General features: G+C 42.1%; 2 protein-coding genes and 1 long non-coding RNA gene across 5 annotated transcripts; 1 reads left to right on the forward strand and 2 right to left on the reverse strand.

Moving 5' to 3' along the window:
• The first annotated feature begins 17,557 nt into the window (after positions 1 to 17,557).
• Positions 17,558 to 109,120, forward strand: LOC139750726 (uncharacterized). Its single transcript, XR_011713201.1, has 3 exons — positions 17,558 to 17,700; positions 98,468 to 98,683; positions 108,915 to 109,120. It is a non-coding gene; the product is annotated as an uncharacterized lncRNA (long non-coding RNA).
• Positions 65,463 to 88,146, reverse strand: LOC139750724 (uncharacterized). Of its 3 annotated transcripts, none has more exons than XM_071665407.1 (3): positions 88,050 to 88,146; positions 73,139 to 73,215; positions 65,463 to 70,872 (listed from the first exon to the last, which is right to left on the reverse strand). In XM_071665407.1, the coding sequence occupies exons 2-3, from the start codon at positions 73,213 to 73,215 to the stop codon at positions 70,332 to 70,334; spliced, it is 618 nt and encodes a 205-aa protein (XP_071521508.1). In that variant the 5' UTR covers positions 88,050 to 88,146; the 3' UTR covers positions 65,463 to 70,331. The 3 variants fall into 3 exon arrangements, with proteins under 3 accessions (XP_071521508.1, XP_071521507.1, XP_071521506.1); XM_071665406.1 differs by lacking the exon at positions 88,050 to 88,146 and adding an exon at positions 78,642 to 78,756; XM_071665405.1 differs by lacking the exon at positions 88,050 to 88,146 and adding an exon at positions 78,613 to 78,734.
• On the reverse strand, positions 83,667 to 108,925 carry LOC139750725 (uncharacterized). Its single transcript, XM_071665408.1, has 3 exons — positions 108,886 to 108,925; positions 98,175 to 98,242; positions 83,667 to 84,964 (listed from the first exon to the last, which is right to left on the reverse strand). Exons 2-3 carry the CDS (start codon positions 98,228 to 98,230, stop codon positions 84,655 to 84,657), a joined length of 366 nt encoding a protein of 121 aa, XP_071521509.1. The 5' UTR covers positions 98,231 to 98,242; positions 108,886 to 108,925; the 3' UTR covers positions 83,667 to 84,654.
• Positions 109,121 to 144,179: the final 35,059 nt, after the last annotated feature.

Below are 144,179 nucleotides of genomic sequence, written 5' to 3' on the forward strand. Positions count from 1 at the left end.
AGAAAAGAAGAGTGAATGTTGGGGTGAAGAGGGTGTGAGAATAAGTGAGCTTGGGAAGGAGACTTGTGTGAGGAAGTACAAGGAGAGACTGAGTACAGAATGGAAAAAGGTGAGAACAATGGAAGTAAGGGGAGTGGGGGAGGAATGGGATGTATTTAGGGAGTCAGTGATGGATTGCGCAAAAGATGCTTGTGGCATGAGAAGAGTGGAAGGTAGGTTGATTAGAAAGGGTAGTGAGTGGTGGGATGAAGAAGTAAGAGTATTAGTGAAAGAGAAGAGAGAGGCATTTGGACGATTTTTGCAGGGAAAAAATGCAAATGAGTGGGAGATGTATAAAAGAAAGAGACAGGAGGTCAAGAGAAAGGTGCAAGAGGTGAAAAAGAGGGCAAATGAGAGTTGGGGTGAGAGAGTATCATTAAATTTTAGGGAGAATAAAAAGATGTTCTGGAAGGAGGTAAATAAAGTGCGTAAGACAAGGGAGCAAATGGGAACTTCAGTGAAGGGCGCAAATGGGGAGGTGATAACAAGTAGTGGTGATGTGAGAAGGAGATGGAGTGAGTATTTTGAAGGTTTGTTGAATGTGTTTGATGATAGAGTGGCAGATATAGGGTGTTTTGGTCGAGGTGGTGTGCAAAGTGAGAGGGTTAGGGAAAATGATTTGGTAAACAGAGAAGAGGTAGTAAAAGCTTTGCGGAAGATGAAAGCCGGCAAGGCAGCAGGTTTGGATGGTATTGCAGTGGAATTTATTAAAAAAGGGGTGACTGTATTATTGACTGGTTGGTAAGGTTATTTAATGTATGTATGACTCATGGTGAGGTGCCTGAGGATTGGCGGAATGCGTGCATAGTGCCATTGTACAAAGGCAAAGGGGATAAGAGTGAGTGCTCAAATTACGGAGGTATAAGTTTGTTGAGTATTCCTGGTAAATTATATGGGAGGGTATTGATTGAGAGGGTGAAGGCATGTACAGAGCATCAGATTGGGGAAGAGCAGTGTGGTTTCAGAAGTGGTAGAGGATGTGTGGATCAGGTGTTTGCTTTGAAGAATGTATGTGAGAAATACTTAGAAAAGCAAATTGATTTGTATGTAGCATTTATGGATCTGGAGAAGGCATATGATAGAGTTGATAGAGATGCTCTGTGGAAGGTATTAAGAATATATGGTGTGGGAGGCAAGTTGTTTGAAGCAGTGAAAAGTTTTTATCGAGGATGTAAGGCATGTGTACGTGTAGGAAGAGAGGAAAGTGATTGGTTCTCAGTGAATGTAGGTTTGCGGCAGGCGTGTGTGATGTCTCCATGGATGTTTAATTTGTTTATGGATGGGGTTGTTAGGGAGGTGAATGCAAGAGTTTTGGAAAGAGGGGCAAGTATGAAGTCTGTTGGGGATGAGAGAGCTTGGGAAGTGAGTCAGTTGTTGTTCGCTGATGATACAGCGCTGGTGGCTGATTCATGTGAGAAACTGCAGAAGCTGGTGACTGAGTTTGGTAAAGTGTGTGAAAGAAGAAAGTTAAGAGCAAGGTTATTAGGTACAGTAGGGCTGAGGGTCAAATCAATTGGGAGGTAAGTTTGAATGGGGAAAAACTGGAGGAAGTAAAGTGTTTTAGATATCTGGGAGTGGATCTGGCAGCGGATGGAACCATGGAAGCGGAAGTGGATCATAGGGTGGGGGAGGGGGCGAAAATCCTGGGAGCCTTGAAGAATGTGTGGAAGTCGAGAACATTATCTCGGAAAGCAAAAATGGGTATGTTTGAAGGAATAGTGGTTCCAATAATGTTGTATGGTTGCGAGGCGTGGATTATGGATAGAGTTGTGCGCAGGAGGATGGATGTGCTGGAAATGAGATGTTTGAGGACAATGTGTGGTGTGAGGTGGTTTGATCGAGTAAGTAACGTAAGGGTAAGAGAGATGTGTGGAAATAAAAAGAGCGTGGTTGAGAGAGCAGAAGAGGGTGTTTTGAAATGGTTTGGGCACATGGAGAGAATGAGTGAGGAAAGATTGACCAAGAGGGTATATGTGTCGGAGGTGGAGCGAACGAGGAGAAGTAGGAGACCAAATTGGAGGTGGAAAGATGGAGTAAAAAAGATTTTGTGTGATCGGGGCCTGAACATGCAGGAGGGTGAAAGGAGGGCAAGGAATAGAGTGAATTGGATCGATGTGGTATACCGGGGTTGACGTGCTGTCAGTGGATTGAATCACGGCATGTGAAGCGTCTGGGGTAAACCATGGAAAGCTGTGTAGGTATGCATATTTGCGTGTGTGGACTTATGTATATACATGTGTATGGGGGTGGGTTGGGCCATTTCTTTCGTCTGTTTCCTTGCGCTACCTCGCAAACGCGGGAGACAGCGACAAAGCAAAATATATATATATATATATATATATACATATATATATATAAATATATATATATATATATATATATATATATATATATATATATATATATATATATATATATATATATATATATATATATATATATATATATATATATATATATATATATATATGGAAAGATGGAGTGAAAAAGATTTTGTGTGATCGGGGCCTGAACATGCAGGAGGGTGAAAGGAGGGCAAGGAATAGAGTGAATTGGAGCGATGTGGTATACCGGGGTTGACGTGCTGTCAGTGGATTGAATCAAGGCATGTGAAGCGTCTGGGGTAAACCATGGAAAGCTGTGTAGGTATGTATATTTGCATGTGTGGACGTATGTATATACATGTGTATGGGGGGGATTGGGCCATTTCTTTCGTCTGTTTCCTTGCGCTACCTCGCAAACGCGGGAGACAGCGACAAAGTATAATAAGAATAAATAAATATATATATATATTTTATCCCTGGGGTTAGGGGTGAAAGAATACTTCCCACGTATTCCCTGCGTGACGTAGAAGGCGACTAAAAGGGGAGGGAGCGAGGGGCTGGAAATCCTCTCCTTTCGTTTTTTTTTTTTTTTTTATTATTATTTTCCAAAAGAAGGAACAGAGAAGGGGGCCACGTGAGGATATTCCCTCAAAGGCCCAGTCCTCTGTTCTTAACGCTACCTCGCTAACGCGGGAAATGGCGAATAGTTTGAAAGAAAGAAAAGATATATATATCTATCTATCTATCTATATATATATATATATATATATATATATATATATATATATATATATATATATATATATATATATATCCTAGCCTGAGCCAGGTACTGATTTTTATTCGACCAGCCCCGAGGGGTGGATGAACTGCCGCAACCAGGATTCGAACCCATGCGCTTGACCCTGGGTGGCCCGTGAAAACTTATACTGCTATTCTTATTTCTGTCATTCATCCACAACGACTTCCCTGGAGGTTGCTCAAAACAAGCAGAAGGAACCCTCACATCAGCTGTAGGTTAACAAACTAATTCATAAACATGAGCGTTGTAGTTTCGTGGATACTATATGCAGACATCATATCGCTGGGTCAAGGGGGTGATAACGTTTATCATGGACATTATCATGTCGACCTGAACTTGACGCACGAAGCCTCTCGGATCCACAGTGTTCAGGAACAGTTAAGGCAGTTAAGCATCTCAACAGGCGAGTTAAAAGTTTGCAATAGATATGTAGGGCGCGTAGAACTATCTTGCAAGACTAGAGGTTTATATGACACATTACAAATTCGTATGTTTTTAACAAGAGGAAAACAATGAGATGTAGCTTTGAGGATTCAAAATCCCATGATGGAGAGCACGAGGGTTGAGGAACTGGAGGAGGGTAGTGATGGCTTCCTCTACTGGTGTCCGCAGATAAACTTATCATCACTTGATTTCATTCTTGATCAGTTTATCATGTGTGAACAGAACAAGAGATTGTTTACCTCATGGAGCAGGAGTACTACGGGGCTCGTCAGCCTCGCCTCCAGCTCCTTTCTGTTTAATGATTTACTGCCAATTACCGACGAGGTTTTAATGTCACTTAGACTGCCATTAACCTGACTGGGGTCCACATTAACCTCGCACAATGGCACTAAAACCAAGACTAAATTGTGGGGCAACATTCACAAGTGGGGCCGACCGGCCGCCCGCCCCACGCCTTAGCTTTATAGCTGTGACGAGCAGTGGGCTATGTTTAGCTTTATAACTGTAATAGCCAGTGGGCTATGTTAAGTTTTATAGTTGTGACGACCAGTGGGCTATCTTTAGCTTTATAACTGTGATAACCAGTGGCCTATGTTTAGTTTTATAACTGTAATAACCAGTGGGCTATGTTTAGCTTTTTAGTTGACGACCAGTGGGCTATGTTTGGCTTTATAACTGTGATAACCAGTAACTATGATTAGCTTTACAGTTGTGACGATCAGTGGGCTATGTTTAGCTTTATAGTTGACGACCAGTGGGCTATGTTGAGCTTTATAACTGTGATAACTAGTGGGCTATGTTGAGCTCTATAACTGCAACGAATCAGTGGGTTATCTTTAGCTTGAATGCTATGACGACCAGTGAAATATGTTTAGCTCTATAGCTGTACTGTTAGTAAAGCTGTGCTTAGCTTTATATCTGTGAAAAGGCAGAGCTTGGGTAAAAGAGTTACAGTGGGTTCATTCTCGCATACAGAAGTACAGCAAGTTTTATGGTACACTTTCAGAACTGGTGCATCGTAACACAAAGGAAACATTGGATGAAATCCTAAAAATCATACCACCGTATGCGTTAATGATCCTGTATATATCGAAAAACAATTTAATGGTACATTTTATTATATAGTATGGAAGAGGTTAAGGATACACTAAATACTGTGGAGCAGGTTAGTGGTACACTTTACTGTATACTGTGGAATAGGTTAATGATACACTTTCAATGTTGTGGAAGAGGTTAATGGCATAGTCTATTATATACTATGGAAGAGGTTAATGGTACACTATATCATATACTATGAAAGAGGTTTTTGGAACACTTCATCATATACTAAGGAAGAAGTTGATGGTACACCGTGGAGCAGAGTGGTAAACATGAACTGGGATACTGGTAAAACTTTTATTGTAGCGCTCGACATCAAAGCATTTGACAGGGTGTGGCAAAAGTCTTTTCTTTATAAACTCTTTCTGTCGCCCAGTGCTTCTCAGTTTTCTCTGATTCATAGTTTCCTTTTCAACCGCTCCGTCGCAGTAGTCGTCGACGGAGCTACATACCCCTCCTACCCTATCAAAGGTGGGGTACCTCAAGGTTCTGTCCTATCACCATCCATTACCATCTCCTCCACTCTGTCTCAGAAACACCGTATGAGTAACATAACAAAGTCTGCTTCCTAAGTGCTGGTAGTGTTGCATAGGGTAGAGGGAGGGGATCCACCCCCCACATCTCGGTTAGTAAAGTGGAATCAGAAGCCTTCCATCTCATTACTTCTCCTGTGGCACCACCCACCTCTCGTCAACCTTTCCTTCCCGTTCGCCGCCATTTTGCTACTCTCTCTACTCGGCAGATATCATGTTGGTGATTGTTCTCGAGAAGTGTGTGCATAAGCTTACACCCACAGCGTTTGGAACCATGAAAGTGAAAGTGAGTCATAGGGTGGGGAAGGGGGAGAAGGTTCTGAAAGCGATGAAGAATGTGTGGAAAGAGAGAACGTTATCTCGGAGTGTGAAAATGGGTATGTTTGAAGGAACAGTAGATCCAACGATATTATATGGTTTCGTTACATTACACATGACAGATAGAGACTGAGTGTGAACGAATGTGGCCTTTTTTGGTTCCATCCGCTGCTAAATCCACTCCCAGATATCTAAAACACTTCACTTCCTCCAGTTTTTCTCCATTCAGACTTATCTCTCAATTGAGTTGTCCATCAACCCTACTGAACCTAATAACCTTGCTTTTATTCACATTTACTCTCAGCTTTCTTCTTTCACACACTTTACCAAACTCAGTCACCAGCTTCTGCAGTTTCTCACCCGAATCAGCCACCAGCGTTGTATCATCAGCGAACAACAACTGACTCACTTCCAAAGCCCTCTCATCCATAACGGACTGCATACTTGCCCCTCTTTCCAAAACTCTTGCATTCACCTCCCTAACAACCCCATCCATAAACAAATTAAACAACCATGGAAACATCTCGCACCCCTGCCGCAAGCCAACATTCACTGAGAACCAAGCACCTTCCTCTCTTCCTACACGTACACATGCCTTACATCCTCGATAACAACTTTTCACTGCTTCTAACAACTTACCTCCCACACCATATATTCTTAATACCTTCCACAGAGCATCTCTATCAACTCTATGATATGCCTTCTCCGGAACCATAAATACCACATACAAATCCATTTACTTTTCTAAGTATCTCTCACATACATTCTTCAAAGCAAACACCTGATCCACCCATCCTCTACCACTTCTGAAACCACACTGCTCTTCCCCAATCTGATGCTCTGTACATGCCTTCACCCTCTCAATCAATACCCTCCCATATAATTTCCCAGGAATACTCAACAAACTTATACCTCTGTGATTTGAGCACTCACTTTTATGCCCTCTGCCTTTGTGCAATGGCACTATGCAAGCATTCCGCCAGTCCTCAGGCACCTCATATATATATATATATATATATATATATATATATATATATATATATATATATATATATATATATATATATATATATATATATATTTTTTTTTTTTTTTTTTTTTTCCTTTGTCGCTGTCTCCCGCGTTTGCGAGGTAGCGCAAGGAAACAGACGAAAGAAATGGCCCAACCCACCCCCATACACATGTATATACATACGTCCACACACGCAAATATACATACCTACACAGCTTTCCATGGTTTACCCCAGACGCTTCACATGCCTTGATTCAATCCACTGACAGCACGTCAACCCCGGTATACCACATCGCTCCAATTCACTCTATTCCTTGCCCTCCTTTCACCCTCCTGCATGTTCAGGCCCCGATCACACAAAATCTTTTTCACTCCATCTTTCCACCTCCAATTTGGTCTTCCTCTTCTCCTCGTTCCCTCCACCTCCGACACATACTCTTGGTCAATCTTTCCTCACTCATTCTCTCCATGTGCCCAAACCATTTCAAAACACCCTCTTCTGCTCTCTCAACCACGCTCTTTTTATTTCCACACATCTCTCTTACCCTTACGTTACTTACTCGATCAAACCACCTCACACCACACATTGTCCTCAAACATCTCATTTCCAGCACATCCATCCTCCTGCACACAACTCTATCCATAGCCCACGCCTCGCAACCATACAACATTGTTGGAACCACTATTCCTTCAAACATACCCATTTTTGCTTTCCGAGATAATGTTCTCGACTTCCACACATTCTTCAAGGCTCCCAGAATTTTCACCCCCTCCCCCACCCTATGATCCACTTCCGCTTCCATGGTTCCATCCGCTGCCAGATCCACTCCGAGATATCTAAAACACTTCACTTCCTCCAGTTTTTCTCCATTCAAACTCACCTCCCAATTGACTTGACCCTCAACCCTACTGTACCTAATAACCTTGCTCTTATTCACATTTACTCTTAACTTTCTTCTTCCACACACTTTACCAAACTCAGTCACCAGCTTCTGCAGTTTTTTACATGAATCAGCCACCAGCGCTGTATCATCAGCGAACAACAACTGACTCACTTCCCAAGCTCTCTCATCCCCAACAGACTTCATACTTGCCCCTCTTTCCAAAACTCTTGCATTCACCTCCCTAACAATATATATATATATATATATATATATATATATATATATATATATATATATATATATATATATATATATATATATATATATATATATATATATATATATATATATTTATATATATATATGTATTCATATCCATAAATGCTACATACAAATTCATCTCGTTTTCTAAGTATTTCTCACACACATTCTTCAAATCAAACACCTGATCCACGCATCCTCTACCACTACTGAAACTACACTGCTCATCCCCTATCTGATGCTCTGTACATGCCTTTACCCTCTCAATCAATACCCTCCCATATAATTTCCCAGGAGTACTCAACAAACATGTACCTCTGTAATTTGAACACTCACCTTTATCTCCTTGCATGCATTCCACGAATCCTCAGGCACTTCACCATTAACCATATATACACTGTATATCCTTACCAACCAGTCAACAACACAGTCACCCGCCATTTTACTAAATTCCACAGCAATACCAACCAAACCCGCCGCCTTGCCAGCTTTCATCTTCTGCAAAGCTTTCATTGCCTCTTCTCTGTTCACCAAACCACTCTCCCTGACCCTCTCACTTCGCACACCACCTCCACCAAAACACCTTATATATGCCACTCTATCATCAAACACATTCAACAAACATTCAAAATGCTCACTCCGTCTCCTTCTCACTTCACCACTACTTGTTATTACCTCCTCATTTGCCACCTTCACCAATGTTCCCATTTGTTCTCTTGTCTTTCGCACTTTATTTACCTCCTTCCAAAACATATCTTTATCCTCTCTAAAGTTTAATGATACTCTCTCAACCCAACTCTCATTTGCTCTCTTTTTCACCTCTTGCACCTTTCTCTTGACCTCCTGCCTCTTTCTTTTATACATCTCCCAGTCATTTGCGCTACTTCCCTGCAAAAATCGTCCAAACGGCTCTCTCTTCTCTTTCACTAGCAATCTTACTTCTTCATCCCACCACTCACCAGCCTTTCTACTCTGCCCACCTCCCAACTTTCTCATGCTACAAGCATCTTCTGCGCAAGCCATCAATGCTCCCATAAATACATCCCATTCCTCCCCCACTCCCCTTACTTCATTTGTTCTCACCTTTTTCCATTCTCCACTTAATCTCTCCTGGTACTTCCTCACACAAGTCTCCTTTCCAAGCTCACTTACTCTCACCACTCTCTTCATCCCAACATTCTCTCTTCTTTTCTGAAAACCTCTACATATCTTCACCTTCGCCTTCCAAAGATAAAGATCAGACATCCCTCCAGTTGCCCCTCTCAGCACATTAACATCCAAAAGTCTCTTTCACGCGCCTATCAATCAACAGGTAGTCCAATAACACTCTCTGGCCATCTCTTATACTTACATATGTATACTTATGTATATCTCTCTTTCTTAACTAGGTATTCCCAATCACAAGTCCTTTTTCAGCACACGAATCTACAAGCTCTTCACCATTTCCATTTACAACACTGAACACCCCATGTACACGAATTGTACCCTCAACGGCCACATTACTCAACTTTGCATTCAAATCACCCATCACTACAGCCCGGTCTCGTGCATCAAAGCTGCTAACACACTCACTCACTCAGCTGCTCCCAAAACATCTTTCTTCTCATGCCCAGGTGCATAGGTACCAATAATCACCCACCTCTCTCCATCCACTTTCAGTTCTACCCATATCAATCTAGAACTTACTTTCTTACTCTATCACACACTCCCACAACTCTTGCTTCAGGAGTAGTGCTACTCCTTCCTTTGCTCTCGTCCTCGCACCTACCCCTGCCTTTACTCCCAAGACATTCCCAAACCACTTTTCCCCTCTACCCTTGAGCTTCGTTTCAGTCAAAGCCAAAACATCCAGGTTCTTTTCCTTAAACATAATATCTACCTCGCCTTTTTTCTCATCTTGGTTACATCCACACACATTTAGACACTCCAGTCTGAGCCTTCCAGGAGGATGAGCACTCCCCGCATAACTCCTTCTTCTGTTTCCCCTTTTAGAAAGTTAAAATACAACAGATGGATTTGTATGAGATATTTATGAACTTGGAGAGGGCATATGTTAGAGTTGATAGAGGTGCTCTTTGGAAGGCACTAAGAGTATATGGCGTGGGAGGTAAGTTGCTAGAAGCAGTGAAAAGTTTTTACCAAAGAGGAAAGGCATGTGTACGAGTAGGAAGAAAGGAAAGTGATAGCCCATGCCTCGCAACCATATAACATTGTTAGAACCACTATTCCTTCAAACAAACCCATTTTTTGCTCTCCGAAATAACATTCTCATCTTCCGCACATTCTTCAACGCTCCTAGAACATTCACCCCTCCCCCTCCCTGGGACTCACTTCCGCTGCTAACTCCACTCCCAGTTATCTAAAACACTTCACTTCCTCCAGTTTTTCTCCATTCAAATTTACCTCCCAATTTTCTTGTCCCTAAACCCTACTGAACCTAATAACCTTGCTCTTATTCACATGTACTCTAAGCTTTCTTCTTTCACACACTTTACCAAATTCAGTCACCAACTTTTGCAGTTTCTCACTCGAATCAGCCACCAGTGCTGTATCATCAGCGAACAACAACTGACACTTCCCAGGCTCTCTCATCTCAATCACCTGCATACACGCCCCTCTCTGCAAGTCTCTTGCATTTACCTCCCTAACCACCCCATCCATAAACAAATCAAACAACCATGGGGATATCACACACCCCATTCCGCAGACTGACCTTCAGTGAGAACCAATCACTTTCCTGTCTTATTGCTCGTACACATGCCTTACATCCTCGATAAAGACTTTTCACTGCTTATAGCAGTTGACCTCCGAATCATATATTCTTAATACCTTCCACAAAGCATCTGTATAAACTACCATATGACTTCTCCAGATCCATAAAAGCCAAATACAAATCCCTATTTTTTCTATGTATTTCTCACACATTCTTGAAAGCAAACATCTGATCCACACATCCTCTATCATTTCTGAAACCACACTGCTCCTGCCCAGTGTAGTGTTCAATACGTGTCTTCACCCTCTTAGTCAATACCCTCCCATATAATTTTGCAGGTATACTCAAGGAATATATGCCTCTGTTGTTTGAACATTCACCTTAATCTTTTTGCCTTTGTAGAATGGCATATACAAGCATTCCACCAATTCTCAGGCACTTTACCATGTTCTATACATACGCTGAATGTCCATACCAATCCCCCTTTCTCAGTGAATTCAACTGCAATACCATTCACTCCCACCACATTGCCGGATTTCATCTTCGGTAAGGCTTTCGTATATATATATATATATATATATATATATATATATATATATATATATATATATATATATATATATTTATTTTTATTTTATCTTATTTTGCTTTGTCGCTGTCTCCCGCGTTTGCGAGGTAGCGCAAGGAAACAGACGAAAGAAATGGCACAACCCACCCCCATACACAATGTACACACACACACGCCCACACGCAAATATACATACCTATACCTCTCAATGTACACATATATATACACACACAGACACATACATATATACCCATGCACACAATTCACACTGCCTGCCCCTATTCATTCCCATCGCCACCTCGCCACACATGGAATACCATCCCCCTCCCCCCTCATGTGTGCGAGGTAGCACTAGGAAAAGACAACAAAGGCCCCATTCGTTCACACTCAGTCTCCAGCTGTCACGCAATTATGCCCGAAACCACAGCTCCCTTTCCACATCCAGGCCACACACACAACTTTCCATGGTTTACCCCAGACGCTTCGCATGCCCTGATTCAATCCACTGACAGCACGTCAACCCCGGTATACCATATCGATCGAATTCACTCTATTCCTTGCCCTCCTTTCACCCTCCTGCATGTTCAGGCCCCGATCACACAAAATCTTTTTCACTCCATCTTTCCACCTCCAATTTGGTCTCCCTCTTCTCCTCGTTCCCTCCACCTCCGACACATATATCCTCTTGGTCAATCTTTCCTCACTCATTCTCTCCATGTGCCCAAACCATTTCAAAACACCCTCTTCTGCTCTCTCAACCACGCTCTTTTTATATCCACACATCTCTCTTACCCTTACGTTACTTACTCGATCAAACCACCTCACACCACACATTGTCCTCAAACATCTCATTTCCAGCACATCCATCCTCCTGCGTACAACTCTATCCATAGCCCACGCCTCGCAACCATACAACATTGTTGGAACCACTGTTCCTTCAAACATACCCATTTTTGCTTTCCGAGATAATGTTCTCGACTTCCACACATTCTTCAAGGCTCCCAGGATTTTCGCCCCCTCCCCCACCCTATGATCCACTTCCGCTTCCATGGTTCCATCCGCTGACAGATCCACTCCCAGATATCTAAAACACTTTACCTCCTCCAGTTTTCCTCCATTCAAACTTACCTCCCAATTGACTTGACCCTCAACCCTACTGTACCTAATTACCTTGCTCTTATTCACATTTACTCTTAACTTTCTTCTTTCACACACTTTACCAAACTCAGTCACCAGCTTCTGCAGTTTCTCACATGAATCAGCCACCAGCGCTGTATCATCAGCGAACAACAACTGACTCACTTCCCAAGCTCTCTCATCCCCAACAGACTTCATACTTGCCCCTCTTTCCAAAACTCTTGCATTCACCTCCCTAACAACCCCATCCATAAACAAATTAAACAACCATGGAGACATCACACACCCCTGCCGCAAACCTATATTCACTGAGAACCAATCACTTTCCTCTCTTCCTACACGTACACATGCCTTACATCCTCGATAAAAACTTTTCACTGCTTCTAACAACTTGCCTCCCACAATATATATTCTTAATACCTTCCACAGAGCATCTCTATCAACTCTATCATATATATACATATATATATATATATATATATATATATATATATATATATATATATATATATATATATATATATATATATATATATATGTATATATATGTATATATATATATATATATATATATATATATATATATATATATATATATATATATATATATATATATATATATATATTTTTTTTTTTCTTTCTTTTTTTTGCTTTGTCGCTGTCTCCCGCGTTTGCGAGGTAGCGCAAGGAAACAGACGAAAGAAATGGCCCAACCCACCCCTATACACATGTATATACATACGTCCACACACGCAAATATACATACCTACACAGCTTTCCATGGTTTACCCCAGACGCTTCACGTCCCCTGATTCAATCCACTGACAGCACGGCAACCCCAGTATACCACATCGATCCAATTCACTCTATTCCTTGCCCTCTTTTCACCCTCCTGTATGTTCAGGCCCCGATCACACAAAATCTTTTTCACTCCATCTTTCCACCTCCAATTTGGTCTCCCTCTTCTCCTCGTTCCCTCCACCTCCGACACATATATCCTCTTGGTCAATCTTTCCTCACTCATTCTCTCCATGTGCCCAAACCACTTCAAAACACCCTCTTCTGCTCTCTCAACCACGCTCTTTTTATTTCCACACATCTCTCTTACCCTTACGTTACTCACTCGATCAAACCACCTCACACCACACATTGTCCTCAAACATCTCATTTCCAGCACCTCCATCCTCCTGCGCACAACTCTATCCATAGCCCACGCCTCGCAACCATACAACATTGTTGGAACCACTATTCCTTCAAACATACCCATTTTTGCTTTCCGAGATAATGTTCTCGACTTCACACATTCTTCAAGGCCCCCAGAATTTTCGCCCACCCCCCCCACCCTATGATCCACTTCCGCTTCCATGGTTCCATCCGCTGACAGATCCACTCCCAGATATCTAAAACACTTCACTTCCTCCAGTTTTTCTCCATTCAAACTCACCTCCCAATTGACTTGACCCTCAACCCTACTGTACCTAATAACCTTGCTCTTATTCACATTTACTCTTAACTTTCTTCTTTCACACACTTTACCAAACTCAGTCACCAGCTTCTGCAGTTTCTCACATGAATCAGCCACCAGTGCTGTATCATCAGCGAACAACAACTGACTCACTTCCCAAGCTCTCTCATCCCCAACAGACTTCATACTTGCCCCTCTTTCCAAAACTTTTGCATTTACCTCCCTAACAACCCCATCCATAAACAAATTAAACAACCATGGAGACATCACACACCCCTGCCGCAAACCTACATTCACTGAGAACCAATCACTTTCCTCTCTTCCAACACGTACACATGCCTTACATCCTCGATAAAAACTTTTCACTGCTTCTAACAACTTGCCTCCCACACCATATATTCTTAATACCTTCCACAGAGCATCTCTATCAACTCTATCATATGCCTTCTCCAGATCCATAAATGCTACATACAAATCCATTTGCTTTTCTAAGTATTTCTCACATACATTCTTCAAAGCAAACACCTGATCCACATATCCTCTACCACTTCTGAAACCACACTGCTCTTCCCCAATCTGATGCTCTGTACATGCCTTCACCCTCTCAATCAATACCCTCCCATATAATTTACCAGGAATACTCAACAAACTTATACCTCTGTAATTCAAGCACTCACTCTTATCCCATTTGCCTTTGTACAATGGCACTATGCACGCATTCCGCCAATCCTCAGGCACCTCACCATGAGTCATACATACATTAAATAACCTTACCAACCAGTCAACAATACAGTCACCCCCTTTTTTAATAAATTCCACTGCAATACCGTCCAAACCTGCTGCCTTGCCGGCTTTCATCTTCCGCAAAGCTTTCACTACCTCTTCTCTGTTTACCAAATCATTTTCCCTAACCCTCTCACTTTGCACACCACCTCGACCAAAACACCCTGTATCTGCCATTCAACAAACCTTCAAAATACTCACTCCATCTCCTTCTCACATCACCACTACTTGTTATCACCTCCCCATTTGCGCCCTTCACTGAAGTTCCCATTTGCTCCCTTGTCTTACGCACTTTATTTACCTCCTTCCAGAACATCTTTTTATCCTCCCTAAAATTTAATGATACTCTCTCACCCCAACTCTCATTTGCCCTTTTTTTTCACCTCTTGCACCTTTCTCTTGACCTCCTGTCTCTTTCTTTTATACATCTCCCATTCAATTGCATTTTTTCCCTGCAAAAATCGTCCAAATGCCTCTCTCTTCTCTTTCACTAATACTCTTACTTCTTCATCCCACCACTCACTACCCTTTCTAATCAACCCACCTCCCACTCTTCTCATGCCACAAGCATCTTTTGCGCAATCCATCACTGATTCCCTAAATACATCCCATTCCTCCCCCACTCCCCTTACTTCCATTGTTCTCACCTTTTTCCATTCTGTACTCAGTCTCTCCTGGTACTTCCTCACACAGGTCTCCTTCCCAAGCTCACTTACTCTCACCACCCTCTTCACCCCAACATTCACTCTTCTTTTCTGAAAACCCATACAAATCTTCACCTTAGCCTCCACAAGATAATGGTCAGACATCCCTCTAGTTGCACCTCTCAGCACATTAACATCCAAAAGTCTCTCTTTCGCACGCCTGTCAATTAACACGTAATCCATATATATATATATATATATATATATATATATATATATATATATATATATATATATATATATATATATATATATATATATATATATGTATATATATATATATATATATATATATATATATATATATATATATATATATATATATATATATATATATGTAGGTTTGCGGCAGGGGTGTGTGATGTCTCCGTGGTTGTTTAATTTGTTTATGGATGGGGTTGTTAGGGAGGTGAATGCAAGGGTTTTGGAAAGAGGGGCAAGTATGCAGTCTGTTGTGGATGAGAGAGCTTGGGAAGTGAGTCAGTTGTTGTTCGCTGATGATACAGTGCTGGTGGCTGATTCATGTAAAAAACTGCAGAAGCTGGTGACTGAGTTTGGTAAAGTGTGTGAAAGAAGAAAGTTAAGAGTAAATGTGAATAAGAGCAAGGTTATTAGGTACAGTAGGGTTGAGGGTAAAGTCAATTTGAAGGTAAGTTTGAATGGAGGAAAACTGGAGGAAGTAAAGTGTTTTAGATATCTGGGAGTGGATTTGGCAGCGGATGGAACCATGGACGCGGAAGTGAATCATAGGGTGGGGGAGGGGGCGAAAATTCTGGGAGCCTTGAAGAATGTTTGGAAGTCGAGAACATTATCTCGGAAAGCAAAAATGGGTATGTTTGAAGGAATAGTGGTTCCAACAATGTTGTATGGTTGCGAGGCGTGGGCTATGGATAGAGTTGTGCGCAGGAGGGTGGATGTGCTGGAAATGAGATGTTTGAGGACAATATGTGGTGTGAGGCGGTTTGATCGAGTAAGTAATGTAAGGGTAAGAGAGATGTGTGGAAATAAAAAGAGTGTGGTTGAGAGAGCAGAAGAGGGTGTTTTGAAATGGTTTGGGCACATGGAGAGAATGAGTGAGGAAAGATTGACCAAGAGGATATATGTGTCAGAGGTGGAGGGAACGAGGAGAAGTGGGAGACCAAATTGGAGGTGGAAAGATGGAGTGAAAAAGATTTTGAGTGATCGGGCCTGAACATGCAGGAGGGTGAAAGGCGTGCAAGGAATAGAGTGAATTGGAACGATGTGGTATACCGGGGTCGACGAGCTGTCAATGGATTGAACCAGGGCATGTGAAGCGTCTGGGGTAAACCATGGAAAGTTGTGTGTGGCCTGGATGTGGAAAGGGAACTGTGGTTTCGGTGCATTATTACACGATAGCTAGAGGCTGAGTGTGAACGAATGGGGCCTTTGGTGTCTTTTCCTAGCGCTTCCTCGCACACATGCGGGGGAAGGGGGTTGTTATTCCATGTGTGGCGAGGTGGCGATGGGAACAAATAAAGGCAGACAGTATGAATTATGTACATGTGTATATATGTATATGTCTGTGTGTGTATATATGTGTGTACATTGAGATGTATGGGTATGTATATTTGCGTGTGTGGACGTGTATGTATATACATGTGTATGTGGGCGGGTTGGGCCATTCTTTCGTCTGTTTCCTTGCGCTACCTCGCTAACGCGGGAGACAGCGACAAAGCAAAATAAAAGAAAAAATTATGAAATATATATATATATATATATATATATATATATATATATATATATATATATATATATATATATATATATATGCCACTGTAGGATAACCAATCCATGTAGAGAGTAACCTACCCTACAATACACATTTTACAAGACTGATATCATTCTGGTCAAGCTCTAAAACCACCATCATGCACCTCCCCTTCGACTACGCTCAAAGAAAGTTTTCCTCATTCTGATGAAGTGTGGACCATAACATTTTCTACATGGCCTGGGAAGTGATTGTACTCACTTTACACAAACAAATGAACAGCTTGGTAATATCAGCACCATGTGGTTGCATATATCAGCATTTTTGGCTGCTGTCCTTTACAATAAAGTGAATGGAATAGTTGAACTGATTGGTCACCCTAAAAGAAACCTTATTTATAAGAAAATGTTGTTAAAAATCTATCATAAATGAACATTTCAAATATAGCGAAAAACATTTCACAACACTGGTTTAATACAACAGTCTTTGACTTGAGCCAAATTTTAATTTCTTCAGACAGTGAAACTCCCCCAAGTTTCTCTGACCTTGAATGGGTTGTACAACAGAGTGGCAGTACACAGATAAGGGGTAGAGGACTACGACATGTTCAGTGTGAATTGAGATGTTGGCACCTCTACCACCACACGTTCATTTCACGTCTGGACGGTCGGTCTGTGAGGCTCTGCTGCCTGAGCGCCACTCAGCTGCTACAGTATCACAGTTAGCTGGGAGAGAAACCCACTACCCACTGCACTCGGTCAGTGTTTTCCCGGCAGCAGCGTCACTAGCAGTGTTCCTCCGGTACACAGGTGTTGCGCTGGTGTTCGTGTCTCGTCGGGAGTCACTACACAAGGCCGCCACGTGGAAGAGCAAATATCACTTTTGTGTAAGTGTAGAAAATGCGTTTTATCGCTTGAACAAGAGCCATGTGCTGCGTGTATGTATATAAACAACGTGTTGGTGCGGCCTTGTATTGCTCTAATGTTAACATAACTGCAAATAACGCCATCAAAAAATATCTTTGCAACAAAATATTTAGGCGTATATTGTTCGAGTCTGTTGACAATGACATCGCGTCGACCCTGGTATACCACATCGTTCCACTTCACTCTATTCCTTGCACGCCTTTTACCCTCTTGTATATTCAGGCCCCTATCGCTCAAAATCTTTTTCACGCCATCCTTCCACCTCCAATTTGGTCTCCCACTTCTTGTTTCCTCCACCTCTGACACATATACCACGTATACCACGCCTCTTTGTCAATCTTACCTCACTAATTCTCTCCATATGTCTAAACCATTTCAACACATGTTCAATACATGTTCTTCTGCTCTGTCAACCACACTCATTATTACCTCACATCTCTCTTACTCTTCCATATATATAGTCTTTGATGTTTTGCCAAAAACGTTCTCAAGTATCGGTAAGACTAGCACCAGTCTCGAAAAAGTATTTACTTGTAACTTTTTTCGAATTCTTATCTCTTTAGCATAAAATGATATTTTCGAATGGGTTGAATGTATAAATTATGATCATTTAAGAGATGAAATATGTAATTATTAACGATTATTTTCCGTCGTAGAGTCTCATCGCGAGGGGGGGGTCCCCTTGCGAAGACCACCTTTGCAACGTTCCAATAATTCAACGCAGAGTCATACCAGCCAGCCAATCAGCGACGACCTGCGTCACATCACCACATTCTTGAATACGACGATGCGAAGCTTCGTCGCCTTCGTAAAGTCGATCCCCCGTCGTATGGCCCTTGAAACAGTGAGCAAACATGTTGCGAGTGCCTCGCCGCATACTGTTTTGAGTTCGTCATTTTGGCTTAAAATGAAGTTTATTATACGAAAGTAATGCATGATTGGGCTAAAACTTACTCTTCTTACACTCTATAATTTACAGATATCATTTGTATTGTTGAATTATATTGGTCTTTTGTTTTCCAGTGACGCAAGCTAAATTCCGCGTTGTCCTCTAGCTCACTGGGTAATAAGTCACTTTGAGAAGGGAAGATTTACGCTCATTTTTGCCCAAAGTAGGACACTTTTGCTTCCGATGAAATTATAGGGGACGCCGTAATTCTGGCGAAATCGAAACGTGTGGTCAGTTTCGGAAGGAGATTTGTTTCACTCATGGTTATCCTGTAATGTGAACTAATACCTAACCTCTCGATCCAAGGAACCATTCATCACAAGAAGGACAGATTACATGAACGACAGATAATAATTCGATGATCTCTCAATGACTTACTTACTTACTGTGGCAAGAACCATGATCATAAGATGAGGAACCAATACCTAAGAGAGACTCGTCCGCTATCATAAACATTACCATCAGCAGACGTTATTAAGGGGTAGCTAACGGAGGTTTACGACCTGCTGGTATACATACGTAACATACGTACATTCCCCGGGCCAAGAACTTCGTCTGTGTCTGAACTGTGTAAAGCACGCGTACGCTTCGTGTCCCCCTCGCAAGGGCTTTCCTTATTTGACAATACGTTTAGATCATGTCCCTGGCAGTCCGCCATCACAATGTACCGCTGGTCTCCCTGACAGTGCGATATCAACACGTACGGTTCGTATCCCTGGCGGGGCCTGTATGAGTAACAACACTGTTTGCTCGTCTGTGGTACACGTATGAAAGCAGTGTAAAAAAGATGTTGTCAAGGTGTGGAGATATGTTGTCACAGTGTGTGGCTACGTTGTTAGGATATATATATATATATATATATATATATATATATATATATATATATATATATATATATATATATATATATATATATTTTTTTTTTTTTTTTTTCTTTATACTTTGTCGCTGTCTCCCGCGTTTGCGAGGTAGCGCAAGGAAACAGACGAAAGAAATGGCCCCCCCCCCCATACACATGTACATACACACGTCCACACACGCAAATATACATACCTACACAGCTTTCCATGGTTTACCCCAGACGCTTCACATGCCTTGATTCAATCCACTGACAGCACGTCAACCCCTGTATACCACATCGCTCCAATTCACTCTATTCCTTGCCCTCCTTTCACCCTCCTGCATGTTCAGGCCCCGATCACACAAAATCTTTTTCACTCCATCTTTCCACCTCCAATTTGGTCTCCCTCTTCTCCTCGTTCCCTCCACCTCCGACACATATATCCTCTTGGTCAATCTTTCCTCACTCATTCTCTCCATGTGCCCAAACCATTTCAAAACACCCTCTTCTGCTCTCTCAACCACGCTCTTTTTATTTCCACACATCTCTCTTACCCTTACGTTACTTACTCGATCAAACCACCTCACACCACACATTGTCCTCAAACATCTCATTTCCAGCACATCCATCCTCCTGCGCACATCTCTATCCATAGCCCACGCCTCGCAACCATACAACATTGTTGGAACCACTATTCCTTCAAACATACCCATTTTTGCTTTCCGAGATAATGTTCTCGACTTCCACACATTTTTCAAGGCTCCCAAAATTTTCGCCCCCTCCCCCACCCTATGATCCACTTCCGCTTCCATGGTTCCATCCGCTGACAGATCCACTCCCAGATATCTAAAACACTTCACTTCCTCCAGTTTTTCTCCATTCAAACTCACCTCCCAATATATATATATATATATATATATTGGAAAGGATCACAATTTTGCGCGTGATCAAGTATATTCCTATGAGTTCACGGGGAAAATGAAACACGATAATTTTTCAAGTGCACTTCCGTGGAATAATCACATCATCAGGGGAGACACAAGAGAGAAATATAACCGTCACCCCCACTTTCTCTCTTCTTTTCTGAAAATCTCTACATATCTTCACCTTCGCCTCCACAAGATAATGATCAGACATTCTCCCAGTTGCTCTTCTCAACACATTAACATCCTATCAATTAACACTTAATCCAATAGCGCTCTCTGGCCATCTCTCCTACTTACATACGTGAACTTATGTATATCTCTTTTTAAACCAGGCATTCCCAATCACCAGTCTTTTTTCAGCAAACAAATCTACAAGCTCTTCACCATTTCCATTTGCAACTCTGAACAAATCCATGTACACCAATTATACCTTCAACTGCCATATTACTCACCTTTGCATTGAAATCACCAATCACTATAACCCGGTCTTGTGCATCAAAGCTGCTAACACACTCACTCAGCTGCTCCCAAAACACACACACACACACACACACACACACACACACACACACACACCACACACACACACACACACACACACGCACCACACACACACACACACACACACATATATATATATATATATATATATATATATATATATATATATATATATATATATATATATATATATATATATATATATATATATATATATACATATATATTTATTTATTTATTTATTTACCTTTATTTATTTTACTTTGTCGCTGTCTCCCGCGTTAGCAAGGTAGCGCAAGGAACAGACGAAAGAATGGCCCAACCCACCCACATACACATGTATATACATACACGTCCACACGCAAATATACATTCCTATACATCTCAACGTATACATATATATGCACACAGACATATACATATATGCACATGTACATAATTCATACTGTCTGCCTTTATTCATTCCCATTGCCACCCCGCCACACATGAAATAACAACCCCCTTCCCCCGCATGTGCGCGAGGTAGCGCTAGGAAATGACAACAAAGGCCATATTCGTTCACACTCAGTCTCTATCTGTCATGTGATAATGCACCGAAACCAGAGCTCCCTTTCCACATCCAGGCCCCACACAACTTTCCATGGTTTACCCCAGACGCTTCACATGCCCTGGTTCAATCCATTGATAGTACGCCGACCCCGATATACCACATCGTTCCAATTCACTCAATTCCTTGCACGCCTTTCACCCTCCTGCATGTTCAGGCCCCGATTACTCAAAATCTTTTTCACTCCATCTTTCCACCTCCAATTTGGTCTCCCACTTCTCCTCGTTCCCTCCACCTCTGACACATATATCCTCTTGGTCAATCTTTCCTCACTCATTCTCTCCATGTGACCAAATCATTTCAAAACACCTTCTTCTGCTCTCTCAACCACACTCTTTTTATTACCACACATATCTCTTACCCTATCATTACTTACTCGATCAAACCATCTCACACCACATATTGTCCTCAAACATCTCATTTCCAGCACATCCACCCTCCTGCGCACAACTCTATCTATAGCCCACGCCTCGACACCATATAACATTGTTGGAACCACTATTCCTTCAAACATTCATACATACCCATTTTTGCTTTCCGAGATAATGCATATATATATATATATATATATATATATATATATATATATATATATATATATATATATATATATATATATATATATATATTTTCTTTTCTTTCATATTATTCGCCATTTCCCGCGTTAGCAAGGTAGCGTTAAGAACAGAGGACTGGGCCTCTGAGGGAATGTCCTCACCTGGCCTCGTTCTCTGTTCCTTCTTTTGGAAAATAAAAAAAAAAAAAAAAACGAGAGGGGAGGATTTCCAGCCCCCCGCTCCCTCCCCTTTTAGTCGCCTTCTACGACACGCAGGGAATACGTGGGAAGTATTCTTTCTCCCCTATCCCCAGGGATAATATATATATATATATATATATATATATATATATATATATATATATATATATATATATATATATATATATATATATATGTGTGTGTGTGTGTGTGTGTGTGTCGGAGGTGGAGGGAACGAGGAGAAGAGGGAGACCAAATTGGAGGTGGAAGATGGAGTGAAAAAGATTTTGTGTGATCGGGGCCTGAACATGCAGGAGGGTGAAAGGAGGGCAAGGAATAGAGTGAATTGGAGCGATGTGGTATACCGGGGTTGACGTGCTGTCAGTGGATTGAATCAAGGCATGTGAAGCGTCTGGGGTAAACCATGGAAAGCTGTGTAGGTATGTATATTTGCGTGTGTTTACGTATGTATATACATGTGTATGGGGGTGGGTTGGGCCATTTCTTTCGTCTGTTTCCTTGCGCTACCTCGCAAACGCGGGAGACAGCGGCAAAAAAAAAAGAAAAAAAAAAAAATATATATATATATATATATATATATATATATATATATATATATATATATATATATATATATATACTATATATACTGTGTTTTTTGTGTAATTCATTAATTAAAGTGACCTGTTTATTCTATCCAGTTTACAAAGTTACTTCTTAAGTTTAATACTTAGTTCAAGTTTATCCTACTATATCGTTCTCTTGGGTGGTACTATCGAAGAAAACGAATAGTTACTGGGAAACTAAAACGTATGGCACAGAATTGCCTTGTCATGAACATCGGCGATATTTTAGCGTAAAAGATTAATCCTTTACTTTGATACCGCAGGAGAGTTCGCTGCATAGTTGCCAGTGAGAATGCTTTTAACATGTAGGTTGTGTAGACTCTGTCACAGACTTGAAGACCTAATGGTAGCTCTGACACTACAGATAGTCATTTCAGTTCATGATAGCATGAGCAGCCAGAGCTGATCGTGGATTTATCGATTCATATAGTGGATCGGTCCCTTAGTGGTAATTTGTGAAGTCAATTCCTCATACAATAACTCCCCCCCCCCCACACACACTCAATAAATGTCTCAAGAAGGCAACATGCAGGTCCTAGCAACAAGCAAGTCATAGTTGCATGTCACAGTAATTGGTTTCTCAGTGTTTCTACGTCGAAGTGAAATTCAGTTTGATTAAGCTGATGTGACTAAAGATGCTTCATGTTAAATCATTATTTTGTGTCATATGAATCACTGCCATTCGTGCCCGTATCATATTTTTGCTTTTCATTGTTATTTATGTTATATCGATATCTACGGTTAGTTGGAAGTAAAGACAGAAAGAAACAGTATTTTGTTGTTGTAAAGTTTAGTCGTGTAGAGTAAGATGTAATATATGTATCACTCCAGCTATATCCCGGTACATATTTTGGTATTAAAGGAAATTACAAAAACTAATAACTCAAAACTTATATATCAAAATTCGTACAGTCCCAATTCTCAGCAAATCTATGAGCTTGTTAACTGAGAGCTGATATTAATTCAGAATAATGAAAAGGACAGAATTCGTCTTACTGTGTATGATAAGAATTACATAAGAAGCACAGTTCCAAGTCACATTTACTACACTAAATACAGTTCCACGTCACATTTACTACTCTAAGCACAGTTCCAAATCACATTTACTACACTAAGCACAGTTCCAAGTCACATTTACTACACTAAGCTCAGTTCCAAGTCACATTTACTACTCTAAGCACAGTTCCAAGTCACATTTACTACACTAAGCACAGTTCCAAGTCACATTTACTACACTAAGCACAGTTCCAAGTCACATTTACTACAGTGACTGGATGGAATTTTTTGGCAGCCAGCTCCTGCATATCTGTTTTCTTTCCTGGCATGTCTCTGAGGTAGGTCTAGTCCATCGTAGTGAATATCATGTGGTTCACCTTCATCTCCTTCCTGCAGTGCGATTGACATTGTCCCGGTCCTCTTGAGGTACACCATACCGAGTGAGGTATGTCTGAGATACTTGCACATTGTGCTCTAAACAAGACAACTCACCATCTGATTCCATATGAAAGAATCGTGCATTCTGAATCGCCACATCAATCAGCCACGTTAAGATACACCTCTACTACTTTTTGCCTCTGAGTGATATTAATCATTTATTCGTATTTTGATCTTGTCTGTCACTTCCTTCCATAATTTTATCAAGCTGTACGATAATATTTGAATAGTCATTTTCAATCTTTTTTTTTTCAATTTGAGAAGACCGTATGACCTTGCATAAAGATTCAAATCCATGGATTGTCGAAGCTCTCGTTTACAAGAAAATTATCCTTCCATCTGTGCACTAGGATTCTTACTTCTATATCAACAACGTGGGTGAAGGTCATTAGCGCATCGACGATTGTGTGGAAAGAGACTACACTGTCTGTGATGGGCACAGAAGGGCATCGTTGATGTTGCTGTAGTCCCGACGATGTTGTATGGATGCGAGGCGTGGTCTGTATAGATGAAATTGTCTGGATGTAGATGAATGTGCTGGAAAAGAAAACTTTGAGGCAATGTGTGGTGTGAGGAGAACTGGACGAGTAACAAATGATAGGGTATGAGAGAGCTGTAGTATGAACCTTCTTTTTTGTCTTTATTAATTGAATAGACATCACAAGGCATTTCTTACATCTGTTTCCCCCTACAGTACCAGTAGCACCATAATTTCTATCCTTTATCTCTTTCAAAAGGGGAAAGAAGTGAAAAGGTTATCAGAATAGAAATTACATGGATGTATTCAGTCATCTCGTGACAGTGGTTGGATAATCCACATACCCAAACAATTTTCTCATATAGATTTCTCTGATATGTAAATCCTTGTGCAAGGTAACTAGATACCCATCATCAGTATTCAGACGCCATGCTTTGTACCCAAACCTAATCAGGCTTCCCTATAATGCACTGCTTGCATCCATGCTCACTGAAACATTCAGTCATAACCTCATCTTGCGTTAAAGATTGTTCTACTTGGAAATGTGTACTTGCAAGGATTTGTATTAGTGAAAGAAGTTTGGTAGATTTATCTGATGAATCTAAAGATCAATTATCAGCAAGGTGTTGGAAGAGCATAGCTTTTTGAGATCGCTTCCTTCTTATACCATTGTTCTGGTCAAAGTAGAATTCCTCCAAAACGTTCTTGAGGATTCCAACAGATACTTCCATTTCTTCTTTAGTTACCTTGAATGAAGGGTTTCCTTTGAAGGCTGCATAAACAATGGTTTGATCTACAATCAAATACCACACTCAATCATTAAGAAATCTTTCAAAAAGTTCAGTTGATGATTGGGTCTGTGTTCCTTGTGTAACTGGCCTCTGGAAAGATGGGATCAGTTGATAGGAACGTAACAGATCAAGGCCATATGGGAGTGTTGTACGCAGTACATACTTCATCCTTATCCCCGTCACCGTCACCTCAGCAGGAACACTCCCATGCTCCACAGACGGACGGGTTACCTTCTATTCCACCTTGATGATCATCTCCAGAATCCTCATCCGTCTGGCCATCTCACTTGGCTCTACCAACACTGATGCAGTCGTCTTATTTTCCTCCAGTAAGCTCAGAATTTTATTGCAAGGCAGAGATCAGTAATGAAGTTAGGAGATAAGTCAAGGAGAGATTACGGACACAAGAGCAATAATGTGTTATACATAGATATCAGAAAATGTCTCGGTGTTATTGTATCCAGACACACGTGTACTGGTATACTGAGTTTCATATCCACGAGATATATCATTAGAAATAACATTTCTAGTGTTGCATTGTTCTTAAATGCATTGTAAACCTACAGGCTGCGGCCTCATACAGCTTGGTCGACCAACGATCAAAATCTAACAGCCTAGGTCCAACCCTGGCTGTGGGGTGAAGCCCCACCGAAGAGAATGAATATGGAAAGATATACCGAGTTACTCACCTCTTACTGTAAGCCATTCTTTAATGCGTCAACACAGCAGGTTTCATCACAGATACTTTTCAATACGATAGCCCGGTAGAGAATGGCAGGGTAACCTCAAGCGCTCGTGTTAACACGTCACACACTCTGAATTATCTCAAAAGTAGAGGCTAAAACATGTGGGAGCCTTGAGAGTAGTGTGGCGTTGTTTATCACATGCTCAAGAGTGACATGTTATGCTAGACTGGAATGGGTATCAAGATCACGTCACACGACCATCTTTACTCGCTTAAGATTTCCTCAGAAAATGTTTATCACACACAAATGTTTACAAAACTGCCTGGTGCTTTGTTCTCCTACAACGTTTGAAACGTCAGATATCAATGAATCACTGTTGAAGGGCGCCCAAGCTACACCAGTTATTCTTGGAGGGAGCTTAGATTATATTGATTAAACCAGGAAGGAGCCCAGGCTACAGGAGGTAATTCTGGAGGGATCCCATGCTATAGGAATTACCTTTGGAGGGAACCCAAGTTACATTAGTTACTCCTGGAGTGAAATCCGTTTACATTTACCCTTGGAGGTATCCTAGCCTACGATAGTTAACCTGGAGGTAGCCCAGGCAACATATGTTATCCCTAGCGGAGCCCAGGCTACTTTAGTTACTCCAGAGATTGGCCAAGGCTTCATTAGTTACTACTGCAGGATGCCCAGACTGCATTAGTTAACCCTGAAGTGAGTCCAGTATGCATTAGTTAACCTATAAGGGAACTCAAGCTACAAGAGTTGCCTCTGGAGGTAATCCAGGCTATGTTAGTTACCCTAGAGGGAAACCAGGCCATATCAGACACTCTTGGATGGATCCTAGGCTATATTACGTATCCCTAGAGAGATCCCAGGTTACAATAGTTAACTTTGAAGGGATACTTCTGGAGGGATCTCAGGCTATACGGGTTACCTCTGGAGAGAGCCCAGGCTGTACTAGTTAACCTTGTAGTGAGCCCAGTCTACATTGCTTACCCCTAGAAGAAGTATAGGCTATAGAGGTTACCCCTGGAGGGATCTTAGGTTAATTACTCCTGAAGGGAGTTTAGGCTAAAGAGTTATTTCTAGAGGGAGCTTATTTCTAGAGGGAGCCCAAATTGCAAAAGTTAGCTCTGGAAGGAGCCTAGCAAAACCGATTCATCCCTGGAGGAATCAGACAACAAAAGTTGTTGTCAAAGGGTGCTCAGGCAACAGGAGTTACCTCTGTGGGAGCCCAGGCTAAGGAGGTAACTGGAGAGAACCTACAATGCACAAGATACCCTTTGAGAGAACACAGACTACGTAAAGTACTTCTGGAGGGTGACTCAAGTTACATTAGTTACTCCAGGAAATAATCCAGGCTACATAACTCATTACTGGAGGGAGCCCAACCAAAAGAGATTACATTTTAAGGGAACCCAGGCTACATAAGTTACCTGTGAAGGGAGCCCAGTCCACATAAGGATTGAGCGGAGGGATCCCTGGCTACATAACTTACACATAAAGGGAGCATAGACCACATAATTCATTTCTGGAGGAAGCCCAGGCCACATAAGGTATTCCGGAAGGGAGCCCAGGCCACATAAGTTACCTCTGCAGGGACCCTAGATTACATAAGTTACCTCTGCAGGGACCCTAGATTACATAAGTTACCTCTGCAGGGACCCTAGATTACATAAGTTACCTCTGCAGGGACCCTAGATTACATAAGTTACCTCTGCAGGGACCCTAGATTACATAAGGTACCGCTTGGGAACCCCAGTCCACATTAGTTATCCTTGGAGAGAACCCAGGCTACATAGGTTACCCCTTGAGGGAGCCCAGGCTTCATGAATTACCCTTATAATTAGCCCAGTCTTCATACATTATTATAGGGAGCCCAGACCTCATAAGTTACCGTTGGAGGGAGCCTAGGCCTCATAAGTTATCCCTAGAGAGAGCCCAGGCTGTATAAGATATCAAGGAGGAAATTCAGGCTACAGAAGTTTCTCCTGAAGGGAGCCCATGCTACAGGAGTTACGCTTGGAAGAAGCACAGGATACAGGGGTTACCCTTGGAGGGAGCCCAGCAGCAAAAGTTACCCTGGAGGCAGCTCAGGCGATACGAGTTATTTTGGAAGGAACCTAGACTATAAAAGCTACCCTGGATTGAGCCCAAGACCACATGAGTTAACCTGGGCGGAACGCCGTCTACAGAAATTATCTCTACAGGAAGCCCAGGATACAGGAGGTATCCATGAGGGAGCTTAGGGTACAGGAGTTACCCGTGGTTGGAGTCCAGGCAGTAGGAGTTACACCTGGAGGGAGCCCAGTCTACAGACGTTATCCTAGAGGGAGCCCAGGCCACAGGAGTTATCCCCGAAGGAACATAGGCTACAGGAGTTACCTTTGTAGGGAACCTAAGCTACACTTAGTACCCCTAAAGGGAATCAAGGGTACAGGAGTTACCCGTGGATGGAACACAAGCTACAAGTGTTATCCCTGGAGGGAACCCAGTCTGCGGCAGTTACCATTACAGGGAACCGAGGATACAAGAGTTACCCCTGGAGGGAACTAAGGCTAAAAAGGCTACCCCAGCAGAGAACCCAGGCTACAAGAGTTATACCTGAAAGAAACCCAGAAGGAAATTCAGGCTACAACAGTTATCCTTGGAGGAAACACAGACTAAAAGGGCTACTCCTGGAGGGAGCCCAGGCTGCAAAAGTTACCTTGGAAGGAACACGGGCTAAAGGAGTTACTGCTTGGGAACCCAAGTCAAAAAGAGTTACCCCAGGAGGGAACCCAAGCTACAAAAGTTACCGTCGTAGGGAACCCTGACTACAAGAGTTAACCTTGGAGGAAGCCCAGACTACAAGCGCTTTCCCTTGAGGAAACCCAGGTTACAAAAGTTAACCCTTAAGGAAACCCGGGCTGCAGGAGTTACCCCTCGGTGAAGCATGAGCATTAAAGAAAACAGAGTTTGCGTAGCCGTTCGCTTTTGTCAGTTTCTTTCGTTCTGAAGTTTTTCATTCATAAAGAAAGAAGTGAGCCATAGATTTTCTGAAACCACACCCACATGACGTCCATAATAACAGTGATATTCAGATCATCAATCAGATATCGTCAAGAGCTGTTTTAGAAAGTAATAATGGTTTAATTCCAAGTGTAACAGATATCAACACTAATGTTGCCACTACCAGGTCTTGTATTTAATGACACTCACTTCCAGGAAAAGCGTACGTTTCTGTCTGGCAGTTACAACCCTTCCGGGGTCGGGTGGGATGGGGTGGGGTGAGTTGGATTATTGGCAGCATTGCACACTAAGGTGACTATTTAGCCTTGTACAGTAAGGGAACTATCAAACTTGAACACCAGGGCGACAAAGTAGCCTTGTACAGTAAGATGATTAGGTAACTCTATACACCAAGGCTGCAAGCTCGCCTTGGGACTAAGTTGAATGGTTGATCTAGTATATTTAGGTAGCTAGTTACTTTTGCACATTAATTAGCTAATTAGCCTTGCACACTAAGATAGCAAGCTAGCCTTGCACACTAAGAAAGCTAGCTAGATAGCCTAACAGCTTTAAGTTTTTCTCTGACTTAAATGCATTGGTAATTTATTCTCACAGTGTATGTGCGATACAGCAGGACTTGTGCAAGGGAAATGAACATGGCTTTTAGTGGGGAAAGTAAACATTCAGTGAACAAATTACATATTCAAAGTATGAGTAAGCGTATATATATATATATATATATATATATATATATATATATATATATATATATATATATATATATATATATATATATATATATATATATATATATATACTGCACGTAGGGGTCATGATGAGGTGCCTGAGGATTGGTGGAATGCTTGTCTAGCTCCACTGTATAAAGGCAAGGGGGACAAAATTGAGTGTCGAACTATAGAGACACGTTCTTGAAGCATTGAGGAATGTGTATAATGAGAGGTCTTTGACTGGGAAAGTTAAAATGTATGTATTCTGAAGGTATGTTAGTCCCAACTATGTTGTATGGATGCGGATAATGGGCTGTTGATCAGGATGTGCGAAGGAGGGTGGAGGTGCTGGGAATGAGATGTTTGAGGAGAGTGTGTGGTGTGAGGTGGTTTGATCGAGTAAGTAATGAAAGGGTAAGAGAGATGTGTGGTAGTAAGAAGACTGTGGTTCAGAAAACTGAAGGGTAGTGCTGGAATGGTCTTGACATAATGGATAGAATGAGCGACGAAAGGTGGGTAAAGAGGATGTACTTGTTGAAAGTAGAAGGAACAAGGAGAACGGGGAGACCAAACAGATAGAAGGACAGAGTGAAACAAATCTTGATTGGATGGAGACTGAACATTCAGGAATGTGAAAGGCTTGCAGGAGACAAAGTGAATTGGAACAATGTGGTATACAGGGAGGTGGGGGGGGGGGGGGGAGTTTTGTCTATGGACTGAACCAAGGCAGATGAAGTGTCTGTGGGATACTGTGAAACCATGTGTGGCCTGCATGTGGGTAGAGGGCTGTGATCTCGGTTTTGCCGCCTTCAACTGTTCTTAATGCTACGTCGCTAACGCGAGAAACTGCGGACAAGTATGAAAGAAGGATATATATATATATATATATATATATATATATATATATATATATATATATATATATATATATATATATATATATATATTTATACATATATTGTTACGAACTCATTACTTATTCAGGCAAGGTTGCCAGTAACATATATGTTACAAGTACTACTGATCCTTGTCTTGCAAGGACGTTATAGATTTGTTGTTTCACAACGGGATAACACAGTCATAAAGTTATGGGATTGAATTAAAGACCAGCATTACATTAAATCTACTTCTAATGAAAGAATTCAAGTGTACAAAGATAGGCACATAAATCAGGCATGAATCATTTACGTTAACACTGAACATGAGTTTAACATTGAACATGAGTTAACATTGAACATGAGTTAACATTGAATATGAGTGAACATTCCAGATAAGATTTCAAGCCAGGAGATCTCTTTCCTGTATGACACTTTGTTCGATAACATTACACTTAGTTAGACCTGACGTGACACAAAAAACATCATCGTTACACTTAGCTAAACCTGACGTGACACAGTAGTAACGGGCTTACAGCACAGCACTCGGGTAACGGGCTTATAGCAGTAACGGCTTACAGCACAGCAGGGCTTACAGGCTTACAGCAGGGGGACACCACAAACCTTGCTGGGCTAGAGAGAGAGGAATCAAATCTCAGCGGGTGCAGTGGGTACAGGTGAAGACAAGCGTTCACCCTTGCTGATATACAACACTACCCTTGCTTGGCTATGGGACTAAGAGCAATTCTGATTGTTGGAGGGTCCCAGAGTCTCGGTGTAGTCACACTCCTTGGTCCTTTTTGTTTACGTCAGCAGCGATGGCATACGGGATGACATACCCCGCAGCTGACCCCACGCCTGGACCTGGCGCCTCTGATTCATACGAACATGTGGGCTACACAGCAGTATGTAGTGTTGCTTGTTTTGTATACATTACATACTGTTATCAATATTGTTTCTTGTTATGTAAGGTCTCGTTATCACATCGCTCAGTAACTGGCTCTATCATCCTCTCTTCTTTGTATCGTCTTTGAATTTTAGTTTCTCGTGTGTGACGGCTGTTTGATGTGTGTTTCCCTCTTACACTTCCTCTACTGGGTCTTTACAGACGACCTCATTAGCGTATGTTCAGTTGTTTCATATTCATTAACTCAAATTTTTCCACCATGAACACCATCACGTTGATACCATCTGTAGAGTGGTTGGTTCTACGTCTCTGATCATCTGATCCTGTCAAGTTGCTTATCTAGCATCATCGGCAGAGCGCCACGCTATTAGTTCTTTCACGTGACTATCAGTGAATAATATCATCATATAAGTGATGGTAAAAACCTTCCCTATGTCGCCCCTGGAAAACGTTATTAAACATGGATCCGTCTGTTGCTTCGATGATATTTCCGCTACGTTCAAATTTTGATCCTCTATCCTACCTCGACTCTAGTATTTTGCTTCATTATTAACTCAAGCAAAATTTTTTGGTTAATTCTGTCCAGTAACGACAGGATGATAACAGCATCGAGGGAAAACAGAGTCGACCTCGATCCTTGTTTCATGTGTTCTTGTAATGAGATTACAAGTGAACTTGTGTATTTCCTCATAGTAGAAGTGTACATACTCTTTGCCAGTTCCCTAATCTATCGCTAATGTAGAAGGCGGCTGGAGTGTGCATCTTGATAAAGGAAGATTACCCTTATCGGCCTTCATTCTTATGGCTATTTTGCAACACAAGTTGTAGGTTGTATCCTTTATAACCATTGCAAAGAATTCTATTACGCGTGAAGTATAGCTAACTCTTCTATACTGGGTAAATATTGGCAGACATCCTCCTTTTTTGTATTGCTCTTACATTGGTCATCCTGCGAACGGGTGCTATTTTGCTTTCAGCCAGTCTCTCTCTCTCTCTCTCTCTCTCTCTCTCTCTCTCTCTCTCTCTCTCTCTCTCTCTCTCTCTCTCTCTCTCTCTCTCTCTCATCCACCCTAACTAACCAGTATTTCGATTCCGCCAGTCCCTAACCAAGCTCACTGTGACACAAAACGAGCAGAAGCCGACTCCCCGTAAGTCATGGTGAAACGCTCGGCTAATGAATGACGTCACGCCAGAGAGAGAGAGAGAGAGAGAGAGAGAGAGAGAGAGAGAGAGAGAGAGAGAGAGAGAGAGAGAGAGAGAACAGTAAATAAAGAAACTGAAAATTAAGAACGGTTTATTGAATTCAGGCAGCTATTTGGCTGAAGAATACAGTTGAGAAATTACAGAATTTGTGGTTCACATTGGTAATATGTTCATTAATAAGGAAAGACTTGCGGTAGGGCTGAATACTTCTACGTTCTCGATAAGCATGTGAGTGAAGTCAATCTACATAGTCCAGGAGGTTTTACAGTTTTCGTTATACATTTAGTGATGATTAGTTGAACATAAATCGATGTAGAATTACATAATGATTGATTTACAGTTATATTTTTCTGACATATATTATGTATTTGATGGTGAATAATAAGCTATCAATATTTTCCCGTTGGCTGCGTAACAGTCATATATCAGTAGACATACACATGACTGTGGAGAGACTGAGCAATTTGCCTGCTCAGCCAGGCTCTTCTTATAATGTTTACAACATTCACAGTAGCAGGTACAGGACTGTACTCGTCCTGGTTGGTACAAGGTGATTGTGGTGAGAAACATCTCAGTTGGGGTTAGTCTTGGAGGTGTTGGTGCTTATGTCTAAACCTATGTACAATATATAAGTACACACACACACACACACACACACCACACACATCCCAGACTAAACCAGGTACCCATTTATCGAACAATCCCAAGAATGAACGCCTGAGTTGGGTGTAGGTCCCTGTCGCTGTCGTTCCCCGGAATCCGAACCCATGCCGGTCCGACCCCAGGCGGGGCCGAGCTGACTCAAAGTCAGTAACGCAAACTTCTACAAAACGGAGACCCCCTTGTGGTTGGGGGGGGGGGGGGAGGGATGCAACATTCTCCCACACTGGCCACCACCATTCCCTCCCTCACTATCATCACCACTTCCTCCCTCATCACCACCACCGGGGGCAGGGATGCAGCATCCTTCCACCCTGGCCAACACCACTTCCTCCCTCTCCATAACCATCAGGGGGGGGGGGGGGGGAAGGATGCAGCATTCTCCTTCACTACCACCACATCTTCCCTCACCACCACCACACCTTCCTTCACCACCACCACACCTTCCCTCACCACCACCACACCTTCCCTCACCACCATCACACCTTCGCACACCACCACCACACCTTCCCTCACCACCACCACACCTTCCTTCACCACCACCACACCTTCCTTCACCACCACCACACCTTCCCTCACCACCACCACACCTTCCCTCACCACCATCACACCTTCGCACACCACCACCACACCTTCCCTCACCACCACCACACCTTCCTTCACCACCACCACACCTTCCTTCACCACCACCACACCTTCCCACACCACCATCACACCTTCGCACACCACCACCACACCTTCCCTCACCACCACCACACCTTCCCACACCACCACCACACCTTCCTTCACCACCATCACACCTTCCTTCACCACCACCACACCTTCCCTCACCACCACCACACCTTCCCTCACCACCACCACACCTTCCCTCACCACCATCACACCTTCCCTCACCACCACCACACCTTCCCTCACCACCACCACACCTTCCTTCACCACCATCACACCTTCCTTCACCACCACCACACCTTCCCACACCACCATCACACCTTCCCACACCACCACCACACCTTCCTTCACCACCATCACACCTTCCCACACCACCACCACACCTTCCTTCACCACCACCACACCTTCCTTCACCACCACCACACCTTCCCTCACCACCACCACACCTTCCCTCACCACCATCACACCTTCGCACACCACCACCACACCTTCGCACACCACCACCACACCTTCCCTCACCACCACCACACCTTCCTTCACCACCACCACACCTTCCCTCACCACCACCACACCTTCCCTCACCACCACCACACCTTCGCACACCACCACCACACCTTCCCTCACCACCACCACACCTTCCTTCACCACCACCACACCTTCCCTCACCACCACCACACCTTCCCTCACCACCACCACACCTTCGCACACCACCACCACACCTTCCCTCACCACCACCACACCTTCCCACACCACCATCACACCTTCCCACACCACCATCACACCTTCCCACACCACCATCACACCTTCCCACACCACCACCACACCTTCCTTCACCACCATCACACCTTCCCACACCACCATCACACCTTCCCACACCACCACCACACCTTCCTTCACCACCATCACACCTTCCCACACCACCAACACACCTTCCCACACCACCATCACACCTTCCCACACCACCACCACACCTTCCCTCACCACCATCACACCTTCCCACACCACCATCACACCTTCCCTCACCACCACTACACCTTCCCACACCACCACCACACCTTCCCTCACCACCACCACACCTTCCCTCACCACCACCACACCTTCCCTCACCACCACCACACCTTCCTTCACCACCATCACACCTTCCCACACCACCATCACACCTTCCCACACCACCACCACATCTTCCCTCACCACCACCACACCTTCCCTCACCACCACCACACCTTCCTTCACCACCACCACACCCTCCTTCACCACCACCACACCTTCCCTCACCACCACCACACCTTCCCTCACCACCATCACACCTTCCTTCACCACCACCACACCTTCCTTCACCACCACCACACCTTCCCTCACCATAGCCCAGCCCATTAGCGAGGGATAAGGGAACTGTGAGTCAACAGTTTTGATGACTTGTGTTACACTCGAGGCAGGACGAGGCTAACCAGTGGACATCAGCCTGAATGTTATACAACATTCTTCATGAAGATTATACACTCTCTACACTATCATTATACATTCTTCATGAAGATTATACATTCTCTACACTATCATTATACATTCTTCATGAAGATTATACACTCTCTACACTATCATTATACATTCTTCATGAAGATTATACATTCTCTACACTATCATTATACATTCTTCATGAAGATTATACATTCTCTACACTATCATTATACGTTCTTCATGAAGATTATACACTCTCTACACTATCATTATACATTCTTCATGAAGATTATACACTCTCTACACTATCATTATACATTCTTCATGAAGATTATACACTCTCTGCACTATCATTATACATTCTTCATGAAGATTATACATTCTCTACACTATCATTATGCATTCTTCATGAAGATTATACATTCTCTACACTATCATTATACGTTCTTCATGAAGATTATACACTCTCTACACTATCATTATACATTCTTCATGAAGGTTATACACTCTCTACACTATCATTATACATTCTTCATGAAGATTATACACTCTCTACACTATCATTATACATTCTTCATGAAGATTATACATTCTCTACACTATCATCATACATTCTTCATGAAGGTTATACACTCTCTACACTATTATTATACATTCTTCATAAAGGTTATACACTCTCTATACTATTATTATACATTCTTCATGAAGGTTATACACTCTACACTATTATTATACATTCTTCATAAAGGTTATACATTCTACATTATTCAGGAAGAGCGTAGAGCACTCCAGCCTCCATATGGAGTCATGATATACAAGATGAGCTAATTTGTCCTGAGTGGGTCAGCCTTAAGTCTGGTAACTTACCATAACACGTCATAGACAACGCCCTATGTATGCTCTTCACACAAACCCTTTTAAAAGCCCTACCACAGCCTCAGTCTGATTCCACAGTCACGGATGGAGGGTCTCCTCCACCCAGGGCTGACGCTCCGCCTCCTGCCTCCCCGGGACAGATCTACTCTTACTCCACCTTGTGGAAATTGAATTCAATTTTGACAAAGGAAGATGTCCTTTATATCCTTCGACCACGACTGCTAGTAATTACAACCGCCTGTTCCTTGCTTCTTGGCTAACATACCCTCCCTGGCCACGACAGCCTCCCACTTTAAGCACCACGACTCCCACCCTGGGCATCACACCCTCTCTCGCTATCACCATTACCACAACCCCACTTTGGCAACCTCTAACTTCCCAACCACGCCCCTTCTTCCCTGGGTACCATCCCCATCCCCTTACCACCATCCCCATCCCCTTACCATTACACCCTCCCTTCCTGGTCATCACATCCTCTGCGGCCACCTTACCCTCCCTCATCATTACCACGCTCTCCCTCCCTGAACACAAACTCCCTTCCTCCTTGGCCACATTCTTCCTCCTTGGCCATCACTCCCTCCCTAGCCACCAAGCCCTCCCTGGCTACCACATTCTCCCTCCCTCGCCATCACCCTCCATCAACACCACCACACTCTCCTCCCTCCCTTCCTCCCAGACAACTTATACTGTGTCAATAAACTGGGAACATAGAGAGAGAGAGAGAGAGAGAGAGAGAGAGAGAGAGAGAGAGAGAGAGAGAGAGAGAGAGAGACCTTTCATAGCATAGATAAGTCTTCTTTCCAGTCTGCAGAGTTTAAAGTTTTTAACCTCTCATGATAAAGTAAATATTCCATTCTATTGAATTTACGTATAGAATCTTTACAAATATATGCATATGAACGCGAACTTTTCGTATAACACATTATGCCCTCCAACAGCAAGGATTCGAGCCCCGTACCATTTGTGTGGTATCTGGGTGTGCTAAACAATCGGCTATGATGCCCATACGAAGGAAAAGATTATTCGATTACTAGTAATCGAATACTCTTCGTCTCACGTCAATTAGTGATAGGGTCTAGATAGCAAATGGTACGAGGTTCGAATCCTTGCTGTTGGAGGGCAAATTGTAACAAGTAGAGGAATGCTGAGCGACAGGAACTACGATAATATAACACCAGTATAAAAAAAGATAAACCTTGTCTTCAGAGTACCGTCTTTTTAATATTTTTTTTGGTAATAGATGAACAATTACGGATACAATTAAGAAATTTTGAAGATAAACTACTATTCAATAATGAAAATAGGTTCGAAAATGAATGTTAAACAGATCTGATGATATCCTGTATTCTAACCGTGTATATACATCGTGAGTAGGACTTAAAGATGTTATGTACTTGGGCCACTGTACCGCTGAGAGCAGGCGCGTGGACGCAGTACCGTTGATAGTATGGTACGAGAGCGATGTACCGCTGAGAGCAGGAGAGTTAAGCGGTGTGCGTGGGTGTTATAAATAAAGATGAACCAGCGGCGTGTTATCATGTAGCTGATGGTGCGGTAAACAGGAGCAATGAGGTGAGTTTTCTCTCTCATTCTATAATTATCAGACAACAATGATAACGTAATTATTCATCTTTATATCTGGCTCTGGTGTCACCGTAGCCGACCCACTGATGAGAATGTTGACAACAGAGGTCGGTTCTCTCAGTCCTCGAAAGTATTTTGCTTGATTAGGTCAACATATTATGTAAACCGCTCAACCTTATTAACACAAATTTTACCTCGAACATTTCATACACATTCTCATTCGCATCGCTTCCGGTAAATAACTGTCACAAGTGTAACGTGTTTGCTGGCCCAGTCAGCGGAGGGGGTTCAGCCGCACACCACGGGCGGTGCAGTAATCTCTCAGGCAGATAAAGACTTCCCAGAAACGGCGAAGGACGTGGCCCTCTGGTGATGGTGGGGTTTGGGGTAGGCGCCGCACACTAACTCCTCAACGAGTGACACACTGAGCTAAGGGTGACCACTTCAGGATGGTATCGACCACGCTGCCGTAGTGATGGTGTAGTGATAATGGCAGAACCCGCTGAGTGATAATGACGATGACGCTGGGTATATGGTGAGGGAGGATAGTGAGAGCATGATAATAATAACGATAGAGGAAGCGGGTAGTGAGAGTGATGGTGAGCTATGATAACGTTCGCAAGGTACTGTGAAGGTGAGGGAATTTGCTACTGATGCTGAGATAGATGATGTCAGGGGCAGATGAGAGAGTTCAGTTTAGTGTTGATAACACAGGTGGGGCAGTGGTCAACACCTACCTTACAGGTTGTGGCCTTCTAACCATAATGACGCAATTGTTTGTCAGTTATCTAATTTTTCTGCTCTGTATATAAGCCTACAGTGAATAATTTGTATATTGTATATTAGCCTACATGAATAATTTGTATCTTGTATATTAGCCTACTGTGAATAATTTGTACCTTGTGTATTAGCCTACATGAATAATTTATATCTTGTATATTAGCCTTCAGTGAATATTTTGTATCATGTATATTAGCCTACATGAATAATTTGTATCTTGTATATATGCCTACATGAATAATTTTTATCTTGTATATTAGCCTACATGAATAATTTGTATCTTGTATATTAGCCTACAGCGAATTATTTGTATCTTGTATATTAGCCTACAGCGAATATTTTGTATCTTGTATACTAGGATACATGAATAATTTGTATCTTGTATATTAGCCTACATGAATAATTTGTATCTTGTATATTAGCCTACATGAATATTTTGTATCTTGTAAATTAGCCTACAGTGAATATTTTGTAACTTGTATACTAGGATACATGAATAATTTGTATCTTGTATATTAGCCTACATGAATATTTTGTATCTTGTAAATTAGCCTACATGAATAATTTGTCTTGTATATTATCCTACAGTGAATAATTTGTATCTTGTGTATTAGCCTACAGTGAATAATTTGTATCTTGTATATTAGCTTACAGTGAATAATTTGTATCTTGTATATTAGCCTACAGTGAATAATTTGTATCTTGTGTATTAGCCTACAGTGAATAATTTGTATCTTGTATATTAGCTTACAGTGAATAATTTGTATCTTGTATATTAGCCTACATGAATAATTTGTATCTTGTATATTAGCCTACAGTGAATAATTTGTATCTTGTATATTAGCCTACAGTGCATAATTTGTATCTTATATATTAGCCTTCATGAATAATTTGTATCTTGTATATTAGCCTACAGTGAATAATTTGTATCTTGTATATTAACCTATAGTGAATAATTTGTATCTTGTATATAAACCTACATGAATAATTTGTATCTTGTATATTAGCCTACAGTGAATAATTTGTATCTTGTATATTAGCCTAAAGTGAATAATTTGTATCTTGTATATTAGCCTACATGAATAATTTGTATCTTGTATATTAGCCTACAGTGAATAATTTGTATCTTGTATATTAGCCCACATGAATAATTTGTATCTTGTATATTAGCTTACAGTGAATAATTTGTATCTTGTATATTAGCCTACAGTGAATAATTTGTTCTTGTATATTAGCCTACAGTGAATAATTTGTATCTTGTATATTAACCTACAGTGAATAATTTGTATCTTGTATATTAGCCTACAGTGAATAATTTGTATCTTGTATATTAGCCTACAGTGAATAATTTGTATCTTGTATATTAGCCTACATGAATAATTTGTATCTTGTATATTAGCCTACAGTGAATAATTTGTATCTTGTATATTAGCCTAGATGAATAATTTGTGTCTTGTATATTAGCCTACATGAATAACTTGCATCTTGTGTATTAGCTTACAGTGAATAATTTGTATCTTGTATATTATCCTACAGTGAATAATTTGTATCTTGTATATTAGCCTACATGAATAATTTGTATCTAGTATATTAGCCTACAGTGAATAATTTGTATCTTGTATATTAGCCTACAGTGAATAATTTGTATCTTGTATATTAGCTTACAGTGAATAATTTGTATCTCGTATATTAGCTTACAGTGAATAATTTGTATCTTGTATATTAGCCTACAGTGAATAATTTGTATCTTGTATATTAGCCTACATGAATAATTTGTATCTTGTATATTAGCTTACCGTGAATAATTTGTATCTTGTATATTAGCCTACAGTGAATAATTTGTGTCTTGTATATTAGCCTACTTGAATAACTTGCATCTTGTGTATTAGCTTACAGTGAATAATTTGTATCTTGTATATTAGCCTACAGTGAATAATTTGTATCTTGTATATTAGCATACAGTGAATAATTTGTATCTTGTATATTAGCTTACAGTGAATAATTTGTATCTTGTATATTAGCCTACAGTGAATAATTTGTATCTTGTATATTAGCCTACAGTGAATAATTTGTATCTTGTATATTAGCCTACAGTGAATAATTTGTATCTTGTATATTAGCCTACAGTGAATAATTTGTATCTTGTATATTAGCTTACAGTGAATAATTTGTATCTTGTATATTAGCCTACAGTGAATAATTTGTATCTTGTATATTAGCCTACAGTGAATAATTTGTATCTTGTATATTATTGTGTTATCATAGGGAGCAGTCTCAGACCGTTTTCATGTTTTCTTTCTTCGTGTCAGAATTATAGTTTTGGGTTGTGATATTTCATAAATATTACATTTCTTAATTTCTTTTCCCTTCTCTTGCACGAGACTAAATTACTTCTTCCCTACATTTCCTTTATCAAGTTCTTCTCTTTCCTCATTCCTGCACTCATCTTCTCTGTCCTCATTCCTACACTCATCTTCTCTGCCCTCTTTCCTGCACTCATCTTCTCTGTGCTCATTCTTGCACTCATCTTCTCTGTGCTCATTTCTGCACTCATCTTCTCTGTCCTCATTCCTACACTCATCTTCCCTGTCCTCATCCCTGCACTCATCTTTTCTGTCCTCATCCCTGCACTCATCTTTTCTGTCCTCATCCCTGCACTCATCTTTTCTGTCCTCATTCCTGCACTTATCATCTTCTCTGTGCTCATTCCTACACTCATCTTCTCTGTGCTCATTCCTACACCCATCTTCTCTGTCCTCATTCCTACACTCATCTTCCCTGTCCTCATCCCTGCACTCATCTTTTCTGTCCTCATCCCTGCACTCATCTTTTCTGTCCTCATCCCTGCACTCATCTTCTCTGTGCTCATTCCTACACTCATCCTCTCTGTCCTCATTCCTACACTCATCTTCTCTGTCCTCATCACTGCACTCATCTTCTTTGTCCTCATTCCTGCACTCATCTTCTCTGTCCTCATTCCTGCACCTATCTTCTCTGTGCTCATTCCTACACTCATCTTCTCTGTGCTCATTCCTACACTCATCTTCTCTGTCCTCATCCCTGCACTCATCTTCTCTGTCCTCATCCCTGCACTCATCTTCTCTGTCCTCATTCCTGCACTCATCTTCTCTGTGCTCATTCCTTTACTCATCTTCTCTGTGCTCATTCCTACACTCATCGTCTCTGTCCTCATTCCTGCACTCATCTTCTCTGTTCTCATTCCTACACTCATCTTCTCCGTCCTCATCCCTGCACTCATCTTCTCTGTCCTCATTCCTACACTCATCTTCTCTGTGCTCATTCCTACACTCATCTTCTCTGTGCTCATTCGTACACTCATCTCTGTGCTCATTCGTACACTCATCTTCTCTGTGCTCATTCGTACACTCATCTTCTCTGTGCTCATTCGTACACTCATCTTCTCTGTGCTCATTCCTACACTCATCTTCTCTGTGCTCATTCCTACACTCATCTTCTCTGTCCTCTTTCCTTCACTCATCTTCTCTCTATTGTCTTCTGTCCTACCGTTGTTTCCTGTTTCTTTCTTTTTGTATTTTACTTATTTTCCTCTGTTTCCCACGTACCTTTCCATTTACCTCCTAGCATAATTTCCCATAAAGTGTTATTTGGTTGTCATATATCATTTCGATTTGTATGTGTAATTAGATCAATCTTGTTCCAGTATATATTGTCAAATTAAGAGTTGCAGTCATTCAATCCGATGTCGTCTTGCGATGGTGTTGTGTCTCTGTATTCATCCATCTTCATAACATATGTTGCAAATGGTTGCATGATGTAATGGTCAGATGTGCTTGGACTTGCTTGTATGTCAGACAACAGGAACACAGCTGTGGTGAGGATCAGGTTCCACATTATGTTGATTATGTCAGTTTGTGATATATTTGGCTTAACTTGCTCATCTCGCATTGGTTCAGAACTGTAATGTCTCACATAGGTTCTGTACTTTGTTGTCTCACATAGGTTCAGTGTTGAATAAAACACAAAGGTTCAGTACTCTGTTGCCTCACGTAAGTTCAGCACTGTAATGACCGCACGTAGATTCATTATTCTAATGTTTCACCTCTGTGCTGTATCAGTTAACGTTCTTGACCGTGACCTATTCACGGGCCGCCTATAGTCGAACGCAGGTCCGAATCCTGATTACGGCAGTTGGTCCACAGTCAACCAAGCTGTTCTTCCACCTCTAGGGGTTGGCGAACAAAACGGACACCTATCTCAGGCCACTGAGACAGCGATTAAGTATAATAGTATGAAGATGAAATCGCACCTCAGTAGGAGATCATACAATCTTTTTTAACATGTAACTTTTCCATACGTGTGGCACGACATGTTTCGTGGAGACAATCCACCTCATCAGGTGCCAGCACATAACAAAGTTATTTAAATCCCAACATCGCACTTGATTCCCGCCGTCCAACACATATCTTTGCAGGGCAAGCACTGCCTGCTTTGTCTGGCCATAACCGTTGTAAGGGAGAGTGACTTGGGGGTTCACGTGGCGGGGGTTGACCTGGTTAGCTGGGTGTGTTTGAACTACTTTTTTGTTGTCGTGTTTTGTCAATTCTCTCATAATGATTTGGTTAATGCTAGGATGGGCTTTGAAATTGCCCGGGGACAAATTAAAGTTCTTAGTATTAGCAATGAAAACATTCAATGACGTTACGTGTGGAATAATCAGCAGAGGGGTATGAAATGACGGGATTTTCAAGATCTATGGCCAGGGTGATCATTTTCATGACAATGTTTAACGATCGCATTTTTGTGGTCATCCCTGCGTACGGAATGACGGTGCCAATAACACCTCTCCGTTACAGCTGTACCTGTCTGGCCTACATAAATATATTTACATGCCTTACATTTGACGATGTAAACACTCCCAATTGTTGCATGATTTGGCCTACTATTTATTAAGGTCTCATAGATGGTCTTATTGTACTGGAAAACAACATTACAAGCACTGTTTTTTAGAAAATGTCTTGGATTAGCTAAGTTGGGGAATAAAGCAACACTAAACTTTTAGAATTATCTTTATTTATCACGTTTTTGTTACAAGAAGCATAAAATGTCTTCCTAGCTTTCCAGTAAGCTTTATTCACAAATCAGTTGTGATAATATAACAGCCTAAAGATACGTTTTACATTACATTCATCTACCAGGCCTATAGGATCACATTTCCTTAGTGCTCTTGAAAACATAGACATGACTAAATGATGATATGAATGATAGTGGACATAAGACAGTTAAACTTGTTAGCTTCCTCAATAAAATTTACTCATGAAGTCTACATGAATAATAACTTACCCTTTTTGGATGTAGAGGTCATCTAGGATAAAGGTATCTTGAAAACTAAGGTTTACAGAAAACCTACAAATATACTGTCTTATGACCACTATTATAGAATTCTAATCATCATAATAATGTAAAAAGATCGGTTTTCATATCTATGTACCTGAGAGCATATAGGATATCAGATCCTGAATTTTTAGATGATGAACTGAAAATGATTCAGTACATTGGACAGAAACTAAGATACCCAATAAATAAACTTAACTAGTGTCAGAATACAGCACGGAAACGTTTCTAAAGTGGCCAAAATGATAAGACAACGTGAAAGTTACCATGTTCTTCCATGAGAATTTTATCGAATGTTTTTACATTCTCAAAAACTTAATGTACAAGTAGTATTCAAATATGACAACATCATCAAGAAAGCCCTTATCAAAAATAGCTCATCAAATAATGAAGGTATGATATATGAGTTCCATGTAAACACTGTAACTGATTTTACATTGGACAATTGGGGAATATTTTGTAGACTAGGATCTCACGACATAAATATAGAGTTAGGATAGCCTAACAGAGCAACGGCTTATTGCAAGATGAAACTGCCTTTGATCACTATATCGACTGGGAAGGAGCAAAGACCATAGCTAAATCAAATGGTATCTGTGAAAGAAATATAATTGAATCATGTTTGATCTCTGGCACATTTGATCATAATGTAAATATACCATTTAGCCATTTTAAGATGTGACAGACTGTTAACTAAAATGATTATTAAGAAGTATCCACCAGAACAACCCTGTCCACAGGAGAGGAAGGTAGGACGTCAGGTCATATAATTAGTGCCCACCTGCTCTCCATGGGGATTATGAAGCCCCGCCTCACTGCTACCTGTGCCTACTTTTAAGGGCTTGTATCTCACCACTTTGTCTGAGAATGTAGTAAACGAAAGTACTTAGTTTATATTTTCGGTTTCCAATGGTGATTGTTGCATATATATATATATATATATATATATATATATATATATATATATATATATATATATATATATATATATATATATATATATATTTTTTTTTTTTATACTTTGTCGCTGTCTCCCGCGTTTGCGAGGTAGCGCAAGGAAACAGACGAAAGAAATGGCCCAACCCCCCCCCCCCCCCTACACATGTATATACATACGTCCACACACGCAAATATACAAACCTACACAGCTTTCCATGGTTTACCCCAGACGCTTCACATGCCTTGATTCACTCCACTGACAGCACGTCAACCCCGGTATACCACATCGCTCCAATTCACTCTATTCCTTGCCCTCCTTTCACCCTCCTGCATGTTCAGGCCCCGATCACACAAAATCTTTTTCACTCCATCTTTCCACCTCCAATTTGGTCTCCCTCTTCTCCTCGTTCCCTCCACCTCCGACACATATATCCTCTTGGTCAATCTTTCCTCACTCATTCTCTCCATGTGCCCAAACCACTTCAAAACACCCTCTTCTGCTCTCTCAACCACGCTCTTTTTATTTCCACACATCTCTCTTACCCTTACGTTACTCACTCGATCGAACCACCTCACACCACACATTGTCCTCAAACATCTCATTTCCAGCACATCCATCCTCCTGCGCACAACTCTATCCATAGCCCACGCCTCGCAACCATACAACATTGTTGGAACCACTATTCCTTCAAACATACCCATTTTTGCTTTCCGAGATAATATATATATATATATATATATATATATATATATATATATATATATATATATATATATATATATATATATATATATATATATTCTGAAATATTTTTTTTTCTTTTTAATTTTCCAAAAGAAGGGACAGAGAAGGGGGCCAGGTGAGGATATTCCCTCAGACGCCTAGTCCTCTGTTCTTAACGCTACCTTGCTAACGCGGGAAATGGCGAATAGTTTGAAAGAAAGAAATATATATTTCTATTATTATTTTTTTTTTTTTTGCTTTGTCGCTGTCTCCCGCGTTTGCGAGGTAGCGCAAGGAAACAGACGAAAGAAATGGCCCAACCCACCCCCATACACATGTATATACATACACGTCCACACATGCAAATATACATACCCATACATCTCAATGTACACATATATATACACACACAGACACATACATATATACACATGCACACAATTCACACTGTCTGCCTTTATTCATTCCCATCGCCACCTCGCCACACATGGAATAACATCCCCCTCCCCCCTCATGTGTGCGAGGTAGCGCTAGGAAAAGACAACAAAGGCCCCATTCGTTCACACTCAGTCTCTAGGTGTCATGCAATAATGCCCGAAACCACAGCTCCCTTTCCAGGCAACACACAACTTTCCATGGTTTACCCCAGATGCTCCACATGCCCTGATTCAATCCATTGACAGCACGTCGACCCCGGTATACCACATCGATCCAATTCACTCTATTCCTTGCCCGCCTTTCACCCTCCTGCATGTTCAGGCCCCGATCACTCAAAATCTTTTTCACTCCATCTTTCCACCTCCAATTTGGTCTCCCACTTCTCCTCGCTCCCTCCACCTCCGACACATATATCCTCTTTGTCAATCTTTCCTCACTCATTCTCTCCATGTACCCAAACCATTTCAAAACACACTCTCTACTCCCTCAACCACGCTCTTTTTATTTCCACACATCTCTCTTACCCTTACATTACTTACTCGATCAAACCACCTCACACCACATATTGTCCTCAAACATCTCATTTCCAGCACATCCACCCTCCTGCGCACAACTCTATCCATAGCCCACGCCTCACAACCATACAACATTGTTGGAACCACTATTCCTTCAAACATAGCCATTTTTGCTTTCCGAGATAATGTTCTCGACTTCCACACATTCTTCAAGGCTCCCAGGATTTTCGCCCCCTCCCCCACCCTATGATTCACTCCATGGTTCTATCCGCTGCCAGATCCACTCCCAGATATCTAAAACACTTTACTTCCTCCAGTTTTTCTTCATTCAAACGTACCTCTCAATTGACTTGGCCCTCAACCCTACTGTACCTAATAACCTTGCTCTTATTCACATTTACTCTTAACTTTCTTCTTTCACACACTTTACCAAACTCAGTCATCAGCTTGTGCAGTTTCTCACATGAATCAGCCACCAGCGCTGTATCATCAGCGAACAACTACTGACTCACTTCCCAAGCTCTCTCATCCCCAACAGACTTCATACTTGCCCCTCTTTCCAAAACTCTTGCATTCACCTCCCTAACAACCCCATCCATAAACAAATTAAACAACCATGGAGACATCACACACCCCTGCCGCAAACCTACATTCACTGAGAACCAATCACTTTCCTCTCTTCCTACACGTACACATGCCTTACATCCTCGATAAAAACTTTTCACTGCTTCTAACAACTTGCCTCCCACACCATATATTCTTAGTACCTTCCACAGAGCATCTCTATCAACTCTATCATGTGCCTTCTCCAGATCCATAAATGCTACATATAAATCCATTTGCTTTTCTAAGTATCTCTCACATACATTCTTCAAAGCAAACACCTGATCCACACATCCTCTACCACTTCTGAAACCACACTGCTCTTCCCCAATCTGATGCTCTGTACATGCCTTCACCCTCTCAATCAATACCCTCCCATATAATTTACCAAGAATGCTCAACAAACTTATACCTCTGTAATTTGAGCACTCACTCTTATCCCCTTTGCCTTTGTACAATGGCATTATGCAAGCATTCCGCCAATCCTCAGGCACCTCACCATGAATCATACATACATTAAATAACCTTACCAACAAGTCAACAATACAGTCACCCCCTTTTTTGATAAATTCCACTGCAGTACCATCCAAACCTGCTGCCTTGCCGGCTTTCATCTTCCGCAGAGCTTTTACTACCTCTTCTCTGTTTACCAAATCATTTTCCCTAACCCTCTCACTTTGCACACCACCTCGACCAAAACACCCTATATCTGCCACTCTATCATCAAACACATTCAACAAACCTTCAAAATATTCACTCCATCTCCTTCTCACATCACCACTACTTGTTATCACCTCCCCATTTGCCCCCTTCACTGAAGTTCCCATTTGCTCCCTTGTCTTACGCACTTTATTTACCTCCTTCCAGAGCATCTTTTTATTCTCCCTAAAAATTAATGATACTCTCTCACCCCAACTCTCATTTGCCCTCTTTTTCACCTCTTGCACCTTTCTCTTGACCTCCTGTCTCTTTCTTTTATACATCTCCCACTCATTTGCATTTTTTTCCCTGCAAAAATCGTCCAAATGCCTCTCTCTTCTCTTTCACTAATACTCTTACTTCTTCATCCCACCACTCACTACCCTTTCTAATCAACCCACCTTCCACTCTTCTCATGCCACAAGCATCTTTTGCGCAAGCCACCACTGCTTCCCTAAATACATCCCATTCCTCCCCCACTCCCCTTACCTCCTTTGTTCTCACCTTTTTCCATTCTGTACTCAGTCTCTCCTGGTACGTCCTCACACAAGTCTCCTTCCCAAGCTCACTTACTCTCACCGCCCTCTTCACCCTAACATTCTCTCTTCTTTTCTGAAAACCCATACAAATCTTCACCTTCGCCTCCACAAGATAATGATTAGACATCCCTCCAGTTGCACCTCTCAGCACATTAACATCCAAAAGTCTCTCTTTCGCGCGCCTGTCAATTAACACGTAATCCAATAACGCTCTCTGGCCATCTCTCCTACTTATATACGTATACTTATGTATATCTCGCTTTTTGAACCAGGTATTCCCAATCACCAGTCCTTTTTCAGCACATAAATCTACCAACTCTTCACCATTTCCATTTACAACACTGAACACCCCATGTATACCAATTATTCCCTCAACTGCCACATTACTCACCTTTGCATTCAAATCACCCATCACTATAAACCGGTCTTGTGCATCAAAACCACTAACACACTCATTCAGCTGCTCCCAAAACACTTGCCTCTCATGATCTTTCTTCTTATGCCCAGGTGCATATGCACCAGTAATTACCCATCTCTCTCCATCAACTTTCAGTTTTACCCTTATTAATCTAGAATTTACTCTCTTACATTCTATCACATACTCCCACAACTTCTGTTTCAGGAGTAGTGCTACTCCTTCCCTTGCTCTTGTCCTCTCACTAACCTCTGACTTTACCCCCAAGACATACCCAAACCACTCTTCCCCTTTACCCTAAAGCCTCGTTTCACTCAGAGCCAAAACATCCAGGTTCCTTTCCTCAAACATACTACCTATCTGTCCTTTTTTCACATCTTGGTTACATCCACACGCATTTAGACACCCCAATCTGAGCCTACGAGGAGGATGAGCTCTCCCGGCGTGACTCCTTCTTTTGTTTCCCATTTTAGAAAGTTAAAATACAAGGAGGGGAGGATTTCTCGCCCCCCGCTCCCGTCCCCTCTAGTCGCCTTCTACGACACGTGAGGAATGCGTGGGAAGTATTCCCTCTCCCCTATCCCCTGGGATAACATATATATATATATATATATATATATATATATATATGAAAAATGTAAGAAATAATTTAGAAAACTGAAACTTCTAGCTGGAAATATATATTTTTTTTTATTATTTTGCTTTGTCGCTGTCTCCCGCGTTTGCGAGGTAGCACAAGGAAACAGACGAAAGAAATGGCCCGACCCACCCCCATACACATGTATATACATACACGTCCACACGCGCAAATATACATACCTATACATCTACAATGTACACATATATATACACACACAGACACATACATATATACACATGCACACAATTCACACTGTCTGCCTTTATTCATTTCCATCGCCACCTCGCCACACATGGAATACCATCCCCTCCCCCCTCATGTGTGCGAGGTAGCGCTAGGAAAAGACAACAAAGGCCCCATTCGTTCACACTCAGTCTCTAGCTGTCATGCAATAATGGCCGAAACCACAGCTCCCTTTCCACATCCAGGCCCCACACTACTTTCCATGGTTTACCCCAGACGCTTCACATGCCCTGTCCATAACAGCACGTCGACCCCGGTATACCACATCGTTCCAGTTCACTCTATTCCTTGCACGCCTTTCACCCTCCTCCATGTTCAGGCCCCGATCACTCAAAATCTTTTTTACTCCTTCTTTCCACCTCCAATTTTGTCTCCCACTTCTCGTTCTCTCCACCTCTGACACATATATCCTCTTTGTCAATCTTTCGTCACTCATTCTCTCCATGTGAGCAAACCATTTCAAAACACCCTCTTCTGCTCTCTCAACCAAACTCTTTTTATTATCACACATCTCTCTTACCCTATTATTACTTACTCGATCAAACCACCTCACACCACATATTGTCCTCAAACATCTCATTTCCAGCACATCCACGCTCCTCCGCACAACTCTATCCGTAGCCCACGCCTCGCAACCATATAACATTGTTGGAACCACTATTCCTTCAAACATAGCCATTTTTGCTTTCCGAGATAATGTTCTCGACTTCCACACATTCTTCAACGCTCCCAGAACTTTCGCCCCCTCCTCCATCCCATGATTCACTTCCGCTTGCATGGTTCCATCCGCTGCCAAATCCACTCCCAGATATCTTAAACACTTCACTTCCTCCAGTTTTTCTCCATTCAAACTTACCTCCCAGTTGACTTGTCCCTCAACCCTACTGTACCTAATAACCTTGCTCTTATTCACATTTATTCTTAACTTTCTTCTTTCACACACTTTACCAAACTCAGTCACCAGCTTCTGCAGTTTCTCAAATGAATCATCCACCAGCGCTGTATCATCAGCGAACAACAACTGACTCACTTCCCAAGCTCTTTCATCCACAACAGACTTCATACTTGCCCCTCTTTCCAAAACTCTTACATTCAGCTCCCTAACAACTCCATCCATAAACAAATTAAACAACCATGGAGACATCACACACCCCTGCCGCAAACCTACATTCTCTGAGAACCAATCACTTTCCTCTCTTCCTACACGTACACATGCCTTACATCTTGATTAAAACTTTTCACTGCTTCTAACAACTTGCCTCCCACACCATATATTCTTAATACCTTCCCAGGAATACTGAGCAAACTTATGCCTTTGAAGTTTGAACACGCACCTTTATCTCCTTTGCCTTTGTACAATGGCACTATGCATGGATTCCGCCAATCCTCGGCACTTCACCATGTTTCATGCATACACTGTGTATCGTTACCAACCAATCAATAACACAGTCACCCCCTTTCTAAATACCTGTGATACCATCCAAACCCGCCGCCTTGCCGGATTTCATCTTCCGCAAAGCTTTCACCACCTCTTCTCTCTGAACCAAACAATTCTCCCTTACCCTTTCACGTCGCACACCACCCGACTAAAACACCCTACATCTGCCACTCTGTCATCAAACACATTCAACAGACCTTCAAAATACTCTATCTCCTCACTTCATCACTACCTGTCACTACTTACCCACCTTGTCCCCTTCACCGATGTTCCCATTTGTTCTCTTGTCTTACACACGTTATTTACCTCCTTTCAAAACATACTTTTATTCTCCGTAAAGTTTAATGATAGTCTCTCACACCAGCTCTCAGTTACCCTCTTTTTCAACCCTTGCACCCTCCTCTTGACCTCATGCCGCTTTCTTTTATACATCTACATCTCCTAATCATTTGCAGTGTAGGTTGTAACTGAATTAGCACTAATTCAGTTGATACCATAGCCAGAATTTCTTAAATAAGTGAACAAAACATTTTAATCTTTTCCTGTTCTTATCCATATTTATGTTTCTTTTTTATAACAAAGAAGTCCTTGTCAGTCTGCCCATTATAGAAAAAATTGTTACAGTTTTCTCGAGGAATAGTGTATAGACAGCCCGCAGAATTTTCTGGCGAGTTTTCGAACATGATATTCTTAATATTATTGTTATTGCTGAAAGCTAAATTCAAATTAAAGGTTCTGAATGCGTTGGGAAGTAAGGCAAAATTGTCAATAAATGGAAGATCTCGGATACTTCGATATGGTTAGTAGAAAACTCTTCATAATAAAATTCTGGACTTCGTATACGTAATGCCCCAAGGAACATCGCTTGGAATGATTATTGTTTAATTCCATAATGTTGAGCAGAGTAATAATGAATATAAGAATAATCATTTGTGGGTTTTCTGTAAATGGTAAACATAAACACGTTTCTAACCCTATGGGTCAAGCAATCTAAAAATGGCAACACAATCATTTTCTGTTTCCACAGTAAATTTAATAGAAGGTACTATACTATTAAGGAAGGGAAAAAAAGTTTGTACATTTTCACTTGTTGGCCAAACACAAAGACCATCATGTACATTCACAAACCAAATTGCCTTAAAGGGTAAAATAACCATTAAAAATTTTGTTTAAAAAAATTTCCTGTATGAATTACTAAACGCTGGTGAAAGAGGGTTGGCCATTGCCATAGCAAACTTCTAATTATAGTATTCTCAATTAGATTGAAATACATAGTCTTTAAATACATAGTCTTTTTTACACAATTTTATCAGTTCAAAAAAGAATTTGAAACAGGTAAATCAATATTATCTAAGACATCAACCAGATATTCTAAGAGATCATTAACTGGAACTTTTGTGAACAAGGATGAAACATCAAAACTTACCAGTTTGAAATCAAGATCAACATTGGTATCATCAGGCTTGTTAACTAAATCTACATTGTTTTTGATGTTAGATTTTGATAAATTACCAAGTAATGGGCTTAATAGAGAAACTTGACCACTATGATCACTTATACCTGATTGAGCCCACTAAACCCCTTATGGGTCTTGCTGGATAGTTTAGCTTTTCTGTTTTGTTAAATTCATACATATATGGCTATGAAGGGGACAATGATGAAAATATTTTGATGAGAGAATCATTACCTTTCAACAACTTACGTTGTCTAATGAAGTGAGCACTGACAGCGTCTAGGGGATTTCTACTTAGTTTAAAGTATGTTGTATCATCACATGAAAGATTATCTATTTTGAAAAATGATTAACTTTATCCATAACCACAACTATGTCAGCAGAGTTAACGGGATCACTCACAGGAGATTAACTCAGGAACTGCCTGAGGCTGGCCTTGGTCACGAGAACGGCCTCCCCTCTCTTGCACCTGTGCTGGAGTCGCTCCTCCAACCCAGGAGGCCGACCTGCCACTCAGAGTTGTCACGGTTGCAAGAACTGTTTTACCTATGTTAATGTTACTGTTGACTAAAGAAAATATGCATCTTATGAAGACGAGGAAGTGCTTTCAAAATTATTATTTTTAGTATGTGGTGTTGGTGACGAAGCCTGTAAGACAGACTGTAAACAGCTTGTAACCTTGGCAGAGTTGTGATCCCAGCTGAAGGCGTTGCCAGTGAAGACATTGGCATAGGAGTCTCTATGATCACTGGGAATGATTAGAGTGGCATGTGCACTCTACAGCTTCCAACTTATTATCTGCGTAAATTCTATAAAAAGCAGGAGCAGCAGCAGCAGAAGTAGCAGCGGAGCAGCAGCAGCAGCAGCAGTAGCAGCAGCAGCAGCCGGAGCAACTTAGATAGGAGCGGCAGTAGCAGGAAGAGCAGCAACACAGGAGAAGCAGGAAAATCAGCAGCAGCAGCATCGTCAGGAGCACAAGCAGGCATAGAAGCAGCAGCGTCAGCAGGAACGCTAGCAGAAGCACCAGCAGGAGCAGCAGTACCACAAGAGGAGCAGCAGCAATAGTAGCAATTACAAGGGAAGTCCGCCTGGGGCTGACGGATCGTGAGCTCAACTCCTAAATTTGTGTTGTGTTCTGTAAAGCGGGAGTCGGGATGCGTCATGCGAAGAGATAAGCTCCATTATCTGCATCAGTTCCTGGAGCTGTCAGCAGGGGATCTCCCTCCGATCACGTTAAACCCCGGCTCTACTGAGTTCCTGTTCTTTTATTTCTTAAACATGAAATTGAGATCTGTATGTGATACAGTAACATCATATGTACCACGTATCATATGTATCAAAGATCATCTGTATCAAGTATCATCATCTGCGCTTCATATGATCGTCTGTATCCACTTCTGTGGTTGGGTTTGGTGTCGCCGTAGAGGTGGAATTTGCGACTACGGTCGATGTTCAAGACAGGTCCTGATCCCCGACCCTGAGCTTGACAGGTCTTGCTCCTTGATCCTTGACATGACGAGCACTGCGAACTTTATGACATATAACAATCTGCACAAGAGATTCCTTATCGTTATCAGTGGCAGGAAATACTTGATTGTTGTCAAGCCTCTTCGACCTAGACCAGACAATTACACTGGTATGTATTGCCCAGGTTCGGGCAAAACCGTCGGCCGCTGCGTCCTGACAGATTCGTCGCCCCTGCTGTCTCCTGGACGACCTGTCGTGGCGAGCGTGCTGGCGGAGCTGATGACAAGAGGAACGGTTCCGCGGGCGGCGGGAAGAAGCATCATCAACGCTAATGATCTTAACTGAGGGCGTGAAAACAACTACTATTGTTATGGTTATTGTTGTGTGACTCCGGCGTTGGTTGGTCTGGTGTTATTTCATTAAGCCAGGTTGTTGTCCGCCAGTAGGTCACTAAGCCAGGTTGTTGTCCGCCAGTAGGTCACTAAGCCAGGTTGTTGTCCGCCAGTAGGTCACTAAGCCAGGTTATTGTCCACCAGTAGGTCACTAAGCCAGGTTGTTGTCCGCCAGTAGGTCACTAAGCCAGGTTGTTGTCCGCCAGTAGGTCACTAAGCCAGGTTGTTGTCCACCAGTAGGTCACTAAGCCAGGTTGTTGTCCGCCAGTAGGTCACTAAGCCAGGTTGTTGTCCACCAGTAGGTCACTAAGCCAGGTTGTTGTCCACCAGTAGGTCACTAAGCCAGGTTGTTGTCCGCCAGTAGGTCACTAAGCCAGGTTGTTGTCCACCAGTAGGTCACTAAGCCAGGTTGTTATTGACTTCTTAGGCATTAAACCAAGTCTTCGTTAAACTTTGAGTCATAAAGAAATAGTTCCAAAAATTTGTCTTTAAATCAAGCTAATGCCGAACTCGGGCCCAAACTCAAGTTGTTTGCAAACTCGAGTCACTAAACCATGCCGCTGCCGATTCCTGTCTCTCCTCCTAAATCAAAACTGAGCAGTTGCCTAGTATGTTACAGTTAAACCTGGCAACTGTTTAGAAACTTATCGTTAAACCACTGAGCAGTGTCCTGTTCTTCAGTATACCTGTTGAGCAGTGTATCATTAAGGCAAGCAGCTCGAAAACAGTGTATCGGTAGAGGAAGCAACTGGTGAATCAGGTGACAATAAAGCAAGTGTGTGTGTGTGTGTGTGTGTGTGTGTGTGTGTGTGTGTGTGTGTGTGTGTGTGTTGTATGCTGGAGGGGGATATGAGGCATCAAAAAGGGGAACGTTTTTATTTTTGTGATGGCCTCTTATTACCTGGTGTAGTAACAGCGTCAGCAGCAGTAGTAACAGTAGCATCAAGAATCGTACCAGCGGTTACTATACCTGGTTTTCATCATGGACGGTGTGATGTGTTCGCGGGACTAATCAGAAAAGCTTTAGGTGACCCGCCCTATGGCCAGCTGTTGTAGTGAGCTGGCATCATACCAGCTGTCAGGACGGGCGAGTGTTGTATGGGAGAGTGGTGACGGAGAGGACGGTGGCGAGCTTGAAGAAATTGTCGCCATTAGAACAGTAAGGTGAATCATGGACTTGCGGCGAACCTGCGTTGTAAGATGATTTCCTTCATTAAGGATAGACAATGCGGAATGTGAGTTTAATGACAGTTGAAGGCCAGAGATGCTGTAGTAACGCGAGAAAAGATGAGGTAGATGGCGAGGCGCCATTCCTGCTCAGGCCACTACCATCATCCGGGGAAAACCACGAAAATTCTATAAACAAGCAAATTTAAAACTTCCGCCAAGGTTCACCAGGCTAGTATGTATACACACCTTGTACTAATTTTGGAGGAGCAGCGTCAATATGTGGTACCATGTGAGGCCTTCATGGAGGAGGTAACTTGGTGACAGACGAGATGCGGGGGTAGATGACAGCCCGCCGGAACCACAGTGAGGGATATGTATGTTATGCGAAATTATGTCGTCATATTTACTGAAGATAAACCTATATGCCCTCTGACATTCCCAGAGCCTTCGCCTGACACGCACCTGTTACTGGGAGCAACAGTGACTCATGGCTTCACACACCAGGGGAACTGAACCATGGTATCCTTGAACACGACAGGATATGCCAACGCTCTAGAAAAACCAGGATGATGTGGACACTCGCTCACACCTCTCACCTGGGAAGCCCCGCAGTTTAGCCACAAGGCTCAGTCATGTGTCTTGGGTCATATCCTAAGCACCTGCCGTCCGTATCTTACCTCTAGCTTCCTCTCATGACGACCTGAGGTCCATGTCTTTCTTCTGCCTTCCTATCCTGATCACCTGTAGGCCGTGTCTTACCTCTAGCATCCCGCTACGCCAACCTGCCTTTTAAGTGTTCGTGAGGGAATCTCTCTCATGCTCTGTTGGTTGTCACGCGCCTATCTCGACCAGCAGACAGGAATTTCCTGAAACCACCTCCACGCATCATAAAGCCACTTCTACAGTTTCTACAGACACGTTCAAAGCTGGTGCAGTTACCCAAGAGCCTCTATGGTCGTCGCTGGATCTATAAAACTCTCACACACGCTATTCTTCACCATCCCTCCTTCCCTTCCACCCTCCTTGACTCCTTCCTTCACTCCTAGCTGCTCCTTCCATCCGTCCTCAGCCGTTCCTTCCGTCCGTCCTCAGCTGCTCCTTCCATCCGTCCTCAGCCGTTCCTTCCGTCCGTCCTCAGCTGCTCCTTCCATCCGTCCTCAGCCGTTCCTTCCGTCCGTCCTCATCTGCTCCTTCCATGCGTCCTCAGCCGTTCCTTCCGTCCGTCCTCAGCTGCTCCTTCCATCCGTCCTCAGCCGTTCCTTCCGTCCGTCCTCAGCTGCTCCTTCCATCCGTCCTCAGCCGTTCCTTCCGTCCGTCCTCAGCTGCTCCTTCCATCCGTCCTCAGCCGTTCCTTCCGTCCGTCCTCAGCTGCTCCTTCCATCCGTCCTCAGCCGTTCCTTCCGTCCGTCCTCAGCTGCTCCTTCCATCCGTCCTCAGCCGTTCCTTCCGTCCGTCCTCAGCTGCTCCTTCCATCCGTCCTCAGCCGTTCCTTCCGTCCGTCCTCAGCTGCTCCTTCCATCCGTCCTCAGCCGTTCCTTCCGTCCGTCCTCAGCTGCTCCTTCCATCCGTCCTCAGCCGTTCCTTCCGTCCGTCCTCAGCTGCTCCTTCCATCCGTCCTCAGCCGTTCCTTCCGTCCGTCCTCAGCTGCTCCTTCCATCCGTCCTCAGCCGTTCCTTCCGTCCGTCCTCAGCTGCTCCTTCCATCCGTCCTCAGCCGTTCCTTCCGTCCGTCCTCAGCTGCTCCTTCCATCCGTCCTCAGCCGTTCCTTCCGTCCGTCCTCAGCTGCTCCTTCCATCCGTCCTCAGCCGTTCCTTCCGTCCGTCCTCAGCTGCTCCTTCCATCCGTCCTCAGCCGTTCCTTCCGTCCGTCCTCAGCTGCTCCTTCCATCCGTCCTCAGCCGTTCCTTCCGTCCGTCCTCAGCTGCTCCTTCCATCCGTCCTCAGCCGTTCCTTCCGTCCGTCCTCAGCTGCTCCTTCCATCCGTCCTCAGCCGTTCCTTCCGTCCGTCCTCAGCTGCTCCTTCCATCCGTCCTCAGCCGTTCCTTCCGTCCGTCCTCAGCTGCTCCTTCCATCCGTCCTCAGCCGTTCCTTCCGTCCGTCCTCAGCTGCTCCTTCCATCCGTCCTCAGCCGTTCCTTCCGTCCGTCCTCAGCTGCTCCTTCCATCCGTCCTCAGCCGTTCCTTCCGTCCGTCCTCAGCTGCTCCTTCCATCCGTCCTCAGCCGTTCCTTCCGTCCGTCCTCAGCTGCTCCTTCCATCCGTCCTCAGCCGTTCCTTCCGTCCGTCCTCAGCTGCTCCTTCCATCCGTCCTCAGCCGTTCCTTCCGTCCGTCCTCAGCTGCTCCTTCCATCCGTCCTCAGCCGTTCCTTCCGTCCGTCCTCAGCTGCTCCTTCCATCCGTCCTCAGCCGTTCCTTCCGTCCGTCCTCAGCTGCTCCTTCCATCCGTCCTCAGCCGTTCCTTCCGTCCGTCCTCAGCTGCTCCTTCCATCCGTCCTCAGCCGTTCCTTCCGTCCGTCCTCAGCTGCTCCTTCCATCCGTCCTCAGCCGTTCCTTCCGTCCGTCCTCAGCTGCTCCTTCCATCCGTCCTCAGCCGTTCCTTCCGTCCGTCCTCAGCTGCTCCTTCCATCCGTCCTCAGCCGTTCCTTCCGTCCGTCCTCAGCTGCTCCTTCCATCCGTCCTCAGCCGTTCCTTCCGTCCGTCCTCAGCTGCTCCTTCCATCCGTCCTCAGCCGTTCCTTCCGTCCGTCCTCAGCTGCTCCTTCCATCCGTCCTCAGCCGTTCCTTCCGTCCGTCCTCAGCTGCTCCTTCCATCCGTCCTCAGCCGTTCCTTCCGTCCGTCCTCAGCTGCTCCTTCCATCCGTCCTCAGCCGTTCCTTCCGTCCGTCCTCAGCTGCTCCTTCCATCCGTCCTCAGCCGTTCCTTCCGTCCGTCCTCAGCTGCTCCTTCCATCCGTCCTCAGCCGTTCCTTCCGTCCGTCCTCAGCTGCTCCTTCCATCCGTCCTCAGCCGTTCCTTCCGTCCGTCCTCAGCTGCTCCTTCCATCCGTCCTCAGCCGTTCCTTCCGTCCGTCCTCAGCTGCTCCTTCCATCCGTCCTCAGCCGTTCCTTCCGTCCGTCCTCAGCTGCTCCTTCCATCCGTCCTCAGCCGTTCCTTCCGTCCGTCCTCAGCTGCTCCTTCCATCCGTCCTCAGCCGTTCCTTCCGTCCGTCCTCAGCTGCTCCTTCCATCCGTCCTCAGCCGTTCCTTCCGTCCGTCCTCAGCTGCTCCTTCCATCCGTCCTCAGCCGTTCCTTCCGTCCGTCCTCAGCTGCTCCTTCCATCCGTCCTCAGCCGTTCCTTCCGTCCGTCCTCAGCTGCTCCTTCCATCCGTCCTCAGCCGTTCCTTCCGTCCGTCCTCAGCTGCTCCTTCCATCCGTCCTCAGCCGTTCCTTCCGTCCGTCCTCAGCTGCTCCTTCCATCCGTCCTCAGCCGTTCCTTCCGTCCGTCCTCAGCTGCTCCTTCCATCCGTCCTCAGCCGTTCCTTCCGTCCGTCCTCAGCTGCTCCTTCCATCCGTCCTCAGCCGTTCCTTCCGTCCGTCCTCAGCTGCTCCTTCCATCCGTCCTCAGCCGTTCCTTCCGTCCGTCCTCAGCTGCTCCTTCCATCCGTCCTCAGCCGTTCCTTCCGTCCGTCCTCAGCTGCTCCTTCCATCCGTCCTCAGCCGTTCCTTCCGTCCGTCCTCAGCTGCTCCTTCCATCCGTCCTCAGCCGTTCCTTCCGTCCGTCCTCAGCTGCTCCTTCCATCCGTCCTCAGCCGTTCCTTCCGTCCGTAGGACGCTAGATATGAGGGAGCAAAGTGAGACAAGGAAGCCAAAAGAGGGGAGCTTAAAGATGAGATTCCCATGTCACACCTGGTCAAAAGCTTTGATATATCAATGGTAACTACACATGATCCTCCAAAATCTTTCAAGGATGATGACCAGACAGTAGGAAGACAGACCTTGAACCACATAACATCAAAGTTTGGGGACTCAAGGTTCTTGAGACGTGCAACACGTGTACTGATGTTAGAACATCATTAAACAAGTGTGTCTCAGAGAGATAGAGTAAGATATTAGGAGAGGTACGAGACATAGGTACTAAATGAACATAAATACAGGCAGTTTACAAATTATCGTATACTGAAAAAAAATATGGTAATAACTTTAAGAATAGGTGGTTTTCCAGTAGATTTTAGAATATAAGTGATCAGTATTGCTGATTATCATCACATTAAGGAAAGGAAATTTGCCTGGTTGTTCCTATTTGATCTTAAACTTGATGTTGGCTGAAATCTATTTAGTTCGTTAAAGAAAGCATTACAATCTTGGGAAAATGGCCATAAGGACGACCACACACGTCAATGTAGCCAAACTTTGGGATTGTTACTAACAGAAATTAGGATATCATTCTCAAAGTATTCCATGAATAAGCTACTGAGAATGGGTCTTGGAGAATATCCCATGACTAGACTGATTTTCTGTTGATAGAAATTACCCTAAGCATCTTGGGAAATATCACTCGAAACGCAAAGTTGTTTCCAGTCAATGAAGGTTTTTGTGAGTTTGGACAATTGAGAGTTACATCCGGTAATTTCCTCCCTAAGTAAGTGATGGTTTCATCAATTTGGTGAACAGGGAACCACATCCAAACTAATGGGTTTATGATCAGGCAAATTAGTATTCCTAACCATTTTTACAAAATCTGAGCTGTTTGTTACATGAGACAGAGATCCCAACGATCATCATCATTCAAACGTACCATGATACGTAACCCAGCGTACCATAATACTTCACACATACCTCCATATACCATAATACTTAACATACCCCAACTTACCATAATACTTCACTCATACCCTACATGCCAATATACCTCATACGTCTCCCAGCGTACCATAATACTTCTCACTTACCCCAACGTACGGTAATACTTCACACGTCTCCCAGCGTACCGTAATATTCTTCACACTTCCCTCAACGTACAGTACTACTTCACGTCTCCCAGCGTACCATAATACTTCATTGGTACCCCATCGTACCATAATACTTCATTGGTACCCCATCGTACCATAATACTTCATTGGTACCCCATCGTACCATAATACTTCACACGTACTCCAGTGTATCATAAAACTTGAGTGTGTCATCGTGTAACGAGGGGGCCTGCGTCACACATCCAGGAATTTGACATCACAGTCCTCCCTCGTAATGTGCCTGGTACTTCTCTGTTAGATGTATACATTGTACTCCCTGACCCCTCAATGTATCGAAGTGTACCACTTGACTCCCCTTGTACCCATAGACCTCCTCAGTGTACAATGTATCTTATACCTTTCCAGCGTACTGCCTACCTCTTGACAATCCCATTGCACTCCTTGACCTCCGTAGTTCTTCCCCATTGTACCGTTTACTATATATGTTGCCTCAGGTGTAACTTCATCCATCACAGTTCGCACTTCACTTCTCACCTATTTCTCGTACCGTCTGTCATTGTGTTTTATTAATGTACTGTTGCACCAGCAGGATAGCACAGTCCCTAGGTAGAGTTGAGTGAGGATACAGAAGGTGAAGGGGTCATTTGTAGAGCATGAACGTTCCTCAGAGGTATAGAGACACATTATCTTTCATCCTTGACATTTCTTATTGTCCCTGCGGATGTGTACACAAGATGATCAACACCTTTAACGCCGGGACGTTTATTGCTCGCTCGCTTTCCTCACCACTTTCTTAAAACTTGAATGTCTTAATCAAAACTTAAATGTCAAGTTTTCTAAATGTAAAAAAAGGGGAAAAAATCCGTTAATGTACTGTAGCGTCTTTTTGTATGTCCCTTCCGGTTAGTTCCCAGGGTTGCCGCTATCAGCGGCTGGTTTACTCTGTTGGCACCATGTTCATCCTGTCACCGGCTATGCAGCAAGATAACAGAGGCTCTACTGTCTAGGTCAGACTCCAGTTGCCAGATGATAGGAACATTAGGTTTAATAAAGTTGATTCATCACACAGCAGTGACTGATGTATTTTTGTTGTCTGTAAAGTATGGACACACTCTTCAATTTCCAGGGATCTTATGCTAGACAGCAAGTTGTTTTCAATATCTTGCAATGTTTTTTCTCAGACTTTTTTCCTTTCTAAAAGGCTCACTTTCTTCACTATCTAAGATAGTGTTTCAGTGTGTATCTATAGCCCTGTCTACACTCATCATATATAAAGGAATTCAAACTAACAGACTACGGGTTCCTTTCGAGGGTATTTGTGATCGTGGAAAATATCAGAAACTCATAGACTCGTATGATAAAAGTTAGAAGACATATAGATGATTCAACGATAAAAGATATGTAAATTGTTATTGTGACTCTGGATGTGCAAGTAATGTAAGTCCGTGATCGAAGCGAAGGATTTATCAAATATATTCTTAAATGTATCTATGTTACCGCCTTCAACCACTCTAGCTGGCAATTCGTTCTATATTTTAACAATCCTATTGAAGAAAAAGTACTTTACCTTTTTCGAGATAAACATTTGCTCTCGAGTTTGTATCCTTTACTACGAGTAGAATCAGACGAATCAAATCTTAAGTAACTTGTTAGATCAAGATTGAAAAAACTTTAATGATTTTTAATACTTGTACTAGATCACCTGTTAACCTTTTCTTATCTAAGCTAAATGGATTAGATTCGTTTCATCTGCTCTCGTAGGTTTTGTTACTCAGTCCAGGAATCATCTTGTTGCTCGATGCTGTACTCTTTCCGTGCTGTCCTGATCTCTTTTTTTTTTCCTAAGTCGGGTAACCAAAATTGAAACACAACATTCAAGATGTGGACGAACCAGTGAAATGTAAATGATTTCCCTGGACTTAAATTCGAAGACCCTACCCAGAAAGCCAAGAATTTAGTTTACTCTTATAACTGCTTCTGTGCACTGCTTACTTCGGTTTAGGTCACGGAGAGATTATTAAACCCAAGTCTTTTTCCTAACCTAACCTAGCATCATCTAACCTAACCTAACCTAACCTAGCATTATCTAACCTAACCTAACCTAACCTAACCTAACCTAACCTAAACTAACCTACCCTAACCTAACCTTGCCTTTTGCAGTTCAACTGAATTCATACTGTAGTTTGGCTTTTCGGTTTTACTGCCGATATGCAAAACTTTGCAGCTGTCGAATTCATTTGCCACTTGTAGGCCCAGTTCATCGGTTTTTCTGTGTCAACTTGAGGGTGTTGATGTTCAAGTCATTTGCAGATTCATTTCTCAACTTTGCATCATCAGCGAATTTTGATATCTTGCAGTGCAGCCCAATTATCATTGATTATCATTAATATATATCATTACTTCACTTGTTTATATGGGAAAGAGAACCGGTCCCAAGACCAATCCTTGTGGCACTCCCCTTGTTACATCTGACCATTCTGAGGCTTGACCTTTAATCATAACTCTTTGTTTACGACCAGTCAAACAATTTCCTATCCACTGAAGTACAACCCCATCAATGCTTTATGACCATTTTGCTAGTAATCGTAGATGCGGAGCCTTATCGTAAGCTTTCTTAAAATCGAGAGAGATAACATTAACTGCTTTACCTTCGTTATACGCGATGATTATATCATAAAAGAAATCAATCAGATTTTCCAGACATGAGCGACTTCGTCGAAAGCCACGCTGAGAATCGTTTATTAAGTGTTGATGCGCTGAATGGTTCGCAAATCTATCTCGAATGAGTTTCCACAAGTTTTCCAATCACAGACGTTAAACAAATAGGAAGAGAGTTTCCTGGCAGTGGCTTATTACATTTTTTGAATATCAATATTATATTGGAAACCTTCCATTCATCTGGAGCTTTTCCCATGAGAAAAGACTTCTTGAAAAGGGTAGTCAAGGGCTTAACTACCTCACTTTTCGCCTCTTTCATTGTTTTCGGATAAAAGTTATCAGAACCTGGCGTTTGACTTATTTTCATTTGGTTTTTTGCAGAAAAAATGTCCTCGGTTTTTATGTTAGTTGGTTGAAGAATGTTCCTCCTCTTAGTGAAACTGGATTCGTGACATGGATGTGTCTTCGATCATGAATACAGATGCAAAAGAGTCATTGAATACTTTTACCATAGCTTCGTTGCGTTGAACCACGTCACCATTTTGCGTAATTAATGAAATTATTAACTGGGTAATGCCTCTTTTACTTCTAACACGATTGTAAAACTGATTAGTTTGTTTTGTAACTTTCAGCACTATATGCTTCCAGTTGGTTTACTTTTGTCGTATATTTCTCTTACTTTCTCCGAGTAAATTTACATAACTTACTTTATCATGGTGGTTATTGGATTATCGGAATCTCTCAGGAGCTACTTTCTTAGACGACAGGTATTTATATATTCCACCGATCCACCACATTGGTTTGGTTTTAGAAATAGACCGTCTACTGCGCATTGACACCTATGTTCCCTCTGCTGCTTTGAAGGTTTTACTAAAATTTTCCAAACTACATTCATTTTATTATAATTGACCATATTATCCCAGGTTTGCCAGTAATGCGAAAGTCAGTGAAATTTGAACGTTTAATTTGGCTTTTTTTCTTTCGACTGTCATGTTAACCACCATTACATGCAGCGTTGAAAGCGACCTCAGTATTAATGTGTCGGTGATCCCTTTACTAAACTTGTTTCCAACATAATTAAGGAGATTCTCAGTTGTAGTTCGAGCTAAATCTGATATATTCTCGTCTCCAGTAGGATTCTCGACGAACTGGATTAGACGATCAAGCAAATGTCGGTCGAGTCCACTCCCGGAGCTACTAGAATGGTATTCTCTGCATCTAGATACCTGTATGTTAAAATCTTCCATGACATAATTTTGTTAAGGAACTCCTTACAGCATTTATTACTAGTGGTATTTATTCGCAAACCTTAACCCAGCAGTAGCATTGTGTACCACTACACTGCTGATCTTTTCACATCTGCAGACACACGTTATACTTCCTTGTGCTGGACGGTAGATCTGCTCCTATTACCTGCTGCTTCCGAGCTTTGTGCCCCCGCTTAACTCCACCCTCCCGCTGCTCCATAGTCATCCACTGGTTCCCTTCCGGAATGGAAAGTTTTTATAAATTTACTAAACTAGTCATGAAGATGAAGGGTATTTGATAAGTCCACGTGAAGGGTATGTGATAAGTCCACATGAAGGATATATGATAAGTCTACATGAAGGGTATATGATAAGTCTACATGAAGGGTATATGATAAGTCCACATGAAGGGTATATGATAAGTCCATATGAATGACGTGTCATCACTGTACAATACTCGTCCCGTATTTTGAAAGATGCAAAGGAAACGCAGGAAACAATTGTACATTTTAATGATAAAACTTCTTAAATCAACACTATAGTATATACATGCTGGAACCCAGGTACACATTATCACAGGTGGAGGCAAGACAGGCAGACGAAACCTCAAGAGGAAAGACTAAGTTCTTGAAAGTAACGAGACTGGTGGAGGAAGGGGACTGTTTGAACTTGTCTCGCATACCTGCACCGAAGACCAACATAGATCTCATCTCATCACTTAACATAATCATGACACAACGTGTCACTTGGCAAAACCAGGACACAATTTGTCACATAACATAACGCAGATCAGAGCTTAGCATTTGAAATAAGCAGGACACTGTTTATTACCCGACATAATACATGACACAGCTTTTCCCTTGACATAACACAAGTCGCAGCTTGACCCCTTACGTGACACCTTATAGACCAGAGACTGACGCAGCTTGACCCCTTACGTGACACCTTATAGACCAGAGACTGACCGGTGAGACAACGGCGTGACAGATGATATAGTGCCAACCTGCCTGGTGGAGGCACCGAGATGTGGCACAAGGATCAGCCCAGACTATGTGGGCATTACATTATGAGAGGGTGTGCCACGGGTTACTCTCTCATAATGTAATCATCACCTTCCACAAAAAGGCCTTATATATTACAGTAAACTTGACTAATATGGATATCATTCAGTACAAATATACAATAAATATAGTGATATGAAACCTAAAACACAAGTTCAGTAGCATTATATGAAGAAACATGTAGACTACAAGTAATACCTTCTCATCCCGCAATTTTCATTGATCGATGCTTCAAGGAAAACTAAATATTTAAATGCATCCAAAATCATATATGAAAACAGTTTAGAATATCAGAGCCAAGGTGTAGGTCAAGGCGATATAAATACAGCCGTTGAATAATAATAATAATAATAATAATAATAATAATAATAATAATAATTATATATATATATATATATATATATATATATATATATATATATATATATATATATATATATATATTTAATCGCTGTTTCCCGTATCAGCGAGGTAGCGCAAGGAAACAGACGAAAAATGGCCCACACACACACAAAATCTTTTTCAATCCATCCTTCCACCTCCAATTTGGTCACCCGCTTCTCCTTGTTCCCTCCATCTCTGACACATATATCCTCTTTGTCAATCGTTCTTCCCTCATTCTCTCCATATGTCCAAACCATTTCAACACACCCTCTTCTGCTCTCTCAACCACACTCTTTTTTTTTTATTACCACACCTCTCTCTTACCTTATCATCGCTTACTTGATTAAACCACCTCACACCACATATCGTCCTCAAACATTCTATTTCCAACACATTCACCCTCCTCCGTAGAACCCCATCTACAGCCCATGCATCACAACCATATAACATTGTTGGAACTACTATTCCTTCAAACATACCCATTGCTGCTCTCCGAGATATCTTTCTCTCCTTCCAAACATTCTTCATCGTCCCCAGAACCTTCGCCCCCTCCCCAACTCTGTGACTTACTTGCGCTTCCATGGTTCCATTCACTGCTAAGTCCACTCCCAGATATCTAAAACATTTCACTTCCTCCAATTTTTCTCCATTCAAACTTACATCCTTGTCCCTCAACCCTAATGAATATTATAACTTTGCTCGTATTCACATTTACTCTCAACTTTCTCCTTTCACACACTTCTGCAGTTTCTCACTCGAATCAGCCACCAGAGCTGTATTATCAGCGAACAACATATTACTCACTTCCCAGGCCCTCTCATCCCCAACATACTGCGAACGCATACTCGCCCCTCTCTCCAAAACTCTTGCAGTTACCTCCCTAACCACCCTATCCATAAACAAATTAAACAACCATGGGCACTCACGCATCCCTGCCGCAGACCGACATTCACTGGATACCAATCACTCCCCTCTCTTCCTACTTGTTCACATGCCTTATATCCTTGGGAAAAACTTTTCACCACTTCGAGCGACTTGCTTCCCACACCATGTACTCTTAAGACTTTCCACAAAGCATCTCTATCAGCCTTATCACATGCATTCTCCAGATCCATAAATGCTACATACAAATCCAGCTGCTTTTCTACGTTTTTCTCACACACATTCTTCAAAGGAAAGACCTGACCTACATATCCCCTACAACTTCTGAAACCACACTGCTCTTCCCTAATCTGATGCTTTGTACATGCCTTCACCCTCTTAATCAATACCCTCTCTTAAATTTCCCAGGAATATTCAACAAACTTATGTCTCTGTAGTTTGAAGACTCACCCTTATCCCTTTTGCTTATGTGCAGTGGCACTATGCATGCATTCCGCCAATCATCAGGCACTTTACCATGATCCATACATACATTGAATATCCTTACCAACCACTTAACAACACAGTCGCCCCCTTTCTTAATAAGTTTCACTGCAATACCATCCAAACCTGCCGCCTTGCCGGAGTTCATCTTCACTTCGGACTCCAAGCCGACCAAAACAATCTACATCTGTCATTCTAACGTCAAGCACATTCAACAAATCTTCAGACTACTCACTCCATTTCCTTTTCACTTCATCACTTTCCCACTTGCTCCTTTCACCGATGTTCTCATTTGTTCTCTTGTCTTACACACGTTATTTACCTCTTTCCAAAACATCTTTTTATTCTCCCTAAAGTTTAATGATACTCACTCACCCAACTCTCATTTGCCTTTTTCAACCCTTGCACATTTCTCTCGACCTCCTGCAGCTTTCTTTTATACATCTCCTTGCATGTATCGTCTAAATGCCTCTCTTTTGCCTTTCACAAACAACTTTACTTCTTCATCCCACCATTCACTACCCTTTCTAATCTGCCCACCTCCCACCTTTCTCATACTACATGCATCATTTGCGCAAGCCATCACTGCTTCCCTAAATACATCCCATTCCTCACCCACTCCCCTTACGTCATTTGTTCTCACCTTTTGCCACTCTACACTCAATGTCTCTCCTAGTACATCCTCATACAAATGTCCTTTTCAAGCTCACTTATCCTCACCACTCTCTTATCCCCAACATTTTCTCATTTTCTTGAAACTACAAATCTTCACCTTCGCCTCCACTAAATAGTGATCAGACATCCCTCCAGCTGCCCCTCTCAGCACATTAACATCCAAAAGTCTCTCTTTTACACGCCTATCAATTAACACCTAATCCAATAACGTCCTTTGACTATCTCTCCTACTCATATTGGTGTACTTATATATAACTCTTTTTATACCAGTTATTCCCAGTCACCAGTGTTTTTCCAGCCCACAAATCTACAAGCTCTTCACGATTTCCATTCACAACACCGAATATCCCATGTACACCAATGATACCCTTAACTGCCACATTACTCACCTCCACATTTAGATCACCCATGAAAATAACCCTGTCTCGTGCATCAAAGCTGCTGACTTACTCACTCTGCAGCTCCCAAACACTTGCCTCTCATGATCTTTCTTCTCATGCCCAGGTGCATAAGCACCAACAATCACCCATCTCTCTCCATCCATTTTCAGTTTTACCCACATCAATCTAGAATTTACTTTCTTACACTTTATCACACACTCCCAAAATTCCTGCTTCAGGAGTAGTCGTACTCCTTTTCCTAGGCTTGTCGTCTCACCAACCCCTAACTTTACTCCCAAGACTCTTCCAAACTATTCTTCCTCTTTACCCTTGAGTTTCGTCTCACTCAGAGCCAGAACATCCAGGTTTCTTTCCTCAAACATACTACCTATCTCTTCTTTCTTCTCATTTTGGTTACATCCACACACATTCAGACATCCTAGTCTGAGCTTTCGAGGAGAATGAGCACCCCGCTTGGCTCCTCTGTTTCCCCTTGTAGAAGCTAAAATACAAGGAGGGGAGCGTTTCCAGCTCTCCGACTCCCACCCCCTTTAGTCGCCTTGCATGACACACGGGGGAATACATAGGAAGTATCCTTTCTCCCCTATATATTCCATACATATTCACCATATCCCGCGATAGCGAAGAAGCGCTGTTGATAGAGAAAAGGGGGAAGGCTGATCCATCAACAACCACGGAGATAGATCGGCCGGAGAGGAAGCTAGATACGAAGAAGCAAAGTGAGCGTGGGAAGCCAAAAGAGGGAGGCTTAGAGATGAGAGACTGATGCTACACCACGTCAAAAGTTATGGATAAATCACGGGCAACTACTTAGGATTTCCTAAAATCTTTCAGAGTTGATACCCAGACATTAGTAAGATAGGTAAGAATAGAACTAACGGGTATCGCCTTTCGGGAGCCATACTGGTGATCAGAGAGAAGACTGTGAGCTTCAAGGTATCTAAGGATGTAGAAGTAGAAAAGGAATTCAAAAACTTTGGAAATGGTTGATGGCATATCATCTCTCTACCTTCTCGTGTCTTTCCCAATAACTATAGCCTGGCACATTTCAAAAGTCAGGTTTTTCACTTTATCAAGAATTCGTTAATACTCTCCCATGTCTTTTCTTTTTGCATTTCAAAATTCTCTTATATTTCAATTAAGGGCCGGTAGTTAAAGGATTTAAAGTTGTTGAAAAGCTTCCACTAGATCGAAGCCAATTTGTAAAGGCTTTTCTCACTGTCACTGTTATTACAAAGTGGTAATGTGTGGCATAGCCTCACTATGGCTTATGTATCAAGAAGCTGCATAGTTCTTTATAATTGACTCGCTGGTCATAGCACCAATCACTGACCATCTACCATGGGCACATCCCGATATTCCTGCCTTCGCGAAACTCTGCAGGTGGGTTCTCTTTGCTCTACATAAAAGACAGTGAAAACAACCACATCGTACTTGACTTCTATCGTGCAGAAGCTTTATACCCCAGGAAGCTTGCATCACTTTTGGGAATCCCAGGTGCCTGAGCCCTCCGAGTTCCCTACACTAGGCTCTAGTTGTGGAAACGCAGCGTCCAGGTGATAGTACAGGGAGGGAGACCTGCTCGGGACGGATACCAGCTGATCCAGCTGCCTCTGCCCGTCATATTGCTGTCCCTCCTGTTGTCCATCCCACTGGGAAGGTGTTCCCCCCGGGGCACCTCGCTGGCCACGGTGCTGACGGCCACTCCTACGAGATCGACCCTCGTCAGGAGGTCCGCTGTTCATTTCTCCGACTTGAAGCCTTCCTTGACGACTGTCTTGATGGTCGTCCCAAAGACGCGGTGTCCTTTCTGAGTAGGCAGGACTTTCAGAATCATCAGGAACCTCCTGCTCCGTCCACAAGCCGGTCGCCATGACATTTATGTCCTGGTACATGTCACTAATCGACATTTCAAGGACTCCTGCAGGTTCTTGACCACGAACTTCTGAGAAATATGTAACAAATTCCGGGGAGCCTGCTTCCTCTCTGGCAAAAAAGACTGGTGGCATCTGCGATATCCTGCAAAGAAGAAAAAATAAATAAAATTTAACGCAAGTGTTGCGAAAGCTGGAGTGACTAATGTGTGGTGAGAGCTGGAGTTACGTGTGGTGAAAGCTTGAGCCATCTATGGCGAAAGGTGGATCCATGTGTGGCGAGAGATGGAATCATATATGGCGAGAGATGGAGCCATTTATGGCGAAGGGTAGTCATATGTGGCGAGAGGTGGAGCCATGTGAGGCGAGAGGTGGAGCCAAGTGTGTCGAGTGGTGGAGCCATACGTGTTGAGAGGTGGAGCCATGTGTGGCGAGTGGTGGAGCCATATGTGGTGAGAGATAGAGCCATACGTGGTGAGAGGTGCAGCCATGTAAGGTGAGAGGTGGAGCCATGTGTGGCAAGTTGTGGAGCCATATGTGGTGAGAGGTGGAGACATACGTGGTGAGAGGTGGAGCTATGTGTGGCGAGAGGTGGAGCCTACTCAGTCAACCTCTCATACTTGGTATCGAGTTGTACCTATATAGTAGTTAACTTTACTAAGAAGAAATACCTTGAAACAAAAACTTTTATGTATAATTTCGATTCTTTTCAAAAGTCGCAGTGTTCTTGATGAAAACTTCTAACTTCCCTGAAGTGCATGACGAGAGTTCTACCTTAGGATATGTACATGTACAGCGATAGAGCATCACCTCACTAAATACATACACCACCTGTTCCAGCCTGCCCTCACACCTCATCAGCTTTGCCAGCCTGCCCTCACACCTCATCAGGTGTACCAGCCTAGCCTCATACCTCTCCAGCTGTACCAGCCTAGCCTCACAGCCTTCCAGCTGCACAAGCCTGGCATTACATCTCAACAGCTGCACCAGTCTGGCCTCACACATCACCAGCTATACCAGCCTGCCCCACACATCACCAGCTGTACCAGCCTGGCCTCACACATCACCAGCTGTACCAGCCTGGCCTCACACCTCACCAGCTGCACCAGCTTGCCCCACACCTCACCTGCTGTACCAACGTAGCCTCACATCTTTCCAGCTGCACAAACCTGGCCTTACACCTCACCAGCTGTACCAGCCTGGCCTTACACCTCTCCAGCTGCACCAGCCTGGCATTACGCCTCAACAGCTGTACCACCCTGGCCTCACACTTCACCAGCTGTGCCAACCTGGCCTCACACTTCACCAGCTGCACCAGCCTGACCTCACACTTCAAAGGCTGCACCAGTCTAGCCTCACACTTCACCAGCTGCACCATCCTGGCCTCACACTTCACCAGCGGTACCAACCTGGCCTCACACCTCACCAACTGCACCAGCCTGGCCACACACCTCACCAGCAGCACCAGCCTGGCCTCACACCTCACCAGCTGTACCACCCTGGCCTCACACCTCTCCATTTGTACCAGCCTGGCTTACACCTCAACAGCTGTACCACCCTGGCCTCACTTCACCAACTGTAATAGCCTGGCCTCATTCCTCACTAGCTGTAGCAGCATGGCTTCACTCCTCACCAGCTGCATTAGCCTGGCTTACACCTCACCAGCTGTACCAGCCTGGCCTCACACCTCACCAGCTGTACCAGCCTGGCTCAGACCTCACCTGATGTGCCAGCTTGCCCTCACCTCACTAGCTGTACCACCCTGCCCTCACATCTCTCCAGCTGTAGCAACCTAGCCTTACACCTCTCCAGCTGTACCAGTCTGGCCTCACACCTCTCCAGCTGCACCAGCCTGGCATTATACCTCAACAGCTGTACAAGACTGGCCTCACATCTCAACAGCTGTACCACCCTAGCCTCACACCTCTCCAGCTGTACCAACCTAGCCTCACACTTCTCCAGCTGCACCAGTCTGGCCTCACATCTCTCCAACTGCACCTGTCTGGCTTCATGTCTCTTCAGCAGCACCAGCCTGGCATTACACCTCATCAGCTGCACCAGCCTGGCCTCACTTCTCATTAACTCTACCGGCCTTGTCTCACGCCTCTCCAGCTGCACCAGCCAGGCATTATACCTCAACAGCTGCACCAGCCTGGCCTCACACCTCACCGGGTGCACCAGCCTACCCTCACACCTCACCAGGTTGGCCTCATCTTAAACAGCTCTAGCCATTATGAACTTCAATTATTCGCTACAGTTAGTATCTTATCATAACAATAACTAATCTAATCATTTCACTAAGTAAATATGCAATATGTAGGCCCGACCCTGGCCGAGGCTGTCGTCTTTTGCTATTGACAAGAAGACTTAAATGAGAACCTACCGAGGAGGACCTACCACTGAGAACTTACCGCATGAGAGTGTTGAGCGTTAAGTCTGCAGATGATGTGTGGCGTGGCTGTCGCAGGTGATGCTGGCGGTGATTCATCTGGACGATGAGAGAGAGAGGGAGAGATGTTAAAAGGAAGCTTTCCGTATTAGATTTACAGGTAATGCATACAGAGATGTAAACATGCACACAAAGCGTAACACACACACACACACACACACACACACACACACACACATCTATATGGGAACATCGGTGAAGGGGGCTAATGAGGAGGTAATAACGAGTAGTAGTGAAGTGAGAAAGAGATGGAGTGAGTATTTTGAAGGTCTGTTGAATGTGTTTGATGATAGACGCAGATATAGAGTGTCTTGGCCGAGGTGGTGTGCGAAGTGAAAAGGTCAGAGAAGATGGTTTGGTAAACAGAGAAGGGGTATTGAAAGCTTTGCGGAAGATGAAAGCCAGCAAAGGCGGCGCGTTTGGATGGTATTGCAGTGGAATTTATTAAAAAAGGGGGTGACTGTATTGTCGATTGGTTGGTAAGATTATCTAATGTATGTATGACTTATGGTGCGGTGCCTGAGGATTGGCGGAATGCTTGCATAGTGCCATTGTACAAAGGTAAAAGGGATAAAAGTGAGTGCTCAAATTACAGAGGTATAAGTTTGTTGAGTATTCCTGGGAAATTATATGGGAGGGTATTGATTGAGAGGGTGAAGGCATGTACAGAGCATCAAATTGGAAAAGAGCAGTGTGGTTTCAGAAGTGGTAGAGGATGGGTGGATCAGGTGTTTGCTTTGAAGAATGTATGTGAGAAATACTTAGAAAAGCAAATGGATTTGTATGTAGCATTTACGGATCTTGAGAAGGCATGTGATAGAGTTGATAGAGATGCTCTGTGGAAGGTATTAAGAACATATGGTGTGGGAGGCAAGTTGTGAGAAGCAGTGAAAAGTTTTTATCGAGGATGTAAGGCATGTGTACGTTAAGGAAGAGAGGAAAGTGATTGGTTCTCAGTGAATGTTGGTTTGCGGCAGGGGTGCGTAATGTCTTCATGGGTGTTTAATTTGTTTATGGATGGGGTTGTTAGGGAGGTGAATGCAAGAGTTTTGGAAAGAGGGGCAAGTATGCAGTCTGTTGTGGATGAGAGAACTTGGGAAGTGAGTCTGTTATTGTTCGCTGATGATACAGCGTTGGTGGCTGATTCGGGTGAGAAACTGCACAAGCTGGTGACTGAGTTTGATAAAGTGTGTGAAAGAAGAATGCTGAGAGTAAATGTGTATAAGAGCAAGGTTATTAGGTACAGTAGGGTTGAGGGACAAGTCAATTGGGAGGAAAGTTTAAATGGAGAAAAACTGGAGGAAGTGAAGTGTTTTAGATATCTGGGAGTGGATTTGGCAACGGATGGAACCATGGAAGCGGAAGTGAATCATAGGGTGGGGAAGGGGGCGAAAGTTCTGGGAGCGTTGAAGAATGTGTGGAAGTCGAGAACGTTAACTTGGAAAGCAAAAATGGGTATGTTTGACGGAATAGTGGTTCCAACAATGATATATGGTTGCGAGGCGTGGGCTATAGATAGAACTGTGTGGAGGAGGGTGGATGTGCTGGAAATGAGATGTTTGAAGACAATATGTGGTGTGAGGTGATTTGATCGAGTAAGTAATGAAAGGGTAAGAGAGATGTGCGGTAATAAAAACAGTGTGGTTGAGAGAACAGAAGAGAGTGTTTTGAAATGGTTTGGTCACATGGAGAGAATGGGCGAGGAAAGATTGACCAAGAGGATATATGTGTCAGAGGTGGAGGGAACGAGGAGAAGTGGGAGACCAAATTGGAAGTGGAAAGATGGAGTGAAAAAGATTTTGAGTGATAGGGGCCTATACATGCAGGAGGGTGAAAGACTTGCAAGGAATAGAGTGAATTGGAACGATGCGGTATACCGGGGTCGACGTGCTGTTAATGGATTGAACCGGGGCATGTGAAGCGTCTGGGGTAAACCATGGAAAGTTCTGTGGGGCCTGGATGCGGAAAGGGAGCTGTGGTTTCGGTGCATTACAGATGACAGCTAGAGAATGAGTGTGAACGAATGTGGCCTTTGTTGTCTTTTCCTAGAGCTACCTCGCACACATGCGGGGGGAGTGGGCTGTCATTTCATGTGTGGCGGCGTGGCGACGGGAATGAATAAGGGCAGACAGTATGAATTATGTACATGTGTATATATGTATATGTCTGTGTGTGTATATATATGTATACGTTGAGATGTATATGTATGTATTTGTGCTGTGTGTGGACGTGTATGTATATACATGTGTACGTGGTTGGGTTGGGCCATTCTTTCGTCTGTTTCCTTGCGCTACCTCGCTAACGCAGGAGACAGCGACAAAGTATAATAATAATGATAATATATATTCTTATGAGTCCACGGGGAAAATGAAACACGGTAAGGACAATCGCATGTTTGCCAAATGGCGTCCTAGCTTCGTCTCTTCGATGTATATCAACTGACTGTTATATTTCTCTCTTGTGTCTCCCCTGATGATGTGATTATTACACGAAAGTGCACTTGGGAACTTAACGTGTTTCATTTTCCCCGTTGACTCATAAGAATATCTTGATCACGCGCAAAATTGTGATCCTTTCCAACACACACACACACACACACACACACACACACATATATATATATATATATATATATATATTTTTTTTTTTTTTTTTTTTTTATACTTTGTCGCTGTCTCCCGCGTTTGCGAGGTAGCGCAAGGAAACAGACGAAAGAAATGGCCCAACCCCCCCCCCATACACATGTACATACACACGTCCACACACGCAAATATACATACCTACACAGCTTTCCATGGTTTACCCCAGACGCTTCACATGCCTTGATTCAATCCACTGACAGCACGTCAACCCCTGTATACCACATCGCTCCAATTCACTCTATTCCTTGCCCTCCTTTCACCCTCCTGCATGTTCAGGCCCCGATCACACAAAATCTTTTTCACTCCATCTTTCCACCTCCAATTTGGTCTCCCTCTTCTCCTCGTTCCCTCCACCTCCGACACATATATCCTCTTGGTCAATCTTTCCTCACTCATTCTCTCCATGTGCCCAAACCATTTCAAAACACCCTCTTCTGCTCTCTCAACCACGCTCTTTTTATTTCCACACATCTCTCTTACCCTTACGTTACTTACTCGATCAAACTACCTCACACCACACATTTTCCTCAAACATCTCATTTCCAGCACATCCATCCTCCTGCGCACATCTCTATCCATAGCCCACGCCTCGCAACCATACAACATTGTTGGAACCACTATTCCTTCAAACATACCCATTTTTGCTTTCCGAGATAATGTTCTCGACTTCCACACATTTTTCAAGGCTCCCAAAATTTTCGCCCCCTCCCCCACCCTATGATCCACTTCCGCTTCCATGGTTCCATCCGCTGACAGATCCACTCCCAGATATCTAAAACACTTCACTTCCTCCAGTTTTTCTCCATTCAAACTTACCTCCCAATTAACTTGACCCTCACCCCTACTGTACCTAATAACCTTGCTCTTATTCACATTTACTCTTAACTTTCTTCTTCCACACACTTTACCAAACTCAGTCACCAGCTTCTGCAGTTTCTCACATGAATCAGCCACCAGCGCTGTATCATCAGCGAACAACAACTGACTCACTTCCCAAGCTCTCTCATCCCCAACAGACTTCATACTTGCCCCTCTTTCCAGGACTCTTGCATTTACCTCCCTAACAACCCCATCCATAAACAAATTAAACAACCATGGAGACATCACACACCCCTGCCGCAAACCTACATTCACTGAGAACCAATCACTTTCCTCTCTTCCAACACGTACACATGCCTTACATCCTCGATAAAAACTTTTCACTGCTTCTAACAACTTGCCTCCCACACCATATATTCTTAATACCTTCCACAGAGCATCTCTATCAACTCTATCATATGCCTTCTCCAGATCCATAAATGCTACATACAAATCCATTTGCTTTTCTAAGTATTTCTCACATACATTCTTCAAAGCAAACACCTGATCCACACATCCTCTACCACTTCTGAAACCACACTGCTCTTCCCCAATCTGATGCTCTGTACATGCCTTCACCCTCTCAATCAATACCCTCCCATATAATTTACCAGGAATACTCAACAAACTTATACCTCTGTAATTTGAGCACTCACTCTTATCCCCTTTGCCTTTGTACAATGGCACTATGCACGCATTCCGCCAATCCTCAGGCACCTCACCATGAGTCATACATACATTAAATAACCTTACCAACCAGTCAATGATACAGTCACCCCTTTTTTAATAAATTCCACTGCAGTACCATCCAAACCTGCTGCCTTGCCGGCTTTAATCTTCCGCAAAGCTTTCACTACCTCTTCTCTGTTTACCAAATCATTTTCCCTAACCCTCTCACTTTGCACACCACCTCGACCAAAACACCCTATATCTGCCACTCTATCATCAAACACATTCAACAAACCTTCAAAATACTCACTCCATCTCCTTCTCACATCACAACTACTTGTTATCACCTCCCCATTTGCGCCCTTCACTGAAGTTCCCATTTGCTCCCTTGTCTTACGCACTTTATTTACCTCCTTCCAGAACATCTTTTTATTGTCCCTAAAATTCAATGATACTCTCTCACCCCAACTCTCATTTGCCCTTTTTTTCACCTCTTGCACCTTTCTCTTGACCTCCTGTCTCTTTCTTTTATACATCTCCCACTCAATTGCGGGAAATGGCGAATAGTTTGAAAAAAGAAAAAAAATATATATACATATATATATATATATATATATATATATATATATATATATATATATATATATATATATATATATATATATATATTTCCATACTGTTCGCCATTTCCCACATTAGCGAGGTAGCGTTAAGAACAGAGGACTGGGCCTTTGAGGGAATATCCTCACCTGGCCCCCTTCTCTGTTCCTTATTTTTTTTTTTTTTTTTTTTTTTTTTTTTTCAAAAGAAGGAACAGAGAATTGGGCCAGGTGAGGGTATTCCCTCAAAGGCCCAGTCCTCTGTTCTTAACGCTACCTCGCTAATGCGGGAAATGGCGAATAGTTTGAAAGAAAGAAAAATATATATATATATATATTATGGAGCGGTGATAATTTTTGAAACATTGTTGACAGCGGTCGGTTGAGGGGTGACTTCCTCCGCATTGGTCTTCAACTGTTGCCAAGGTACAAAAAGTATATCGGCGGGAGAGGTACTACCTATTGATTTGTCAAGAGATGAATAGTTTGATAACTAACTTGGTAATTTACTGATATAGCTCTAGTGAACAATTTACCTATAGCAAATAACACTCTTTACAACCTTGTGTCATACAATGTTTAACTTAGAATTATGAAAAATGTGGGAATAAATTGATCGCGTAAGGTTAATAATGATGGGTAAGGTGGTGGCAACAGTGTATGCTTACTGTAAAACAAAGATCCTCAAGTTCCTTACTTCTGTTCTCGCCACAATGGTTCAAGATGGTCGTAATGGTAACCATGGAAGAGAGACAGCGGACACACACACTATATATACGAGAGCTTGATTGTGACTGAGCTCCGTTCGCCCGCTGGCTGCGTAGTGCATGTTACAGGGTTGCCATCGACCGCTGTTACTGCTAGTTTCGCGGAATTCCGCTATGTTTACCATCCCGAGGAGCATTTTCTTTTCCTAATATGAAACATTTCCAATTGTCGGGGAATTTCATGTTGGATTTCCCTTCGTTAACTGTGTGCAGAACATGTGAACGTTGATCCTGAAGAACATTCCAGGTTTAATCATATGTTCTCATAATCTTATGACAACCTCCATCATTTTGACGTGTTATGGTATGTTGTCCGCATGTTGTTCTGCGGTCTAATTCTTTAACCTAGCAACGTATCATTATATCTTCCTGGGATATCATTCTTTAACCCAGCAACATATTATACCCTCCTAGGATATCATTTTTTAACCCAGCAACATATCATTATACCCTCCTGGGATATCATTCTTTAACCCAGCAACATATCATTATACCATCCTGGGATACCATTCTTTTAACCTAGCATTATGGCATACAGATCTACACGACCTCACAATTTTGCACTGATGTAGGCATTAACTTCTTTAATTTGTTGCGTTGTAGTAGGAATACTTACTTGAACATTTTTTTTTTGTTATAGCATCTGGATATCAAAACGTTGTTATATCATCCGGTTGTCAAATTGTTATATAATCTGGTTGTCATATTATTGTTATATTATCTGGCTGTCATATTATTGTTATATAATCTGGTTGTCATATTGTTGTATCATCTGGTTGTCATATGTTTTTTGTATCATCTGGTTGCCATATTATCGTTGTATCATCTGGTTGCCATATTATTGTTGTATCATCTGTTTGCTATATTATTGTTGTATCATCTGGTTGTCATATCATTGCTGTATCATCTGGTTGTATTATTATTGTGGGTGGGCTACTCTTCGTTTGTTTCCTGGCGCTACCTCGCTGACGCGGGAAACGGCGATCAAGTAAAATAATGGTAATAATATATATATATATATATATATATATATATATATATATATATATATATATATATATATATATATATATATATATATATATATATATATATTGTCCCTGGGGATAGGGAAGAAAGAATACTTCCCACGTATTTCCTGCGTGTCGTACAAGGCGACTAAAAGGGGAGGGAGCGGGGGGGGCTGGAAATCCTCCCCTCTCGTTTTTTTTAAATTTTCCAAAAGAAGGAACAGAGAAGGGGGCCAGGTGAGGATGCCCTGCCTGGATGCCCATGCCCTGATTCAATCCACTGACAGCACGTCAACCCCGGTATACCACATCGATCCAATTCACTCTATTCCTTGCCCTCCTTTCACCCTCCTGCATGTTCAGGCCCCGATCACACAAAATCTTTTTCACTCCATCTTTCCACCTCCAATTTGGTCTCCCACTTCTCCTCGTTCCCTCCACCTCCGACACATATATCCTCTTGGTCAATCTTTCCTCACTCATTCTTTCCATGTGCTCAAACCATTTCAAAACACCCTCTTCTGCTCTCTCAACCACGCTCTTTTTATTTCCACACATCTCTCTTACCCTTACGTTACTTACTCGATCAAACCACCTCACACCACACATTGTCCTCAAACATCTCATTTCCAGCACATCCATCCTCCTGCGCACAACTCTATCCATAGTCCACGCCTCGCAACCATACAACATTGTTGGAACCACTATTCCTTCAAACATACCCATTTTTGCTTTCCGAGATAATGCTCTCGACTTCCTCACATTCTTCAAGGCTCCCAGAATTTTCCCCCCCTCCCCCACCCTATGATCCACTTCCGCTTCCATGGTTCCATCCGCTGCCAGATCCACTCCCAGATATCTAAAACACTTTACTTCCTCCAGTCTTTCTCCATTCAAACTTACCTCCCAATTGACTTGACCCTCAACCCTACTGTACCTAATAACCTTGCTCTTATTCACATTTACTCTTAACTTTCTTCTTTCACACACTTTACCAAACTCAGTCACCAGCTTCTGCAGTTTCTCACATGAATCAGCCACCAGCGCTGTATCATCAGCGAACAACAACTGACTCACTTCCCAAGCTCTCTCATCCCCAACAGACTTCATACTTGCCCCTCTTTCCAAAACTCTTGCATTCACCTCCCTAACAACCCCATCCATAAACAAATTAAACAACCATGGAGACATCACACACCCCTGCCGCAAACCTACATTCACTGAAAACCAATCACTTTCCTCTCTTCCTACACGTACACATGCCTTACATCCTCGATAAAAACTTTTCACTGCTTCTAACAACTTGCCTCCCACACCATATATTCTTAATACCTTCCACAGAGCATCTCTATCAACTCTATCATATGCCTTCTCCAGATCCATAAATGCTACATACAAATCCATTTGCTTTTCTAAGTATTTCTCACATACATTCTTCAAAGCAAACACCTGATCCACACATCCTCTACCACTTCTGAAACCACACTGCTCTTCCCCAATCTGATGCTCTGTACATGCTTTCACCATCTCAATCAATACCCTCCCATATAATTTACCAGGAATACTCAACAAACTTATACCTCTGTAATTTGAGCACTCACTCTTATCCCCTTTGCCTTTGTACAATGGCACTATGCCATATATATATATATATATATATATATATATATATATATATATATATATATATATATATATTTTTTTTTTTTTTTTTTTTTCATACTATTCGCCATTTCCCGAGATAGCGAGGTAGCGTTAAGAACAGAGGACTGGGCCTTTGAGGGAATATCCTCACCTGGCCCTCTTCTCTGTTTCTTCATTTGGAAAAAAAAAAGAAAAAAAATGGGTAAGAGGAAAGATTAAAAAGCTTCACATGTGGTAAGAAACTGATTAAATCTGCAAGTACAACCGACAATATATTACAATGAAAACGATGAACATATGAGTATTGAGCAAGAATGATGGAGCGAATTATCAATAGTCTACCTTATGAAGCAAGAGAACTGACCAGAGTTACCAGTGAAGCTGCGTGCTTGATCACCAAGAACGATATGCTGCATCAGCAAGTAACAGCACTAAAACATAAGTAAGATATTCGTATTCATAGGAAGGTAGGTAGGTAGGGAGGGTGGTAGGTAAGTAGGTAGGTAGGGTGGTAGGTATGTAGGTAGGGTGGTAGGTAGGTAGTTAGGGTGGTAGGTAGGTAGGTAGGGTGGTAGATAGAGTGGTAGGGTGGTAGGTATGTAGGTAGGGTGGTAGGTAGGTATGTAGGAAGGTAGGTATGTAGGTAGGCAGGCAGGCAGGTATGTATGTATGTATGTATGTATGTATGTATGTAGGTAGGTAGGTAGGTAGGTAGGTAGGTAGGTAGGTAGGTAGGTAGGTAGGTAAGTTAGTAAGTAAGTAAGTAGGTAGGGTGGTAGGAAGGTAGGTAGGAAGGAAGGAAGGTAGGTAGGTAGGTAGGTAGGTAGGTAAGTTAGTAAGTAAGTAAGTAGGGTCGTAGGAAGGTAGGTAGGAAGGAAGGTAGGTAGGTAGGTAGGTAGGTAGGTAAGTTAGTAAGTAAGTAAGTAGGGTGGTAGGAAGGTAGGTAGGAAGGAAGGTAGGTAGGTAGGTAGGTAGGTAGGTAAGTTAGTAAGTAAGTAAGTAGGTAGGGTGGTAGGAAGGTAGGTAGGAAGGAAGGTAGGTAGGTAGGTTGGTAGGTAGGTAAGTTAGTAAGTAAGTAAGTAGGGTGGTAGGAAGGTAGGTAGGAAGGAAGGTAGGTAGGTAGGTAGGTAGGTAAGTTAGTAAGTAAGTAAGTAAGTAGGGTGGTAGGAAGGTAGGTAGGAAGGAAGGTAGGTAGGTAGGTAGGTAGGTAGGTAGGTAGGTAGGTAGGTAGGTGGCAGGCAGGCAGTTGTTGTCCCTGATGAGAGGACAACCTCCCTCCACACTATGACCAATGTTCCTTTTGGTATTGGTAAGTAACTTTAAGGTGTGAGGGTCGTGACATGGGTGGAGGTCTTGACGTGGATGAGGATCAAGACGTGGGTGAGGGTCTTGACATGGATGAGGGTCATGACGTGGGCGAGGATCTTGACGTGGCTGAGGGTCTTGACGTGGGTGAGGATCTTGACGTGGTTCAGGATCATGACGTGGGCGAGGGACACGACGTGGGCGAAGGTCATGACATGGTTGAGGGTCATGATATGGATGAGTCTTGACGTGGGTGAAGGTAAGACATAGGTGAGGGTCCTGACGTGGTTAATGGTCATGATGAGGGCGGGACTCTATAGGTGGGTGAAGTTCTTGATAGGGTTAGCACCATAGAAACATCCAACGGTCTCCCCAGCAGTTAGTATCATGAGATAACGAATTACCCAGAGATAATAAACATTGGTCATATCATTTGATATTGGTTGGTGGGGAGACGGTTGGGTGGTTCATACATCTCGCTAAGATTAGGATACAAGGGAAGTGTTCACGAGATCTGTAGACAATGATTTTGTTGATCAAAGAGGAGATTAACACTATGTATGGACAAATTAATCTTAAGTCTTTTGTGTATTGGTTAGAGGGAAGGGATTTAGTTGTTATAGTAACCTTTAGGGATAGTAAACTACATTGAGTGACATAGATACATAGACAACACAGACCCAAGGTCCAAACAAGGTGGTCTGGCCTTGACACTACATAAAGAAATAAAGAAATAAAAAAAATGCAGCCCCTCCCCCCTACCTTAAAAGCAGTGGAGGAAAAGAGTGGCAAACAAAGGTTCTTTCCACACCTTCCACTTCCTCCGGACGGAAAACAGGTAGTACAGAGAAATATCTTGCAGGAGTAATATGCCCGAATAAGCTTTTTATAAGAGACTCATTAAGTACAATGAAGGTAAGTGACGTGGATCCCATGACCAAAGACATACATCCCCTCATCTATTCTTTGAAGGATAATAGTAAGGATAATCTTGAACTCCAGCCTTGTCTGTATTATTCCTGAGGTTGACGAAAGATACAAAAATTCTTACTCTCTGTCTCAGAGCAGACGACATGAACTCATCAATATTAGTATGTTACCGCAGCCTAGCCAGGGCGAGATCAGTGGTTGAGAAGGTAGCATGATATACCAATATGTTAGGATGAATGATTCATTGAATTATTCAGTATCGGGGAGTAGCAATCATGACGAAACCTAATGTTCTGGGAGCTTATTCCTCGCGTACAGTCCAGATTAACTCGGTGATTTCTAAGTTTTAGTTCATTTTCTTTCGTTGTTGTTGCTGACTCTACTCTAAAGAAATTTTCAGTGTAGACGTTCTTGAATCCTTTAAGTATTACAAGGTACCACAACACTGTTCTGAAGTTTTACCGCAACTTATATTTCTCTCCAGACTACAGCTTCTCAGAACTATCCTCAGATGTGATGACTCTGTCAACACTGGGTGAAAAGTCTCGCATCAGAAAGAATAACCTTTGCAGTGTTCCTAGTTCATATCTGCGACTGTATGGCTGTAATAAAACTTTTACATCAATCTGTCCCAGCCACTCAAAATTCAGTTTTAACAATTGTGAGCACATCCCTCAGGACAAGAGTCGGTCAACATACAACGACATTACTGCACGTCAAATCCAAGACACATTCTGTGTGTTATGATGACTTGTTGGGTGGGAGCTGTACACACATAGCCACCCAGGGTTCCTTTTGTACCATGTAATCTGTCAGGTTAATCTGTACAAGCTATATTCACAGTTTTCTCTCGGCTTGTTATTTATATATATATATATATATATATATATATATATATATATATATATATATATATATATATATATATATATACATATATATATATATATATATATATATATATCAACGTGTGTGTGTGTGTGTGTGTGTGTGTGTGTGGAGTGTCCGAAAGGGCATAAGTCCAATGCCATTCTGGTCTTTACTTTTCCGCAAGCTACGTACAGGAGTCTTTTCCCTCCTCCTCTTCCTCCTCCTCTTCTGCTTCGTCTTCCTTGTGTTGAGGAGGGTTATCATTGTTCCCGGGTCCTGGGGTAGTGGCTGGCTGCACGTGACCGGCCCCAACGGCCGTTATGGTATCCTCAGGAGGTGGGTCCTCGTATAAGACTTCGTTCAAGGTGACCTCTGCAGAGGGTTCGTATAGTAGCTGGTTCTCAGGCTGTGGCTCCCCAAATAATGTTATCATATCAGGGATGTCTTCATAATCTGGGTCGCTGTTTGGGTCGATCCTTGAGTTGAGGCATCTCCTGCACCAAGAGAGGGGACACATTAGACTTGACCTTTTTTTTATCAACTGTGTTTGTGTTTGTCTCAAGATGAACTCGTCTGTCCATGTTTCTGTTATTATCCTCCAGATTCCCTCTCTCTCTCTCTCTCTCTCTCTCTCTCTCTCTCTCTCTCTCTCTCTCGATAAAATAATGCAAAACTTAGAACTAGAAAAAAAAGAATATATATATATATATATATATATATATATATATATATATATATATATATATATATATATATATATATATATATATTTTTTTTTTTTTTTTTCTTTGTCGCTGTCTCCCGCGTTTGCGAGGTAGCGCAAGGAAACAGACGAAAGAAATGGCCCAACCCACCCCCATACACATGTATATACATACGTCCACACACGCAAATATACATACCTACACAGCTTTTCATGGTTTACCCCAGACGCTTCACATGCCTTGATTCAATCAACTGACAGCACGTCAACCCCGGTATACCACATCGCTCCAATTCACTCTATTCCTTGCCCTCCTTTCACCCTCCTGCATGTTCAGGCCCCGATCACACAAAATCTTTTTCACTCCATCTTTCCACCTCCAATTTGGTCTCCCTCTTCTCCTCGTTCCCTCCACCTCCGACACATATATCCTCTTGGTCAATCTTTCCTCACTCATTCTCTCCATGTGCCCAAACCATTTCAAAACACCCTCTTCTGCTCTCTCAACCACGCTCTTTTTATTTCCACACATCTCTCTTACCCTTACGTTACTTACTCGATCAAACTACCTCACACCACACATTTTCCTCAAACATCTCATTTCCAGCACATCCATCCTCCTGCGCACATCTCTATCCATAGCCCACGCCTCGCAACCATACAACATTGTTGGAACCACTATTCCTTCAAACATACCCATTTTTGCTTTCCGAGATAATGTTCTCGACTTCCACACATTTTTCAAGGCTCCAAAATTTTCGCCCCCTCCCCACCTATGATCCACTTCCGCTTCCATGGTTCCATCCGCTGACAGATCCACTCCCAGATATCTAAAACACTTCACTTCCTCCAGTTTTTCTCCATTCAAACTTACCTCCCAATTAACTTGACCCTCACCCTACTGTACCTAATAACCTTGCTCTTATTCACATTTACTCTTAACTTTCTTCTTCCACACACTTTACAAACTCAGTCACCAGCTTCTGCGTTTCTCACATGAATCAGCCACCAGCGCTGTATCATCAGCGAACAACAACTGACTCACTTCCCAAGCTCTCTCATCCCCAACAGACTTCATACTTGCCCCTCTTTCCAGGACTCTTGCATTTACCTCCCTAACAACCCCATCCATAAACAAATTAAACAACCATGGAGACATCACACACCCCTGCCGCAAACCTACATTCACTGAGAACCAATCACTTTCCTCTCTTCCAACCGTACACATGCCTTACATCCTCGATAAAAACTTTTCACTGCTTCTAACAACTTGCCTCCCACACCATATATTCTTAATACCTTCCACAGAGCATCTCTATCAACTCTATCATATGCCTTCTCCAGATCCATAATGCTACATACAAATCCATTTGCTTTTCTAAGTATTTCTCACATACATTCTTCAAAGCAAACACCTGATCCACACATCCTCTACCACTTCTGAAACCACACTGCTCTTCCCCAATCTGATGCTCTGTACATGCCTTCACCCTCTCAATCAATACCCTCCCATATAATTTACAGGAATACTCAACAAACTTATACCTCTGTAATTTGAGCACTCACTCTTATCCCCTTTGCCTTTGTACAATGGCACTATGCACGCATTCCGCCAATCCTCAGGCACCTCACCATGAGTCATACATACATTAAATAACCTTACCAACCAGTCAATGATACAGTCACCCCTTTTTTAATAAATTCCACTGCAGTACCATCCAAACCTGCTGCCTTGCCGGCTTTAATCTTCCGCAAAGCTTTCACTACCTCTTCTTGTTTACCAAATCATTTTCCCTAACCCTCTCACTTTGCACACCACCTCGACCAAAACACCCTATATCTGCCACTCTATCATCAAACACATTCAACAAACCTTCAAAATACTCACTCCATCTCCTTCTCACATCACAACTACTTGTTATCACCTCCCCATTTGCGCCCTTCACTGAAGTTCCCATTTGCTCCCTTGTCTTACGCACTTTATTTACCTCCTTCGAACATCTTTTTATTGTCCCTAAAATTCAATGATACTCTCTCACCCCAACTCTCATTTGCCCTTTTTTTCACCTCTTGCACCTTTCTCTTGACCTCCTGTCTCTTTTTTTTATACATCTCCCACTCAATTGCGGGAAATGGCGAATAGTTTGAAAAAAGAAAAAAAAATATATATATCATTTATATATATTTATATATATATATATATATTATATATATTATATATATATTATATATATATATATATATATATTTCCATACTGTTCGCCATTTCCCACATTAGCGAGGTAGCGTTAAGAACAGAGGACTGGGCCTTTGAGGGAATATCCTCACCTGGCCCCCTTCTCTGTTCCTTATTTTTTTTTTTTTTTTTTTTTTTTTTTTTTTCAAAAGAAGGAACAGAGAATTGGGCCAGGTGAGGGTATTCCCTCAAAGGCCCAGTCCTCTGTTCTTAACGCTACCTCGCTAATGCGGGAAATGGCGAATAGTTTGAAAGAAAGAAAATATATATATATTATATATTATGGAGCGGTGATAATTTTTGAAACATTGTTGACAGCGGTCGGTTGAGGGGTGACTTCCTCCGCATTGGTCTTCAACTGTTGCCAAGGTACAAAAAGTATATCGGCGGGAGAGGTACTACCTATTGATTTGTCAAGAGATGAATAGTTTGATAACTAACTTGGTAATTTACTGATATAGCTCTAGTGAACAATTTACCTATAGCAAATAACACTCTTTACAACCTTGTGTCATACAATGTTTAACTTAGAATTATGAAAAATGTGGGAATAAATTGATCGCGTAAGGTTAATAATGATGGGTAAGGTGGTGGCAACAGTGTATGCTTACTGTAAAACAAAGATCCTCAAGTTCCTTACTTCTGTTCTCGCCACAATGGTTCAAGATGGTCGTAATGGTAACCATGGAGGAGAGACAGCGGACACACACACTATATACGAGAGCTTGATTGTGACTGAGCTCCGTTCGCCCGCTGGCTGCGTAGTGCATGTTACAGGGTTGCCATCGACCGCTGTTACTGCTAGTTTCGCGGAATTCCGCTATGTTCACCATCCCGAGGAGCATTTTCTTTTCCTAATATGAAACATTTCCAATTGTCGGGGAATTTCATGTTGGATTTCCCTTCGTTAACTGTGTGCAGAACATGTGAACGTTGATCCTGAAGAACATTCCAGGTTTAATCATATGTTCTCATAATCTTATGACAACCTCCATCATTTTGACGTGTTATGGTATGTTGTCCGCATGTTGTTCTGCGGTCTAATTCTTTAACCTAGCAACATATCATTATATCTTCCTGGCATATCATTCTTTAACCCAGCAACATATTATACCCTCCTAGGATATCATTTTTTAACCTAGCAACGTATCATTATATCTTCCTGGGATATCATTCTTTAACCCAGCAACATATCATTATACCCTCCTAGGATATCATTTTTTAACCTAGCAACATATCATTATACCCTCCTGGGATATCATTCTTTAACCTAGCAACATATCATTATACCCTCCTGGGATATCATTCTTTAACCTAGCAACATATCATTATACCATCCTGGGATACCATTCTTATAACCTAGCATTATGGCATACAGATCTACACGACCTCACAATTTTGCACTGATGTAGGCATTAACTTCTTTAATTTGTTGCGTTGTAGTAGGAATACTTACTTGAACATTTTTTTTTTGTTATAGCATCTGGATATCAAAACGTTGTTATATCATCCAGTTGTCAAATTGTTATATAATCTGGTTGTCATATTATTGTTATATTATCTGGCTGTCATATTATTGTTATATAATCTGGTTGTCATATTGTTGTATCATCTGGTTGTCATATGTTTTTTGTATCATCTGGTTGCCATATTATCGTTGTATCATCTGGTTGCCATAATATTGTTGTATCATCTGTTTGCTATATTATTGTTGTATCATCTGGTTGTCATATCATTTGCTGTATCATCTGGTTGTATTATTATTGTGGGTGGGCTACTCATCGTTTGTTTCCTGGCGCTACCTCGCTAACGCGGGAAACGGCGATCAAGTAAAATAATGGTAATAATATATATATATATATATATATATATATATATATATATATATATATATATATATATATATATATATATATATATATATATATATATATATATTGTCCCTGGGGATAGGGAAGAAAGAATACTTCCCACGTATTTCCTGCGTGTCGTACAAGGCGACTAAAAGGGGAGGGAGCGGGGGGCTGGAAATCCTCCCCTCTCGTTTTTTTTTAAATTTTCCAAAAGAAGGAACAGAGAAGGGGGCCAGGTGAGGATGCCCTGCCTGGATGCCCATGCCCTGATTCAATCCACCGACAGCACGTCAACCCCGGTATACCACATCGATCCAATTCACTCTATTCCTTGCCCTCCTTTCACCCTCCTGCATGTTCAGGCCCCGATCACACAAAATCTTTTTCACTCCATCTTTCCACCTCCAATTTGGTCTCCCACTTCTCCTCGTTCCCTCCACCTCCGACACATATATCCTCTTGGTCAATCTTTCCTCACTCATTCTTTCCATGTGCCCAAACCATTTCAAAACACCCTCTTCTGCTCTCTCAACCACGCTCTTTTTATTTTCACACATCTTTCTTACCCTTACGTTACTTACTCGATCAAACCACCTCACACCACACATTGTCCTCAAACATCTCATTTCCAGCACATCCATCCTCCTGCGCACAACTCTATCCATAGTCCACGCCTCGCAACCATACAACATTGTTGGAACCACTATTCCTTCAAACATACCCATTTTTGCTTTCCGAGATAATGCTCTCGACTTCCACACATTCTTCAAGGCTCCCAGAATTTTCGCCCCCTCCCCCACCCTATGATCCACTTCCGCTTCCATGGTTCCATCCGCTGCCAGATCCACTCCCAGATATCTAAAACACTTTACTTCCTCCAGTCTTTCTCCATTCAAACTTACCTCCCAATTGACTTGACCCTCAACCCTACTGTACCTAATAACCTTGCTCTTATTCACATTTACTCTTAACTTTCTTCTTTCACACACTTTACCAAACTCAGTCACCAGCTTCTGCAGTTTCTCACATGAATCAGCCACCAGCGCTGTATCATCAGCGAACAACAACTGACTCACTTCCCAAGCTCTCTCATCCCCAACAGACTTCATACTTGCCCCTCTTTCCAAAACTCTTGCATTCACCTCCCTAACACCCCCATCCATAAACAAATTAAACAACCATGGAGACATCACACACCCCTGCCGCAAACCTACATTCACTGAGAACCAATCACTTTCCTCTCTTCCTACACGTACACATGCCTTACATCCTCGATAAAAACTTTTCACTGCTTCTAACAACTTGCCTCCCACACCATATATTCTTAATACCTACCACAGAGCATCTCTATCAACTCTATCATATGCCTTCTCCAGATCCATAAATGCTACATACAAATCCATTTGCTTTTCTAAGTATTTCTCACATACATTCTTCAAAGCAAACACCTGATCCACACATCCTCTACCACTTCTGAAACCACACTGCTCTTCCCCAATCTGATGCTCTGTACATGCTTTCACCATCTCAATCAATACCCTCCCATATAATTTACCAGGAATACTCAACAAACTTATACCTCTGTAATTTGAGCACTCACTCTTATCCCCTTTGCCTTTGTACAATGGCACTATGCCATATATATATATATATATATATATATATATATATATATATATATATATATATATTTTTTTTTTTTTTTTTTTTCATACTATTCGCCATTTCCCGAGATAGCGAGGTAGCGTTAAGAACAGAGGACTGGGCCTTTGAGGGAATATCCTCACCTGGCCCTCTTCTCTGTTCCTTCTTTTGGAAAAAAAAAAAAAAAAATGGGTAAGAGGAAAGATTAAAAAGCTTCACATGTGGTAAGAAAGTGATTAAATCTGCAAGTACAACCGACAATATATTACAATGAAAACGATGAAGAACATATGAGTATTGAGCAAGAATGATGGAGCGAATTATCAATAGTCTACCTTATGAAGCAAGAGAACTGACCAGAGTTACCAGTGAAGCTGCGTGCTTGATCACCAAGAACGATATGCTGCATCAGCAAGTAACAGCACTAAAACATAAGTAAGATATTCGTATTCATAGGAAGGTAGGTAGGTAGGGAGGGTGGTAGGTAAGTAGGTAGGTAGGGTGGTAGGTATGTAGGTAGGGTGGTAGGTAGGTAGTTAGGGTGGTAGGTAGGTAGGTAGGGTGGTAGATAGAGTGGAAGGGTGGTAGGTATGTAGGTAGGGTGGTAGGTAGGTATGTAGGAAGGTAGGTATGTAGGTAGGCAGGCAGGCAGGTATGTATGTATGTATGTATGTAGGTAGGTAGGTAGGTAGGTAGGTAGGTAGGTAGGTAGGTAGGTAGGTAGGTAAGTTAGTAAGTAAGTAAGTAGGTAGGGTGGTAGGAAGGTAGGTAGGAAGGAAGGTAGGTAGGTAGGTAGGTAGGTAGGTAGGTAAGTTAGTAAGTAAGTAAGTAGGGTGGTAGGAAGGTAGGTAGGAAGGAAGGTAGGTAGGTAGGTAGGTAGGTAGGTAAGTTAGTAAGTAAGTAAGTAGGGTGGTAGGAAGGTAGGTAGGAAGGAAGGTAGGTAGGTAGGTAGGTAGGTAGGTAAGTTAGTAAGTAAGTAAGTAGGTAGGGTGGTAGGAAGGTAGGTAGGAAGGAAGGTAGGTAGGTAGGTTGGTAGGTAGGTAAGTTAGTAAGTAAGTAAGTAGGTTGGTAGGAAGGTAGGAAGGAAGGAAGGTAGGTAGGTAGGTAGGTAGGTAAGTTAGTAAGTAAGTAAGTAAGTAGGGTGGTAGGAAGGTAGGTAGGAAGGAAGGTAGGTAGGTAGGTAGGTAGGTAGGTAGGTAGGTAGGTGGCAGGCAGGCAGTTGTTGTCCCTGATGAGAGGACAACCTCCCTCCACACTATGACCAATGTTCCTTTTGGTATTGGTAAGTAACTTTAAGGTGTGAGGGTCGTGACATGGGTGGAGGTCTTGACGTGGATGAGGATCAAGACGTGGGTGAGGGTCTTGACATGGATGAGGGTCATGACGTGGGCGAGGATCTTGACGTGGCTGAGGGTCTTGACGTGGGTGAGGATCTTGACGTGGCTGTGGGTCTTGACGTGGGTGAGGATCTTGACGTGGTTCAGGATCTTAACGTGGGCGAGGGACACGACGTGGGCGAAGGTCATGACATGGTTGAGGGTCATGATATGGATGAGTCTTGACGTGGGTGAAGGTAAGACATAGGTGAGGGTCCTGACGTGGTTAATGGTCATGATGAGGGCGGGACTCTATAGGTGGGTGAAGTTCTTGATAGGGTTAGCACCATAGAAACATCCAACGGTCTTCCCAGCAGTTAGTATCATGAGATAACGAATTACCCAGAGATAATAAACATTGGTCATATCATTTGATATTGGTTGGTGGGGAGACGGTTGGGTGGTTCATACATCTCGCTAAGATTAGGATACAAGGGAAGTGTTCACGAGATCTGTAGACAATGATTTTGTTGATCAAAGAGGAGATTAACACTATGTATGGACAAATTAATCTTAAGTCTTTTGTGTATTGGTTAGAGGGAAGGGATTTAGTTGTTATAGTAACCTTTAGGGATAGTAAACTACATTGAGTGACATAGATACATAGACAACACAGACCCAAGGTCCAAACGAGGTGGTCTGGCCTTGACACTACATAAAGAAATAAAGAAATAAAAAAAAATGCAGCCCCTCCCCCCTACCTTAAAAGCAGTGGAGGAAAAGAGTGGCAAACAAAGGTTCTTTCCACACCTTCCACTTCCCCCGGACGGAAAACAGGTAGTACAGAGAAATATCTTGCAGGAGTAATATGCCCGAATAAGATTTTTATAAGAGACTCATTAAGTACAATGAAGGTAAGTGACGTGGATCCCATGACCAAAGACATACATCCCCTCATCTATTCTTTGAAGGATAATAGTAAGGATAATCTTGAACTCCAGCCTTGTCTGTATTATTCCTGAGGTTGACGAAAGATACAAAAATTCTTACTCTCTGTCTCAGAGCAGACGACATGAACTCATCAATATTAGTATGTTACCGCAGCCTAGCCAGGGCGAGATTAGTGGTTGAGAAGGTAGCATGATATACCAATATGTTAGGATGAATGATTCATTGAATTATTCAGTATCGGGGAGTAGCAATCATGACGAAACCTAATGTTCTGGGAGCTTATTCCTCGCGTACAGTCCAGATTAACTCGGTGATTTCTAAGTTTTAGTTCATTTTCTTTCGTTGTTGTTGCTGACTCTACTCTAAAGAAATTTTCAGTGTAGACGTTCTTGAATCCTTTAAGTATTACAAGGTACCACAACACTGTTCTGAAGTTTTACCGCAACTTATATTTCTCTCCAGACTACAGCTTCTCAGAACTATCCTCAGATGTGATGACTCTGTCAACACTGGGTGAAAAGTCTCGCATCAGAAAGAATAACCTTTGCAGTGTTCCTAGTTCATATCTGCGACTGTATGGCTGTAATAAAACTTTTACATCAATCTGTCCCAGCCACTCAAAATTCAGTTTTAACAATTGTGAGCACATCCCTCAGGACAAGAGTCGGTCAACATACAACGACATTACTGCACGTCAAATCCAAGACACATTCTGTGTGTTATGATGACTTGTTGGATGGGAGCTGTACACACATAGCCACCCAGGGTTCCTTTTGTACCATGTAATCTGTTAGGTTAATCTGTACAAGCAATATTCACAGTTTTCTCTCGGCTTGTTATTTATATATATATATATATATATATATATATATATATATATATATATCAACGTGTGTGTGTGTGTGTGTGTGTGTGTGTGTGTGGAGTGTCCGAAAGGGCATAAGTCCAATGCCATTCTGGTCTTTACTTTTCCGCAAGCTACATACAGGAGTCTTTTCCCTCCTCCTCTTCCTCCTCCTCTTCTGCTTCGTCTTCCTTGTGTTGAGGAGGGTTATCATTGTTCCCGGGTCCTGGGGTAGTGGCTGGCTGCACGTGACCGGCCCCAACGGCCGTTATGGTATCCTCAGGAGGTGGGTCCTCGTATAAGACTTCGTTCAAGGTGACCTCTGCAGAGGGTTCGTATAGTAGCTGGTTCTCAGGCTGTGGCTCCCCAAATAATGTTATCATATCAGGGATGTCTTCATAATCTGGGTCGCTGTTTGGGTAGATCCTTGAGTTGAGGCATCTCCTGCACCAAGAGAGGGGACACATTAGACTTGACCTTCTTTTTTTTATCAACTGTGTTTGTGTTTGTCTCAAGATGAACTCGTCTGTCCATGTTTCTGTTATTATCCTCCAGATTCCCTCTCTCTCTCTCTCTCTCTCTCTCTCTCTCTCTCTCTCTCTCTCTCTCTCTCTCTCTCGATAAAATAATGCAAAACTTAGAACTAGAAAAAAAAGAATATATATATATATATATATATATATATATATATATATATATATATATATATATATATATATATATATTTTTTTTTTTTTTTCTTTGTCGCTGTCTCCCGCGTTTGCGAGGTAGCGCAAGGAAACAGACGAAAGAAATGGCCCAACCCACCCCCATACACATGTATATACATACGTCCACACACGCAAATATACATACCTACACAGCTTTTCATGGTTTACCCCAGACGCTTCACATGCCTTGATTCAATCAACTGACAGCACGTCAACCCCGGTATACCACATCGCTCCAATTCACTCTATTCCTTGCCCTCCTTTCACCCTCCTGCATGTTCAGGCCCCGATCACACAAAATCTTTTTCACTCCATCTTTCCACCTCCAATTTGGTCTCCCTCTTCTCCTCGTTCCCTCCACCTCCGACACATATATCCTCTTGGTCAATCTTTCCTCACTCATTCTCTCCATGTGCCCAAACCATTTCAAAACACCCTCTTCTGCTCTCTCAACCACGCTCTTTTTATTTCCACACATCTCTCTTACCCTTACATTACTTACTCGATCAAACCACCTCACACCACACATTGTCCTCAAACATCTCATTTCCAGCACATCCACCCTCCTGCGCACAACTCTATCCATAGCCCACGCCTCGCAACCATACAACATTGTTGGAACCACTATTCCTTCAAACATACCCATTTTTGCTTTCCGAGATAATGTTCTCGACTTCCACACATTCTTCAAGGCTCCCAGAATTTTCGCCCCCTCCCCCACCCTATGATCCACTTCCGCTTCCATGGTTCCATCCGCTGCCAGATCCACTCCCAGATATCTAAAACACTTCACTTCCTCCAGTTTTTCTCCATTCAAACTCACCTCCCAATTGACTTGACCCTCAACCCTACTGTACCTAATAACCTTGCTCTTATTCACATATATATATATATATATATATATATATATATATATATATATATATATATATATATATATATATATATATATATATATATATATATATGGGGGTGTAAACCTTTCACCTCTGTTTGCTTGCTCTAGGATTCGAACCTAGTTCAAACACTCGACAAGTATGGAGTATAACCACTCAGCCATTAACGGTGAAAAAGCCTTTCGCTTATCGAGGTGGTTGAGGATTGGCTGAATGCCTGTAGCCTCTGTATAAAGGTAAGGGGGACAAAGATACATCTTCAAATTACAGAAGCATGAGTTTGTTGAGTGTACCTGGGAGGCATGCGTTTCAAATGAAATGTTTGAGGACAATATGTGGTGTGAGGTGGTTTGATCGAGTAATTAATGAAAGGGTAAGAGAGATGTGTGGTAATAATGGTGGACAGAGGGAAGAGGAACAGGTTAGTTGGGGTGAGTTTGAATAGAGAAAATTTGGAAGTGAATTGTTTTAGATATCTGGGAGTGGAAATGGCAGCGACTGGAACCGTAGAAGTGGAAGAACTCATAGAATGTGTGAGAGAACGAAGGTTCTCGGAATATTGAGGCATGTGTGGAAAGAGAGGTCGTTATTCGGGATGGCGAAAATGGATATGTTTGAAGGTATAGTAATCCCAACGATGTTGAGTGGGTTCATTGCACTGATTTTCGGTGAGGTTGGATGTGCTGGAACTTAAATACTGAAGGACAATATGTGGTGCGAGGTGGTTTCATCAAGTATGTAATAAGAAATTTCTCGAATCAATTATAGCCGACAAAACACGGGAGCACTTGGAGAATCATGATCTCATTAGGGATTCTCAACATGGGTTTACAAAAGGGAAGTCATGTCTCAGTAACCTTCTCTCCTTCTTTAATGAATATTTGAAACTGTCGATCAGGGTAAGAGTTATGATTCTGTATACTTAGACTTAAGCAAGGCTTTTGACATGAGAGTCTGCTTAGAAAAATAGCGACGCACTATCGAGGGTTGTGTATTTAACTGGACTAGGTCGTGGCTCACTGACGGAAAACGGAATGTATACATCAACTGAGTTACCTCGCACTGGAGCAATGTAGCCAGTGGTGTTCCTCAGGGGCCAATCTTGGAACCGTTCTTGTTTGTTATATACATTACCGATCTGGATGTGAGAATAACAAGCGACTTAAGTAAATTTGCCGATGATACAAAAATAGGGGCATTAATTGACTCAGACGAAACTTGAGCAGTGAATTTGTAAAGGGACTTAAATAGATTATCAAAATGGGCGGGTACATGGAAAATGGAATTCAACATAAATAAATGCACAACACTTACTGTGGGTAAAGACAGGAACACTGATTACAAACTGGACAATATTACTATCGGTAAAACAGAATGTGAAAGAGATTAAGGGGCACTGGTGAGCAAGGATCTTAAGCCGCGGCAACAATGTAGTAAAGTGTACAATAAGGCTAATACGATGTTAGGATTCATTAAAAGGACTGTCAAAAATCAAACTACTAGAGTATTATTGCAACTTTATCTTGCGTTAGTGAGACCACAGTTGGATTATGCGGTACAGTTTTTACCTCTACACGATGCAAATGATTTAAGATTGTTTACAGGGAGTACAAAGGCGAATAACAAAAATGATCCCTGGAATTAGAAACTTTATTTATAAAAAAAGGTTAAAAAGACTGAACTTAAACTCACTGAAGAGGAGGAGGGATAGAGGGGTTATAATTGAAGTTTTTAAATGGGTGAAGGGCATTAATTAAGGTAACATGAATAATTAAGGTAACGAATAAATTTTTTACAGTGGCGCCATCCGATAGGATAAGAAATAATAAATCTAAATTAGAAGAAAATAGACTCAGGTCGAACGTGGGTAAATATTGGTGTGGGAATAGGGTAGTAGATTTATGGTACCAGCAGCTGCCAAGTACAGTAGTGGAAGCTACGTGGGCCTTTAGGTAGCTCTAAACTAAGGTTGGATGGGTTATGGGTTCAGGCAGTTGGTTGTGGAGTGGACAGACTCAGGACCTGCCTAGCATGGGGCAATAGGCCTCGTGCAGCGTCCTCACTTCTTATGTTGTAATGTTCTTATAAGAAGAGAATGAGTGAGACGTTGACAAAGAGGATATATGTGTCAGAAGTGGAAGGAAAAAGGAGAAGGGAAGACCAAATTAGAGGTGGAATGAAGGAGTGAAAGAGAGTTTGAATGAATGGAGCCTGAACATGTAGGACGGGTGAAAGGCGTGAATTGGAATGATGTAGTATACAGGGGTCAATGTACTCTTAATAGAAGGAGCAAGGGCATGTGAATCGGTTGGGGTAAACTATGGAAAGGCCTGGTTGTGGAAAGGAAGCCGTTGTTTCGTTGTATTGCACATTGCAACAAGGGAATGGATTTGAGCGAGTACGGCCTTCGTCTGTTCTTGGTGCTACCCCTCTAACGCGAGAAAAGGCAGACAAGTGTGAGAGAAAAGGGTCACCACCACCACCCACGTCCTTTGCATCATCTCCTCCATACCTGGGCACAGCACTTCGGATCCCCAAGAGAAACACTCACCTCACGTAGGCATTAAACTGGCCTTCGTCCTCGCTGGTGGCTGGTTGTTTGGCCATCTTGCTTCTTATCTGTAACACACAAAAGCCAACAATAAAACTGGTGAATTCATGTCTTGCACTTGGGAGCACAGTAACAACCTGTCTATTACTGTCAATGTCTGAATCCATCTGTCACTGTCACAGTCTGATCTACTAAAATGACTTTTGATACATAAAGAGTATTCCTTCATCAGAGAAGGCAAACATTCCTCATTCGTAATTCTAGAATGATCTTACTGGATATTAATTCTTCAGATCCTTGAAGACCAAGAATGCGTCCTGACTGTCTGATTGTTGTGTGGCAAGATAGCATGAACAGGATCACTTGTCCCCTGATCTATGCTGAGAGTGAACGTGCTTCTGATCTGTTACTTGACCGTTATGATACGAAGAATGGCGCGCTTACTGCACGATCCATCTGTCCTGGCTGTACCAGGGAATTCGTCCGAGACTTGCTCATTAAGGAAGAAGGTAAGTATACATATTTTTTTGTTCTGCGATTTATTTTTTTTTCTTTTTTAGAAATATTGCATTTATAAATAAGGAAGAACAGTGCGTCATTGAAAAAAAAGCAGATGGGATGAATGAGTGGGAAAGTAACGCAGGTCGTGTTACTGTACAAGTACTCGATGTGCAGGAGCACGAATCATCGCTGACAGATAAGGTAAAAAACTTCGAAGATAGATTGGTTGTTGTGGGGACGAAGTTGGATGATAGATATTCCTTACCTTCTAGGAAAACTTGTCGACAAGCAGAAGTTCAGGAAAGGGAGATTCCGGCTCAGAATAGTTTAGTTTACTCGAAGACAAAATAATGATGATCAAAGCATCACTCTGGTTGGGTTTTCTTAGTCAGGGATCAGAACCAGGAACTCTGTGTTTAGGGGAAGAGGAGAAGAAACCCGCAAGATATCCTGGCGAGGTTTGATGACATTGTCTCACACACTCCCGAGGAGTCGACATTTGTTGTCTATGTTGGGACAAACACTATAGTCGATGGGATATCACATGACTGTTTCGCGAATTGCAGGACCTCATCTGTAAGTTCAAAGAAAGCCATAGAAAGTTAGTTATATCGGGATTGGTGCCCAGATTTGACGTAAATTCCTGTACGCTTAGTAGAGTCCTGAGGTTAAAGATTAGAATTAAGTCTCTCTGTAGGAAGGAGAAAAACGTCTTTGGTATAGATTTCTGGGATCATTTTAGTCGAGAAAGAAACCTCTTTGCCAAAGATAGACTCCACTTGATGGGAACAGGGAAAGTCAGTCTTGGCAGAGTGTTCGGTGAGAATATTAGACACGTTTTCAGATCGACATAAAGTAGTTAGGTACTCAGAACATGGGAAAACAGAAAGAAGGATTCAGGATAAGAGGGAACATAGCAGGATCGGTGACCTGAAGGTCAGAGACCTGACGCAGGATAGGAACAAGGAAAGTAGAGAACACGGCGGAATAGAACTGCTTATGGTCAGTTCTCAAGTGTAGAGTTTATTTCACTGGGTAGTAGTGGAGGTCGGGCCGATGGGAGTACATGACAGGATGTGTCAGCTAGCGCCGCTGTTCGGGAACGAGGCAGAATGCAACAGAATACAGCAGTATGAGATCAGTTCTCAGGTAGAAGCAGGGAACAAGGCAGGTAGCGACCAGGATGGAACAGTTCAAGTCCAGGTTGTGGACTTTGTTCACGTAGGCGGGGTTCCCACTGCCTCTGCTGCACAACGAAAATAGTCTCGTTCATGAGTAAGAATGTTAACGCACGCAGTATACGTAACAAATTCCCGAAATGTCTAGAGACAACGGCACTGGATGAAAATTATAATGTAATTGGTAATGCGGAATCTTGGATGGGTATTTGAAATAGAGATCTCCTCGCTGAATGTGCCATCTCTGGATACAATATATTTCCCCGTGATAACAGGGGAAATAAAGTAAGCGGTGATGTCTTGCTCTTGGTTAGATCTTATCTACGTCCTGTGCTTTAAAATGTTGTTGTTGCTGATATCGACTTCATTTTTGCTGAAATCAAAGTTTCTAAAGGAAATAACAGTAGAATTAATTTTTGGGCCCCAAGCACAAACACCAGATGTAGACGAGAGGCTATATGATCAGACAGTAGAAATTAGCCATGACAGCGATTCGATCATTGGAGATTTAAACACTATCAAAAAGGAGGGAATCCCTTTCCATTAGCTCCGGGCGTGGGATTGACCTAAACCTGCTTGATGGTGCCTTAATACAATTAGTCGATAAACCTAGGCACTACGGGAATATATTAGATTTAGTTCTAACTACAAATGAAGAACTCGTTAACAATGTTAAGATTAGGGAAAAGTTTAGTAAAGGTGGTCACCGGCGAATTACTTTTGAATCAATTTTCAGTAGTGTCTGTAATGCTGGTTAACATGTAAAAGAAAAATAAAAGGGAATTGTGAAGATCTTAGCATTTATCTTGACCGGCAAATTTGGGATATCATAAATGAAAGCGATATGGAGTGGACGTGGCTTTGGAGAGTTTCAATAAAACATTCACAGCAGTGGAGGGATCATTCATGGCAACTCGTAGTAGATGATTTTTTCCCATTACAAAGCCGAAATGGTGGAACAGTGGTATAAAGAGGTGCCTGTTGTCTTAGAAGGCAGCACATAAAAGGCTTAAAAAGAGATCAACAACCAGCTTACAAAGGCAAATTATGCAAGTCTCCAAAGAGAAACTAAGAAACTTATACATCACAATAAATGTCAGTATGATGCGTATATTGCTGAAAATATCAAAAGAAACCTGAAGGAGTTTTATGGGTATGTTGGAAGTAAGAGAGTCATCAAGTATGTTGGCCCATTAATAAATGAAACTGTTGGTTCACAACAATGAAGACAGAAAACTTTCCTTTTTTCTCATCTTTATATAGAGTTGAAGATACTGTTCATGTCCCGAATCCAGTTCCAGTGATAAGAAAAGAAAACATTTTGCGACACGTGGATATAACTGTTGAAGATACAGTATCATCACTACATGAAATAAGATAAATAAAACAGCAGGCCAGATAATACACATCTGAGGACAATGAAAGAGGCGAAAAGTATGACAGTCAAACCCTTGACTGTCCTCTTCAATAAGTCACTTGCTGCGGGTAAAGTATCAGAGGAATGGAGGCTTGATAATGTAACGCCCATTTTAAAAAAAGGTAAGAATCACTGCCAGGATATTATCATCTAATCAGCTTAATGTCTGCAGCTTTTGAATTTATGGAAACTATCATTGGGGATAAGAATGTAAACCATTTATTGGACCTCCATTTGATCATGACTCGGCGTGGTATTCGACATAATCGTTCATTTCTGGTAAGAGTGCTTGATTACTTTAATGATATAATCAACATGTATGGTGAAAGTAGAGCAGCTGATGTCATCTATCTAAATTTCTAAAAATCATTCAATAAAGTTCCACATCAAATGTTCCTAACTAAAGTTACGTCACGTGGTATAAATGAGGTTGCGCTTTGATGGTTAGGAAATTGCTTAAATGGTCGTAAGAGGAGAATTGTGATTGATGGTCAAGCCTTAGAATGGTTAAACGTAACAAGTGGTGTACCACAAGGATATGTCTTAGGACCAGTTCTCTTTCTTATATACATATCAATGATGATATTGATAATTGGGGCTGCAATGTAAGATATCGAAATCCGCAGATGCTATTAAGTTGGGAAACAAATCTACAACAGAAATTGAACGTCTGCAGCTTCATACGGACATACACAAACTGATGGACTAAGCTCGTAAGTGGCAAACGAATTTTTTGTATCGATAAGAGCAAAGTTTTACATACCGATTGTAAAAATGAAAAAAAAAAACAAGCTACGGTATGAATTCTTTTGAATAGCAAAAGATAAATGAGGAAAAGGACGGGCATAATTATCTCTCGTGATCTGAAGGCAAGTAAATAGTGCACTGAGACAACTAAGAAAGCGAACAAAATTTTGTATTTTATCTAAGGCTATTGAGTCTAGTCCAGGGAAATTATCCTTACTCTTTACAAGTCACTGGTTCGTCCCCAATTCGAATATTGTGTTCAGTTTTGGTCACCCTACTTGAGGAAAGACAAAGAATGGAGAGAGTACAGAGACAAGCTACTAAGATGATCCCTGGATGGAGAAACAAATCCTATGAGAGCCGATTAAAGGACTTGTATCTACTTAGTTTACGAAACAGAAGGTTAAGGGGTGATCTGATGCAGACATTTAAAATTGTCAAAGGCTTCGATAATCTTGATCTAACAATTTATATAGGGATGGATTCGTCTGATTTCACTCGTATTAAAGGTTATAAACTCGGAAGGAAACGTTTAACCCTGAAGAAAAATACTTTTCTTTTAACAGGATTGTTAATATATAGAATGATTTACCATTTAGAATTGTTGAAAGAACAGACTTTACAAATATTTCTCTTCATATCTACGACTGACATTATTTACTTCTTATCTACATGATTTTTTTTTTTAATTTCTAAAATGTAGGAATTTCTCCTCTCACCACACTGATCTATGATATTCATGTCTCATACTTACAGCCTCGACAGACCAATTGCTCTCTTGCTATTTGACTTCCTTTGTATTACTTTGGAATCCCAAAATCTACCTTGGTAAATGTACTAGGAATCCCAATCTCAACCACGGGGAGAACTCTAAAGTTCCAATATTTATCGACCATTCTGAAAATCACTGCAGTCTTTAAGTGGAATGATGTTCACACACAACGTTCATATTAATGAAACATTCGAATCAACGTATGCATGTAACTTACAAATAATAATAGTAATAATAATAATAATAATGATAATAATAATAATAATAATAATAATAATAATAATAATAATGATAATAATAATAGTAATAATGATAATAATAATAATAATAATAATAATAATAATAATAATAATAATAATAATGATAATAATAATAATAATAATAATAATAATAATAATAATAATAATAATAATGTGAATAAGAGCTAGGTTATTAGGTACAGTAGGGTTGAGGGTCAAGTCAATTGGGAGGTGAATTTGAATGGAGAAAAACTGGAGGAAGTGAAGTGTTTTAGATATCTGGGAGTGGATCTGGCAGCGGATGGAACCATGGAAGCGGAAGTGGATCATAGGGTGGGGGAGGGGGCGAAAATTCTGGGAGCCTTGAAGAATGTGTGGAAGTCGAGAACATTATCTCGGAAAGCAAAAATGGGTATGTTTGAAGGAATAGTGGTTCCAACAATGTTGTATGGTTGCGAGGTGTGGGCTATGGATAGAGTTGTGCGCAGGAGGATGGATGTGCTGGAAATGAGATGTTTGAGGACAATGTGTGGTGTGAGGTGGTTTGATCGAGTAAGTAACGTAAGGGTAAGAGAGATGTGTGGAAATAAAAAGAGCGTGGTTGAGAGAGCTGAAGAGGGTGTTTTGAAATGGTTTGGGCACATGGAGATAATGAGTGAGGAAAGATTGACCAAGAGGATATATGTGTCGGAGGTGGAGGGAACGAGGAGAAGAGGGAGACCAAATTAGTGGTGGAAAGATGGAGTGAAAAAGATTTTGTGTGATCGGGGCCTGAACATGCAGGAGCGTGAAAGGAGGGCAAGGAATAGAGTGAATTGGAGCGATGTGGTATACCGGGGTTGACGTGCTGTCAGTGGATTGAATCAAGGCATGTGAAGCGTCTGGGGTAAACCATGAAAGCTGTGTAGGTATGTATATTTGCGTGTGTGGACGTATGTATATACATGTGTATGGGGGTGGGTTGGGCCATTTCTTTCGTCTGTTTCCTTGCGCTACCTCGCAAACGCGGGAGACAGCGACAAAAAAAAAAAATAATAATAATAATAATAATAATAATTTTTTTTTTTTTTTTTTTTTTTTTCCAAAAGAAGGAACAGAGAAGGGGGCCAGGTGAGGATGTTCCCTCAAAGGCCCAGTCCTCTGTTCTTAACGCTACCTCGCTATCGCGGGAAATGGCGAATAGTATAAAAAAAAAAATAATACTAATGATAATGATAATAATAATAATAATAATAATAATAATAATAATAATAATAATAATAATAATGATACTACTACTAATAATAATAATGATAATTTTTTTTTTTTTTTTTTTGCTTTGTCGCTGTCTCCCGCGTTTGCGAGGTAGCGCAAGGAAACAGACGAAAGAAATGGCCCAACCCACCCCCATACACATATATATACATACGTCCACACACGCAAATATACATACCTACACAGCTTTCCATGGTTTACCCCAGACGCCTCACATGCCTTGATTCAATCCACTGACAGCACGTCAACCCCGGTATACCACATCGCTCCAATTCACTCTATTCCTTGCCCTCCTTTCACCCTCCTGCATGTTCAGGCCCCGATCACACAAAATCTTTTTCACTCCATCTTTCCACCTCCAATTTGGTCTCCCTCTTCTCCTCGTTCCCTCCACCTCCGACACATATATTCTCTTGGTCAATCTTTCCTCACTCATATAATAATAATAATAATAATAATAATAATAATAACAATAATAATAATAATAATAATAATAATAATAATAATAATAATAATAATAATGATAATAATAATAATAATAATAATAATAATAATAATAATAATAATAATAATAATGATAATAATAATAATAATAGTAATAATAATAATAATAATAATAATAATAATGATAATAATAATAATAATAATAATAATAATAATAATAATGATAATAATAATAATTGTGAAATTACAAACTTTGCGCAGGTCATGATGGCTCTTAGGTCCTTATACTTTCCGTTGTGTTTACTGGGTATATATCGGTGACTACGAGCATTATGGTAGATTTTCCATGGGTAATTCAAGTACAGAAGTGTTTGAATATCATATCTTTTACTTTTGGAAGAAAAAGTTTTTTGAGCCAAAATATCCCCTGAACTATCATTTTTTTGCATTTTTCTCTAAAAAAAATAGACTTCCTTTAAAAACTCATTATATGAAGTATTTTTCATGCTGAATAAGAATATGGTGTTAAGATAATGTTTAGGTGTCTTTATGACGCACATTTATGTGGTTAAATAAAGTCAATTTTCAGATATTTTATGAACATTTCATCGTATTTTCTCGGTACGTATCGGTAACTGAGACCCTTATGATATATTTCCCATGAATATTTCAAATACAGAAGTGTTTGAATATCTTATCTTTCACTTTTGAAACAAAAAGTTTTTTGAGCAAAAAAATCCCCTGAACTATTACCTTCATATTTTGGTATTTTTCTGAGAAAAATAGATTTCCTTTAATATCTCCTTATAAGAAGTATTTATCATGCTGAATACAAATCTGGTGTTAGTGTATCCTTTGATTGTCCTTATGACATTCAATTAAGCTTTTAAATCAAGTTAATTTAAAATATTTTCTTTTCCTTTGCATCGTATTTACTGGGTATATAACGGTGACTGAGTGGTGGAATGAAGAAGTAAAGTTGTTAGTGAGAGAGAAAAGAAAGGTGTTTGGACGATACTTACAAGTAAGGAGTGCAAATGACTGGGAGATGTATAAGAGAAGCGACAGGAGGTCAAGAAGAAGGAGCAAGAGTTGATAAAGAGGGCAAATGAGAGTTAGGGTTAGAGAGTATCATTAAAATTTAGGGAGAATGAAAAGATGTTTTGGAAGGAGGTAAACAAAAGAAAAAATGGGAATATCGGTGAAGGGGACAAGGGGGGAAGTGATAACAGGTGGTGATGAAGTGAGAAGGAGATAGAGTATTTTGAAGGTTTGTTGAATGTGTCTGATGCTGGAGTGGCTAACGTAGGGTATTTTGGCCGGGGTGGAGTGCGAAGTGAAAGTGTCAGGGAGAATGGTTTGGTTAGGATAGAAAAAGTGGTGAAAGTCTTGCGTAAGGTGAAATCTGGCAAGGTGGCGTGTTTGGATGGTATTGCAGTTGAATTTATTTAGAAAGGGGGGGGGGGGGGACTGTTTTGCTCATTGGTTGATAAGGATATTCAATGTATGTATGGCTCATTGTGAAGTGTCTGAGCACTGGCGGAATGCATGTATAGTGCCATGGTACAAAGGCAAAGGGGATAAAGGTGAGTGTTCAATCTACAGAGGCGTAAGTTCGTGGAGTATTCCTGGAAAATTGTATGGGAGGGTATTGATTGAGAGGATGAAGGCATGTACAAAGCATCAGACTGAGGAGGAGCACTGTGGTTTCAGAAGTTGTAGAAGATGTGTGGATCAGGTGTTTGCTTTGAAGAATGTGTGAGAAAAATACTTGTGAAAACAGACGGATTTGTATGTAGCATTTATGGATCTGGAGAGGACATATGATAAGGTTGTTAGAGATGCTTTGTGGAAGGTTATAAGAGTATATTAGGTGAGAGGTAAGCTGCTAGAAATAGTGACAAGATTTTATCTAAGGAGTAAGGCATGTGTACGTGTAGGAAAAAAGGATAGTGACGGGTTCCCAGTGAAGTGATGTCCACATGGTTGTTTAATTTGTCTATGGATGGCGTGGTTATGGAGGTAAATGCAAAAGCTTTGGAGATAGGGGCGAGTATGCTGTCTGTTGCGGATAAGAGGTCCTGGAAGTGTGTCAGTTGCTGTTCGCCGATGATACAGCACTGGTGGCTGATTAGAGCGAGAATCTGCAGACGTTGGTGAATGAGTTTGGAAAAACGTGTGAAAGGAGAAAGTTGAGAGTAAATGTGAATAAGAGCAAGGTTATTAGATTCAGCAGGGTTGAGGAACAAGTTAGTTGGGGTGTGAGTTTGGATGGAGAAAACTTTGAGGGAGTGAAGTGTTTTAGATATCTGGGAGTGGACGTAGCAGCGAATGGAACCATGGAAGCGAAAGTAAGACATAGCATGGGGGAGGGGACGAAGGCTCTGGGAGCGATGAGGAATGTGTGGAAAGAGAGAACGTTATCTCAGAGAGCAAAAATGGATATGTTTGAAGGAATATTGGTTCCAACAATATCATATGGTTGCGAGCTATGGACTATAGATAGGGGTGTATGGAAGAGGGTGGATGTGTTGGAGATGAAATGTTGAGGACAATATGTGGTGTGAGGTGGTGTGATCGAGTAAGTAAGGTAAGGGTAACAGAGATATAGGGTAATAACAAGAGTGTGGTTGAGAGAGCGGAAGAGGGTGTGTTGAAATGTTTTAGACACGAGAGAATGAGTGAGGAAAGGTTGACAAAGAGGATATATGTATTAGAGGTAGAGGGAACAAGAAGTGGGACACCAAATTGGAGATGGAAGGGTGGAGCGATCGGGGCCTGAACACACAGGAGTGTAAGAGGCGGGCAGTGAATGGGGTGAATTGGAACGATGTGGTATACCGAGGTCGACGTACTATCAGTGGACTGAGCCAGGGCATGTGAAACCTCTGGGGTAACCTTGGAAAGGTCTGTGGGGCCTGGATGTGGATAGGGAGCTGTAGTTTCGGTCCATTACACCTGACAATTAGAGACTGAGTGTGAACGAATGTGGCCTTTTTTGTCTGTTTTCCTGGCGCTACCTCGCTGAATCAGAGGGTGAAGACGCTGTTTCCTGTGGGGCGGAGTGGCGCCAGAATGGATGAAGGCAAGCAAGAATGAATATGTACATGTGCATATATGTATATGTCTCTGTGTGTATATGTATGTATACGTTGAGATGTATAGGTATGTATATGTGCGTGTGTGGACGTGTATGTATATACATGAGTATGTGGGTGGCTTGGGCCATTCTTTCGTCTGTTTCCTTGCGCTACCTTGCTAACGCGGGAGACAGCGACAAAGTATGATAATAAAGAAAAAAATAATATATATATATATATATATAAATATATATATATATATATATATATATATATATATATATATATATATATATATATATATATATATATATATATATAGAATGAAGTCTAATAACTGAAAATGAATAATATAACAGGCAGGAGTGCACAGAATTCATAATTTTCAACAACAATTAGGGTATTTTGGTGCACTGGATGTTAATGATGATAGATTTAACGGTTAATTAGATACATTTTCCTGAATCTGTAAGTTGTGGTTAAAATCAGAGAAAACTTTCCATGACCATATTTGCCGTCTACATAAATAACAGGATTATGAATAATGATATAATAATAATAATAATAATAATAATAATAATAATAATAATAATAATAATAATGATAATAATAATGATAATTTGGTCGCTGTCCACTTGTTGGGTGACAGGATTAAGGCTCTTGTGACCCATGAGTTACCATCTGTTATCACCATTACCTGTTAGGTGGTTCTAAAGTTCCGTCACTCTTATCTGGGGCTCAGTAACACCGAGGGCCAGCCTGGTTCTCCACACTATGTGTGTAGTTATCACTCACTGGTCAACAACTTTTTCTTTCCCTCTCAGGGGTCAGAGGCCCTCACCTCCCGGATTAAACCATTACGAGGCAGAATCATCAACAAACACCCCTCATGTTATGCTCCTAACGCCGCCTACTAAACATTTTTCCAACAGCATCAGAAACACTTTCATTTAGTAAAAAAGAACAGGTATATACTCATGTAACTTTCGGTGATGGTGGTCCATAGGTTATTTCTGGGTAATGATCACAACACTCATATGATCGTTGGCCATAGTGCTCTAGTGAGAAAGGCTAATTACCACAAGTAAATATATTTTCGCTTCGGCAGTCAGGGGCGTACTGAGGTGGTGCGTCGATTCGACTGTCGAGGAGGCGAAGCGATCAACTGGTCCAGCGGGCAGTGCTGCCAATACCCGCTATTTATTCATCGCGCTACATATGAATTTGTTTTCCAACCCTCACGATCAACATTAACCTCCCTATGTCTTTCAGCGTGCTGGGACCACCACAACCAAAGTATGTAGAACTACATGTTTAAACTTTTATGTATACTACTAAAATTTCATTTTATCAAACAACTATTATTATTACCAAACTGACAGAGGAAAATTTTCGCAAACGATCACTGGCAGCGTAAAGCATTAACGCAAATTAAAGCAAGCAAGCTTGACACTGCTGGAGCCTGGGCAGGTGCTCCAAATGCACAGATACTGAGTGTATGTGTAAGTGTCAAATGTATCTCCACCTCCCCCTGTAATACTAATGATGCTAAGAAGATATACGATGTCTCATGCTACTCTACACATATGCTGTAAACATGATTCCCTCCTTTCTGAGCGGACACCCACAGTAAACCCTCTACTGGCCTCCTCCTACCCGTAACACGTACAATTTATCCATAATATCACTTTGTCTATAAAAAGCAAACAATAGATATGTTTGATAGATTGATTGACATAGCATCTTCATCATATGAATCAAAACGTTGTTATAAAACACAACATTGACTCTATAAACATCCCTGCATACCTGCCACCCTGGCTGTCTATATGTACCTCACACATGTGCTCATCCAAAGTGCGGAAATATCCAGCTCATGCTAATCTTAAGCTCTTGTATGGTTATTCATGGCCTCCAAGTTCTGTAATATCTGTAATATCTCAGTTTATACTTTCATCCAAATGGCTGCCTATATCCAGTGAATCGCTATTTATTCATTCATTTATCTATTTATAAACTTAACATTTACTTGTTCAGCCCTTAACCTGGCGGGAGTCACAAGGCTTGATACCAGAGTCGACTTTTCATCATTTCCATCTTTACAGCCAGTGAACATCCCCCCTCCCCCTCCCCCTCCCCTAGAGGAAGCACGGATGTGATGCATGCGTCATGACGTAGTCTGTGACTGAATTGGTTTAGAAAATAACGGTATAGTGGCTGGTACACTTGTACAACTAACGGTATAGTGACTGATACACTTGTACAAGTGATGGTACAGTGACTGCTGGTACACTTGTACAACTGATGGTACAGTGGCTGGTACACTTGTACAACTAACGGTATAGTGACTGATACACTTGTACAAGTGATGGTACAGTGGCTGGTACACTTGTACAACTGATGGGACAGTGGCTGGTACACTTGTACAACTAACGGTATAGTGACTGATACACTTGCACAACTGATGGTACAGTGGCTGGTACACTTGTACAACTAACGGTATAGTGACTGATACACTTGTACAACTGATGGTACAGTGACTGCTGGTACACTTGTACAACTGATGGTACAGTGGCTGGTACACTTGTACAACTAACGGTATAGTGACAGATACGCTTGTACAAGTGATAGTACAGTGGCTGGTACACTTGTACAACTGATGGGACAGTGGCTGGTACACTTGTACAACTAACGGTATAGTGACTGATACACTTGTACAAGTGATGGTACAGTGGCTGGTACACTTGTACAACTGATGGGACAGTGGCTGGTACATTTGTACAACTAACGGTATAGTGACTGATACACTTGTACAACTGATGGTACAGTGACTGGTACACTTGTGCAACTAACGGTATAGTGACTGGTACACTTGTACAACTGACGGTATAGTGGCTGGTACACTTGTACAACAGATGGTACAGTAACTGGTACTCTTGTACAACTGATGGTACAGTGACTGGTACACTTGTACAACTGATGGTAAAGTAGCTGGTACACTTGTACAACTAACAGTATAGTGACTGGTACACTTGTACAACTGATGGTACAGTGACTGGTACACTTGTACAACTGACGGTATAGTGGCTTGTATACTTGTACAACTGATGGTACAGTGACTGGTATACTTGTACAACTGACTGTACAGTGACCGGTGCACTTGTACAACTGATGGTACAATGGCTGGTACTTGTACAACTGACGGTATAGTGGTACACTTGTACAACAGATGGTACAGTAACTGGTACTCTTGTACAACTGATGGTACAGTGACTGGTACACTTGTACAACTGATGGTACAGTAGCTGGTACACTTGTACAACTAACAGTATAGTGACTGGTACACTTGTACAACTGATGGTACAGTGACTGGTACACTTGTACAACTGACGGTACAATTGCTGGTACACTTGTACAACTTGCGGTACAATGGATGGTATACGTGTATAACTAACGGTGCAGTGGATGGCTCACTTGAACAACTAACGGTACAGTGGATGGTACATTTGTACAACTATCGGTACAGTTTGCCAAGTATCGCGTGGTTCATCTAGTGGTGGATGAACCAACATTGCGGTTTAGGGCAAGGGGATAAAGTTTGGAAATTAGCCTGGGACAGTTTATAAGGCGGATCGCTTTCGACCAGCGCTGTTAAGTAAGCATACAGAGCTAGAACCACACCAAATGTGAGAGCAGTACACAATACAAAGATGAATCAAACCCTTGTGTAACCGGAGCGACTGTTCAGGAGAGAAGTTTCGAAATTTAGACAAGGCACCCAGTTTCTTAGAGGCAAACTTAGCTACTCCTGTAAAGTGGTGTTTCCAAGAAATAATAGATGATACGCTAATACAAACTAATTTCATTGAGTCAATCGTTGGAATTACAGAACCATCAAAGGAAAGATGAGAGTTGTGAGTTTTCAATTGAGAGATGGGTAGAAATTAGGTCTTCGAGGCATTAGACTTAACATTGCCTCTCAAACTACAACTTGTTAACCCCTTTTTACATAACTAAGTTTATCAGGTCATACACCATCAATTTCGTTCCATTGGATATAAAATCTGTCCATTGCAGAGTAATATTTGGGATGGTATACATGTACTTGGTTTTGATACAAGTATCTATTGATATTGGCCAGTAATTGTAAAGTACTGGATGGTTAGTATTAGTTACTCTTTTGAAAACTTATTAAAACTTATTTTTCTTAAACAGGCAGAGTGAGAGAACAAAAGTCATCGATAGAAAGCCATTATCTAGATTGGAAAGAGTACCCTTAAACCTCATTTTCTATGTCGACGTGAAACTACACCATGCTTTTCAGTCACTTGAAAAACAAGGAGGGCTTTAATATTTCTATCAAGGCTTAATGTTGATAATATTCTCTTGTGCCAACTTTTAGAACTATTGTCTTTTAAATATATGGGCTGGCAATTGATGTCTTGCTTCTATCACGATGAGGTTAACAATATACTGATTTGCAGAATAATCTTGAGAAATATCACTGTAATGTCATAAGGAATTCTATGAACGTCTACCGTATATCTAGCAATGTTGTGGAATATGTCAATATTTTTTCATATAGGATCACCATCCCAGCCAGGAAGTGAAGCCACAAACATGAAGATTTGCCACAACAATGAAACAAATAATTTTTGAATAACTTGTATTGGGTTGATCCCTGGGTCACACGAACGTTTCACTGTTCTTCTCTGTCCTTCTTGCTACACACACACACACACACACACACACACACACACACACACGATACTCTTCACCTCGTTAGACCCCTCCCTCCAGCCAACAATCAAGACGTAATTATCATAGATTTATCTCCTGTATCTAACACTCGGAGCTAGACCTGTGTGACCTGGGACTCGAACCTGTACCTGTGTGGCCTGGCAGTCGGATCTGTGGAGTCAGTTGTAAGTAGTATTTCTTTTCCAGGGCATGAGACAGGCTGACATACTCGTTCACAAGCAAAGGTTGATGACACAGACACAAGTTTATAGCAAAAACAGACTCGTATAATAGACAGAAATATATAGTATAGACACAAACGGAAGTTTATGGCACAGACAAGTTTTTATTGCAGACAAAATTTATGGTACAGACGAAATTACATCACAAACAGAGGTTATGTCATTGACAAAACCTTATGGCACAAACAGAAGTTTATGGCACAGACAGAGGTTTATGGTACAAACAGAGGTTCATGGCATAGACAGAGGTTTATGGCGCAGAAAGAGGTTTATGGCATAGACAGAGGTTTATGGAACATGTAGAGGTTTATGGTATAGACAGAGGTTTATGGTACAGACAGAGGTTTATGGCACAGACAGAGGTTTGTGGCATAGACAGAGGTTTGTGGCACCGACAGAGATTTATGGCACGGACAGAGGTTTATATCACAGACAGAGGTTTATGGCACAGACAGAGGTTCATAGCTTGATTGGTAAGAAAGTTTTGTATAAACACACAAGTCAAGATGAGAATTACTGAGCTGTGAGTCAGTGGTACTCCGTCCTGCAATGTGACTGTCCCTACCACAGTGAGGATGGAAGCAGGGCGGCTAGCTGTGGTCCTGTTGGGGAGGTTCCCCCATGCTGCTGGGGTTGGTGGCCAGCGTGGGGAGCAGCGCCAGAAGTGTCAGACCTCTGCCCCCACTAAAGAGTATGGTACCGTACTGTCTTGTTAATCTTAATACCTGGGTTTAGTTGTAGTAGTAGTAGTAGTAGTGGTAGCAGCAGCAACAACAGTAGCAGTAATAGTAGTAGTAGCAGTAGTAGTAGCAGTAGTAGTAGTAGTAGTAGTAGTAGTAGTAGTAGTAGTAGTAGTAGTATTTTGATATTACTAACAATAGTGGTCATAGCAGTGATAGTAATAATAATAGTTATAATCTGCGGTTGGCAACGCGACAAGGTATGTTCCTAGTGAGAGTTGTAAACAGCATAACTCACACACTCTCAACAAAGGACTGCAACTTTATTTCATGGGAATATATCTTATTATAAATCACTTAAATAAACAGTACATATGCTTATAAAGGTAAGTTTTACTACACTCATCATCATGCTTGTGTAGAAAGACTTTCATTTTTCTCGCATTCATTGGACAATTGGTCACAACAACTGAGTAGTGGCTGGACCTGGTCAAAGTTACGCCGGGAAAACCAGAAAGTTTGAGAAGCTTTGGTCCAGGTTAGTAACTGAGTGCCAGGGGAATACATCAGCAGGTCTGGACAGATATCCCGTCACTGACCTCACATAACTGTCATGACCTCATAACTGTCATAACCTCACATAACTGTCATGACCTCACATAATTGTCCTGAGTGCTGTGAAGGCAGTGGTGCCACGTTTTCTACACAGTAGTAAAATGGGCAATGATGCCATCAGCAGTTCTGATGCTTTTCTTCGCACATTTGACCGCCGCCATCTTGGATTATCTGAAAAAAGAATTCTTTTTTTGGAGTAGACTAACCACCTATTTTTATCAAATAAGAATTGCTTCTTAACTGATTGAGTTGTAGAGTTGAAACTGATATTGAGGAAAAATAGGATTTCGTTGAATGATAGAACTTTACATACATAGTACATATAAGATTAATAGTAAGTGAAACAAAAGCAACAGTAGGAATAAAAGTAATCATAAGTACATAATAACCAATCTTATTAGTAAAACAGTAGTATCGAAAACAATAAGTACAATAATAGTAACAAAAGTAATTAAGTATAACAGCAGTAACAAAAGTAACTTAGTGCAACAGTAAGTATGATATAGGGGCTAAGAGTATGCAGTTCCCTAAAGCCTAAAGTCTGGGTACCGTTGCTTTTGTTAGTTTAAACTTATAGCAACATTCTTGCTCTCTGACACCTTCTGTAGCAACGGTCAGTGCTTGAACTGACGCGATATTAAGTTTGCTTCATCAATCATTTTTAATCAGAATTAGTTTTGAAAAAAAAAAAACTTTTTGGATCTGTATTTGTTATTGGTAATGATAAGACTTGCAAGGCAAATGTAGCTAAATTTTTAAACTGGTACACATTGTCTTCTCTGATTTCTCCCAGTTTACGATCAAAATCAATGACTCCGCTATGTTCCATCCTCAGTTCTGGTGGTAATGGAGGGCTATCGAGATTTCTCGGTTCATTGTCCAAAGCTTGGATGTTGCCTTTATAAATACGGCCTACACTTTCCACTTATCCAAAACTTTATCCGGATTCAAATATGAAGTTATATGCCACAATGGATCTTACATGTTGGGTTTTTTATGTAACTCCTGACACATTTTGATCATAAAAGTTCTGCATCTGTACCTCACATCGTTTACCATTTCTTGATTTTTGTATTCTTCTGTTCGATGCAAGCCATCATGCACTGCTGCCCCTAAGTAGATATTGCTCAATGTTATGTGGTTGACTTCAAGGTTAGGGTCAAATGATACTATGTCTTCCCTATCAATAGGATCCTTACGGCAAAAATATTGTAGCAAAGTCTTATATGACCTACAAATTTGAAAATAGATTAAATGTATTGTAGAAGACTCTTTCTGAAACATAAGGTTTAATCTGTTGAACGTAGGCAGAATGAAGTTCAAAACATTCCAATAAAAAAACATTGAAGGTCATTCAGATATTTTAGTATCAAGTCAACGATCCTTAGTTTTCCTTTGATTCTTTCTTTGTGAAATAATCTTTCAATACCTTCCATTGTTCTAACATTCTTTCAATACCTTCCATTGTTCTAAAAATCTTTCAATACCTTCCATTGTTCTAATAATCTTTCAATACCTTCCATTGTTCTAATAATCTTTCAATACCTTCCATTGTTCTAATAATCTTTCAATACCTTCCATTGTTCTAATAATCTTTCAATACCTTCCATTGTTCTAATAATCTATCAATACCTTCCATTGTTCTAATAATCTTTCAATACCTTCCATTGTTCTAATAATCTATCAATACCTTCCATTGTTCTAATAATCTATCAATACCTTCCATTGTTCTAATAATCTATCAATACCTTCCCTTGTTCTAATAATCTATCAATACCTTCCATTGTTCTAATAATCTATCAATACCTTCCCTTGTTCTAATAATCTATCAATACCTTCCATTGTTCTAATAATCTATCAATACCTTCCCTTGTTCTAATAATCTATCAATACCTTCCATTGTTCTAATAATCTATCAATACCTTCCCTTGTTCTAATAATCTATCAATACCTTCCATTGTTCTAATATTCTCTTTACTGCGTTGTGAAAGAATAGCCAGCGAGTCTGACATGCATGTAGGATCTTATGAGGCTTCAACTCGAGAAAACTTTGAAACTGGTAAGTCATTGTTTCTCTTAGCAGTATGTGCCAAGTGAGTATAGATATTGCGTATCAAATCCTTGCATGCCTAGGCAGTATTTTAGCAGTCTCTGATGCACACAGGTAAATCGAATGGTAAATGTACCTGAAAATGGTAGTGCCGGAAGTGCTTCCCTTACTCTGCTACATAGTGAGGTGGACTTACCCCCCTCCCCCTATTAGATTAGATTAGAAGCCCCATCTGCAGTAAAACCCACAAAGCTGTAAAGTGGAATCTGATGACTAGCTAATGTCTTCCATAAATATTTTCAATAGATATTCTTCATTTGAGCCGAAATTTTCATCCTTATCTCCATAAATGTGATTAACATTCTAGTGTTCATCATATCTTCATATGAATCAAAATATTTTACAATGACTGTCAGGCACGTGGTCGTCTGACGTCAGATGATTCATCACTGATGACAGAGAACAAGTTCTCTCGTAAGTTTCAACCAACTTGTCCGTCATACACGTAGCCAGCATCAGAGTTATTTCAGTGCACTTTGTTCTCTTCATCTCCAGTCCTTGGGGAATCGCCGAATCTGGGAACATTACTCTGCAAAGTTCAGTCATATGGTCGGCAGTCCACAGTGACAGGTTATGGTCAGCAATGAAGCAAATCAACAAGATTGTTGCCAATTTTATTTACAGTTGCACATTATGCTGGTCCTCATGATTCTGCTCCTGATGCTCTTCGCTGGCGCTGTGAATCTGGGTTTTCAGTTCAATAAACGCCCAGTTAGAACGATGATAATTGTATCTTCACCACAAAAGACTGTCTGTGACACTGCACGGTCTGTGAAATTCAAGCAATGTTGTTTTTGATGCGTATAAAGTTCGATTATAATCACTTTACAATGAGTTCATATCACAATCACTACTGCTAACATTATCATGGAATACAAATAAATATCATTAATAAATAAAAGTGCTGCTCTTACCTTGAGCCTTTTGATAGTCGTGAGGTTTGCATCAGATACTTTTCGACACTTATTACGAAAAGCTTTGGCAGGATCATCCTCTACCCTGGATAACCAGGGTTTGAACTCCTCCTTTAGTAACCATTCATCATCCCTCAATCTTGATTGAGAGCCATAACAACCTGTAAAATATTAGATAAAATGTAATCCAAAAACAGCCCGCCTTTCTTTAAAGTAGGTTTTCTTTAAATGTTCAGTTATAACAAATATATATACATCCTTTTAGAAGATTAAAGAACAATAGTATACGATGTTGTTAACAAGTGACACTTACCGTTGTTTGGATGAATGAAAGTGTATCCTGACAGCAGTATATCACCAATGAGAGGCACTTTGTGACGTTGTTCAAAGGAACACATCTTGAGAGTGGTATCCGTGATCGTTGGTTCAAATCTTAAGTTATTTACTTTATTTGTGAAGTATACGGGGCTGTTATGAATAAATAACCATAAAAGATTCTTGCTTGCATCATCTACGAATAGATTGCAAGAAATAGACTTAAATGCAAATGGAGAATTTCATTCTTCGCAGACGTGGCCGTGTCCACGGGTCAAATTGGCTCAAATTCGTTATGGATTATTTTTTATTCATAATTTTGATAGAACACAGTTCTATATAAATATAATATACTTTTCATCACTTTACTTTTATAACAAAATATATGATTGCAAAGTGAAGAACTTTGTTAATGGCGTGTGGGGAGGGGACAAACCTAATGGTTGCCATATGTCACTTTTTTCTTCATTAGCAGACGAAAGTCTTCAAAACGGTATCGCTGGACTGAGGTGTTATATATCCGTACACTACACATGCGCAAAGCCAGCTTTATAGCACTCCCCCCATTGCAAGAAGACGGTCAAAAGTGCGAATAAAAGCATTAGAACTGCTGATTTTTGGCACATTGCCCAGTTCTCCTTCGTATAGAAAACGTGGCACCACTGGAAGTGACTAAGTGAAGAGCAGCCAGTTACCACCGTGCTGAGGCCCAGGTTGATGATGTTACAGGTCGCGCTCTCCTACCATGGACCGGCTTTGGCACCCCTACAGGTAAGATGGCTCGCACTCTGCACATTATGGGAGACTGTTGACAGCAAACATGACGTGACACAAGTGAAGCATTGGTCATGCTTATGATATTTCTGAGTTGTTGACTGCACTTCTGTTCACTTACTTCAAGACTATAACATAGCTCACGACCGGTTATCTTGGCCCCAGCACATCACGACTCATCTGTTTACATTATTACGATGTTCCCTGGTAACATTCGCTGCAACGCTGCTTCATCACGCAGGTTGATGAAGTAATAATGCCATTACGCTGTATAGTTGTTGACACCGAAATGGCCTGAGGTCATCCTCACCAGCGTTGGGTGGAGGGTGACTAAAGTTCGCTCATGAAAGTCAACCGTTTTAATTTCTTGAATGCAGTTCTCCGTAACATTTCATAACATAAACGCATTGCAAGACGTGCATGGAATACAGCAAATTAACGCTTTATGGTATGCAAGGGGCGACGTGCTATCAATGAGCTCAGCCAAAGAATATAAAACTCTCAGGGTGAAACAATGATGTGGTTCTGATGCAGGCTTGTCGGGATCTGGTGCTGGCTTGCTGAGAAAGAAATAATTTTATAGTTGTACCCAAACCTCCTCTTGACACAAGAACCTTTTACTTCTCCTGTTTGGTAATAATTTCACTTTTACTTCCCATGTTGCTTAAATCCTTTAATGAAAATGTTGCCTTCACCAACAACAATACTATAAAGAATATCTTAAACAGAAACTCGCCAGAAAGTTCTGCAGGATGCATCTATAGAGTATCATGTAGAAATTGTATAAGTTTTATGTTGGGCAGACTGGTAAGAATCTTTCTTTTAAACTTAAGTAGCATAGATACGATGTAGGGACAAGAATCAATTGCCTTGTTTATTCATGTTAAAAATTATGATCATTGTATTGACTGGAGTAATGCCATCTCGGTTATTAACTAACTCTTGTGCCACGAGAAATATCATCGAATCTCTCAATCGATACTCTTCCATATAATTTCCAAGGAGTACTCAAAATTATACTTCTGTAACCTGAACACTCACCTTTATCCCCTTTGTCTGTGTACAGTGGCACTATGCATGCATTACGCCAATCCTCAGGCACTTCATCATGAATCATACATACATTAAATATCCTCACCAACTAGTCAACAACACAGTCACCCCTTTTTTTTAATAGATTCTACTGCAATACCACCCAAACCCTCCGCCATGCCAGCTTTCATCTTCCGCAAAGCTTTCACTACCTCCTCTCTGTTTGCCAAATCATTCTCCCTGACCCCTTTCACTTCGCGCACCTCCTCGACCAAAATACCCTATATCTGCCACTCTATCATCTAACACATTCAACAAACCTTCAAAATACTCACTCCATCTCCCTCTCACATCACCATTGCTTGATGCCTCCCCATTTCCCCCCTTCACCGATGTTCCCATTTGTTCTCTTGTCTTACGCACTTTATTTACCTCCTATCAAAACATCTTTTTATTCTCCCTAAAATTTAATGATACAGCTCTCATTTTCCCTCTTTTTGACCTCTTGCACCTTTCTCTTGACCTCTTGCCTCTTTCTTTTACACATCACCCAGTCATTTGCATTATTTCCTAGCAAAAATCGTGCAAATGCCTCTCTTCTCTTTCACTAACAATCTTACTTTTTCATCCCACCCCTCACTACCCTTTCCAATCTGCCCACCTCGTACCTTTCTCATGCCATAGACATCCTTTGCACAAGCCTTCACTGCTTTCTTAAATACATCTCATTCCTCCCCCACTCCCCTTACGTCATTTTCTCTCACTTTGTCCATTCTACACTTAATCTCTCCTGATACTTCCACAAACAAGTCTCCTTTCCAATCTCACTCTTACCACTCTCTTCACCCCAAAATTCTCTCTTCTTTTCTGAAAACCTCTACATATCTTCACCTTCGCCTCCACAAGATAATGATCAGACATCCCTCCAGTTGCCCCTCTCAGCACATTAACATCCAAAAGTCTCTCTTTCGCGCTCCTATCAATTAACACGTAATCCAATAACACTCTCAGGCCATCTCTCCCACTTACATACGTATACTTGTGTATATGTCTCTTTTTGAACCAGATATTCCCAATCACCAGTCCTTTTTCAGCCCACAAATCTACACACACACACACACACACACACACACACACACACATATATATATATATATATATATATATATATATATATATATATATATATATATATATATATTTATAAATATATATATATATATTTATTATATTTTTTATTTTGCTTTGTCGCTGTCTCACGCGTTAGCGAGGTAGCGCAAGGAAACAGACGAAAGAATGGCCCAACCCACCCACATACACATGTATATACATACACGTCCACACACGCAAATATACATAACTGTACATCTCAATGTATACATATATATACACACACAGACATGTACATATATACACGTGTACATAATTCATATTGTCTGCCTTTATTCATTCCCATCGCCACCTCGCCACACATGGAATAACAACCCCTCCCCCCTCATGTGTGCGAGGTAGCACTAGGAAAGACAACAAAGGCCTCATTCGTTCACACTCAGTCTCTAGCTGTCATGTAATAATGCACCGAAACCACAGCTCCCTTTCCACATCCAGGCCCCACACAACTTTCCATGGTTTACCCCAGACGCTTCACATGCCCTGGTTCAATCCATTGACAGCACGTCGACCCCGGTATACCACATCGTTCCAGTTCACTCTATTCCTTACACGCCTTTCACCCTCCTGCATGTTCAGGCCCCGATCACCCAAAATCTTTTTCAATCCATCCTTCCACCTCCAATTTGGTCTCCCACTTCTCCTCGTTCCCTCCACCTCTGACACATATATCCTCTTGGTCAATCTTTCCTCACTCATTCTCTCCATGTGCCCAAACCATTTCAAAACACCCTCTTCTGCTCTCTCAACCACACACTTTTTGTTACCACACATCTCTTACCCTATTATTACTTACTTGATCAAACCACCTCACACCACAAATTGTCCTCAAACATCTCATTTCCAGCACATCCACCCTCCTGCGCACAACTTTATCCATAGCCCACGCTTCGCAACCATACAACATTGTTGGAACCACTATTCCTTCAAACATACCCATTTTTGCTTTCCGAGATAATGTTCTCGACTTCCACACATTCTTCAACGCTCCCAGAATTTTCGCCCCCTCCCCCACCCTATGATTCACTTCCGCTTCTATGGTTCCATCCGCTGCCAAATCCACTTCCAGATATCTAAAACACTTCACTTCCTCCAGTTTTTCTCCATTCAAACTTACCTCCCAATTGACTTGACCCTCAACCCTACTGCACCTAATAACCTTGCTCTTATTCACATTTACTGTCAACTTTCTTCTTTCACACACTTTACCAAACTCAGTCACCAGCTTCTGCAGTTTCTCACATGAATCAGCCACCAGCGCTGTATCATCAGCGAACAACAACTGACTCACTTGTCAAGCTCTCTCATCCACAACAGACTGCATACTTGCCCCTCTTTCCAAAACTCTTGCATTCACCTCCCTAACAACCCCATCCATAAACAAATTAAACAACCATAGAGACATCACACACCCTTGCCGCAGACCTACATTTACTGAGAACCAATCACTTTCCTCTCTTCCTACACGTACACATGCCTTACATCCTTGATAAAAACTTTTCACTGCTTCTAACAACTTGCCTCCCACACCATATATTTTTAATACCTTCCACAGAGCATCTCTATCAACTCTATCATATGCCTTCTCCAGATCCATAAATGCTACATACAAATCCATTTGAATTTCTAGAATACTTCCCACGTATTCCCTGCGTGTCGTAGAAGGCGACTAAAAGGGAAGAGAGTGGGGGGCTGGATATCCTCCCCCTCATGTTTTTTTTTCCTAATTTTCCAAAAGAAGGAACAGAGAAGGGGGCCAGTCCTCTGTTCATGACGCTATCTCGCTAATGCGGGAAATGGCGAATAGTATGAAAAAGAAATATATATATATATATATATATATATATATATATATATATATATATATATATATATATATATATATCTTTTTTCTTTTAAACTTCGCCATTTCCCGCGTTAGCGAGGTAGCGTTAAGAACAGAGGACTGGGCCTTTTTTGGAATATCCTCACCTGGCCCCCTCTGTTCCTTCTTTTGGAAAATTAAAAAAGAAAAAAAACGAGAGGGGAGGATTTCCAGCCCCCCGATCCCTCCCCTTTTAGTCGCCTTCTACGACACGCAGGGAATACGTGGGAAGCATTCTTAATCCCCTATCCCCAGGGATAATATATATATATATATATATATATATATATATATATATATATATATATATATATATATATATATATATATATATATTTATACTAATCGCCATTTCCCGCATTAGCGAGGTAGCGTTAAGAACAGAGGATGAGGACTGGGCCTTTGAGGGAATATTATCACCTGGCCCCCTTCTCTGGTTCTTCTTTTGAAAAAAAAAAAAATAAGGGGAGGATTTCCAGCCTCCCGCTCCCTTCCCTTTTAGTCGCCTTCTACGACACGCAAGGAATACGTGGGAAGTATCCTTTCTCCCCTATCCCTTATATATATATATATATATATTTTTTTTTTTTGCTTTGTCGCTGTCTCCCGCGTTTGCGAGGTAGCGCAAGGAAACAGACGAAAGAAATGGCCCAAACCACCCCCATACACATGTACACACACACACGTCCACACACGCAAATATACATACCTACACAGCTTTCCATGGTTTACCCCAGACGCTTCACATGCCCTGATTCAATCCACTGACAGCACGTCAACCCCGGTATACCACATCGATCCAATTCACTCTATTCCTTGCCCTCCTTTCACCCTCCTGCATGTTCAGGCCCCGATCACACAAAATCTTTTTCACTCCATCTTTCCACCTCCAATTTGGTCTCCCACTTCTCGTTCCCTTCACCTCCGACACATATATCCTCTTGGTCAATCTTTCCTCACTCATTCTCTCCATGTGCCCAAACCATTTCAAAACACCCTCTTCTGCTCTCTCAACCACGCTTTTTTTTATTTCCACACATCTCTCTTACCCTTACGTTACTTACTCGATCAAACCACCTCACACCACACATTGTCCTCAAAACATCTCATTTCCAGCACATCCATCCTCCTGCGCACAACTCTATCCATAGCCCACGCCTCGCAACCATACAACATTGTTGGAACCACTATTCCTTCAAACATACCCATTTTTGCTTTCCGAGATAATGTTCTCGACTTCCACGCATTCTTCAAGGCTCCCAGAATTTTCGCCCCTCCCCCACCCTATGATCCACTTCCGCTGTATGTCTAGGCCCCGATCGCTCAAAATCTTTTTCATTCCATCCTTCCACCTTCAATTTGGTCTGCATTTCCTTGTCCCTCCACCTCTGACACATACATCCTCTTTGTCAACCTTTCCTCACTCATTCTCTCCACATATCCAAACCATTTCAACACACCCTCTTCTGCTCTCTCAACTACACACTTTATATTTTCACACATCTCTCCCTTTCATTACTTACTTGATGAAACTACCTCATGCCAAATATTGTCCTTAAATATTTCATTTCCAACACATCCACCCCTCCTCCGCACAACCCTATCTATAGCCCATGCCTCGCAACCATATAGAATTGTTGAAACTATTATTCCTTCAAACATACCCATTTTTGCTCTCCGAGATAACTTTCTCTCCTTCCACATCTAGAGTCTTCGACCAGTCCCCTACCCTGTGAATCACTTCCGCTTCCATGGTTAAACTCTCTGCTAAATCCACTCCCAGATATCTGAAACACTTCACTTCCTCCAATTTTTCTCCATTCAAACATTTACAACCCAATTAATAGTCCCATGTTGTGCACCTGGCATGCCTGGACGTGGTCAAGGCATTCGATAGCATTAATCATAGCACTAGTGAGCGGGTCATGTCGCGGAAGGGGATCCTCGTTCCAGTCATGGCATACGTAGTGTCGACGTACGACTGAGCCTTGACTCGTATTGAAAGCGGCGGGAAGATGTATGAGAAAATATACATGACACTTGGGGTCAGGCAAGGTGACCCACTATCGCTAATTCTTTTCAATCTTGTAATTGACAAAGCAATCGCAAGGGTGAAGAAATCGAGTGTTGGGGTTGGGGAACAGAAGGTGTCAGTACTGGCGTTTGCCGATGACTTGGTCCTTGTAACCTAGACAGCGGTTGATCTAGAGAACAATGATTTTATAGGAGACACTCTCGCGAGGGCGACCTTCAGGTGAACCCGAGAAAGTGTCAGACCCTCAGCACGGAGGTCGACGGCAAGCGCAAGACTTTGTATATTAACACAAATCAGACATTCCATGTTTTGGCCAGCGCCATTGGCTTCATGGATGCTGAGGACGACTACAAGTAACTTTGTATTCTTTCGGGGGGGGGGGGGGTGATCCTACAGTTCATTGCTAGAAGAGTGGCTAGCCAACATCACCAGAGCGTCTAAAACCTCAGTAAATGATTACGATCATCATTGACCATCTTGCGCCCAAGCCCATGCCCCACTTGGTGCTGGGTGAAGTATATAACACGCAGCTGGCACGCATGGACAGACATTTGTGGATGGCGATTCGCCGAGCATTTGTCTGCCAGCCGATGTGCCTTGCGCGTTTTTCCACTCGGCAACGGGCGATGGTAGACCTTTCGACTACGAGAGCAATCACTGTTCGAAAAATTACTCTCCAAGTTAGACCCAATGATCCAGGCAGTGGCACGGGAACCTATAAGCATAAGGAAATTACAGAGTTAGTCAAGCTCTGCGTGTATTGCTGGTCGCCAGGCTAGCGATAAGAACAAACGCCAGCCTGGTACGCTTAGGCACATTATACAATCGTGCCCACGTACCCACGAGGGTAGGGTGAAGCGCCACAATAACATCAATAATTTCGTGGGCGTCCGGTTGAGGCTGGAGGGATGCGATGTGGTTTGTGAGCCTCGTATTCCTATTGCAGGGTCTTTTAGGAAGCCTGACATCCTTGCTTCCAAGGGGTGAGAGACCGTCGTTTTCGACACGCAGGTCTGCAGATCGCTTTGCACTCTCGGCTGCACATGAAAACAAGTGCGGCTACTACGGTAGCCTGGAAGAGCGGCAACTGCGGTACCCTGGATGTCACACGAGGCGTTCGGGAACTGACTGGGAAAGACTATGTGCGGGTCACGTTGGTTACTCGTAAGTGGCGTGGGGCATGGAGTTATGAGAGCGCAAGTGCCCTCCGGGGGTGAGGGCTTTCTTACCGGGACCTCGACGTGTACATTCTGATCTGTTACCTTCTTGCTGATGTACACATTTCCTGCTTACCACTTGTTTCACTATCAACACGTTGCATTGGAACATTACACGTAGATAGCCCTCTTTCACCCCACGTTGACGATTGAAAAAAAGATAACTAGAAAAGGATGTTCATAGTCGAAGGTAAGAACCATGACCAAATGTTCAGAGTTAAACAGTAAGACAAGACCAAATGTAAGTTCAGAATCAACGGTATGTGGGCCACAGTCAACGGTAAAAGAGCGAACGTCAACAGTAAGAATGTCAAATGTCAACTGGACATGGGATAAAATCATAGATAAACAAAGTAGAATAAATTTTCTGGGACTTGTATTTCAAAGCTATGAATATTTGAGGCTAAATCCTAATATATATTTTTTCTTGTCTCTTTTGACTCGGAAAGTGTTCGACAACATGGCCGAGTTTTGGCTTACCGTCTTCAACGTAACGGATACGTTTCTTGAAAACTTGGAGGAGAACTAGAGGCAGGTGTCACCTCTCTACCAGCAGCTACATGCCTGCGTCAGGAGGAAGCTACGAGAGGTTAGTAGGTGGATAGAATATGGGACAGAGTGTGATATTCAATGGATACTGTAGAAACACGCCATTTCAATATAGCTTTCACAGCACGTCGTGTTCATTTAAATACACGCCATGACAGACTCGAGCGAGGAGCAGCACAGCTTAACATGTCACTAACAACCACCTCGATCAGAAAGCAGTATCACCGACTCTCCCCATCAGTCTTCTCTTTTCTAAGCTAAATATAATTAATTTATTTGGTTCTCGGAGGATTTGAGAAACAAGTCCTATTAGAGGCGACTAAACGAATTACATCTATTTAATTTAGAAAAGAGAAGGTTGAGAAGTGATTTGATACAGGTATTCATAATTATCAAAAACCTCGGCAATCTCGATCTAACGAGCTACATCAGGATAGCTACGTCTGATTCACTCGTAGTGATGGATATAAACTGTGGTCCAACATTTTACTGCGAATGTGTCGAGGTGCTTTATCATGAACAGGAGTGTTAACCTTGCTGACAACACTACCAAAGATATGTTTCAACTTACACGATAAATGCTTGGCTTCAGATCCACGACTGACATTATTTGCTCCTCAACTACAAGATAACCCTACAAGTTTTTATCTTTAAAATCCACAAAATCCACGAGTTCCTGTTCTCCTCCATTATTACAAACAACCTAGTTAGGACCCTATGGTATAGTGTTGTTTGAATTCATTTGTAGCGCTATGATGACGAACAGATGTGACGAAGAAGAAATTTTAATCATATATGACATTTGTAGACTTTTCTAAACCTTGTGATAAGGTGTAACGAAACGTGCTTTTTTTTACGTTAAAAAGATTGGTTTGTGGAATGACAGTGGTCTTTGCTGTTGTGGCAATGTGTAAAGTTACTAATTATATTGTAGGCACTGCATTAGTCAACACATCTGGGGGTGTGCGACCAGGCTGTCCTCCTCCCTGCTTGCTGTTTGTCTTGTACGTGAACATGATCAGACTTAGGAAGCAGATCTATGCGTTGGATGGTTTTCTGGTGTTGGTGCATGCGCTGCTCCTTATGGGTGACACGGTGGTGTTAGCCACTTCATGGACTGCCATTATTAATTCAGTCAAAATATTTAGTCATTTTTGTTGTTCTTGGCATACAGGTAGATGTAGGTAAAGTAAAATTCTTCATTGTTAACGGCATTGATTTTATAAGCAGCCAATACATGAGGGTAACTTAACAGTGACACCGTTTGAACAACGTGTATATCTGGGAAGTTCATTCACAGCAGACGGATCCACATCCCCAACATTATGGATCCACATCCACAGCAAGATGTCACACCCTCAAATTTATAGCTTTTGTGAATACGAACAATGATGTACCATTCTAGATGAAGTAAAATATATTTGGTGCTGCAGTGATGTGTATTGTCCTGTATGGATGTGGACCATGGCTGTGTGGTGACATCAAACCCGTGAATAAACTGTATATGTAGTGTGTCAAACAGTTGAATGTACGAAAGACGACGAGCAATGATTCGTGTCGGATGGAGCTTGGGTAATCTCCGCTATGTTTTGATTAAACAAAAGCAAAGTAAATTATTCTTCAGCAGGTGGAAAGAGAAGAGGTGTATGTTGGATGACCCGCTGTCTCATGCTATACTTGTGACACTCTACAACAACGTGACACATTACGATGCTAACACGATTTCGTTGTTGATGAGGCAGATGATATACGATTTGCCTGTGACGATTTGAAAGAGAATTCAAAATATTCTGATTCATCTAGAGGTCAGTTGTACCGGTCTATAAATTGGGAATTTCTTGTACACAAGATGTACAATATTAAATCAGGATTTAATAAAATGGAGCGTCTATCAGAGACAAGAGTGCCAGTAAGCGGCCACTCCCTCACTTTAAAGGAGGGGCGTTGGAACAGACTCGGTAGAGGCCGCCGCTTGTTGATAAAGAAAGACTATGTATACATGTGTTGAGATTCAGACTGAAAGGAGCATCTTTAAAAGAGTACACCCTATCATTTCACGTATACCAAGTTTTCTCTACTTCGCAACGTTAGAAAAAATTCATTGAAAGGGCTGACTATGAAGTTATTTGTACCACCATCCATACTATATTTGCCATGTATGTTTAAGTATGAATGAACATATGTAAAAGTTCTCGTATGTGTTTTACAACCATCTTATCAGCTTATTGTTCTATGGATCATAACATTACTTTTACTTTTTTTTTTTTTTTTTTTTTTTTTTTTTTATACTTTGTCGCTGTCTCCCGCGTTTGCGAGGTAGCGCAAGGAAACAGACGAAAGAAATGGCCCAACCCCCCCCCCCCCATACACATGTACATACACACGTCCACACACGCAAATATACATACCTACACAGCTTTCCATGGTTTACCCCAGACGCTTCACATGCCTTGATTCAATCCACTGACAGCACGTCAACCCCTGTATACCACATGACTCCAATTCACTCTATTCCTTGCCCTCCTTTCACCCTCCTGCATGTTCAGGCCCCGATCACACAAAATCTTTTTCACTCCATCTTTCCACCTCCAATTTGGTCTCCCTCTTCTCCTCGTTCCCTCCACCTCCGACACATATATCCTCTTGGTCAATCTCTCCTCACTCATTCTCTCCATGTGCCCAAACCATTTCAAAACACCCTCTTCTGCTCTCTCAACCACGCTCTTTTTATTTCCACACATCTCTCTTACCCTTACGTTACTTACTCGATCAAACCACCTCACACCACACATTGTCCTCAAACATCTCATTTCCAGCACATCCATCCTCCTGCGCACATCTCTATCCATAGCCCACGCCTCGCAACCATACAACATTGTTGGAACCACTATTCCCTCAAACATACCCATTTTTGCTTTCCGAGATAATGTTCTCGACTTCCACACATTTTTCAAGGCTCCCAAAATTTTCGCCCCCTCCCCCACCCTATGATCCACTTCCGCTTCCATGGTTCCATCCGCTGACAGATCCACTCCCAGATATCTAAAACACTTCACTTCCTCCAGTTTTTCCCCATTCAAACTCACCTCCCAATTGACTTGACCCTCACCCCTACTGTACCTAATAACCTTGCTCTTATTCACATTTACTCTCAACTTTCTTCTTCCACACACTTTACCAAACTCAGTCACCAGCTTCTGCAGTTTCTCACATGAATCAGCCACCAGCGCTGTATCATCAGCGAACAACAACTGACTCACTTCCCAAGCTCTCTCATCCCCAACAGACTTCATACTTGCCCCTCTTTCCAGGACTCTTGCATTTACCTCCCTTACAACCCCATCCATAAACAAATTAAACAACCATGGAGACATCACACACCCCTGCCGCAAACCTACATTCACTGAGAACCAATCACTTTCCTCTCTTCCTACACGTACACATGCCTTACATCCTCGATAAAAACTTTTCACTGCTTCTAACAACTTGCCTCCAACACCATATATTCTTAATACCTTCCACAGAGCATCTCTATCAACTCTATCATATGCCTTCTCCAGATCCATAAATGCTACATACAAATCCATTTGCTTTTCTAAGTATTTCTCACATACATTCTTCAAAGCAAACACCTGATCCACACATCCTCTACCACTTCTGAAACCGCACTGCTCTTCCCCAATCTGATGCTCTGTACATGCCTTCACCCTCTCAATCAATACCCTCCCATATAATTTACCAGGAATACTCAACAAACTTATACCTCTGTAATTTGAGCACTCACTCTTATCCCCTTTGCCTTTGCACAATGGCACTATGCACGCATTCCGCCAATCCTCAGGCACCTCACCATGAGTCATACATACATTAAATAACCTTACCAACCAGTCAACAATACAGTCACCCCCTTTTTTAATAAATTCCACTGCAATACCATCCAAACCTGCTGCCTTGCCGGCTTTCATCTTCCGCAAAGCTTTTACTACCTCTTCTCTGTTTACCAAATCATTTTCCCTAACCCTCTCACTTTGCACACCACCTCGACCAAAACACCCTATATCTGCCACTCTGTCATCAGACACATTCAACAAACCTTCAAAATACTCATTCCATCTCCTTCTCACATCACCGCTACTTGTTATCACCTCCCCATTTACGCCCTTCACTGAAGTTCCTATTTGCTCCCTTGTCTTACGCACCCTATTTACCTCCTTCCAGAACATCTTTTTATTCTCCCTAAAATTTACTGATAGTCTCTCACCCCAACTCTCATTTGCCCTTTTTTTCACCTCTTGCACCTTTCTCTTGACCTCCTGTCTCTTTCTTTTATACTTCTCCCACTCAATTGCATTTTTTCCCTGCAAAAATCGTCCAAATGCCTCTCTCTTCTCTTTCACTAATACTCTTACTTCTTCATCCCACCACTCACTACCCTTTCTAAACAGCCCACCTCCCACTCTTCTCATGCCACAAGCATCTTTTGCGCAATCCATCACTGATTCCCTAAATACATCCCATTCCTCCCCCACTCCCCTTACTTCCATTGTTCTCACCTTTTTCCATTCTGTACACAGTCTCTCCTGGTACTTCCCCACACAGGTCTCCTTCCCAAGCTCACTTACTCTCACCACCTTCTTCACCCCAACATTCACTCCTCTTTTCTGAAAACTTTTACTTGTATTTGTATATATTTAGTTACCTATTTTATGATTTTTTAATTATTTTCAAGATTTTAATCATGGACCATAAGATGTATATATTCATAAAGCATGTACTTTTGTTGTCATATCTATTTGTCTATTATTATATTCTCAAGGAAAATTTTACCAGGAAACTTATTTGATCGACTGGTTTGCTGTGAACTCCGGATGATTCACCTGAGCAGCTGCTCTCAATCTTACTCGACCACCATTTTTGGACTTGCATGTGCAAGAATTATTCACAAGTATTGATGGAGGCAGTCGTGTAGTTTATAAGCTAAGATTATCTATTGATCAAATGAAATAGGAAGGTTCACGGCGTCCAGCCACGCGACCAGCTTTGAGTAACTTCCCCTCCTGAAGCAGCTCGGACCAAGGGTCCCCCTGGGCGTTGTGACCCTCCGTGTCGGTGGTTCCTCCTAGGCCAAGGGAAGACCTCCAACCTGAGCGTTAACACGTGGGCCACTCTGCATCACTAGCTCACCTGTAGCACCAACAATAGACCATTCCACCTGTCTGTAATGTTGATGTGTTTGAAGGTGACTTTGAATGTCTTTTGCAGGTTTACGATGAGGAGCACGTCACTGCCAAGGGCCCCAATCCCGACCAGCTGTTAAGGGACATGTGGGCTCAGTGTTGGGACAACATCTACCAGCTGGTCGAACTTTACCCAAATAAGGAGTCGGTCGACGTGACGGACTATATTGTGAAGCAGGTGAGTTGTGGTACAAATATACCTCCCATGTTTCACTTCTGTTCTGTGCTGAGCTCGTGTGTCTACAGTGTAGCATAAAGAAAAATATTATTTAGAAGTTTGATTTACTGTAGTAAAGAGAAACATGTCCTAGTGGTATTTATCATCTTTGTGATGGTTATTATTTCCCTCGCGGGTTAGTACTGAGACTCGTCCATTTCCCTTTAATATAACGCCGAGCACTGGGCGTAAACAGCCCTTCTCAGTTATGAAAGTCTATCCACATCCAAGCTAAGCGATACTGTGTGGAGGGGATGAGAGTTTATTTATCTTTTTTTTTTTTATAAAAGTAAGGAAGAATTGAAGAGTTGGGGGAGATGAAGGTAAAGTGGGAAAGGAAAGTGGGAGCAAGGTGGGCAATCCACCTTGTTTTTCTTGTATTTTATTTCTATTTTTTTTTTAACTAATTATGGTCATAAGGTGTTTTTATTTATATATTGGAAGGAGTGAGTTGTTGATTTTTTTCAGGCTGTTGTGTGGAGAAGTTTCTATCGAATCTGTATTGTGTTGAGGGATTTTTTTTTGAAATGTTTCATTTTCTTGAATTTCTAATTTTTCCGAGGCTTTAACGCAACATTATGTGCTCTTATATTGAAAGTTTGTGTTTTTGTGTTCGTGAATATGTTCTGTGTTGAGAGTGTAAAGGTAGTTTTGGTTTGTGGCAAATCTTAGTGCTTTGTTTTGGATTTTCTGAAGTAATTTTAGTTGTGTATTGCTGAGTGCGTGAGTAGGTTGTTATTTTATTTTGCTTTGTCGCTGTCTCCCGCGTTAGCGAGGTAGCGCAAGGAAACAGACGAAAGAATGGCCCAACCCACCCACATACACATGTATATACATACACGTCCACACACGCAAATATACATACCTATACATCTCAACGTATACATATATATACACAGACATATACATATATACACATGTACATAATTCATACTGTCTGCCTTTATTCATTTCCATCGCCACCCCGCCACACATGAAATAACAACCCCTCATGTGTGCGAGGTAGCGCTAGGAAAAGACAACAAAGACCACATTCGTTTACACACAGTCTCTAGCTGTCATGTAATAATGCAGCGAAACCACAGCTCCCTTTCCACATCCAGCCCCCACAGAACTTTCCATGGTTTACCCCAGACGCTTCACATGCCCTGGTTCAGTCCATTGACAGTACGTCGACCCCGGTATACCACATCGTTCCAGTTCATTCTATTCCTTGCACGCCTTTCACCCTCCTCCATGTTCAGGCCCCGATCACTCAAAATCTTTTTCACTCCATCTTTCCACCTCCAATTTGGTCCCCCACCTCTCCTCGTTCCCTCCACCTCTGACACATATATCCTCTTGGTCAATCTTTCCTCACTCATTCTCTCCATGTGATCAAACCATTTCAAAACACCCTCTTCTGCTCTCTCAACCACACTTTATTACCACACCTCTCTTACCCTATTATTACTTACTCGATCAAACCACCTCACACCACATATTGTCCTCAAACATCTCATTTCCAGCACATCCACCCTCCTGCGCACAACTCTATCCATAGCCCACGCCTCGCAACCGTATAACATTGTCGAAACCACTATTCCGTCAAACATACCCATTTTTGCTTTCCGAGATAATGTTCTCGACTTCCACACATTCTTCAAGGCTCCCAGAATTTTCGCCCCCTCCCCCACCCTATGATTCACCTCCGCTTCCATGGTTCCATCCGCTGCCAAATCCACTCCCATATATCTAAAACACTTCACTTCCTCCAGTTTTTCTCCATTCAAACTTACCTCCCAGTTGACTTGACCCTCAGCCTTACTGTACCTAATAACCTTGCTCTTATTCACATTTACTCTCAGCTTTCTTCTTTCACACACAGGTATAGGTGGATAATCTATTACAGGGAGAACAAAGACTTTGACAAGATGTGTTTTCATATCTATTGTCATGTTTCTGAGTCTATAAAGTTGGTGAGAGCCGTCATACATTTTTGTGTGCGATCTTTCACATTACATATGTAGCCACCAGAGCTGATGTTGAGGCCAAGCATTTTTCCTGGTTCTTGAAAGTCTATTACTTCATCATTAGCTATAAGTGGCCGAGTGACTTTTGACCCAAGGTGTATTCGAGTAGACTTTTGGATGTTTGTCTTAATTTTCCATTTTTCCTCATTTATCATTAATTACTGTGATTTCCTTTGCTGTTATTTTATTCATCATGACTTTTGATCTCGTATGATACCTAACTGTTCGTGTTATGTTATCAGTATAGCAAATGTTGAGGCCTTTTGATGGTTTGGGTACGTCTCTGGTGTATCTGGTGAAGAGTGTTGGGGAGAGGACACTCCCTAAGGTACTCCGGATTGTAAGTCAAAAGGTGTGCGATTGTGATTGCCAATATTAGTCTTTGCCTGCCTGTCGTCCAGGAAATCGCCTGAGTTTTTCTGTGGTTGTAGGTAGGTTAAGGTGAAAGATCTTGACTTTCAAGCCCAAGTGCCAAACTTTATTGGAAGCTTTAGTGATCTCATAAAATTCCTTGGCACTGTCCCTCGTCTGCTTTTTGTGCAATCTGATCTGTTGTGTGTACTATTGCCAATTGTGTTCCCCTTTCATATTTTAACCCAAATTGATTATCATTATGCAGGTTATTCCATTCCGAATGGTTACTAAGTCTTTTATTAATCACTTTCAAAGAGTTTGTTTGGAACTTCGAAAAGGGATATTAGTCGAAAATTAGTTGCTACATGAGGATTTTCTGTGTTTTGGTATTAGGCGAATTAATGAGCTTTTCCAAGTATCTGGGAAGTAGCCAGCTGGTAGGATGCCTGAAGACTTGGTACCGTCCCCGCAGGCTTGCGCCCCAAGGAAGATGTTCCAGCTAGCGGACGACTTCTTCGCGTCGCTGAACATGTCGCGAGTTTCATCATCGTTTTGGTAAAAATCCATCAGAGAAACCCGAGGATCGAGAGATAGTCTGCCATGCCCCAGCCTGGGATTTCTGTGATGACTTCAGTTTTCATTAAAACTTAAGTGTATTTCTAACATAGCTTACAACGTTATAGAATTTATCGATTGAAGTAACAGCAAGTCCATACAGGAACAGTGGTTAACACACTTTTTGTTACAAACTGACTCAGTGGGTCTCCTAGAAGGTGGCTAGAGATGTCCACGTGGCTGGAGCTGCCTCGTCTATGTGGCAAGAACAGCCTCGTCCACGTGGCTGCTAGAGCTGCCCCGTCCATGAGAGACCAGTATGTTCCTCCAGTGGGTGGGACACCTACAATGATGCTCCATCAAATATGTGCCGTCAGTTATGAAAGACGTGAGGGTGTTGTGCAATGTTGGTCATACAGATTTGTGATTCGTTTCAAGAATTAAGATGGGCACGAAGGTAGCCACAATTTATTCTACTCCAAAATAAAGATGGGAATGTTTCGTATTGGCTTTGTATCATTTGAAAGCATAGTCTAAAAGTACCTGAAAGTCACCATCTTGGGATGTGACGCTGGGGTGAGTGTAGATCCGTCTCAAGATACATAACCCACCCACAAGAGGTTATCAGGAGCTCTTCAGGAAAATTCAAATTTTCTCTGTATCAAACCTAATTTACTGACATAGGAATTGTCAAAAATTAATAAAATCAATTTCGAAATTATTTCTCGAGTCTTATGTTATTTCTGGTTTACCTGGGGTAGATTAAAGTGGACAGAGAATTAGGAAGTTGCTTGCCCACCCTCCGCGGCAGAGTCTGAATAAATTTATAGGAGAAACGATTTTTGCTCTAACGGGAACTCGTGCTCACAGAGCCAGTTGCTTTTGAAGCCGTCTTACGACCATGAAAGTCTTGGAGGTCGTCTTCGTTAAAGCTTCGCTCGTATGCCTTCGACTATTTCAGGATAAATTCTGGAATTAGGAACGAATTAAATGTGCTGGTCTCATTTTCTGTAGACAGACACTTCTGTGGTTTTTGTCTTTATCTGATGAAGCAAAGTCTCATGTCAGTGGTAGAATCCCCTTGTGAAGGAGGTCCTTCCTTCAATAGCCACAGGGACCCAACGGCAGCTGCTGAGGGTTACCATTATCCTTCCATAGTATAAGAAATACGTTTACATCTGTTTATCGTCGTTCTTTCCAGGTCCTTCGTGGCTGACATACTGAAGTTCCGGTTCAAGAAGTCGTTCTACCTGAAGGCTGAAGAGTACGACCCGCTGGTCTCCTCCAAGCCGCTCCACAAGTGTGACAACTACCACTCGACTGAGGCCGGCAACGCTCTAGGGTAAGTGGGCCATCTTTACAACTCAGATAGTAGTAGGATTAACTGTTCACCATAGCGCAAGTCCAACACTTTCTAGCCTCCACAGCGCACAGTAGGCAGTTGATGGGCCCCAGGGAGAGAGTGGATCACTTGTATCCCGGTGAGGAAAGGTGGGCCAGCATCAAACCCCATAAGATGTTCAAATATACGTAAGTTAACTGCAGGTCCTTTGAGGGATCAATTTGGCAGGTCTGATTCCATTAGACAGAGAAACATCTTCAGAGTTTCGCACAGTCTATGGCTTCACTGTACACCTCTGTGAAAAAGATGGTAGGTCGTTGATCTGCAAGAAAGCGAACACCGCAAAGGGTCACAGACAATTAGCGTTACGCCTGGAGACCTTCACACACTTCCTTTTGTAGGCTCCACTCTCTTTTAAGGTTCCCTACTTGCCATTTCAGAAAACAAGGCTACCATGAAGAAGCCTACTTTTTTTTTTTTTTTTTTTTACTTACCTGCTCATTGTTTTTCTTTTCCATAATACCTGGCAATTATCTTTACACAGTAATTGCTCAGCCTACCACGGCTAACCAGCCAACCACCCAACAATATAACAGCCTTACAGCCTTGTATCACCAAACGTATGTCATTCAATGGGTTCTTACGGCAGTCTTATATCTCCCCCCCCCCCCTTTCATCATTCACAACCGAACTAATCTTAACTCGTTTTTATCATCTTCCCTCTCGAGATAAACTATGACAGTAAAATATCCATGTGCACTGTTGTTAAGGAAGCGGGAAGCTATTATTTCCTTCCTATACTGTACATGTACAGAAGTTAGGCGGAAACCCGAGATAGAAATCGTTTCAATAAATAACTTCATCTGAAGCACGTTTAGGATACCACCACTACACTTACAGGTCAGGGTAGCACCATCACCCCAAGGTCAGTCTTAGGTCAGGTCACCACCATCACCAGCTGTAGTGGTGCAGACCCACACACACATATAGAGATCCTGCTGCCCTGTATGTATGTAGGACAGACGTTGATTAAAGCGAGACACTTGCTGACGAATGGGATGTTGGGTCTGCGCCAGAGACATGATGAAGCTGGGCAGTTCCAGGCCGTAGCGCTGGAGGCTCCGACAGGGGGGAGGAAGATGGATGCCTCCGTCATGAGGGAGTATTTAAGACCCCTGGAGGAGTGGCTGAAGCAGAAAAACATCCACCATGGGAAGCACGTCGGTTGGGTGTCAGGTAGGTAGTGCTACACCTGCTTGTGTGTACTAATGTTCATCGCTGTTGTCATGATTCCTATGAAGGTGTTGTCTTCAAGGCACTGCCACAGGCTTACGGGTTATCAGCTGTGTTTAGCTGTGGTACATGATGATGTCAGTGGCGTATGAGTGTGGTATATGATGTCAGTGGTTTATGGCAGTAGTGCAGGATGATGTCAGTGGTATATGGCTGCAGTAAATGATGATAATGATGAAAGCTTCGCTGCATGATGTTCTCAGTGGTGTATGGCTACTATTGACGGCATAACAAGTGCGGTACGTGATAGTTAGTGTTGCTGTAGTGTGGCAATGATAAGGTTGTTACTCAGTTATGAATGCTGCCGAGTGAAGCTGTAAATTGTTCCCCATCCACAGATGATGACTACTGCCAGAAGACGGCGGCTTCCAGTGTGCCTCCCTGTTTCTGTGGGGAGGATGGCAGGTCCCCAGTCTAGACTGCTCGGGGGAGACCTGCACCACCACCCTTCTCTGTGGCATCCCCCATTAACAGGTATGTGTGTGTGTGTGTGTGTGTGTGTGTGTGTGTGTGTGTGTGTGTGTGTGTGTGTGTGTGTGTGTGTAGACACCGTAGAATCATACCCATAACCGACCTCGGGAGCCGTAGTCAGACATCACTGACCAGCCCTGTCATTGTTTTCATCACCGGTATTGGATACTGCTAGCGTCTTCCCTACACAGCACACGTGGTGCAGTGCACGACTCTTCCTTGTGCACGTAGAGAGTTGTAGAAAATTAATGTTGATGAGTGTAACTGACTTCCAAGATAATCCCATTTCTGTTCTCAATATAACTAGTGAATATCAATGTGATGACATTTGTTTTATTTGAATCTGTTGTATGTAAGACTGGATGGGATTAATGGTGTCAGTGTTGGAGCAAGAAGGAGGGAGACAGAGACCTTTACTGTACTGCTTGACGACTGGTTTACCTTGCATCCCACCAGAGGCGGTGGTAAAGTAGACCACATCTGACCTACAGGTACTGTTTCAGTAACAACGCCATGACTCCTGACCAGGTGCAGCAGTGGTACTGTTCCTTTTTACTCGTTATTAGGCAATGAGCTATTACACACACACACACACGTCCATTCTTTAACCGTCTCATGTCATCAAACTCGAGTGTTCATCAAGATTCCTATTTTCAATTTATTCATTGTTTTGTTTCTCTTCCTTTTGTCTTTTTATTGCTTGTCTACTTCGTTTCTAGTTTATTATGACTGCCGTGTCAGCTGTCGTTACTTTCACGTATCTATTTCTTGAGGCAAGCGAGGAGCGCCTTCTTCCAACACCACTCGTGCGGGATCGTGGGCAGGATTCTTTAGCAGGTGGCCGGAGCGGTGGTGGGAGGGGTCTGGTCGGCCACGTCCAGATGTGCTGACCACCACATGTGTGAGGCACGCTCCGTGCGTGTCATCATCAGCTGAGGCGTCTGAAAAGTACGAACATAACACTGATTTTCCTCTCGATCAGTTATCCCCAGACAGGAGAAACACAAACTGTAGCACATGTTTATTACCTTATATTAAGACAATGATATCAATAGTATGACTGTAGGGAAGACCAACACAGTCGAGAGTTTGTACCGATGTCTTGCATTTTATTTGTTTATTCTATTTATTAATTTATACTTTGTCGCTGTCTCCCGAGTTCGCGAGGTAGCGGAAGGAAACAGACGAAAGAATGGCTCAACTCACCCACATACATAAACGCCCACACATGCCCATGTACATACCTATACATTTCAACGTATATATATATATATATATATATATATATATATATATATATATATATATATATATATATATATATATATATATACACATATGTACATTATCATACTTGCTGCCTTTATCCATTCTCGTCACCACCCCGCCACACATGAAATAGCACACCCCTCCCCCAACGCACGCGCTAGGTAGAACTAGGAAAGGACAATAAAGGCCACATTCGTTCACGCTCAGTCTCTATCTGTCATGTGTAATGGACCGAAACCACAGCTCCCTTTCCACGTCCAGGATCCACAAAACTTTCCATGGTTTACCCCAGACGCTTCGCACGCCCTGGTTCAATCCATTGGCAGCACGTCGACCCCGGTATACCACATCGTTCCAATTCACTCGTATTCCTGAACGCCATTCCCCCTCCTGTATGTTCAGGCCCCTATCGCTCAAAATCTTTTTCACTCCATCCTTCCACCTCCAATTTGGTCTCCCTTTTTTCTTTCCCTCCACCTCTGACATATATCCTCTGTCAATCTTTTCTCTCATTCTCTCCATGTGACCAAACCATTTCAGTGCACCTTCTGCTCTCTCAACCACTCTTTTTATTACCACACATTTCTTTTTGCCCTTTCATTACTTGATCAAACCACCTCACACCTCATATTGTCCTCAAACATCTCTTCAACACATTCACTCCCCTCCGCACAACCCTATCTATAGCCCATACCTCGCAACCATATAACATTGTTGGAACCACTATTCCTTCAAAAATACCCATTTTTGCTCTCCGAGATAACGTTTTGGCCTTCCACACATTCTTCAACGCTCCCAGTACCTTCGCCACCTCCTCCACCCTGTGATTCGCTTCCTCTTCCATGGTTCCATCCGCTAATAAATCCACTCACAGATATCTAAAACACTTCATTTCCTCCAGTTTTTCTCCATTCAAACTTGCCTCCCAATTAACTCGTCCCTCAACCCCACTGAACCTAATAACCGTACTCTTATTCACATTTTGATATTCAAATTTTATCATTTTCTCTCTAGCCATATCCTTGTAACCCCATCACACTTCCCTCATTATTTGCTCGTTTAGGCTGGTGATCGTTATCGGCGAATTTTGACTTGTCTGGTGTCTGCACGTGTCTGGTGTCTTCACATGTCTGATGTCTGTACGTGTCTGATGTCTGTACGTGTCTGATGTCTGTACGTGTCTGATGTCTGTACGTGTCTAAGTGCTTACCATCTCAATAAGCGTCCATTGCTATAAAGATAAAAGATTTACGATATACACTTTTATAAAACACCTCCGCCACGGCTGACTGCGTGTGGCAGATGAAAGCAAAAATATTTTCCGAACTGAAATGTTGCAATCAAAGTATCAGGAGTGATATTTCGTTTTGACAGGCAGTAGAGCCGTAGCGAAAAACAAAGCAACATTGGCGGAGCCACCCAGCGGGTAACTGGGACTTGTGTTTTGGTGTGACGGCACATTGCCACGTGTGTGACGGCACACTGCCACGTGTGTGACGGCACACTGCCACGTGTGTGACGGCTCATTGCCACGTGTGTGACGGCTAATTGCCACGTGTGTGACGGCACACTGCCACGTGTGTGACGGCACACTGCCACGTGTGTGACGGCACACTGCCACGTGTGTGACGGCTCATTGCCACGTGTGTGACGGCACACTGCCACGTGTGTGACGGCTCATTGCCACGTGTGTGACGGCACACTGCCACGTGTGTGACGGCTCATTGCCACGTGTGTGACGGCACACTGCCACATGTCGAGTGTGTAAAGTGTTGTCACAGCCAGGGAAGTTGGGAATTAATTACAGCAGGAGACTGTACCTCTATGTACCTGGTGACTCGGGTACAGTTTACTGTAGCAATTCAGTCCTAGTAATTCAGGTAAAGTTGACTGTAACTCTACATACCTAGTAACTCGGATACAGTTGATTGAACCTCTATGTACCTGGTAACTGAATTATAGCCAACTGTACCTCTGCAGAACAAGTAATTCAGATACAGTTGACTGTATCTTACATGGTAACTCGGGTACACTTGATTGTATCGCTACATACTTGGTAACTCCGATACAATTGATGGCAAAAAGAAAGTACAGACATCTGACATTAGTCACTTGACAAGGACCAATGATGAAGTTCCTGAATCTCATGGTAACAATTACAACTTTTCTGCGTCATTTTGTCGTAATAATTGCAGAGAAGAAGAATCTCAAGTGAGAAATATAATGTTACCTTTCGGGTCACGTCGGTCAGGCTCACCCTCCACCTGCTTCTCCTCTCGAGTTTTCGAGTTAGTGTTTGTTGTCTCGACTTAAATCCGTCATTTTCATTCGTGTATACGTGTTTACCACAGCTCATTAATAATACTCTCTTAGCAGTACAGAGAATATTTTCCTTTTCGTGTTGTGTGGGGCGGTGATCTCTCGTCCCGCGGGCTGGTTGCTCGCTCCTATAGGCAGGGTTACCTCAGGTAAACAATTGCCTTATAACACGTTCGGTTACCAACAGCAGGTTAGCTCCAGTGCCAGAACGACGAGCAATGTGAAGAGTTGGTGTCTATAGCAAAAAATAGAACCACAGTTACTACCATTGTGGAATCTTTCCTTTGACTCCCATTTTCTTTACCATAGTTAACTAATTACTAACATTAATTACGATGATGGACTATTTGCGCTCTCTAAGAGGTTCAGTGTTTACGGAATGTGGGATATAAGCTTACCTCTGTGTCTCGCATGGTACCTAGAAGTGTTTGAAGTAGTTTCCACTTGTTTAATCAGGAAGTGACCAAGGTTATCTGGCGGTGGACAAATCCATCCAGGAAAATTGTTTATCTAATGCCTGTAAGTGTGATGCTGGTGCGAGTCCTCTGGTGTGAACAAGAACTGGTCCTTACATGTGGACACTTGGTACAATTCCTTAAATACCTCACAACAGGTCCAGTGTACCTAATGTAAATAGTTTCGAACAGGTCCATACGTGCGGTAAGTCTCGCTGATGATCTCGCATGAGCAGCAGGGAAGCAGCTCACAAGGAGGTTTTGTATCGCTCATATTCTCTGGTATCAAGTGACCGGAGTCCACAATGTGTGTCATACAAGTGTACTACAGGGACGCTTGAGGCTCACCACCTGCTTGTGGGAAGTCAACATGATGATGACCTGTGCGTCAGTGCTTGTCTCTTGTTTGGCCGAGACATTCCTCTAGTTATCCAAGACGCCATAACATCAACCCGCCCCTTCACTCAGTGGTGTAGCAGTAAAAGCAATAAAGATGATAATTTTAATAGTAATAAGAATGACAATGATGACGATAACATTGATGTTAATAATGACAGGTATAGTATGAAAAAAAATATTACTACCGCCATTATTAAAACATCATGACATCAGTGGTAAATATCACCAGTTGATCTCACGTTACTGAAGCCACACTGGTCATCAGAGAGGACTGTGATTTTCGAGGTGTTTAAGGATATGAGAGCTGTAGAAGGATTCATAGACTTTGGAATTGGTAGATGTCAAAGCAACAAGACGATAGTTGGAGAGTTTAGAACGGTCACCCTTTCTTAGGGATGGGATGTATCGGTGCTTGTTTACAAGGAGGTTTTGGTTCTTAAACGGAACAGACGAACAAGCACAGGTGCAAGTTCAGAGGCGTACACTTTCAAATACGCCTTTGATGAATGCCATCAAGAACACAAGCCTTGCTTGTGTTCAGAAAAAGAAGCGCTTTTCAGACAGTCCGAAAAGAGATTACGGGAAGAAGCATAGGATTAGTAAGAGGTGAAGGAATGTTAGTCGTCCAAGTTGGAGTTTGAGAAGAAACGGGAACCAAAGTGATTTGCTTTGTTTACGGGAGAGAGAGCTATAGTGCCGTCAGAACGGAAAAGTGAAGGAAAAGTAGAGCAAAAGAAGTTAGAGATGCCTTTAGCTGACGACCAGGAAGACCTCGCATGCAGCTCTTCTCCAAGTGCTCACTCGCCTCTCACTGTTCACTTCGCCTTCAAAAGCTTCCATCCTCTGAGGGTTGTCAACAAATAGATCTGGCTAACATTTAAAGTTTAATCTTTGGAAAATCATTCTCGATCTTCACAACTCACTGGTGTGTCCCGATCTTGGCTGTTGTGTTCAGATTTGGATATCATACTTGAGGAAAGACATAGAATGGAGAAAGAACAGAGGCGAGCCACCAAGATGATTTCCGGCCTGAAAAAAAATCCTAGGCCGACTAAATTATTTACATCTATCTACTTAGAAGAGGTTAAAAAGTGACCTCTATTCAAAATCATAAAAGGCATCGATAATCTCGATCTAACGATCTACTTGAGGATAGATTCGTTTCATTTCACTCGTAGTAATGGCGATAAACTCGTGGGCAAACGTTTTACCTCAAAGAAGGTGAAGTACTTTTTCTTATAGGATTGTTAATATATGGAGTGATTTACCAATTATAGTGGTTGAAAGCAGTGCAAAAGACTCGTGGTTACGTTTGAGGAAATTGTAGTCCCAGTAATATCTAAAGGTTGCGAGGCATGAGCTATAGATAGTTATGCGGAGGAGGGTGGATGTGTTGGAAATGAGATGTTTAAGGACAATATGTGGTGTGATCGAGTAAGTAATAAAAGGGAAAGAGAGATGTGTGGTAATAAAAAGCGTGTGGTTGAGAAAGCAGAAGAGGGTATGTTGAAATGGTGTGGGCAAAGGAGAGAATGAGTGAGGAAAGGTTGACAAAGAGGACGTATGAAGCAGAAATAGAGGGAAGGAGAACCGGGAAATTAAAGTGGAGATAGTAGGATGAAGTGAAAAAAAAAATTGAGCGATCGGAGACTGAACATGTAGGAGGGCGAAAGGCTTGCACGGGATAGGGTGAATTGGACGTGCTGTCAATGGACTGTGGAAAAGTTTTAGGGAGCTGTGGTTTCGGTGAATTATGCAGGACATCTGGAGAGTAAGTGTGATCGGATGTGGCCTTCCTTCATCTGATCATGGTGCTATTTCACTAACGCGAAATATATATATATACATATATATATATATATATATATATATATATATATATATATATATATATATATATATCGAGGATGTAAGGCATGTGTACGTGTAGGAAGAGAGGAAAGTGATTGGTTCTCAGTGAATGTAGGTTTGCGGCATGGGTGTGTGATGTCTCCATAGTTGTTTAATTTGTTTATGGATGGGGTTGTTAGGTAGGTGAATGCAACAGTTTTTGGAAAGAGGGGCAAGTATGAAGTCTGTTGTGGATGAGAGAGCTTGGGAAGTGAGTCAGTTGTTGTTCGCTGATGATACAGCGCTGGTGGCTGATTCATGTGAGAAACTGCAGAAGCTGGTGACTGAGTTTGGTAAAGTGTG

This window comes from Panulirus ornatus, chromosome 10 (assembly GCF_036320965.1).
Source record: "Panulirus ornatus isolate Po-2019 chromosome 10, ASM3632096v1, whole genome shotgun sequence".
NCBI classification, from domain to species: Eukaryota; Metazoa; Arthropoda; class Malacostraca; order Decapoda; family Palinuridae; genus Panulirus; species Panulirus ornatus.

Bases quoted from the DNA above. Each gene is read 5' to 3' on its own strand.
- LOC139750725 (XM_071665408.1), bottom strand. From the start codon at position 98,230: ATGGCCAAACAACCAGCCACCAGCGAGGACGAAGGCCAGTTTAATGCC. The intron at 84,965-98,174 runs GTGAGTGTTTCT...CTCTTGGTGCAG, and splicing joins CAGTTTAATGCCTACGTGAG to GAGATGCCTCAACTCAAGGA.
- LOC139750724 (XM_071665405.1), bottom strand. From the start codon at position 78,687: ATGGTTACCATTACGACCATCTTGAACCATTGTGGCGAGAACAGAAGT. The intron at 73,216-78,612 runs GTAAGCATACAC...CTCATCGTCCAG, and splicing joins TTGAGGATCTTTGTTTTACA to ATGAATCACCGCCAGCATCA. The intron at 70,873-73,138 runs GTAAGTTCTCAG...TCTTCTTTGCAG, and splicing joins ACGCTCAACACTCTCATGCG to GATATCGCAGATGCCACCAG.